Genomic DNA, 144,179 nt, shown 5'->3' with positions numbered 1-144,179 from the left:
CCAGTGACCAGATTATTGCAGCAGCCTTTCAGCCCTCTTTGTGCTTGCTTAGTATCGTATACATTTTGTTTACACGTACCTATACTATTGAAACTCCTCACTTCAAGACATTCTCCTTTATTGCATCCTTCTTAGGGATCCTAGCTATTTTAAAGACAGAATTAAGTGCTTTAACAGTCCAATAGAGTGGGAGCTGCACAGACGTCCAGCAATTAAAACATATTGTAGTGGACTAGCTTCTATGTAGACATCCAAAACATCGCGTACAGCATTTCTAAGATAACAAAGTGTGGAGCTGGATGAACACAGCAGGCCAGGCAGCATCTCAGGAGCACAAAAGCTGATGTTTCTGGCCTAGACCCTTCATCTAAGCCTTTTTTGCTGTTTAAATAAGATTCCCAGTTATATTGGTGAAGAAAAGCAGACTTTGTCAAAGGTTTTGTTTTACACTCATCACGACATTTTGAAAGAATGCAAATTCAAGGGCAACACCAACATTTATCCTGCAGAAGAAGAGAGTGCTGATTGGTTGGCAGTGGACTTTCATTGGTAGAGGTGTTACCATGGAATTTGCATCTATTAATGCTGATTGAAAATGAATGGCCTGGCTTTGTTTCAACTTTAAACCAAACAAATTGACCCTGGTCAGGAAATGTCTTGGAAAGTACAGGATGAAAATCTTCACAGCGCCAGGGACCCAGGTTTGACTCCACTCTCGGGTGATTGTCTGTGTCGAGCTCATGCATGCTCACCGTATCTGGATGGGTTTCCTCCAGATGCTCTGGTTTTCTCCCACAGTCTAAAGATATGCAGGTTAGGTGGATTGCCATGCTAAATTGTCCCATAGTGTCGAGGAATATGCAGGTTAGGTGGATTAGCTGTGGGAAATGAGGGGTTATAGGGACAGAGCTGGGGAATTGTGTCTGAGTGGAATGATCGTTGGAGGATCAGTGTGTTCTTGATGTGTTGAATGGCCTCTTTTCGCACTGTAGGCTTCTTTGACTTTACTGAGCCCAGTATTGGTCACCTGATTGAAGGAAGGATGTAAATGTATTGAAAACAATTCAGAGGAGATTTTCTAGGCTAATATCTGGAATGAGGCTTTGTCTTATGAAGAAAAGTTAGATAGGCAGAGCTTCTCTTTAATGGAGCTAGAAATGATTGAAACATAGAAGAGTTTGAAGAACTTGACATGATGCATGTGGAGAGGATGATTCCACATTGTGGCAGAACCTGAAATTGCAAGTCACTGTCTAAAATTAAGGGCATGCTTGTTTAAAATGGAAAAACATTTCTTGCAGATGATCATGAGTTTTTGGAGCTCTGTTCCTGCGAAAAAGCAGTGGAAGCAGTGCTGTTGAATGTATTTTAAGGGAGAGATGGATAGATTTTTGATAAACAAGGGGGTGAAAGGTTATCAAGGGAGAATTATTGGAATTTGGATCCCATCTTAAGCTGTGTTAACTCAACATTCTGCATTTCCTTTATAGCATGAGACCTCATCTAACTATCGCATTCCAAATTAGCTTTTTCCAAATATAAACAAATCATTATGTGAAAACAGAGGAGAAGTTACAAAAATCACTGAGGTTGTGACTCATTTCAATAACTTAAGAGGCACCACCTGACTTCATTATCAATATATTATACTGAATACTAAGGAGGCTTTGTACAGTGAAGGAATGAAAAACTAACTTTCCACTGGAGGCTAGCAAAGACAATGGTCATCCTGACATAGTGAGTAGCCACCCATTGTCATTGCCCGAGGGGGTTTGGACTGGGGATTGACAGTATAGAGATTGCCAGCCTTTGACATGATGTATATTAACAGGGACAGGTAGTGAGAGGGGCTGATGTAGTAGAAGGAGGCTAAGTCACCATCATCTTGAGGGAAGACCAGGAGTTTCCCTTCACCAGTCTGAGTGACAAACAAAGGTAGCTACCACCCAAGACATCTATGAAAGACCATGAGACATCTGGGGCATGAGAGTGCACTGCATCAACATTTTACAGAATGGCTTCAGGATCAATGAAGCATTCTCATCTGTCTTTGACTTTCTTTACCTCATTAACTATTCATCTAAACTCATCTACACGAACTAACTCATTCATCTCAAAACTGCTGCTTCTGTACTAATTCAATAAACTATCAGATAATTGCTTCCAATCACTGAATGACAATGATTTTATTTATTTAATATATTGTCACTTGTATCTAGGTACAGTGAAAAGTGGATAATATCACCATGTTCCGGTGCCATCTCGGATTACAGAATAAATTACTGAAAAAAAATTGCAAAATACTAAAGAAAATAATATTAAATTGTTATTACTAAAACTGAAATAGCTTCAAAACTTCAAATTTCCCTCTCTGTAGGCTTCACCCTCTCTGCTCCTTCAGTTGCAGCTGCCTGACATCATCCCTGGGGTCCTGGCAATGTGCTCCTTTCCTGACATTACCGATACTGTCACTTCCACGTCCACCACTTCTGAGTTGGAGATGGTCACACTGCATGGGTTCCATACCACCTCTGACACCGCACATCCACTGATAGGTGTCAATGTAATCACAAACCTCCTAAATTCAACAGGCATAATGAAACTGAAATTTCAAATGCCATAAATTTCCTTCAGGCTTGTCAATGTCTCCAGAGGGAAAAGACAGGTTAATGTTTAGGGATAAATCTTTCTGAGAATTGTTCCATAATTTGCTATATGGGTTATATTCAAGGTCAAAAACTGCAAGAAAATATGAGGTCTGTGATAAGCCTGACATAAAATAGGTGCAGACAGGAAAATATAACTAAAAGAAACTAACTAACACATAATGATGCCCCTTCCCTTTCAAACTTGCTAGTTACAGCAGGGCTACAGTACACAGTGTAACTCTATCAGTGCAGGAGTGTGGAAAAAGCTGGAGATTTGAGCTCAACTCAGAGGTAAATCATCATCACACATTACTTTACCAGTAGCTCAACAGAATAAAATCATACAAGTCAGCAGAAAGTCACTAACCTTCTAACTGTTCCTTTAAGAAAAATTAATTCTCACCCTCCAATCTTTTAGCAATCATAATCTTTTTGAATATCTATCCAATTCCCATCCTGAACATTCATTTTGCATCTGCTGCCACATTCAGTTAATGTATTGCAGACGTTAATAGTGCGCTGTGTTACAAAATGCTGTCCTCCTCTTGCCCTTGTTTGCATTACTGAGCCAGCAGGTGAATCTGTGTTGGTCCATTGTGTTTGCCAATAATGCTTGGTCACATTCCAAAAAGTGCTTTAATCATTGGCCTGCCAACATGCGGTATGACCAGATAACTGGCCAACAAATTTCAACACAGACAGGTGTGAGATGTTTTGTATTCTTCAGAAAAATAAGGAGGTCATATGTTGGACCAGAACATTGATGGGCTGTGTTGATTAGCTTCCTACAGGTGTTGGGAGTTATACTTTTAGTTAGACAAGTTATATGCAATACTTAATGGAACAAAATGTCCCAGGATGTTTCACAAGGCTATAAAAACAAAATAACACCATGTCACATTATTATGTCAGATAGCCAAAGTCTAGTTCATTGAGATTCTAAGCAGAGACTTAAAGGAAGAAAGTGGAATAGAAGTTGAGAGGTGCAGGAAAGAATTTCCAGAGTTTATATGGTATATACAGTAAAAGTTCTGAAAGAGGTAATATTGCCACCAATCTTCCTTTGTCTAGACTGTGTCGAGACCCTTTGTAATGATCAGTGGTAGATGATGCACCATTGCAGAGTCTTTACAGAAGAGACATTGCTGTTAGTGAACAAGATAGTTAATTACAAGAGAGCAAATAACTGCATTACAATAATCAGCAGGTGTAATTACAAAGGGCTTTCAGGAGTATATATTGAATACACTTGCTCGCTGCAAACACAAGTGTCAAACTCAGCTGTCTCTATCCAAACACTGCATGACATCATCAGATAGGGTGGAGCTGTAGATCTTCAGGATTAACTCTTTAAGAACTATGTCCTTATACAAAACCTACGTCACAGGCAATTGTAGGGTCATTGCTTACGATGGATCACAGAATCCCTACAGTGTAGAAACAGGCCCTTCAGCCCAACAAGACCACACCAACCGTCAGAACATCCCACACACATCCATCCTCCTATAACCCACACATCCCTGAATACTATGGGCAATTTCACATGGCCAATCTGCCTGGCCTTCACATCTTTGGATCGTGGGAGGAAACTGACACAGACACGGGGAGAATGTGCAAACTCCACGCAGACAGACATCCGAGGGTGGAATGGAACCCGGGTCCCTGATGCTGTGAGGCAGCAGTGCTAACCACTGTGCCACCGGAGCAATTAGATTCACAGATGGAATCAGAATTATAGGAGCACAGACATCTCCTCAGGTCATGGGACTGTCAGAGATTACAGAGATAGGGAATGCTGTGGCCATGGACAGATTTGAAAACAAGGGCAAGAATTTTAAAACGTTGTTGAACTGGTCTTCAGCTGGGGTATTGAGTAAACATAAAAATTGCCTTGATCCCTCATTAGAAAGAGAGGCAATTGGTTGTGGTTTAAAAGGAAGGTCACCATGCCTTGGTAAAGGGATGACATGAGAAGGTAAGAACCATTACTACAAGATTATTTCCGCCAGTAATTGGAATGGAACTCACTATTGGTGTCACTCTGCATCTAGCCGGTTGAGCAAACCAACCCCAATGTAACTGCTGACTCCCAATATTCATTCACTTCAGGCTCCACCACATGCCCTGGTGAAATTTGAACGTGTGTCATCTGAATATTATATTGTGTATAGTCCTGGGCACCATATTACGTAAAGGATGTGAACAAACTAGAGAAACTGCAGAAGCGATTTGCAAGCATTGTTCCAGGAATGAGAAATTGTAGTTACGGCGATTGATTGACGAAGTTGGGACTGTTCACTTTGGAGAGATGAAGGTTCAGAGAAGATCTTTTGGAGATTTTTGAGATCATGAGTGATCTGAATAGAGGAGACAAAAACTGTTCCTGCTTGTAAAAGGATCAAGAACCCAGTGATAAGCAAATGTGATGCATGAAAGATATTTTGCAGTCAGCAAGTCATTAATGTTTGAAGTTTGGGCATTGGCTGATTATTTGGCGAGGAATAACGTACAAAGGTCAGGGTGAAAAACAGCAAATTGACAGTCGGTAATGATGGTCCTTTGAAGAACTGGAACAGGCATGAAGAACTGAAAGGTCTCCCTCTGCATCGTACTAATCCATTGATTCTGTGAAGTCAAGGCTTTGCCAGACTAGGAGCTAACATAGTTCAGTAAAGATAGGGACAATAGGAGAATGGCGTGGCTTAAGACCAGAGCTGCAGAGTTTTGGACCTCCTCGAGTTTGTAGTAAGTAGATAGTGGGATAGCATGCAGGAGTGTACTGAAATATTGAAGTCTGAAAGTAATGAAGGTATGGTTAAGGGTTTTAACAGCACATAAGCTGTGGCAGTCAAACAAGGCTATGGAATTGGAAATTTGCAGACTTCATAATGGGCACAGAGAGCTATTTTCTCCTTTGGTCAGTTGTGGCACCAAGGCTGGAAACAGGCTGGTTCAATCTCTGACTGTCATCATGATGGAGTCAGCTGTTAGAGACTGGAGCTTATCGCAACTCCAAGGAAATTGGTTTCAGTCTTCTCAATATATAACTGAAGAAAATTTCTGCTCAACAGTATTGAATGTCAGATAGCCCATCTGTGAATTTAGCAAGAGTCCAGAAAGCAAGTTATGAGGCAGATCTAAGAGAGCTAAAATCTAACACTGCTTTCAAATGCTACTGCCAATGGGAACGAGGAGGAGGTCAAGTGGTGATCCATGGAAACATTTAGAGGTCGTGATGCAGGAAGAGGAACAGAAGCCGTTGAATGCTCTGAGTCGATTGAGAAGAATGGAACCAGATAGAAGCTCTCCCCCAGATAAATGGCAGTGGAGATCCATTGATAAAGCTGTTGGGAATTTGAGAAGGTAAGAACTGCTGGCAAATCTGTCGAGGCCTGAAATATCAGCATTCCTGCTCCTCTGATGCTGCTTGGCCTGCTGTGTTCATCCTGCTCTACAGCTTGTTATCTCGGAATTAGAGAAGGATCACCAGGGAACTTTTGTCATGGATCATGTATCCTCTATACAATGGGGTTAAGTGCTGTATTAGCACTGTGCAGGGTGGCACTGCTTTCAAGCATGGATTTCCGTGAGCAGATTTGGAAGGAAATGACAGGGTTAGGGTCTTTTGAGAGAAAGGGGAGGTTGGAGATGAGGTTGCACAATGCACCCTCAGATGAACTGAAAATATCCATTGAAAGGGAATGCAGTCCATTAACAGTCAGTCAGTTTGTAATCAGAAAATGAAGCAAGGTATCCATGGCAACATCATTCTATTCCAATAAGAAACTCTCTGTGGAGGCTCAGTGTGTGAGAAATGGCATGAAGGGAGAAGCCGGAGGGAGCAAATCTGGGGTGAAAGTCTGAGACTGGACATGAGATGTTAATACATCAAAAGTACATGTCAGTGTTAGCTGTTTAGATGATAATGTGTTAGAAGGCTTAGAGGGCGAGAGAGGGAGTGGGATTTGTGGAAATGAAAAATCTGAGGAGTGCTGCATTGGAGTAAACTTATGTCTTATGGTGTGTGTGTGTGTGTGTGTGTGTGTGTGTGTGTGTGTGTGTGTGTGTGTGTGTGTGTGTTGTGTGTGTGTATGAGGGGTGCAGAACTGCACCGTGATGAATCAAACTTTCTCCATTGTACCTAGGGGCTCCTTTCTACTAACCCCATCCACAACTTCCAGTAACCCTCTCTACATGGGTCCTCAGTGCCCCCAGCATTATCCCAGAAACCCATCTCAAATTCAGGGAGGTAGGTATGGAATTGTGGGGTGTGTGGTGCTAATACCAAGTCTAAATACCAAAATGCCACAATAAGCTGCCCACTCCCCTGCAGCAAGCTGAGCTAGATACTAACATTGACCCCTATTTACTCAAGTTCTGATTGATTGATTGGTTCATTGTCACATGTACTGAAATACAATGAAATGCTTTGTTTACGAGTGTTACAGGCAGATCACAGCAAGCAAAGGATGTACAGATCAAAAAGAGGCATACATAAATAGATAACACAGTGTGGAGCTGGAGGATCACAGCAGGCCAGCGCAGTATCAGATTTCTGAAGAAGGGTCCCGACCCAAAACGTCAACTTTCCTGCTCCTCTGATGCTGCCTGGCCTACTGTGCTTTTTCAGCTCCACACTGTGTTATCTCTGACTCCAGCATCTGCAGTTCTTACTATCTCTTAGACACATACAGGTTACATTTTCTGAAGAAGGGTCTAGGCCCGAAACATTATCTTTCCTGCTCCTCTGATGCTGCTTGGCCTGCTGTGTTCATCCAGCTCCACACCTTGTTGTCTCGGATTCTCCAGCATCTGCAGTTCCTACTATTCATGGATGGAAGGTTGGCTTCTGTGATGGTCTGGGCTGTGTACACGACCTTTTGTAGTTTTGTACAGTCCTGGGCAGAGCAGTTGCTGTACCAGGCCGTTATGCACCCAGACTGTTGCATTTACATGGGAAGTCCAGGACAGGCCTTTGGTTATCATCACTCTGTGGAACATGATGCTCCTCACTCTCTCAGCCTCAGTTCTGCCGGTGTGGTTGAAAATTACATTAACTGCTGCCACCATGTGATGTGTTCCAGTTCCTGCATGCGGCACTTTATCCATCTTAAGCCTGACCCAGTCATCAAAGATCATTTGCTAAACCCAGTCACCTGCTGTAATTAAACAAAGAACTGTGAATGCTGGAGATCTGAAACAAACAAAAACAGAAGCTGCTCAGAAACTCTGCATCTGTGGAGTGAGAAACAGAGTTAACATTTCGAGTCCTGTGACCCTTAAAATTAAAACAAAGAATTGTTGAATTCTGACTCCATCTGTCCACTCACTCCTTCCCCCCAGCCCTGTCATCAGCTCATATACCAGTTTTCCTAGTTACCATAAGGTCTCTTTAGAAGCTCAAAAGCTTCAGTCTAGTTGTCTTGAATTGCCCCTTTCTCAATGTTCTTAAAATATTCCACTTGGCATAAAGGCTTGCTTTCTAGAAACTGTATAATGTCAATGGCTGCACCAAATATTGATCAAATGTTTCCGAAGTTAAGAATTAACCTAGTTTAAGGTGTTGGTTCTTCAAATAGCAGTCTGACTTTCCCTTTCTGAACTTGTAGTGAATGTAATTCAAACGGAATCAATGCCAAATTGACCATTTGGAGATATCCAGATGGTACCCACTTTCTGAAGCTTCATTACAATAAGATTACTCCGTCATTTAGAGTTTGGGGGATGGAGCGGAATTCTCTGCCAGCAACTTATCACAATTGTGTTCATTGACAGCAATCCTCTGCTGCGTTGACTTCATGCCCAATCACTGAGAGTACACCATGTGCTGCTTAATGTCTGCCCGATGGTGTGAAGTCGATTCAACAAAAAAGTTTCCAGTGGGAGCTCTGACAAAGCAACAGTTCTGTTCAATGTGCAACCTGACAAGTTCTCCCTCTCTCTCCCTCTCCTTCTCTCTCTACCCAAAGATACTGCCACACCAGCTAAACAGTTCCAGCAACTTCTATTTTCATTATAGCAATAGTCCTCCCTAAAGAAGTTTAACCTGTCCAGGGAAGGTAGGTCAAAGTTCGTTGGCTAAACTCTGAACGTAAAAGGCAGAGACAGTAGCATTGTGATAATGTCATTGGGCTAGTGTCCCTAAGGCCCAGTCTATGTAATATGAATGTGGATTCAAATCCCACCATTGCAATTAGTAAGTCTGGAGTATAAGCAATTCTCAGTAATTGTGCCATCATGGTATCATATCATTGATTGCCAATTGTATGCATCTGGTTGACTGATGTGCTTTAGGGAAGGAAATATGCTGCTTTTACTTGGCCTACATGTGTCTCCATACACACACAATGTGATTTACTCTGAACAGTACTCTCAAATGGTCAAGCAAACCACTCAGGCAGTTAGGGGTGGGCAACAAATGCTGGCCTCATCAGGGATGCCTATATCCCAGGAAAGAATAAAGGACTTTTAAAATGTGGCTGACACAGTGAAGCAGAAGTAACAAGGTCTGAAAACATAGATGTGAGTAATCATTAAATCCCTAACAGTTATTGTACTATTGGACAGAGCATTAAGCAGGAAAGCTCGTAGTAAACACAATATAATAATTGTAGAGGGGTTTAGCCTTCAAAGAAATTGTACCAATCAAATTGGTAAAGTTAGATAAAATTGTAGAATGCTTTCGTGACAGTTTCCTGGGTCTGTATGTTGTGGAACCAATGAGTGACAAAGCTGTTTTAAATGCAGTACCATGATGCAGGATTAATTAACAATCTCATCTGAAGGTATTCTAAGAAATAGAAAAGATTTATAGGAGCAGGAGTAGGCCATTCAGCCTATTAAGCTTCAATTCCACCATTCTAGCCCACGGTTGATCATCAACTTCCAAGCTAGTTTCCTGTACCATCCTCATATCCATCAATGTCATTAGCATCTAAAACTCCATTGATCTCCATGTCAAACTTATGTAAATATCAATTTTCACAGCCCTTTGGGTAGAGTATTCCAAAGGTTCGGCATTCTATGAGGAAAGAAATTCCTCCTCAGCTCAATCCTAAATATCTCAGAATAAGTGGTAAACCAATGTCCCATGTTCTGGAATACTCCCAGCTAGGGAGAGCAACATTTCAGCATTTACCCTGTCCAGTCTATGAATTTCGTATCTTTCTGTGCGATCTTTCTCTCATCCTTCTACACTTCAGAGGTTAGAGGTCTCCAGTCTTCACAATACTTCTCAGATGACCATCTTGCTTCCCCAGGGATTCATCTAGTGAACCTCTGCAGCAGTTTGTCTACGGCAACTATATCCGCGCACAATATTCCAAATGTACTCTCCAAATAAACTCCACCCTTTCAATCTTCTTGCTGAAGTAATGGCCTCATACATTATATATGATTGTGTGTACATAGCTTTATCAGACCATAGGACTGCTCTTGCATTACAGGAAGATGAATAGGTGGTGATTTAATCTGAGGGTTCCCACTCCTCAAGCAAGGGGAGAGGTTGAGCCCTTCATAGTAGCCACAGCCAGTGCAGGATTGAACCCATGCTGTTGGCATTACACTGCTTCACAAACTAGTCGTCCAGCTAATTAAGCTAAACTAACCCTCAATCAGCTAGGTGCCGTGAGCCAGTCTGTATTACCCACAGCTCAAATTTCCATCTCGTTCTGGGTCATCCACAAACTTGGAAATAATTAGGGCTCACGTCAAAATGAGTGATACAGTTTATGGAAAGCTGGCATGATCCCTGTGGCATGGCATTAGTAACAGCCTGTCAAGACCGGAATGACCCATTTATTTTGCCATCTGTTTTCTTTCCATTAGCCAGTCCTCAGACCATGCGATAGTTTGCCTCATTTCCCATCTGTCTAATTTTGTTTTCTGAACTCCTATATGGGACCAAGTTAAAATCCTCCTGGAAATGGAAATCTATCACGTGGTGTCCCCTTTTATGAACTTTGCTAAAACTCTAACCAGTTTGTCAATCATAACTTCCTTTCATAAATTCATGTTAACTCTACCCAATCTGATCAGCGATCAGTTCTCACATCCTTTACAGTAAAACCAGCTATATTCCCTGAGAGATAGTAAGAACAGCCGATACCAGTGGCAGAGATAACACAGTGTGGACCCGAAACGTTGCTTTCCTGCTCCTCTGATGCTGCCCAGTCTGCCGCGTTCATCCAGTTGGGAGCCTACAACCCAATGGTCTCAATATGGACTTTACTAGTTTCAAAATCTCCCCACCCATGGCCTCATCTCATGACCAATCCCCCGCTCATCCCGGCCTCCTTGACGTGACACAACCTATCCATCTTCTCTCTTACCTATCTGCTCCTCCCACCTCATTGACCAATCCCCACCTTCTGTTGTTATCAGTTCATTTTTATTTCTGTCTGCTTTGTCGCTGTAATATTCTTGAATCTGCTCTATTGCCTTTGCAACTTTTCATCTCCCGGTATTAGAACTTATCAAACAAGTGTGAATTAAACAAGATACAAACTTCTTAATGCTGACTTAGTTGTCTGGTTTTGTTGTCTTTGCATGAACTGATCATTTCAGTGCAGGCATGTGTTATATATCTCGCAATGGTATCACAAAGCTTACCTCAACCTATGGCTGGGTGATCACAATAACTATTTTGTGGTCAGTACTTGATCTCTTTAAAAATCACTTTATTCCATGGAGATCTCAGGGTTTTTAAAGATTAAATGATGGAAGATGAATATTGATAGTCCAAATTTACCACCATCATAGCAATTATCTTTCACTATTCATTTCTTTATCAATGTTTTGGTGCTCCTTGGCTGAATTTTAAAATGCCCCAACCCTCAGGCTTACTATTGTTTTGGCAACTTTGTAAGCCATTTATTTACTGCAGTAGCCACAGATGATTCACTTTTCCTTTGGGGTTTTTACTGTGCATTAAATGAACGCATGTTAGTTGTAAATCATATATTAATTCTTTAAAGACTAGCTATTATCTAGGGGTGAGAAGGTTGGGGTTGTTATTAGTGGTGAGAATGGACAGACAGATGAGGATGGCTCTGAAATTAAAGAGAGTAAGTTAATTAAACAAAGCAAACATAACCAAGTCACAGAACAAGGCAACTCTGAAGAATTAAACAACATGTATTTTAATGCAAGGGGTCTGACAGGTAAGGCAAATGAACTCAGGATATATCTGGGAAAATGGGATTGGGACATCATAGCTATTGCAGAAAAATGGCTGAGGGAGGTACAGATCTGGCAGTTCAATGGTCTGGGGTTTAGGTGCTATAGGAAGGGGGGCAAGACAGCAGGGGATTGGTGTTTTTGACAAGGGAGACCGCTATTGCTGTACATAGAAATTCTGGGGGCACGTTCAGTGAAGCTATATGGTGGAACTCTGAGATAAGAAGGTGATGGTCTCTTTGATAGGATTGTACTCTAGGTCCCTCAGTAGTCAGCAGGAAACTGAGGAACAAGTACATAGAGAGGTCCCAGATACGTGTAAAAATAGTAAGATTGTAACAATAGAGGATTTTAACTTTCCAAATATAGATTGAGGCTGCCATAATGTTATGGGCTTGGATGGGGATGAATTTGTTAAATGTGTTCAAGAAAATTTTCTTTATCATTATGTAGATGTACCAACTAAAGAAGGTATAAATTTGATCTTCTCTAAGGAAATACGGCAAGGAAAGTAACTGAAGTGTAGTGAGGGAGCACTTTGGTAACAGAGATCATAATTCTACTAGTTCCAAAATTGTTAGTGAAATGGATAGGCTTGCATAGAAGTTAAAGTTCTTAATTGAGGTAAGACCAATTTTAATGGTATGAGATAGGGACTTTCAAAAGTTGCTCAGAGAAGACTGTAAACAGATGAAGGGACAACTGGTAAATGGGAGACTTTCAAAAGAGTTCAGAAGCGGTCTGTTCCTGTTAGGGTGAAGGATAAGGCCAGGTGAAAATACAAAACACTGGATAAATAAAGATATTGAGGCTGTGGTCAAGAATAAGAAGGAGACAGGTGTTGGACATAGACAACTATGAATCTCTTGAAGAGTGTAAGGGGTGTAGGGGCATTCTCAAGAAGGAATTCGGGAGGGCAAACTGGAGATGCGAGGTAGTCTTGGCAGGTAAGGTTAAGGTTAAGCCAAAGCGATTCTACAAGTCCCTTATGAGCAAAAGAGCAACTAGGGAGAGAATAGGGCTCCTTAAAGATAACAAAGCGTGAAGCTGGATGAACACAGCAGGCCAAGCAGCATCTTAGGAGCACAAAAGCTGACATTTTGGGCCTTCCTCTCTGATGAAGGATCTAGGCCTGAAGCATCAGCTCTTGTGCTGCTAAGATGTTGCTTGGCCTGCTATGTTCATCCAGCTCCATACCTTGTTATCTTGGATTCTCCAGCATCTGCAGTTCCCATTATCTCCTTAAATATCAAGCAGATCGGCTACATGTGAAAAGACAGGAGATGGGAGAGATTCTAACTGAATAATTCATGTCATCATTTATTGTGGAGAAAGACATGAATGCTAGGGAACTAGGGGGAATAAAAATTGATGCCTTAAAATCAGATTACATTCCAGAAGAGGATGTGCTGGAGGTCTTAAAGAACATAAAGATCAATAAATCTCTGAGCCCTGATCAAGTATATCACAGGACATTGTGGAAAGCTAGGAAAGAAATTGCAAGGTCTCTGGCAGAGATATTTCTATCATTTACAGCCATAAGTGAGGTCCTGGAAGGCTAGAGGGTGGCTAATGTTGTGCCTTTATTTAAGAAAAGCTGCAAGGAGAAGCTTAGGAGCTATAGACATTTAAGTCTGACATCAGTGGTGGGTAAGTTGCTGGAGGGGCTCTGAGAGATAGGATTTACATGTGTTTGGAGAGGTAAAGACTGATTAGCGATAGTCAGCATGGCTTTATGCATGGGACAAACTTAATTGAGACTTTTTGAGGATGTGGCCAGAAAGATAGATAAAGATAGAACTATAGGTGATGTTGTCCACATGGACTTTAGTAAAGCCTTTGGCAAGGTTCCAAATGGTAGATTGCTTAGTAAGTTTAGATTACATGTGATTCAGAGAGAGCTTGGAGACTAGATACAAAATTGGCTTTATGGTAGGGGACAAAGGATGGTTACTTTTTTGGACTGAAATCCTCTGACCAGCAGTGTTCCACAGGCTAGGTCTGCTGTTATTTGACATTTATACATGAATGATTTGGAAAACAATTTAGGAGACATGGTTAGTAAGTTTGTAGATGACACTAAAACAGGTGGGTACTGTGGACAGTGAAAAAGTTAATCTAAGATTACAAAGGGATAATGATTAATTGGGCCAATAGGCTCAGGATTGGGAGTTGGAGTTTAATTTGGATAAATGCGAGGAATTGCATTTTGGTAAGACAAACAAGGGCAGGAATTATATTGTTAATGAAAGGGCCCTTGTGAGTGTTATTGAACAGAGAGACCTAGGGGTTGAGGTGTATAAGTTCATTGAAAGTTGCACAACAGGTAGACAGGGTGGTGAAGAAGGCATTTGGCATACTTGCCTTCATTACTCGGACCCTGAGTATAGGAGTTGGGATATCACGTTGAGGTTGTACGGGATGTTGCTGACGCCACTTTTAGAGTGCTGCGTACAGTTCTATTCACCCTGCTAAAAGGAAAGATATTATTAAATTGGGGAGGGTTCAGTAAAGATTTACACGGATGCTACTGGGACCAGAGGGTTAGAGATATAGGGAGAGGATGGATAGGCTGGGGCTTTTATCCCTAGATCCCAGGAGGTTGACGGGTTGCCTTATAGTGGCTTATAGAATCATGAGAGGCATAGAAAGGTGAACAGCAAAGGCCTTTTCCCTGAGGGTGGGGGAGTTCAAAACTACAGTCCATATTTGTTTAAGGTGAAAGGAGAATGATTTAAAAAGGACCCGAGGGGCAATCTTTTCACACCAAGGGTGTTTTTTAAAGGTTGTAACTGTAGCTGCATCTATGATGGATGAATTGGGAAAGGTTTAGAGTGACAATGGCCAGTGCAGGCAAGCAGGACTAGTTCAGTTTAGGAAGCCTGGTCAACATGAACAAGGTGGACAGAAGGCTCTGTTTCCATGCTATATGGCTCGAGGGGAAAGATATAAAAGGGACCTTTGGTGCAACTTTTTCATGCAGAGGGTGGTGAGTGTGTGGAATGAGCTGCCAGAGGAAGCGATGGAGGTTGGTATAGTTACAACATTTAAAAGGCGTTTGGATGGGTGTATGAATAGGAAGGGTTTAGAGGAATATGGGATAAATGCTGGCAAATGCGACAAGATTTATGTAGAATATCTGGTCGGCACAGACAAGTTGGACTGAAGGGTCTGCTTCCTTGCTGTATGTCTCTGTGATGCTAATTGCTGCAAAACTCTTCAGTTTCCCTTCGGTTCACTATACGATGTGCAGTCAGAACCTTTTGGAACTAAACTTGGGCTTGGACTGCGAAACATTCTGGATGCAATGGTGGGAGCAGAGGAACTTTAGCATGGCCCATTGTCACATCTGATAAAGATTCTGGTACACAAGACAAAGACAAAGCACCTTTAAGGCTCCCACTCAAAATGTGGAACATCATTCCTGTGCTATAGGATAACTGGAGAAAGTTCCTGCATATGCAGAGCCCCCTATTCCATGACCTCTTGGACAAACCCATCATGGACATGCCTTGTGTGCTACAAAAAGAAGTACCAGCATGACCACCCTATGAAGCTGCAAGTGTTAGATCTTCCATCAAGTCTTCAGTATTAAATGCTTCAATGGCATCACCACCCTTCTGGTCATCCACACAGCCTTCTCTTAAGCCTAGGTACAGAATTCTGTCCACTTTGATCTGTAAGAGCATTTGAAGTATCTTGAGAAATGCAACAAGGACCAAAGAATCAGAAACCACGGATCAATTGTTGAAAATGGCACAACTCTGCCTGATACTTAGACGTTGTCAGGATCATGTGCGACTCAGAGCAACTCTTGGTTAGAAGTGTCCCTTGGAGAAGAACAAGGAATATCCATTCCTGAAACAACCGGAGAGGGTTCAAAACGTGATCAAACCCTTAAAAATGCTCAAAATGCTCTTGACAAAAAGTGACCCAAATGTCCTGGCGTGGAACTTTAGTATATGAAGAAAGCAAAGAATAAAGAATAAGGAACAAAGAAAATTACAGCACAGGAATAAGCCCTTCAGCTCTCTGAGCCTGCACTGACATGCCACCCATCACAACTAAAACCCCTTTTCCTTCTGGGGATTGTATCCCTCTATTCCTATACTTCTCATGTATTTGTCAAGACACCCTTTAAAAGTCACTATCATATCTGCTTCCACTACCTCCCCCAGCAGCGAGTTCCAGGCTCCCACCACCCTCCATGTAAAAAACTTGCCTCTTGTTCTTCAAGAGGTTGCACGTGCTTGGGAGCATCTAATTGAAGATCTAGTTGGGCATGTGAAACTTCAACAAGAATTTGTTCTGATTCTATTAGACAAAATTAAGCTCCTTAATGATGTTACCATTGCAGGTAAGTGCTACTACAAAACAAGCTTTAATAGAGATGGTTTGGCCTCCCAAATCCTGGGTCTTGTGTTCTGATGGTTGCATGCATACAGTATGAAGTCAATCGAAAGCTTCAGAGATGACAGAATTAACTGCTGCCGAATCAAGAAAACAATTGAGATCAGAGTTCCTGACTTTTTGGCCTTCCAACCAATCATCCTGGGCCAGATGATCACCTTATGTTGTAGAGTCAGTGTTATCTATTAAACGAAGTATGTTTCTGAAGAAGAGTCTCGGCCCGAAACATCAGCTTTCCTGTTTCTATGACGCTGCTTGGCCTGCCGTGTTCATCCAGCTCTACACCTTGTTATCTCAGATTCTCCAGCATCTGCAGTTCCTGCTATCTCTATGTAACTTCCATGTTGTCTTTTCAATTTGTTCTGGGGGTGATTTGTATGATTTACTTTTAAGAGAAGATCTCATACTGCAAAACTGCTGAAAGTTATGAAGCCAGAATGTCTCTTCATGGGTAACTTTGTCTCCTGTGACATGTCCACGCACCATAATGCCAACACTTTATATCAGAATTTTGAAGGGTTTCTTGCTGGGTGTGACAGCCATCTTTGGGCCCAGCTCACTGATGCTCTTGAATAATTGTGTTGAATCAGCCACTTCGAGTGTTGGACTTTGTATCTGTCCTGCCTCATACACTACCTTGCACGTTTGAAGGTCAGTCATTGTTCGGACTGCAGTAAGTCAGAAAGTATCCCATCAAGTGTCTGAAAGAGCTCTCCTGTCACATAAATCAGCAACATCATGTAAATATTTGATAGAATCTAACAAGGTGCCTGGCTACTGGGACCCCATGCTAGATGAAACATACTTAACAGCAACATTATTTAGACTGAAATAAACATCAAAGACTGCAAGGATTTGCTGAGTATTAATCAACATCTCAATGGCATTGAGGGCATTGGGTATAAAGCTGCATTGATTGAAAGTTACTGCTGCTTCAGTTAGAGATCTGGGTAGTTTTGTTCCTGTGAAATCGTGGCTCCTACATCTTCCTTTTGCGTGCTCACATTGGCTCTTTAACTACATTGAAGAGATCAGAAAGGGCAAGGTGCTTTGTGTTAATGCTGACCACCTCCACTTCACACTATATCTGACTTTATCTCACTCTGAGTACATTTTCAATTATTTCACCTTATTTTGATTAAGCCTCTACCTTCAAGAATTCTTCTGAGGGTTGTTAGCCTCATTGTTCAAAATAGCTCACTGCTGCTTAACTCTGCTACATGGTTGCTTCAGATTTGAACGACAGAACACACCATCAAACTTAGACTATAAGTTGTAGAGCTGGATGAACACAGCTGGCCAAGCAGCATCATAGGAGCAGTTGAGCTAACATTTCAGGCATAGGCCCTTCTTCAGTCTAGGCCCGAAACATCAGCACTCTTGCTCTTATGATGCTGCTTGACCTGCTGTGTTCATCCAGCTCTACACCTTGTTATCTCAGATTCTCCAGCATCTGCAGTTCCTGCTATCTATATCAAACTTAGACTGTTGTCTCCATCGCTGTATGATCATATTTGAGTGTCGGTTCTTTAGATTCTGAAATAAGCATTGGTTATATTCATTATAATTGTTAAATTATGTTTATGGTTACATTGTACAAGATGCTATGGCTAGAGGCAGAGCAATAAGCTCTAAGCTGTAAGGGGAGCAACTTCTTACCAGAGCTCCCATACATGGCTATTGAGGCCACCATGATAACATGGCTTACATTACTTACCTACATTTTAACTGAATGCTAGCTCAACAGTTTCTGTTGTTCATTTTGCAACATGAAAGGCACCAAAATCATCCTTCATACTTTATTGCTGTAATTACATTTCTACCAATATCCAACTGATCTCATCACTGATTTCGTTTTTAAGCTAACTGGCAGTGTTAAATAGCATTTTGAAAAAAGGCATAAGTCAATCTGCTACACAGCAGAGTATTCAAGGAACTGTGAAGTTTCCTTGTGTTATTTTTGACAGCAGGGGCGTTGCTGTTGAAACCATTTAATTATCAAAGGCTTTGGTAAAGTACCTTTCATTGTGGCTACACCAATATGTCCGGTCCTTTGATGCAAGTCAGAATACAAATTCATTATTTTGTTCAAATATACCTTGGGGGCCATTGAATGATAATCAAAGTAGTTTGAAATACAGAAAACACTTATAGTTACTGGTCAAAGGACAAACCTTGCACAGAATTGACTGATAATTAATTAAATGTAGAAATCCGCATAGTTTTTAATGGGACTTGACATCTAACTCAAGACTCTGTAAGAGCTGAAATGTTTTGGATATTGGAAACTATGCTGAGATCTACTTTGGAGTGAAGAATCCAACCAAGAGATAGCACAAGAGCAAGGGTGAGACCGTGTGCAGTGGACATACAAGAGGATCTTCCCTCATTACATAATTCTCCAACTTTATTCCTTCCCCAGCACTCCAGGGAAGTCCGGGTGAACAGACCGCAGTTAAGGTTTGCTGACTTAGATCATGACTGACTTACACCTTAAAGGGAAGTATGGTAGCTCAGTGATTAGCACTGCTGCGTCACAGCACCAGGGACTCAGGCTCAATTCCACCATCAGGTGACTGTGTGGTGTTTGCACATACCCCCCGTGTCTGCATGGGCTTCCTCCCACTGTCCAAAGGTGTGCAGGGGAGGTGGATTGGCTATATTAAATTGCCCGTAGTGTTCAGGGATGTGTGGGTTAGACATGGGGAATGGGTCTGGGTGGAATGCATTTCAGAGGGGCAGTATGGACTTGTTGGGCAGAATAGCCTGTTTCCACACTATAGGGATCCTACGTTAATATTATCCATCCATTGTGCTTCCATACTTTAATATTCGACCAAGTGAAAACTGATCACTTTTTTTGTCAATTGAGCCCAATCCTTACTGAGCTTTGAGAAGCGTGTTACAGATTTCTTTCATACTCTCTCATGGAATATGGGCTTCAAAGGCTGAACCAGCATTAATGCCGCATGAGAAGTTAGTTGCGACCTGCTTTGAGCGCTGCAGTTTTTGAGATTTAGGAATACCCACAGTGCTATTAGGAAGTTCTGAGATTTTGACCCAGTGACACAGAAGAAATGCCAATAGATCTCCAAGTCAGGGGACTGAGTGACTTGGAGGGGAAGCTGCAGGTGGTGACGTTCCCATGCTCTTGACATTTTGGATGAAAGAGGTCATCAGTTCAGAAGGTGCTGTTAAAGGATGATTGGTGAGTTACTGGAGTGCATCTTGTAGATGATAATGCTACTGCTTGAGGGAGTAAATGTTGGAAATTGTGATGGGATGCCAATTAAGTGCAATGTTTTATCTGAATGGTGATGTCTGAAACATCTTTGAAGTTATTGAATTTACATGGATGTTCCAGTTCAGTTTCTGTTCAATGGCAACTTCCAGGTTATGGATAATAAGGAATCCAACCATAATGCCAATGAACACTAAGGGATGATGGTTAAATTCTTGTTGGAAATAATCATTAACTGACATTTATGAGGTGCAAATGTTACTTTCCACTTCTCAGCCCAAGCATGATATTGCCCAGGTTTTGCTGCATGTGAACATGGGCTGCTTCAGTATCTGAGGAGTCACAAATACTGCTGAGCTTTGTGCAATCATCAGTGAACATTCCCAGTTCTGAGCCTATGATGAAGGGAAGATCATTGATGAAGCAGCTGACCATAGTGGGCCCAGGACACTACTCTGAGGAACTCTTGCAGAGATGTCCTGGAGCTGTCTGACCTCCAACAACCACAACTATCTTCCTACATACCAGGAATGACACCAACCAGCAGAGGGTTTTCCCCGATATCCACTGATTCCAGTTTTGCTAGGCTCCTTGTTGCTAGTTTGAATGCATCAACACAATGTGGAGCTGTAGAACCACGCCAGGCCAGGCAACATCAGAGGAGCAGGAAAGTCGATGTTTCAGGTCAGGACTCTTCATCAGAACTGGGGAAGGGGGAGGGTAGCTGGGAAATAGAGGGAGGAGAACTGGGGCTGGGGGAGGGATGGGGTTATGGTGATAGGTGGATACAGTTAGGGGGTAGCAGAGATTGGTCAATGGGAAGGGACAGATGGATAAGTGGGGAAGATAATTGCCAGATTGTGTCAGGTCAAGAAGGTGAGAATGAAAGGGAGGGTTGGATGTGGGGAGATTTTAAAACTGGTGAATTCCACGCTTAAGCCATCGGGCTGCAGGCTCCCGAGGTGGAATATGAGATGCTGCTCCTGTAGTTTGCATGTGACATCAGTCTGACACTGGAGGAGGCCCAGGATGGACATGTTATCCAGGGAGTGGGAGGAGGAGTTAAAATGGTTGGCAACTGGAAGGTGTTGTTGAATATAGTGTAAGGAGTGCAATGCTCCACGAAACAGATCCCAAGACTGCTCTTGGTCTGGCCTATGTAGAGGAGGCCACATCAGGAGGAATGGATACAGTAGACAGGTTGGATGATGTACAGGTGAACCCCTGTCTGATATGGAAAGTTTGTTTTGGGCCTTGACTGGAGGTGAGAGGCAAGGGGTCTGGGCAGGTTTAGCTCCTCCTGCAGTTGCAGGAAACACGCCGGGGGTGGTGGGGTTAGAGGGGAGTGTGGAGCAGGCGAGGGAGTCACGGAGAGCGCAGTCCCTACAAAGGCAGATAGAGGTGAGGAGGGAAAAATCTCCTTGGCAGTGGGGTTGTATTGTAGGTGGCGGAAGTTTTGGATGATGATATACTCCATCTCTGGTAACCATCTCAACATTGACATCTATTTCAAACCCACTGACTCCCGTAGCTACCTGGACTGCACCTCCTCTCACCCACTTTCCTGCAAGAATTTGATCCCTTATTCCCAGTTCCCCCATTTCCACTACATCTGCTCCCAAGATGGAGCGTTCCACTCCCAGTCATCCCAGATATCCTCCGAATTTCAAGAGCGCAACTTACCCCTCCAGTGATCAAAAATGCCCTCAACCGCATCTCTTGCATTTCCCATACTTCCGCCCTCAAACCCCCTCCCCGCAACAAAAATAAAGACAGAATCCCCCTTGTCCTCACATACCACCCCACCAACCTCTGCATCCAACATACCATCCTCCACCACCTACATCCGACCCCACAACCAATGAGATATTTCCCTCCCCACCCCTATCTGCCTATCACAGGGACCACTCACTCTGTGACTTCCTCGTCTGCTTCACACTCCCCACTAACCCCACCACACCTGGCACCTTTCCCTGCAACTCAGGAGGTGCTAAACCTGCCCCTACACCTCCCCCCTCACATCCATCTGAGGGCCAGGACAAGTTCACCTGTACATCTTCCAACCTGGTCTACTGTATCTGTTGCTCCCAATGCAGTCTCCTCTGCATCAGTAGGACCAAGTGCAGACTCAGTGACCAATTTGCAGAATATCTGTGTTCTGTATGCTATAATCAACAACACTTTCTGGTCGCTAACCATTTTAACACCCACCACCGCTTCCCCCCCCCACCTCTCCCAAACTGCCTCCCATTCCCTGGGTGACATGTCCATCTTGGGCCTTCTCCAGCAGCACAATGATGCCACACGCAAACTGGACAAGCAACACCTCACATTCTGCCTCAGGCCCCTACAGCCTGATGACCTAAACATAGAATTCACCAGTTTTGAAATTTCCCCACGTCCAACCCTCCCTTTCATCCCTGCATCCTCGATCTGACACAGCCTGTCCATCTTCTTCCCCGCCTATCCGCCCCAGCCTTCCTACGACTAATCCCCACCTGCATCCACCTATCACCATCCCACTTACCTTCCACCGGACCCAACCCTTCTCCCACTATTTATATCCCAGCTCCCTTCCCCACACCCATTTCTGAAGGGTCCCAACCCGAAAGGTCAGCTTTCCTGCTCCTCTGCTGCCTGGTCTGCTGCATTCATCCAGCTCCACACTGTTATCTCGGACTCTGGCATCCGTAGTTCCTACTATATCTGAGCCACTTTGAATGGGCCTTTGATGTCAAGGACTGTGATTCTCATCTCACCTCCAGACTTCAGCTCTTTTATCCTTGTTTGAATGAAGGTTATGATGAGGTCACGAGCTGAGTGGCCCTGGCAGTACCCAGCCCAGGCATCACAGAGCAGATACTGCTTGATAGCACCATCGATGACACCTTCCATCACTTTACTGATGATCAAGAGTAGACTGATGGGGCAGTTATTGGCCATGTTGGATTTATCCTGCGTTTTGTGTATGGACATACCTGGGCAATTTCCCCACATTGTTGGATGGAGGAGTGTTCTAACTGTACTGGAAGAGCTTGGCTAGGGGAGAGGCATGTTCTGGAGCAAAAGTCTTCAGCACAATTGCCAGAATGTTAAAGGGCTCATAGCCTTTGTCAATCCATTGCCACCAACCATTTGATGGCTGGCATTTGTGATAGTTGGGACTAAATTTGGCTGGCCTCAGAGCTGGTTGCAGGAATGATTATCTGTTTAGTTGCTTGTCACAAATACTGTTTAGCAAACAAGTAATCCCGTGTTATAGATTAGATTACATTCCCTATAGTGTGGAAACAGGACCTTCGGCCCAACAAGTCCACACTGCCCCTTGCAGCATCCCACCCAGACCCATCCCCCTAGAACCCACACACCCCTGAGCACTACGGGCAATGTAGCATGGCCGATCCACCTAGCCTGCACATCTTTGGACTGTGGGAGGAAACCGGAGCACCCGGAGGAAACCCATGCAGACACGGGGAGAATGTGCAAACTGCACACATACAGGTTGGAATTGCACCTGGGTCCCCTGGCACTGTGAGGCTGCAGTGCTAACCACTGACCCACCGTGCCGCTTGATGATTATAGCTTCAATAGGTTGACACTTCATCCTCAGGTATGCCTGGCGCTGCTCCTGGCATGCCCTCCTGTACTCACCATTGAACCTGGTTTCATCGTTATGATAATTTAAGGTTCTCACGAGGATGTGTAGGTCGGGTTGTGGATGAGGTTGTTTTGTGTCAGTACTGGTTCTTTTTTTGCAAGAGTTTGTGGATGGGATCTAATTCCACATGTTTACTGATAGTATTATGGGTGGAGAACGAGTCCTCTAGGAATTCCCATGCCTGACACAAACCACCTCAAAAGATCGGATTGTAAAAATTCCAAGCAGAGTAGAACAAAATGGCTTCATCGGAGGCCGCGCTGATAATGTTAGCGAGCGTGGGTGACAAGTCTGTACGATAACCAGCCAGTTCGGTGAGCAAGCCAACAACCTTATGTTTATGGTAAAGTGGGGGAATTTGCTGAACCATGAGGTTACAAACTAATTGAAAATAATTGTGTTGCTGAAGGCCCACATAGATGGCCAGGTTTGAGTTAGCAGAACTGTTATAAAGTCTGTTGTATTGAGCATGGTGTTACAACTGCACCTGATGGACAGCATGCTCAATCATCCTTTGAGTGAAGTGATGTTTCCTGAGATCAACTTCAGTCCAGTCTAGGATTTCTACCTAATCCATAAACGCTTGCATATCAACTCAGTAACCTTTTAATTTTTGTATCTGGGGGAGTACAAAGTTGGCCCATAAAATCTGTCCCATACATTAACTTTAACTTTAATTCTGGAATTTTCTGGTGTCTTAAGATTGCACTTACTCCAAGGACAATGCGTCTGTCCCAAAGTTTTGGTACGCGGATTTTTGAATGGGATCTGACTACAGCTCCCTATAGCTACAAATTAACTTGCACTCAGTTGCATCGTATCCTATGACAGCAGAAGCTTCGAGAGAATGAATGTGACTCATAGTGTCTTTATTGATTAGAATGTAGCAAATACAGATAATCATTAACAAATGTACATCTTTTAAGTGCAAATCATCATAATTTCATTGTGAAAAGAGGAAATTACTTCAGTTGACACCCACGCATATCCAACCTGAAATATTCCATAAGCATTTTGCCATCAGTTCAATATCAAACTGTGTAGGTGCTTTCTGAAGGGTGCCAAAGCAAAAAGTGTTAAATCTGTTAAACACAGAGACTTTGAAGTCTCACTTGAAAGATGCAGATTTACAAATGCTTGAAAGGTGAATACAGCTAGTGCCTCAATAAAAGCATCCAATCAAAGATGGAGGAGTTCCCAGCCTAAGTGAAGTGCTCCTATCCAGACTCTAACAACACGTCTCTGCTTTTTCCACACTTTATCTCCCTTACTCATAAGGTAAAAGTTTAGATGTTTTGTATCAAAGAATCACCAGCGCAATCAGCAATGTTTTTATACCACATGAGGTTATAAGATGGTTAAGGAGGTCATAAAACAAATGTTTCAAACAGTAATAGTGGGCTGACTCTGTCCTCTTCCCTTTGCTGGTAGCTGCCTCCAGCGTTTTCTCAACAGCTGCTTTCCTCACCCCCTTCTGGTTCCTGTGTCTCCTCCTTAACTATGCGTTCTTTCAAAGTCCCCAAAGTTCTTAGGAAGCCAGACAGTTATGTCATCTCACTCCAGTATCTGTCCTTTCATTGCTCTTTCCAGAGTGAAAATTTCAGCAACAAACACAACTAAAAGTTGCAGCCCGAGATAATGGGAACTGCAGATGCTGGAGAATTCCAAGATAATAAAATGTGAGGCTGGATGAACACAGCAGGCCAAGCAGCATCTCAGGAGCACAAAAGCTGACGTTTCGGGCCTAGCCCCTTCATCAGAGAGCCTCTCTGATGAAGGGTCTAGGCCCGAAACGTCAGCTTTTGTGCTCCTGAGATGCTGCTTGGCCTGCTGTGTTCATCCAGCCTCACATTTTATTATCTTAAAAGTTGCAGCCCATTCTGCTCCATGAGGTTGTATGAATCTTCAACAATAGTTTACCTCCAGATGTTAGAATACAAGTGTGAGTGTGTATACAGTCTAATTTTTGTGTAGTAATATTTACTTAGTTTGTTTAAATCTGTGCACCTTTAGGCTTTATTCTGTTAGTAAGTTCCTGAGATCTCAAACTTTGTACACTTTTGATAAAAAAGTTACTGTGAAGTGACCAAATTGCTATACAACCTATACAGGCTTGCCCAGGATTGTTAGATAATTTGGAGGCTTCTACAGGATTTAAAATTCACTGACAAACATGAGTATTGGGAGTTGCTAAGGTTAAGACAAATAAGATTGTCATAGTAGCCTGCTTTACTCATTGAACAACAGATTAGGCATTTTTACTGCTCAGTCATTCCCAAAAAAAAATTTGTGCTAGCTTTTATGCAACAATGAACTAATTAATTTAAAAGCATTGCTAAAAAAGCTGGGAGTAGAATGAAAAGCAGAGATCAGGAAAAACTGACATAATTAAGGAAGTGACACAGTATTTAAATTTGAGGATGGAAAAGCTAATATGTTTGAGTTGGCTAGAAACTAGTTGCAGAAAAAGCATAAAGATAAAGGACATGAGGTATCTTGACAGAAAGCCGAAGCTAGAGACAAAACATACTTGAGCTTGAGGAAGAAATGCAAAGGTATAAACTAGAAACATAAATGAAAAACCCTGAACTTGAATTCCTAAGACAAAAGTGACAAAAACAATAAAGAAAGAGAGCTTCAAAGGGAGAAAGAATTTGGAAAGCAGGAACTGACTAAAGAGAAGCTCAAGTTGTGAGGTGAAAGCGGGGCAAATAACTCAGATGAGGAAGGAAGACCCAATTAGGTTCTTGAGTTAACCAAAGAATCTTCAACTAGAGCCTAAATTTACTAAAGGAAGTCTTAAGAAATATTTTACCTCCTCTGGCAAGATGGATACAAATTGAAAGTGGCCAAAGGCTCATGGAATGTAATGATACAAGATGTCCTGAGGGATAAAGTTGTGAATGTTTCAGTCATACAGCACAGAAACAGACCCTTTGGCCCAAACAATCCATGCCAAACATAATCCCAAACTAAACTCGTCCCACCTGCCTGCTCTTGACCCATGGCTCTCCAAACCTTTTCTTAAGTCTGTTAGAAGTCCTCGCACTATATATAAAGTTTAAAAGGCAATACTCAACACTTTATGAGTTTGCTCTTTAGGTTTGTGAATTAAAAGATAGGACAGTACCAACAGATGTTGAGTTCACAAGGGTGAAAGAAATATTGTGGGAAAATAGTTTCATTCATGGAGTTCAAGCAACCATTGATTGGTAATACATTCACCACCTTCAATGTTTTCATTCCCTTCTCCACAAATGCACAATGGCAGCAGTGTGGGCCATCTGTGTTGCAGCAACTCATCAAGATTAAACAGGTAGAATCTTCAAAATCTACAACCTCTACCATCTAAAAGGGGATGGGCAAAAGATGCATGGGAACACCAACTGTAAGCTCCATCCCTCCCCACCAGGTTACACATCAGCCTGAATTGGAACTATATCACCGACCCTGTACTGCCACAATCCTGGGAACTCACTTCTCAAAAGCACTATAGATGTACTTGCCTGTCATGTACTGCAGCAGTTCAAGACAACTGCTCATCACCACCTTCAGTATAACAACTAGGGATTGACAATAAGTGCTGGCCTAGCCCTGTGCTGTCAATATCTAGGAACAAGTATTTTTTTAAAGTGAGGGCAAACATTTGAAAATGAGAGAAATCAAGCATATAGAAGGATTCTGGAATAGCACTGCAATAGCAAGAATGTTTTATCAAGATGAGGGAGAGTAATCTGAAGTCAAAGACGCACAAGCTCCAGTAATTTTGAGCAATGTTTCTCACAGTGTGTAGTGATTGTCATATGAAATCCCCACTGGGAAGCTGGAGGAATAGGATAGATTTTGACTTTAGCAAACAGACAAATGTAGGTCAGGTTTCCAAAAGTGATTATTTAGAATCTAGAAGTGCATTAAAAACAAAATCAGTACATCTTCATTTCCATAAGACAGGGTATGTAAAAGCAAATTGTCACAAAAAAAATGATAAACCAATGGCAGTAATAGAAGCCCTTAAGGATGCTTCAGAAATGGTTGTACCACAAGTGGAAATGGGTATTATAACAGCGACAGTGGTTCTAGTGGAAAAACATTCCCTCAGAATCTACAAAGATGCAAAATGAAGCTCAGTATACAAGGAGATTTTCCCTTAAATACCACTAGATTGAGTCAGGTTTAGTAGATAAGGGTTAGTTTTAGGAATTATGTTTTAACAGTAGAAAATGGAATAAATCCCACTGAAGCACTTTGAAATCTAATGTACTCAAATGGTTACGGTCACATCAATTCAAAGGTCAGCAGCTAGAATGGTATGGTAACTAAAATGCTGGGCTTTAGTAAGCATTTGGTTAATAGAATAGACAGAAATATAAACTGCAGGGGAGTTTAGCTGGAGATGAGGTAGCAGTAAAGCTTGTAATGATAGCAGACTCAAGGGAGTTAGAGAAACCTTAAACACATTCAATAAATCCTAAAGGTCACTTTCAGGACAGTATAGCATCACAAAGAAGGAAGAAGCTTAAAAAAAATTCCTCTGATTTCAACATATCCGAGTGTGTATTTGCTGGGTAAAATTTTTTGCAGTTTGGAGCTGGGGACCACTGAAGACTGCAGGTAGCACAAGTTAAGGTTGTTAGCAGACTTCTCAGCAGAACGCAATTCAGCACATCTTAGAAAAAGTGTTCTAAGCGGCACAGTGGCTCAGTGGTTAGCACTGCAGCCTCACAGCACCAGGGACCCGGGTTCAATTCCCGCCTCGGGTGACTGTCTGTGTGGAGTTTGCACATTCTCCCTGTGTCTGTGTGGGTTTCCTCCGGGTGCTCCGGTTTCCTCCCACAGTCCAAAGATGTGCAGGCTAGGTGGATTGGCCATGCTAAATTGCCCGTAGTGTTCGGGGGTGTGTGGGTTATAGGGGGATGGGTTTGGGTGGGATGCTTCAAGGGGCGGAGTGGACTTGTTGGGCCGAAGGGCCTGTTTCCACACTGTAGGGAATCTAATCTAAAGAGTGTTTGAAAGGACAGCGTCTAAAACCCCAATGACCTCCTTGAGGCACACAATGGAAGTTTTGACCATAATACCTACACAATACAATTAATTCCATTAAGTCTTATTCTCATCACAGGAACTCTTCCTTTAAAAGGTAGACTGAAGCAGAGAAGTGCAATACCAATCCTTGGCTTCATTATAAATCTGATATCTTCACTAAGAGGACAGAAATAACCTTCAAAAGTTCAGACAGAATACAATTTTCTTCAATTCACTAGTGAAAAAAAATCTAGACCTGAATTATTTTTACATTGTCTGAATTCCATTTTGGAAAAATTTGGACTTTCAGTATCATTTTTATTTTAAAAAGAAAATCTCCAAATACATTCCAGAGGTAGAACATAATAGAGTAGGTTCCATTCAAAATGTTAAAATGCCTGCAATGCTATACCACGCACTGGGCACAAATTAAACTTACCATCTAGTGTGGTTTTGTGTGAACAAGCTGAGTTTTTTTTAAAAGAAAATCTGGAAGGAATTTCTCCAAACAATAATGCCGGAGTAGCACATTGGGTTTACACTCACAAAGATCAACACTTCGTCAATGCTGAGAGAGTTGCAACCATTATATACCACCAGTGTGGGCTGCCTTACAGTGAGAAACGCCTTCAGAATTCTACCTTTGGGCTAAAATTTGACAATTGAAAGCAGATCCCTTACACCAGTGGCCAAATCAAGATTGGGTAAGCTAACTCTAAATAATGGCAGCATTGACAGCAACAGATGTGCAGTACCATTTCCCAAAGCAACAATGAATAAATGCCAGGAGATTATTAATTCAAACCTCTGGTGTGAATTGTTGTGAAGCAAATCAAATCTTGGCTCTAGGAGAGCAGAGGTAACATAAAATGGCCACCATGGACAGAACAGTTTGCCCACTGGAAGAGGAAAAAAAAGTAAGCTGACGGATGTGGGACTATCACAAGAAGAACTGCTGTCATTTACACATATCTTTCTTCCCTGGAGCTGTAAGACAGATTTAATAAATCAGAGGGAAAGCTCATAAGGAAGTTATTTACAATGGGAGTCAATGTCCATTGGTCTAGCAAAATAAAACATTGTGAAGGTGTGGAAGGTTCTCAGTAAGTCCATGTGTTCCTTGTCCAATTACAAATGACATCAGCTTTTGAAGTCAAGTATTCAAAGCAAGAGTTATTCCTCTCGCATGTCTGGGAAGACAGAACTTGGATTTTCCAAATCAACTCTTCAACTCTTGAGATGTAGGCCATTTAGTCTTGTTTAACACTTATAGTAGTGTCTGGTATTTAGCAGCCAGTGCAGGGTAGAATCTCCTGAATCAGTTATAATGATTCTGGCAATGCCAGAGAATTGCCCACACCTAGGGCAATGACTATTCCATCCACAATCCTGTATACGCCGGAACAGGGGTGCGGCTGTCCTCAGTAAAATATCCAGTAGCCGATGTTATGTCACAACCAATAATTTGTGGGGAATATAAATAAGAAGTTGTCTTTCATGAAACAATTACTCCGAAACAGTGAGGTATTTAATTGCCCCAGAAGTGACCAGTCTCTTCAGAAATTGCTGTTCATGTGTGACATTGTGTTCAGAGTTCTGAAAAGTAAAAGGAAAGTTATTATAAAACAACACCAGAATACTCCATGTACTTTATTCACCTAGAATAAGTGAATGATCAACACACAACACACTTATCAAATCTCCTTCATCCCAATCACATTGGAAAAGTAATTTTCAGCTGGTCTAATTCAAATCTATTTTATACCAATGAAGTTTTTTAAAGCCATCCTCTTTTTTTTTTAAAAAAACATATTCATGCGTGGGCATCACTGGCTGAACAGCATTTATTGCCATCCCTAGTTACCCTTGAGAAGGCGGGAGTAGGCTTCCTTCTTAAACTGCTGCAGCCCACAATGCCGTTAGGAAGGGAATTCCAGTATTGTGACCCCACGACAATGAAGGAACAGTGATATATTTCCAAGTCAGGACCATGAGTGGCCTGGAGGGGATCTTGAAAATGTGGTGTTCCCATGTATCTGCTGCCCTCTTCCTTTTGGGTGGAAGTGGTTGTGGGTTTGGAAACTGCTATCTAAGGATCTTTGGGGAATTTCTGCAGTGGGTGTGGTGCCAATCAAGTGGGCTGGTTTATCCTGGATGGTGTTAAGCTTCTTGAGTGTTAGTGAAGACACATTCAACCAGGCAAGTGGGGAGTATTTCATCACATTCCTCACTTATGCCTTGTACTTGGTAGACAGGCTTTGGAGAGTCAGCAGGTGAGTTACTTCCCGCAGTATTTCTAGCCTCTGACTTTCTCTTGTAGTCACTGTGTTTCTGTGGTGAGTCCAGTTGAGCTTCTGGTCAACAGTAACCCTCAGGATATTGATAGCGGGAGATTCAGAGACAGTAACACCATTGAATGTCAAGGGGCAGTGATTAAATTGCCTCTTATTGGAGATGGTCAGCTTCACAATGCCACAGCAAGGGGTGATATTCAGGGATGTTGTGCATCCTCCCAAATGAAACAGCAGACCCTTCACACTGCCATTGTTGAGGTGTTTTGTGTGCCTTCATGGAGTGATCTGATCTTGTTCGTCAGCTTCTCCAAATAATTTCTGCTATATTAAACAGAATCACGTGCTACAACCCGCCCTGCAGTAAGGCGCAGAGAAAAGTAGCAACCAGCACTAGGCATGGAGTTGTGGATGCAGTAACACCATTCAGTTTATTGGGTCAGTTTTCAAAATCAAACCAATCAGTTTGGCTCTTTCCAACTCTCCACACAGTTCCAAACAACTCTCCTTTGAAAGCTAAGTCATCAAGTCGCTTGGCTAATCATTCTTTAATTACAATACAACACACGCAAGAGTACACAACACCCACAAAGATTTCTTTCTGGTAATTCTGTTTACGATAAAATTATAAATTGTTATAAAATAGTACAGAGGTGAACAGATACAGCAAAAATTCCAATCAGGCCTCTAACCATACTGAGTTCCTGATTAATGCACTTAGCTTATGCTGAGAATGCAGAAATATAAAAATGTTCTACAAAGATATTATAATTTCAGTGATAAAAATACACCAGTCCCCTAGGCTTCTGAAATAAAATGGCCTTTCTTTCCAATGACTTCTCAATGCAATGACACTACAGAGAGTGCAACTGCCAAATCAATTCACAGCGCCTACAGCATCCAGTCAGAAGTAAGCACAGATGGCGAACAAGGTTTTTTCATTATGCTATTATTTTTATTGAAAGAAATCAGGTGTTGGGACGTCAGTGCCACTGGATAGGCCAACATGTATTGACAATCCCTAATTAACCTTGAGAATCATAGAATCCCTACAGTGTGGAAGCAGGCCCTTCGGCCCAACAAGTCCACACCAACCCTAGAAGCATCCCACCCAGACCCATACCCCTATAACCCACCTAATCCACACACCCCTGAACACTGCGGGCAATTTAGCATGGCCAATCCACCTAACCTGCACATCTTTGGACTGTGGGAGGAAACCACAGCACCCAGAGGAAAGCCAGGCAGACACGGGGAGAATGTGCAAACTCCACACAGACAGTCACCCGAGGCTGGAATCGAGCCCAGGTCCCTGGCGCTGTGAGGCAGCAGTGCGAACCACTGAGCCACCGTGCCACCCCATGTCGAAGGTGGTGGTGAACCCTCCTCTTGAACTGCTGCAGTCGTTGCAGTATGCAATACCTGGACTATTGTTCAGATTGGACATGAGCAACTGTTCACACTTTCTCAAAGTCTATGTTAATCCTTGGAACATGTAAAATTCACGAGCAGCTTGAAGAAGGCTTCTGGGTTCTGACACAGTTATCAATTTTAATGAATTGTCTTAAGATTTGTGTTTTCCATTCCTTATCAGGTTTTGTGAGAAAACAGAACTAGTTTTCACTTTATGGAATTCTCAAGGCTTAGCAATGACATCAATGCCATCTTTGACTGCACCTCCACACCTTTGCATTAGCAGAACCAATGCTGACCTGGCCTCAGATGAATATGGGGATGTATGTGATGGTAGAGCTGGCGAGTTAAAAAGTGTTGGTTGCATCTGTGAAGTTTCAACTGGTACGTTCTCCTCTCATGTTTCGTGTTTGAGATTGCCTGGCCTCCCTTGCTGTCCTTCTCACAATCTGAGCACACACAACCTTCTGTCTCTGCTGCACGGTTAGTACAGTTCAAACTGAACGGGTTACAGTGGGTGGTGGGTGCGGTCAGTATAGCCATCAATCCCAGAACTTGCGATATCCATTAACCTGAGCCCGTTTTCTCATCTCTCGGGGTGTGTGTGTGTGTGTGTGTGTGTGTGTGTGTGTGTGTGTGTGTGTGTGTGTGTGTGTGTGTGTGTGTGTGTGTGTGTGTGTGTGTGTGTGTGTTTTGTTCTGTGAAAAGTGGGGAACCATTCTACTGAGGAAGGGAAATTTTACATTTAGGTAGCTCCTTACACAATCTTGAGGCATCCCACATTGTCTCAGTCAACAGGGATGTTCAAATTGTAGTCACTGCTGTAACTCTGAAAACAGTGCCCAACTCCTAGAATGTACAGCATTGAATGGTACAGGCCCTTCAGCCCACGATGCTGTGCCAACTTATTATCCTTTATATGATCCTGCACAGCAAGTTTACACAAACCGCACGCAGAAAAGGATGAGATCATCTGTTTGCAGTTGGTGGCTGAGGGATGAATATCGAATGAAAACTGAAAAAGAATGCAGATCCTGGAAATCAAAAGCAAAAATAGAAATTACTGGAAAAGCTCAACAGGTCTGGTAGCACCTGTGAAGAGAAATCAGAGTTAACGTTTTGGGTCAAGTGACCCTTCCTCAGAATATTATTCAGGACACCAGGCTGCTCTCATGTAATGCTCTTCAGAATAATGTCATCAGATCTCTTCTAGGCCCACAAGAGAGGGTAGGAGGTGATTTGATGTAACACCGCTTCTAACTGATGGCATCTCTCTCAGTGAGGCACACCCTCAGGCCTGAGTAAGCGGGTGAGGTTAGATTGTGTACTCGAGTCGCTGGGATCAAGTGTGAAGCCATATGCTCACTCTGTAACAAGCTAGTACCTTCACTTACAGATTAAGCACTGAAAATGCTGTATCAGCACACTGCAATGGACACCCTTCCCCCATCCTCCCTGTCCATGGATCAAGGTAGGTATCCTCTGTGGACACTGGAAATCATAAAGTAGTGAGCTACTGTTTAGACAGGGCAAGGTTAACATTAAATAAATCTTAGCAAGAGCTCATTTCAACATCAACCTCGGAGTTCAAATCTATCTGATGGAAAGATCCAGGCTATTTTCCAACCAGCACAGGAGAGATCACTCCTGCATGGTCAGGTACCTCAAGGCAGAACTATCAATACTTACAGACATTTCTTTCATGGTAGTTTTGCCGTAGTAATGAATGGGAGTACTTTGTTTCGTTAGTGGATATCCGAAGCCAGCAATATGGACCTCGTCGCAATAGTTCAGGGCCACTGTGATGGCTAGAAACCCTGTGGTGGGGTGCACTGGTTTCTATGGATATAGAAATAGACATTGAGGTGAGAGATTGTGACAGTATGCAAGCAACGATACCAGCAGCATTCTCACTGGTCCCCAATTACTGCACTTTGCAATGTTTATTTTCAATATGGCAGCTGAGTAATGGATCAGGGACAACCGATTAAGATATTTTGCTAATTTGGCTGAAAGACTATGTGACACAGTGAGCAATCATTACACTCCTGAATAAACAGCTACACTTGCAGTCAGATTTCAGGAGCACAGAGACCTAAATGAGGTCTCCAAGCCCAGGAAGAATTATGATAGGCCAAGAGCAGGGAGGTTTTCCTGACTTGTGAGAGAGCCCAAGAGCATAGATCACAAACATGAGACAGCCATTGACAAAACTGATTGTGAATTGAGACAAATTTATTTACCCACAGAATTTGGGATGCTCCTGGGGGCAGGAACACACATGCAATTAAGGGAGAGCTGGAAACCATACATGAGGGAGATAAGGACGAAAGGATAGATGTCAGAGGCAGGTTCTTTACTTGGAGAGTGGTAAGGGCGTGGAACGCCCTGCCTGCCAATGTAGTTAACTCAGCCACATCAGAGGCATTTAAACAGCCCTTGGATAAGCATATGGATAATGATGGGATAGTGTAGGGGGAGGGGCTTAGATTAGTTCACAGGTCGGCACAACATTGAGGGCCAAAGGGTCTGTTCTGCGCTGTATTGTTCTATGTTCTATGTTCTATATCTTGACAAGGTTGTGTAAAAATCACCAACATCAGCATTCATACATTGGCACAATCCCAGCAATCTGGTCTCTCCAAGTCAGAACCATTGGCTTATCGTTTGACCTATTTTTACTACAGTGGCCTGTCTGTGTAAACAAGGCCACAAACAATTAAAGAGGACATTTCTGAACTTTACAACTATGAGAGGAGGAATGTGTTGATAGTCAAACGCCATGACTCTGCCAGTTGCACCTCTGGTACAAATGCATTAGCTCATTCAGCAAAAATGGCTACTTGCTTCTCTCCTGTACTCCCAACTACAATTTTAAAATAAGCCTTTCTCCCAGCTTCTTTAAAACAAACCAAGCCATGACAAACAGCTTGTGTGCAGTGTAAGCACCAGTGCAGAGTAGCTGAATTTAAAGGGAAGTTTCGAGGCTATGAATTCTACGTAATTCCATGCAAACAATTTGAAAAGTTACACCATCAGAGCAGGAGGTCTGCGATTGTACCACCACCTCTGGGCCAGAAGCCCAAAGTTCGAGTCTCACCCCAGGTATTGTGAGCCAAAGAGAGAGCACGCATAGCACAGCAAAACAGGTTCGTGGTCAGGCTGTCAAACTTTCCAAACCTGCACGGTAACAGGTGGTGAGAGTGGGACACGGTTCCAGTCAGCCATGCTGCTAAGATAATGACCAAACCACTGCAGTCTTTGCCGGGTATGGGGGTCCAGAATTCCACCGCCAAACACTCGGAACATGGAAAGGAGAGGAGACAGACAGGCCAATACCTTGAGTGACCCTGGACCTGCTGAATAAAGAGCACTCACGCTGGCTACAAGCTAAATGCTTTATCTGGTATCCTAAACCTTACCTCAGAAAACAAACATGGCCTTAGTCACCCAACATGACAGGTGTTCCACTACTGTATACAGTCGTAAAAGTAATACAGCATGGAAACAGGCCCTTCGGTCCAAACTGATTCATGCTGACCATGGTGCCCACACAGCCAGTTCCAATTGCCCACATCTGGTCCATTTCACTCTAAACCCTTCCCACCCATGTATCTATCCAGATGTTTTTTTACATGTTGCTATTGTACCTGCGGTCGGTGTGAACGAATTGGGCTGAATGGCCTGTTTCGACACTATAGGGATAATATGATGATGATGATTCTATCACGATGAACTAAATTAAACTGAAATTAAAAGGGGAGAGGATACATTTACCTATGGTGACTAATTTGAACAAATCAATGACTTGGGCCTGTATAATCCCGAGAGACAGAGCAAAACATCTCAAGGCACTTCAGGGGAAAATTATCAAACAAAAATCTTACAACATGAAGAGATTCAAGGGCTGTTGACCGAAAACTTAGTCAATGAAAAACAAAGTTCAAAGGTGCGTCTGAAAAGGAGGAGGAAAGCAAAGAGGCTTAGGAATTCCAAACCTGCAAAATACCAACACAGGAAGCAGATTTCCACCCGACTGCCTCCGAATATGAATCAAAAGAATCCCTACAGTGTGGAAACAGGCCATTTGGCCACAAGTCCACACCGGCCCTCTGAAGAGCATCCCACACTGACCCATCTCCCCATGTCAAACCCACCTAACCAAAACATCCCTGCACACTATGCGGTAATTTAGCACAACCAACCCCTCTAACCTGCTCATCATCTTTGGACTGTGGGAGGAAACTGGAGCACCTGTAGGAAACCCACGCAGGCACAGGGAGAATGTGCAAACTCTACACAGACAGTTGCCCGAAGCTGGAATCGAACCTGGGTGCGTGGTGCTGTGAGGCTGCAGTACTAACCACTGAGCCACCGCGAACAGATGCATTTCCCCGGGATGGAGGTGAAAGGTCCATGTACCTTGGTTGAAGGTAAGCACCTGCAAGACTGGTTAAACCTTATGGATTGTCTCGGTGCAAACTGCGTGTTAACCCAGGTCCTGGAAGCTAAAAGGACAATGAGTGGTTTACAAATAGCACTTCAAACTCATTAATTGGAAATCATTGCCCGTACCTGCTTTGACTTGGGAGGCAGCTTCAGAGGCATGTTCAATAACTTGGTGGCGGCTTGATGGATGTAATAAGGATTAAGGATCCGGATATTAGAAGGATTTGCTTCCCAAATCAAGGGAGGAGCTCTCCAAAATCCTTTCCTAAACTGGAACAAAAAGAATAAATGCTGGGTGCTAATTTAGTGTGAAGAGTTGGAGGGAACGTTAATTGTTGACACACTGGTGTTAATGAGTTAAGGAAGTGGAAGTCAATGAAATGTTGCAAGGTGCTTTTGGGGTAGAGCTACAAGGGAAAACATGTCTAAGCACCAAGTCAATGTGGGTCATCAGAGCTGTGCACTGAAACACGGCACCAAGAAGAGACCAGTCAGCCCTTCTAACCCATTTTACCATTCAGGTGGATCACGCTGAATCTATAACTTACCTCCATTTGCCTGCCTTAGATCTAAATTAGAGGCAGCCACAGTTACTGGGCAAGAAACAAGCTGCTAATCTGCCTCTTATGACTGTGCTCCAGTTTTGATTGCAAATATATGTTATATTAACTAATATTTTGATTTCTTCAACAGCCGCCTATCGTGGTGCTTTCTCCACTTACATTATTCTACTTAAAAAGGAAGAATTAATGCTCATCGCTTGCCCATTCTTCTCTCTGTTCCTCGGTTTTGTGAGGACTGGTTAACCAACAGAAGATAGGATAAAGCTTAAACACACAAAGATTGTATGGATCTGAAACTCAGTTTCCCCCAGTGCGCGAAATATGGGTCTGGAAAGTTTAAAACCATTAAACCATTATAGTGGCATAAACATCAGCCATGAAGACAGAGTCATACTGCCTACAGGTCTGAATAGCTAAGGATCTCGATGGAGTGAGACCTAACATCCAGTCCTCCTCAAAGTCTCTGCAATAGTGTACAGTGTAAGAGACACCAACATGCAATGAACTATACCTTGTTAGCTACAAGGGACTTTTTTTACTTGGACTGTGGAGTGGTTTATTGATCACATTAAACCAAACAGGTCTTTGAGTTTCTTAACAAAGGAAGACGGTAGCAACATTCATCAGGGACTAGCAGCTTACACAATGCAGTGAGCTGACATAACTACGCACCATCCAGTCTTCCAACTGACTGCAAGCTAAATAAAATCCAAAGGAACCGCGGATGCTGTAAATCAGGAACAAAAACTGAAGTTGCATGAAAAGCTCAGCAGGTCTGGCAGCATCTGTGAAGGAAAAAATAAAGTTAACGTTTTGAGCCTGGTGACCCTTCCTCTGTGTGTGTGCGCGTGGTGACCACGAGCTAAGCTAGAGCAAAGACAGGAGAACAGGGATCAAATGCACTGTTCCCCACGAGCTTCTGATAATTCCGGTGTTCATGCTGTGGTTGGTTCTATCTCTGAACAACCCTTAGGGGGCTTTCCTGCAATGGGGTGTAAATAAGACTAGGAGTCTGACAGTTGTGTGGGGAATGCAGAACAAATGGTTAACGGCGAAATTTTGCAGAACTCCGATACTTTGTTTCTTTTTGTTCATGGGATATGGGCGCTGCTGCCAGGGCATTCCTAAAAGAACTGGAGAAGGTGGGCACGTGCTGCCTTCTCGAGCTGCTGTACTCCAACAACACACAGTACTGCCAGAAGGGAATTCAAGGAACAGCAATGTAGTCGCAAGTCAGGATGGTGCATGGCTTGTAAAAGAAAGCCTGTAGGTGGCGGTGTTGTCATGCTCCCACTAAGATTTTAACCCTGACCTTGCAAGACACACAAACAGTCAAACATTGACTCCAGCATTGGCAGTTCGTACAAAGACAACACAGTGTGGAGCTGGATGAACACAGTAGGCCAGGCAGCATCAGAGGGGCAGGAAAGTTGACATTTCAGGCCTGGACCTGTCAGTCCCCATCTTTGGCAACCACCTGGAAACCGATATCCATTTCAAGCCCACCGACTCCCACAGCTACCGAGAAAACACCTCCTCCCACCCACCTTCCTGAAAAAATGCAATCCCCTATTCCCAATTCCTTCGCCTCCACCGCATCTGCATTCCATTCCCATACATCTCAGATGTCCTCGTTTTTCCAAGGACCGCATCCTGTTCCCCCCCCCACCCTTCAGTGGTTTAGAACGGCCTCGACCGTGTCTGCTACATTTCCCGCAATTCATCCCTCACACCCTGTGCCCGCAATAACAACCAAAACAGAATCCCCTTGTCCTCACATACCACCCCACCAACCTCCAGATCCAACACACCATCCTCAGACATTTCTAGCATCTGCAATCCGACTGCACCACCAAAGACATTTTTCCCTCCCCACCTTTATCTGCTTTCCAGAGGGACCACTCTCTCCACGACTCCCCTGTCTGCTCCACACTCCCCTCCAACCCCACCACACCCGGCACCTTCCCCTGCAAACACAGGAAGTGCTGCACTTGCCCCCAACACCCCCATCCCAAGCCCCAAGATGACTTTCCACATCAAGCAGAGGTTCACCTGCACATCTGCCAATGTGGTATACTGTATCCATTGTACCCGGTGTGGCTTCCTCTACAATGGGGAAACCAAGCGGAGGCTTGGGGACCGCTTTGCAGAACACCTCTGCTCGGTTCGCACTAAACAACTGCACCTCCCAGTTGCGAAACATTTCAACTCCACCCCCCCATTCCTTAGATAACGTGCCCATCCTGGGCCTCCTCCACTGTCACAATGATGCTATCCAAAAGTTGCAGGAACAGCACCTCATACTTCGCTTGGGAACCCTGCAGCCCAATGGTATCAATGTGGACTTCACAAGCTTCAAAATCTCCCCTCCCACTACTGTATCCCAAAACCAGCCCAGCTCGTCCCCACCTCCCTAATCTGTCTTTTGTCCCACCTATCCCCCCTCCCACTTCAAGCCCCATCCCCATCTCCTACCTACTAACCTCATCTTGCCCCCTTGATCTGTCCATCCTCCCTGGACTGACCTACCCCGACCCTAACTCCTCACCTACATTCACCTTTACTGGGTCCATCCCCACCTCTTTGACCTGTCTGTCTCCTCTCCACTTACCTTCTCCTCTATCCACCTTCTATCCGCCTCCCCCTCTCTCCCTATTTATTTCAGAATCCCCTTCCCCTCCCCCATTTCTGAATAAGGGTCTCGACCTGAAACGTCAACTTTCCTGCCCCTCTGATGCTGCCTGACCTGCTGTGTTCAAACAGTCTCAGTCACATGATAGGTATTCCATTAAGCCACTGATGCCCTAGTCTAAAGAGTCAGTGGATTTTTCTCAAAAATCTGAAGAAGAATTGGGGTTTTCAATCTTGAGTGTTAAAAGCCAAGACATGTAGCATGTGGGATGGAGTGGCATAGTAACTGGACTAGGACTTTGTCATTGGCCCTGAACACGTGTTCAAAAGTCACCATGCCAGGTTGTCAAGCCTGAATCCAATAAAAATCCGGATTAAATTGCTAGATAATCTGGTAATAAAGATTTACTTGGTGTACTTATGTTGTTTTGAGAAGGGCATTTAATCACAAAGAATTCAAATGACACAAGACATTGAGCAAAAGTCCTCTGCTGTTGGTTTAAATTTGCATGGGTTTCCTGTTATCTTGACTGAGCTCAGTGGAAATCCCACACTGTCAACACCAACAGTCCCGATCAGCTCTAACAACAGACCATACTCAACTCTTTTCTCATCGTACACAATCTCCCTCAGCCACTGGGCATCCACCTGCTTAAAGGGTAAAAACACAAGCAGTGTGCTCGGGTTGTTTTCAGTATTCGGATCCTTGGCTGCTGACTCGGGATAAAAGAACCGCAAGGTGGTCTTGCTGCCAACATCCTTCTCGTAGCCTCGCACTGGAGCATCATTTATTCTGTGGCAATAAACAAGAGAACAATTTATGAGTCTACATCCACCCATCCAAACACCATCTGTTATCAGAAGCATACACACATGGTAAGGATGCTTCCCAAAGCTCATCTTTCACATTCACTTGTCATCTCCCACCTCCCAACTCCCAGAAAGTCTGTTTCTGTGCCAGAGTATCCAGGGGCGAACCAGTTACTGATACTCAACTGTAACTCAGCAAGAGTAACACCCTCCCCTCCTGCAGGCTGACGTTAAGCCTCCTCTCATTCTGTCTTTCAACATTATTTGAGGTTCAAGATGTTTGGGGTGGCACAACAGCTCGGTGGTTGGCACTGCTGCCTCACAGTGCCAAGGACCTGGGTTCGATTCCACCCTCTGGTGGCTAACTGTGCACATTCTCCCCATGTCTGAGAGAGTCTCCCCTGGGCACTCCAGTTTCCTCCCACAGTCCAAAGATGTGTGGGTTAGGTGGATTGGCCATGGGAAATTGCCTGTAGTATCCAAGGATATGTAGATCAGGTAGTTATAAGGGGATGTGCCTGGGTGGGATGCTCTGACGGCCAGTATGGACTTAGTGGGCTGAAGGGCCTGTTTCTGCACTGTAGGGATTCTAAGATTCTAACTTGCTTCTCATGTCCCCTTACTGTTTAATCCTGCTTTTGGGGATCTAACGCAAGCCTCCCTCGTGACAAACACCTACACATCGGTATGTTTGCAGTGCCATTGTGCCATGCTGTGAAGTGGTGGCTAAATTGATGCACTTTATTCAAGTGAGCTGCTGAACATGACTGCACAAGCATTGTTCGAATTTTATAGAACAGAATCCCTACAGTGTGGAAACAGGCCCTTCGGCTCAACAAGTCCACACTGAACCTCAGAGTATCCCACCCAGACCCGTTCCCTGTAACCCACCTAGTCTACGCGTCCCCACAGGCAATTTAGCATGGCAAATCCACCTTGCCTGCACATCTTTGGACTGTGGGAGAAAACTGGAGCATCTGGAGGAAACCCACGCAGACACGGGGAGAATGTGCAAACCCCACACGGACAGTCGCCTGAGGATGGAATCGAACCTGGGTCCCTGGCTCTGTGAGGCAACAGTGCTAACCACTGAGCCACCGTGCTGCCCCTCTTGGCATTTGCTCACCTCCTTTGGTTTCCAATGCAGCAATTTCTACCCCAGTCTAGTTCTAACCCTGTAGCTCCACGCCCCAAGTTAAAATTATATCCTGTTTCAATACCTCAATTTCCTCACATCTCCCAATCTCTTTACCAGCCCTACAACCCTTTACCCTGTGCATCCCTCTAGATCTGAAACAAACATTAGTCACCTTAATTGGGCTTGAATACCTCTGGCCCTAAGCTCTGGAATTCCTCTTTCCCATCCTTTAAGCACTTGAACATTGCTGAGAAGAGGCACCTTTTCTTGAAACACATCACCTTGCACTCAACAGCATTATTTAAAAGAATACCAGCTGAAGGGGAAACCAACATTTCTACAGCTTGAGAGGTGAATGCTGATTGGTTAGCAAGCTCGACTTTTATTGGTAGAGGTGTTGCAATGGAGAATGCATGAATTAATTGTCAATAATCATTAACCAATGAATGCAAAATGAGAAGCTTTTACAAGCTGTGTTCTTTTTACAGGAATACACAAGTTCTGCAATGATTTTAAACACTCCTTGAATCCTACCTTCAAGGTGTAATAAGTCTACGTGCACTGGTGTCAAATAGTGTCTAATTACCCCCAGACTAGAATCGTATCACAGGAGCTGTACAGTGTAGAAGCAAACAATAATCACAGACACTGCAAATCACTCACCGAATAACAACATCGTATTCATTGATAGTTTCTCCAAGTGAGCTGTTCTTCAGGGTGTACCCGTTGCCGACGATAACACACCTCTTACAAATCAATCTGGCAAAAGACAAGAGACCTTCGATGAGCATGAGCCCATCAACAGCTAAACAACTAAAACCCTTGTGCAAGTTGATTGAACAAAGACAGCCATTCCGCCCATCATGCCTGTGCTAGTGCAAATGAAAACTAATTACAAAATCCTGCTCTTTCCGTTCTGACACTCTGCTTCAGTTTATCAACTTCTTCCTTTAATAATGCAATGGTTTAAATAAATTGCAGCCATCTCCAACGACAATAATAAAACAGAGAAGAAGCATTATCTGACTGTGACTCCATTAACGTACAGTTGCTGCAGACGGCGTGTGCTCCACATTCCGACATCTCCCATGTCTCCTACTGCTCGGAGTTGGATTGTCAGCGACTTGCCAGGCAGAGCTCAGTATGGGGTCAGCTCCTGCTGAAACTGATCTTTGTTAACATGAAGCCCTCGGCACAGGGGACACCGGACATGACGGATGCCAAGCATGAGGGGACTGCAATTATATAAGGGGGTACAGTGGAGAAGGTAAAGGTTGTTTTACTTTGGAGCAGAAAAGACTAAGGGAAATTTTGAAGACTTTCGATGGTCAAAATAAAGAGAACCTGTTTCCAACAACTAAGGAGTTAAGGATCAGAAAGTACACATTTAAGGTAGTTAATTAGAAAAAAGGAGATTTGAATGGAAGCACTGAACTGTGAAGAATAAATAGATCACAGTAATGAATAAAATTGCCTCACAGAAGCCTATGAATTTGGCAAATTGATGAACATGGAAAGATATCACAGAGATACAAAGTGAGAGACAGTGAGGACATTGGGGTACAGTGGTAATGTCCCTGCCAGTGGGCCAGTAGGCAGAGGTTCAAGATCCCACCCATTCCAGAGGTGTGTCATCAAGTTTGACTAAGTCATTTCTTTTACATTAAAAAGATCTGTGATTCTGTGAATTGCTCTCTGAGTTAATGGAGGGAATGTTTTCCTTCTGTCTTGCTTCATGAAGTATGCAAACAGTCAGATACGACAAATCCCCGTCCATTATGAAGAAGTGCTCACCTGCTTATACTTTCAGGCATATCATACTGTATTCTGGCCAATATCTTGTTGATAGATTGTTCTGGAAGGAAAGTGAAAGGTTCACAATAACAACCATCTGGAGGAATTTGTTCACCCTTTTCCCACTGTCACCTCTCACCTGGATTAATTTGCACCAATATCACTTTTAAACCATTTTGTAAACCAGACATTTGGTATCGCCTGAATCTGCCCAGTCTCCTCAGCTCAGTTTGTAAGGTAGCAAAACAGGTGCACAAGCCTTTCGGCCCAGTGATGGCCCCATGCTGTCATTCTCTTTTCAATCCACATCTTTAATCCTTTTCCCCACATAGACTCCAATTGTTCCCTTCAAGGTTTCAAGACTAGGTGTTTAACAACTTGGCTGTAGTAGACACAAGAGAAAACTTGCAATACAAAAGGAGCCAAGCCCCACATATGACTAACATCGCCAGGCTGGGGCTGAGGGTTTTGGGTTGAGAGTGAGAGAAGGGGGAAGCTGAGGTGGAAATCACAGGCAGACCGAGCGAAGCGGCCGCTCCCTAGAAGGGTCAGTTGAGCGGGCCCCTCCAGCTGCTGCTACTTCACTGCATCTATCCCCCCCCCCCCAGCCAACTCGCTGCCCAGTCCTCTCCATCAGCTGCTGACTTTCTCTGTCCTTGTGTGACCCCTTCCATCTGCCATTGGTCAGCTCCATCTGCCACTCCCAGCACCCAGGGCCCACAAAAGGTTTCACCTGACAATGGGCCCACAGAGTGCCCAGTTCAGACAGGATGCCCACTCAGAGGTGGCCTAACCTGGGTGCTGAAGCGATTTAATTGACCTGGCCTACAAACCAGCATTCCAGCCACCAGCAGGATGGTACGCAGTGGGAAGACATTCGGAAGACATGAAAAAGCACCTATCTCCCCACTTCCCATGCGTTCCCACCCTGCAGGCCAACGCTGAGATTTGCGGATACAGTCAGCCACCCTATGTGAAGAGCTGGTGGAAGCTGATCCAATGACAGTTTCGTAAGGGGAAGGGAAGACTTTCTCAAGGCTGCGAGGACAGAACTGGGTAATGGGACTAACTGGAAAGCTCTTCCAAAGAGCCAAGCGAAGCATGATGGACCAAATGGCCTCCTGCTGTAAGATTTCATGACAATAGAGAGGGCCTGATCATGACTGGCCTTAGCTTACCAGATAAAATGGTACGGGATGGCATAGAATGAGACATTCGACTGAGAAGAGCTTCTTTGTAGTTGCACAGATTCCAAGCCAGTGAGTATAGTGGCCAGGGACAACACCAGCCAGATTAGAAACCACACTCTACACGGTGCAGCAGGGCTGTCTGATTAGGTGTTAATTTTTTGACAGGCTAGTAATTTACAAAGATGATAATAAATACTGTCTACTCCAGTATAAGGAGGAACAGTCAAGTTCATGGTCTGAGCTAGTAACAAATTTCAAACAAATTATACACAGAGTGGTGGATGTGTGGAATGCACTGCCAGCGATGGTAGTAGTCAGATACTTCAGAAGCATTCAAGCAACTCTTGGATAGGCACATGGAGGATAGTAAAATGAAGGGTTTACAGATCAGTTTGATCTTAGAGTAGGATAATAGGTCAGCACAACATCGTGGGCCGAAGGGCCTGTATTCTATGTTCTAAGCCAGTGCCATATGCTGGGCTCAAGGCAGCACAATGCAGCCCAGAGCCACTATGACATAATTTCACCCTCTCTCTAATAATAACTGGACACCACACAGAAGGAATATGGATTCCCCACAACATCTTGTAACTGCGTTATCTCAAAGTTGCTGATTAAATAAAAGAACATTTGAAAAAACACAACAAAAATGAAAAGATAAAATGCAACGAATCATAAAGCAATGAAGGATAAATTACTTCAGTTAGAGTTTCTCTTGAGGCTGGTTCACCAGCCTTTCCCTAACTCTGAAGCTCAGTTACCAGGGAGGAACCTTTAACAAGCCTGGGAGCAAGTCGTCACATTGTATGTCGGGCACAGCCAAAAACAGCGCGGGTATTAAACCCTTAAACATTTATCCAAAGCCTCCAAGCTATAGCCAAGCATTCTTTGCATGGGCAGGGGAATGGCCAAGGAGAGATGGTGGGGGAGGCCCATTGACTCAATGCACATAGTCACAGGGTTGGTATGGTCTAGAAGGGCAGAAGGTCCTTCGCTGACCCCCACACTGCCTCAAGAGACAATGGTAATTCTGCAAAGTGAAAGAAAGAGACAAAGAGGGATGAGTCTACTTGAAGCACTGGTAGTTTGGAAAAAAACCTCCATCTCTTCGTCTCTATGTTCAAAGGGATTTCCATCCATCCCTCTTTCTCTCACTCCATTTATTTTGAAATGAACAAAATATACTAAAGAGCAATGGAAAGGTGCCTCACCGCTCCCTTTAACTCCGTAAGGCAATTCATTGATGGCAGGGTTTTTCTGGATCCACCATATATCATTTAAACTTAAGAATAACTGAGTGTTTCTGGTAAAACTGGAAGAAAAACAAAAGCAGGAAATTAAAACTGGGCAGGGCAGCAATCAGAACATTTAGAAAGTGTAGCTCAATGGCAGGTAAAAGTATTATGATGATGACTTACTTCGATATTACCCGCTTTGCGCATGCAGTTGAATACCCAATCTGGCAACTTGGTTTTACTGCCACACTGTAACTAATCAGAGACACATTTCAAACACAAAGACAAGAAGCTGGCAGCCATAAGTGATGACAACTCAATGGCATGACCTGGTCAGGCCCTGAACTTTTAATTCTAGCCTTTAACCCAGCCCGTGCTAATAGAATAAAGCACTCCCTCTTGCAAATTCCTGCATTATGACGACTCCAAAGTACTTAGCAACATGCTTTGCTTCTAATTGCAAAATTCATGTTTTTTCTAAAACAAAGAACTGTTACAGGTCAAGAAAAACTGCAGACGCAAATCGAGTGACTGTCAGGCAAAGTCCAGTATGGAACGTGTGAAATGTTACACCCACTAAGAGTCAGGGAAACTTCAAAATGAAGAAGGACTTAACAAGAAGTGACAGCAAAGGATATGACTATTCCCCTGTCAGAAGAAAATGATCTCTTGCAGACGTTTCTGTTTTACCCTCCAGGGATATACACAAAGAAAGGAGTCACTAACTGGCTGTAACACAAGTCTGTGTGCTCTATTGCCAGGACACCCTAATGTGTGGACTAGACTGTGTGAGTACCATAGCTTTGAGAAGATATTTTAAACACCCCTGCACTGCAAACAAAACAAAAGGGAAAGACTCTCTCAGTGCTGCAAGGCAGTTCAAAAAGAATTTTAATTAACTTACAGAACCAAGTACCTCACGATCAACAGTTTAACTACTAATGTCAACACTCCTGGTTTTATCTAATGATGACCACATCATCTTTGTATCTGCTATTCACAAATAATTCAGAGACTGATCCTATTTTTGTTTTAACTTTGATCTGTATGGACTCCATTCTTATTTCTAATGTCCCTCCATGCAATGTTATTATTTCCTCGTGTTTTTGTTTTAAACCCATTCACAGGATGTGGGTATCACTGGTTAGACCAGCATTTATTGCCCATCCCTGGTTGTTAGAGGATTATGAGCAACCATTCTGTTGTGGGTCTGGTGTCACATGTAGGTCAGACATTAGTGAATCAGATGTAGCAGGAACTGCAGATGCTGGAGAATTTTCAAAAATGGGGGGTTTTTGGAAGGGTCTAGACTCAAAACGTCGGCCTTCGTGCCCTTCTGATGCTGCTTGGCCTGCTGTGATCATCCAGCTCTACACCTTGTTATCTTAGTGAATCAGAATTTTTAAAAAAACGACAATTAACACTCAATTCACAGTCATCATTACCTTAGTTTTTGTCGTACTTACATATTCTTTTACTAAATTCAGATGTTACCATCTGCTCTGGTGGAATTGAACCCAAGCCCCTAGAACACTGGGGTTCTCAATTACTAGTGCAGTGACTTTACCACAATGCCACCATCTTTCCTTAATAACTCTTTACAATAGTTTAGTAAACTCCTTGTTAATGCAAGAAAGCCTGGTTAAATTGGTTCCTTTTAAAGCAGAGGTTCACATGGGTGTATGAAAAGGGACGGAATTCTGTCTCCAACTGAAGGGTGTGTTGGGTGAATAATGATGGAAAGCCAGTTCATCCCAGGTTAACTGAGCTTGATGATTTGGGGATCTCATCTGAAGGCATAACAAACTGGGGGACTTTGCCTGGACAGTGGTTACAAAATCTGTATACAATAGTTTTGTACAGTCTCAGCCCATGAAATAACTGAAATTCAACATCCACTCCCTGCACCACTGGCACACAGTGTCTACAAGAGGCTCTGGAGCACCTCACTCAGGCTCTGTTAATAGCATATTCTAAGCCCATGAAATGTAACACCTGGACATGGTCAGCAGACACACGGGAACACCATCAGTTGTGGGCTCCCTTCCAAAGCCGCGTGTCATAGAATGTGAGGAAGCAGACCTTTTAGCCCATCAATGCCACACCGACCCTCTGAAGAACATTCCACCCAGACCCACCCCTCAACTCTATCTCTGTAACCCGACATTTCCCATGGCCATTCCACCTTGTCTCCACATCCCTATACACTGTGAACAATTTCCCACGGCCAATCCACCTAACTTGCACATCCTTGAACAGTGGGAGGGAACAGGAGCATCCGGAGGAAACCCACACAGACACAAGGGAGAGTGTGCGACCTCCACACTGACAGAGAGCAGGGTTGAATGTGAATCCCTGGTGCTGTCACACAGCAGTGTTAGGCACGGTGCCTCCATTCAGCCTGCTTTGAAGATATCTGCAGTTCCTCCCCTGTCTCTGTGAACCCTGGAGCTCCCTAACTAACAGCCATTATAGGCATCCCAGCACTCCAAGGGGCGCAGTGGTTCAGAATACAGGCACAGAGCCACTTTGAAACACACACTAAAGTAGTAGTAGTTTAATAAACTATTGTAAAGTAGTAGGTATCCTGCACTCTGGCATGAAATAGCAAATGATAGCAAACTCACTTACAGCAGATGGTGCTCTCAGGGCAGAAACACTACACCTAGGCAGACTGGAGGGAGATTTACTCAGATTCTAACCAGCTCAACCTGGGTTTTGTTTAATGAGAAAACAGTGATCCCCGTCAGAATTTAAATATTTCAGATCAAGGGTACACAAGGTGATGATAAACCAACGAAAAAAGTTCTTGCTCAGAGATGAGTAACTGGAATCACTAACCAGGTACACACTGCAGGTCAAATTGGAATGGAGTCCCAAAGCTCAGTGTAGCTTCCATTGTTTGTCATTCTGTGTTACAGTTAGCAGGCTGCACCAGGAGAATGGCAAACCTGATGCAAACTACTAGCTTTCTTTAAAAAAGTGAAATCTTGCAGCTGACTGTATCAGAAATGAAATCAGACAGGAAATGGTGCAATTCAAGCATCAAGTAACAAACATCTATCTCTTTACTGCAGTAGACTTGGGGAGGAAGGAAATATGCAAAAGAACTATGCACCATTCTTTCATATGAAAGTGTCTCCAAGCAGATAACACAGGGTCTGATATTTCAGTGCCTTCAACAAAAAGGCAAAGTGTACAATTATAAAAAACAAGACTACTACCTAACCATGATTGTTTCAAGATGCTTAACTGGAAGCAAGGGAGGAAGCAGAAGCTTTAAAAAAAAAGGTGAATAAAGCATGAAAAAAGTTTTTATGTCACTGTGAAGTTCAACACCACCAATAAGTCAAGGCAATAATAACTAAACTTGGATCGTGTTAATTACACTGGTATGGTCACCAAAACAGCAGAAATTTACAGGTTACAGAAAACACAGCACACGCTGCATGAGGAGGGGTTACAAACTTAAATAAAGGCCTTTATGTAAATGGGAGGGACGTTTCAAACATTCTTTGCTGTCATTTTTGGTCTAGTTGAGCCAGCCACAGTTCCAAAAAGCTCAGTTACTAAGGTTCAGTGCCTAGCACAGACTGTTCTGTCATTATACTGGCCTGGTTACAAGCATCAGGTCCCTCCCAGCTGTGAATACAGGAAGAGGTACATTCTCAACCCAAGTCATCTGAACATGTGGCTATTCAGAAAAATCTAGCTCTTTAACATAGTGGAACCCCACTGACCCACCCACTTAGGTACCAAGTGTTCACAAATCACATGGCAAGGAAGGAAAACCATTTGGCCTTTAGCCCTCAAATCAGCCCTTTAATAGAACCCCAGTCCTCTGCCCCTTCGCTGCACTGGTCCACGTGCGTTTCCTTCTCGGATTTGTACTCAATTCCCTTTCGAAAGTTACTGCTGAATGTGCTTTCACAACCCTTTCTCCATTCTACAGCAGAACAACTTGCTGATTCTAAGCAACGTCCTGATCCTGGCCACTGGCTTTACCTGTGAAATCTGTCTCTATTCTTGCCATTAATTCTGCCTTACTGTGCATGGTCCACTTGTCACACCGCACAGTCCCTATTCCCCCCCCACTCCATGTAATCTTAACGGGACCACTGCTTAGAAGTGTTTTTTTGATTGTGCTTAAACAGATGGCTGCCTGTATCCCTCCAGAAACCATTTCTCCAGCCAGTGAAACCAATACGCACCATTTCCCCTACCCAAGCCCCTTGAAATTTCGAACACCTTAACTAAGTCCCCTCCCCTGCACCTGCTCTACTGCTCGGAAAATGATCTGCAACCAATCTCGTTGATTAAGGAGCTCAACCTGCAGAGAGATGAACAAGCTTTAAGTGAGACACTTACTGTACATTTGCCTTCAGTGTAAGGTCAGAAAGGCTGAGCATCGCAAGAACCACTAACAGGAGCACAAGAAACACAAGAAGGTGAAAGAGCTTGGAGCAATCTATTAAAAAAAGACACAAGGAGAAATTAATTTCCACCACTCCATATGCATGTAATACTGCAAACAGGGTAGTGAAACAACATACAGTGCAACATGCTACAGCCAAACTGGAGACTAGTTAACACAAAAGCAGTAATTACAGATCAAGTCCTTTTGTTTTCTTTCTAGACATCTTTTCATGAAATTGCTGGGACTGGACTTTGCTGGTCAGGTCCCCCTTGTTTTCTCCAGAGGCAACCAGGCCCTGGGAGGGAGGAGGGGTACAGCTTGAATACTTCCCCAACAAGCCCATCACAACCTAACTGAGCCCCCCCGCCACCAACTTAGGCCTGAAAACCACTAACCCCATCACAATCTAACTGCCCCCCTCCCAACTTAGGCCTGAACGTCACCAACCCCATCCCAACCTAACTGAACCCCCATCCCCCCCCCCCGCCCCCGACTTAGGCCTGAACACCACCAACCCCATCCCAACCTAACTGAACCCCCACCACCCCCCCCCCCCAACTTAGGCCTGAACGTCACCAACCCCATCCCAACCTAACTGAACCCCCATCCACTCCCCCCCCCCCCCTGACTTAGGCCTGAACGTCACCAACCCCATCCCAACCTAACTGAACCCCCACCCCCCCCCCCCCCGCCCCCGACTTAGGTTGGGATGGGGTTGGTGACGTTCAGGCCTAACTGAACCCCCATCCACTCCCCCCCCCCCCCGACTTAGGCCTGAACGTCACCAACCCCATCCCAACCTAACTGAACCCCCACCCCACCCCCCCACCCCCCGACTTAGGCCTGAACGTCACCAACCCCATCCCAACCTAACTGAACCCCCACCCCCCCCCTCCGCCCCCGACTTAGGCCTGAACACCACCAACCCCATCCCAACCTAACTGCACCCCCCAACAAAGGCCTGAACACCATGACCCCCACCCCACCTAACTGCCCCCCCTGCCCCGGCTTAGGCCTGAACACAAACGCTTCACGTACATGAGGAGAGACACAAACAGTGTCGTTCATTACTGAGGAGTGTCCCCTCTACAGAACAATGGGTGAAAGGAACCACTTTCAACTCAGGAACAGAGGAGACCAGTGTCTGGCCCAATTCGCTAAGTAATTAAAATGCTGGGTGCTGTAAAGCAGGAAATTATTTCTCCAAGAGTGATATCCCAATTCCTTTCACTCTGGGTCAGTCGATGCTCTTGTGTAATTTGAAACACTGTTGTTTCAGTTCCGGTGTCTTTCGGGAGGGCTAACCTCATCATCAACTATCAAACTGTTGCCAGTTTCTTTGTGGATTTAAAGTTGTGGGCCCTTCAGAAGATTGGAGATGTCTCAGTTGCTTCTTGCAGCTACTTGAAAGAGAAACACTGAAAATCCTCCATTTCATACAGAATAGCAGTAGGTGCGAAAGCAACAATTCACAAGTGGGAACAAAAACAAAGTTTCTGCAACAGCTCAGCAAGTCTGGCACCATCTGTGAAAAACAAAACAGAATTGATGTTTCAGGTCTGGTGACCGAGAACTGTTCTGAGGAAGGGTCACCAGGACCGAAACGTTAACTCTGTTTTATCCATCACTGATGCTGCCAGAACTGCTGAGCTTTTGCAGCAACTTCTGTTTCTGTTCTTGAGTTACAGCATCCGCAGTTCTTTCAGTTTTACTTCAGTGGGCTCTGCTACAGGATGTGATTAAAACCAGTGTGTTCCCCTCACACCCTTGTTTTCTAAATATCTGCTTTGTTCTGTATAAAAGAAGGGCTTTTCAGTTTTAATCCCTGAGAGACCGAGTTTGAATTTTAAATTTGTATCACACTGGCTCCAAGAGAACCAGTTTCTGCATCTAAACTAACAAATAGTTTCAATGCTGTAAAAAAAACTCAAACAAAACACCTCTCAACACAAGGGAACGCATTACTGTCCCTATAACACCAGCACACGCCTACTGTGTGTAACGGATCAGCTTCACTAGTGCTGTTTGAGTAGAATGCAGGGTCTGTCGTTTATATTTTTTTTAATGTCAAATCCAGTTCCAAGATTGCTGGGAAAACAGAAGGAGGCTGTTGGACTTGGAATTTGCTTACTTATCAATGGAGGGGTTTAATCGACCACTGCAGCAATTTGGGGGAAAGGACCCAAAGACTCGTTAAGTTGAGAATCAGCTGTTAGTTATTGTAAGCTTGAAAAAGAAAGCAACACCTGATCTTGTATGATTCCATTTAACACCAATGTTTAATCGCATTATAATGACAAAATTCCCAGCAAGTATCTCACCTCCTGACTCCCCAAAGCCTGGCTACCATCTACAGGGTACAAGTCAGGAGTGTGCTGGAATATTGTCTGGATGAGTGCAGCCCTAACAACACTCAGGAAGCTTGACACCATCCAGGACAAAGTAACCAACCTCATCCACCCCCTTCAACATTCAATCCTTCCACCACTAACGCTCAGTAGCAGCAGCACATACTAATGACAAGAAACACTGCAACAACTCAATGACATTCCTTAGTCAGCAAACCCTTCCATCTAGAAGGGCAAGGGTAGCCATTACATGGGAACACCACCATCTGAAAGATCCCCTCCGAGCCACTCACCAAATACGAAAGCTACTCATGAAATATATCACCATTCTTCACTGGGTCACAGTCCTGGAACTGCCTCCCTTACAGCATTATGGATGTGCCTACCCAACAAAGACTGAACCAGATCAAGGGGCAGCTCACACCAGCTTCTCCAGGGCAATTAAGGATAGCAGTGAATGCTGGCTCAGCTAGCAATGCACACATCCCGCGAATGAATATTGAAAAAGGATTTTTCATATAGAAGTGCTTCTTGCATCACCACCCAAGTGTGATTTGGAAAGCGTTATTGTCAGTACCAGCTGCCCTACAGCTTAGTGAGTTTAACCAGATTGAGATGGAGCAAACAGCCCTCCCTCAGAAGGATGACCCATCAGAGACAGTGGGTTTTCCAGTATGACTTGCCAGTGTTAGCAGTAGCAGGAATGAGACTAGAAGCAGGACACACATTCATCATCCCAGAGTTTGGGACCAGGTATATGCAGGATGTGGGTCGGTCTCATGTCTGGTAGGAAGGAGAGGCCTGGGAGCTCTGCAAAAGACAGGCGAGGCCCTTGATAGAGGGCTAGGGGATAGGGGGTAGGGAAAATCTGTGGGGAGCAGCGATCGGACGTAATTACTTAGGTAGAAAGGAGGCTTGATGGGGAAGCACCCTCTCTCACCCCTCTGCCTGAGGTGCAAGCACGCGATCTGCAGGCTTTCCACGGCCCTGGGTTGGGGTGGTAAACTCAGAAAACGAAAGCTGGCATAGGACATGTGACCCTTTGAGCCTGCTCCACCATTCAATTTGATCAGGGCAGATCCCCAAAGAGCTGATTAGATGTCCACTTAAGGGACTCAACTGAGACAAAAGCGGGCGGGCACGGGTCTTGCCCATCTTCTGTAGAATTGTGGGCAGGCCAGGGCATGGAGAGGGCAGTAAGAAGGTAACACTCTGCCACCCCCAACCTGCTACCTCCACACTGGCACACCCACAGAGAGGCACCCAGCACCCACAGACGCACACACCCAGCCCAACAGATTCAAAAAAGACATGCAGGAGACTGTAAAATCCTGCCGCTGATTTTGCTGTACTGTGCGTTATTTCCCTACGTTTCTTTTTTAAGTTACCAAAGCAATGTTTTGGCTATACAGCACTTTAGGGTACCCTGAGGACTTGAAAGCTGCTTTATCAATTAGATTCTCTCTCCGTTAAAGTCAATTTTACCTCATCTTTTCATCACTTACAGAACGTGGATGCCAGTACCTGGCCAGCATTTATAGCCCATCCCTAGGTGTCCCTTGAGAAGATGGTAGTTAGCTGCTTCCTTAAACTGCTGTGGTCCGTGTCCTGTACGCTGACCCACAATGCCATTCGGGAGGGAATTCCAGGATTTTGACCCAGCGACAGTGAAGGAACGGCGATATATTTCCAAGCCAGGATGGATGGGTGGTGGCTTGGAGGGGAACCGGCAGGTGGTGATGTTCTCATGTATCTGCTGTCCCTGTCCTTCTAGATGGAAGTTGTCATACATTTGGAAGGTGCTGTCCAAAGAGCTTTGGTGAATTTTGGCGACACCTTTTGTAGATACCACACTCAGTTGATACCAAGCATTAGTTGGTGATCATATCAATACTTATGGGTACAATGCCAATTCAATTGTCCTGGATGGTGTCAAGCTGCTTAAACATTGATGGAGCTGTACTCATCCAGGCAAGAGGGGAGTATTCCATCACCCTCCTGACTTGTACCTTGCAGATGGTGGACAGGCTTTGTGGAGTCAGGAGGGTGGGTTACTCGCTGCAGGATTCCCAGCCTCTGACCCGTTCTTGTAGCTACTGCATTTATATGGCTAGTCCATTTCAGTTTCTGGTCAGTGCCAACTTCAAGAATGTAGATAATATGGATTTTGTGGGGTTTTCTAAATATATTCATGGGATGTGGGTGTAACTGGCTAGGTCAGCATTTATTGGCCATTCCTAATTACCCAGAGAGCAGTTAAGTGTCAACCACATTGATGTGGGTCTGGAGTCACACCTAGGCCAGTCCTGAAAAGGACAGCAGATTGCTTCCCTAAAGGCCACTCATGAATGATAGCATGTTTTACATTCAGACCCTGTTGGAAACAACTGGCAGAGGCTTTCAGGGCAACAATCAGGTGACTGGCATGAGTGTGTGCGTGTGTGCATGTTGTGTGAGAGCATGCGCACAGGGATGTGTGTGCCTCTATGTACATATTCGTGTGCATAGCACCTCTCTTTGGACCATTATCCATGCAATGGTTGGAGTTGGGGTCCGGATGTGCAGACGAGCAGGGGCCCTGGCTGCCAGGAAAGCAACTACATCTAATTAAGGGAGTGAAATATCCAGCACTTTTTGTCTTCGTACAGGTTCCAGCATCTGCCATAATTTGTTCCTACACTGAATGAAGTGACCACTGCAGGAAGAGGTCAAGTTGAATTGGGCACCCTATGCTTGACCCATTAATGTGCCAGGCACTGGGTCGGCTGTGTCTAGATAGCATCCACCCTGCAGTGGCAGAGTGGAGGGCCGAGTTATGAGGCAGATTGCCAAGCCACCCGGTCACACCATAAAGGGTGGCCCTCTCCTCAATGGTGAGCCGATGCTAAAGACATCTTTAGATGTAAATGCTTCAAGTACTGGGGAGACCTTGCTCCCTTTCCTAAACTGGAGATTTTTATCTCCTTCCCAGTTGCAGAGCCTCCTGCTAACCTTGGGATGCCCAGTCCACCCTCTGGACACTTCGTGACCAACTGGGGGACTATCACTGTCAAGTTGCCACTTTCCACATGGTCCCCTCTTGGTCTCTGTTTGACCCTGACATCAGGGTCCTAGCCCAAACCTCAAAATCAGACCCACTGTCTTCATTTTATTATGTCATGTTTCAGGGAGAACATTATCAGAGAACATTACTATACGTTTAGCCAGGGTGTGGAAATAGCCAGTGACTGTTTCCAGACTGCACTGCACAGCACACAGAAAACCTTAAAATTGACTAATATGCGAACCCAAAGCAGGCTCAATGTCTTGTTAGGCTGTGTGCCAGATTAATGTGTGCAAGACTGAACTTAGAGCAGAAATGCTGGAATATTCTCCAAGATAAACTTTAGAAGTTCAACAGAGAGTAGAAAACCATTCGAGTTTACTCATTCCAAGCTTGGTACACTGACATTTTATTTAGTAGTTATTATGGGGTCCTGCCTTAATATAACTTGTTTACAATTCACGTTGTGCATTACTAATACAACCTAGATACTTTGGAACCAATCGTCATTTAATTACAAAGACCGATTATAATTCCAAGGAGAATATCCAATCACTCTGCTCAGAAGAATCAGAAGGCAGACTGCTAGGTAAATGGAGACAGCACCTCCAAAAAAGTACAATGCAGACGAATCTGGAAGCTCTTATGCATGCAATGTGACAAGTTAATATGCATGTGCACTAAAGATCAAATAGAATTTTGGCCTTTATTGCTCAGGCATTGGAAGTTAAAAATGGGGAAGTCTTGCTACATCTGTACAGAATATTGGTGAGACTGCACCCGGAGTACAGTGTACAGTTTACGGCTCCATATTTAAAAAATATACTGATCTTGGAGGTAGTTCATAAGACTGCATCCTGAGATGAATGTGTTATTTATCAATAATTGCAGAATAGGTTATGCCTTTATTGGTGAGAGTTTACGAGATTGTGGGATTATGATTATTACAACATGCAAGAATTTAAAGGGATTTGACGACGCCCATGTTGAGAGAACATTTCTATTAGTTGGCGAATCTCCAGATAGGGGACATAGTTGCAGAATAAGGGGGGGCTTTTTTAAAACTGAGATGTAAAGGAATTTCTACCCTCACATGGTAGTGAATGCTTAGAATTCTGCACCCAGAGAATTGTGGAGCATAGATTACTGAAAGTTATTAAACAGCACTCGGATGGATCTTTGACGTAGTGAAGTATTAACAGCTACACGGAGCTGGCACGATGAGGAATTATCGACTGAGGCAAATCAGCCATGATCTTGTTGAATGGTGGGGCAGCATGGCCTACATCTGTTCCTATATTTTAATGTTCTAATGTAAATTACTTGTACACATTGAAATTAAACAGGGGCCACCATCATGGTGGGCAGTATTTTCAGAACCCAACACAGGTTTGTCCCATATTGGGTCGGTGGAAATTGGGGCAAGAAAATCCTGCAGGTAGATGTCCTAATCCCATTGCTGCCTCTTTTTATTAATGCGGGATGTGTCATGAAACGTAGAGGAACTCCACTTTGGAGTTGGGAACCTTTTAACAGTCAAGGATAAAAGCTATTGACAACTTCACATGCCAAATTTAATGGTATCTGGTAAATTAAATATTTAATCATTTAATGATTAATTATAGGGCTTTATTCTTAAAACAAAAGTGACAATTAAATTAACCAGCATTGTGAAAGTGGAAAAGTCTCATGATACATTGCAGTACTCTATACTATGGATAAATTGGTCTTCGACAGATATCTTCAAATCAGCCCGTCAGAGATGTTATGACATGCCTCAGGAGCAAGTGGGACTTGAACCCAGGCCTCCTGTCTCAGAAATGGGGACATTACCATTGTGTCACAAGGGTCTTAAAGTAGCCTTTTATATCAAATTACAATTAGGTATTCAGATTTGCCTGTGATGGAATCATTTAATTGATTGATAACTCAGACATCTGTTTCCTGCTTCTAAACTTGAACAGCTGGTTGAGGCTTTTTACTGTTGTCAGTAGTTTTAACACATTCAGCTCTTAAGGCTTTGTTTACAAAGACGTGCAATATACAAATGGTGGCTTGATTCCATGCTCATAAATGAATTTAGTTCAGCAATCACTGTTAACACAACAGGAAGATTGTTTCCTTACCTTAACCGTTTTATATTGTGGGTTGCCTCTTGTATATTTTTGGCTAAGTCTGTGTTGTGTCGAGTTTTTTTTTGGAGGAATCTCTGCTCCTAGGCCTAGCAAGTTTTATAGCTATGTCTTATCAGAGTCACCACATTAACTATTTAACCAGCCCCCATAACCACTGGCATGTCTAACTCTGTCCTAATTTTACCACATGCTGCTCCCAGATAAACACACCACTCAGTAAATTGTCGAGAGGTTGCAGCCTTAATGCCTGACTCAGGCACAGCAGAAAGAGGGAAATTGGCATGCTGGGTTTTTTGGGGGGAGGGTACTAGAGGTCCTGGTGGATGGGTTGGTGCAGAGGTGGATCATCCCTCTCCACCTGCAGAACCAGCAGTAGAGGTCACAGCCTATGGAGGTCTGGTTTGAGGGTTGGCACCCAGAATAGAGCAGGCTTGGGCGTCTAGAGAAAGGTCCTTGCCAATGACTTTCTCCAATACACCAGCATCTCCTCACTGATACCTCAGACTCACTCTCTCCCTGCTCCTGGGCCCACCTTCCATTAAGGCTCATCTCTATCACTCTCACAAACGCATACAACACCTCACCTCACTCATCACCACCTACCCCAACCCACAATAACCACTAATGCTACATGCCCTCGGTGCTACCTACTCATCCAGGACACTTCCTCAACTGGGCCAGCACTAACTTTTCCACCACTAGCTGTTCGGCCAACTTTCACCTCCCTTAACTCCTGCCCGTCTCACATTTCAGAGGGAAACAGCCACTGGCAGGGCAAATGGCCCCAAAATGGGTGGCTGGCTTTGTGGCATTCAGGTCCACATCCTAATGTAGACAGCATCCAGAATCTGAGCACCCCGATTGTCTGTTTCCTGGTAACCCTGGACGAGTACTGGATGCTGCCCTGACTAACAGTGTTGGCCAGAGGTTATCTTCTTGACATGAATGAGACCTGCTGACAACAATTGCAAGTTTCCATTATACGTGTCTATCACATCCAGTCAGGTAAGAGTGAAGCCTCATCACTGGATCAGATGGCAGAGGCAGATAGGGTAGGGAAGGTAAGCCAAGGCTGGGCAGGAACACTGTGTGCATCAGCTGGGATCAGAGTGAGTGTGATCCAAGTCACAAAGAGCCCAGAGATGCAGCCTGTACGCTCCAGAACTGGGTGTGTGACCCAGAAACAGTGTCCTCCAGCAGCATTACAATGATAGTTTCCAGTGCAACCTAAGGTGCTGAATTGAGTTGCAGAAGTGTCCTGCGAGTAGACTGGAGATGTGTAAAAGGGGCACTCAGAGGTTGATGGGTGTTGGATACCATTGTCTGTGAATGTGGGCCATATGTGGCTGGTACCAGTGGAATGTATCCAAATAAGTCAGGGCCCAGTGGCCAACATGGAGGTCCTTTAGAGTAAGCGGTAAGCTAAATTTTCCAGGTACATGCTTGTATTTCCATCTCGAGTTTTCTCAATGTCAAGTTTGTTTGGTGAGTTTGGGAAAATAGGAAGTTGAATATTATTGGGCTGTCTGTCAGGTTTTTGACAAATTAAAAACACTGCAAACTGGCAACATGCCAGTGCCTAGTGAGAATCTTGTCTCACCACTTGTGATAGGTGTATAAGATGGAGTGAGAGGCTTCTAATATTGTGATGGGCCTCACCAGATTGTCCATTCAATTCTGCCACGCATCTCTTCACAGTCCACATCACTCAGATTCCTTTAAGATTCTATCCTATGTTTCTAGACCTGGTTTTTGAATGAGTGTTTATTTATCCTGACAGCTGAGCATCACCATGTTATTTTAGGATTTAAGAATTCTAATGCACAGTACATGCTGGGCACGGAAAGGGGAGGGTGGAGACATTGGCTGCATACGTAGAGTGGGGTTGAGGGGTCGGGGGGTGTTGGGGGAATAGGGTTAAAAAGGGTAAATGAGAGATTTAGGGGGCCTCGCACTCATCTACAGAGTTGGGCCCTAAATCAGGCCCAACTCCTGATTTCTTTTATTCATTAATGGGAAATATATCAGCAGCTGGGCCAGTATTTATTGCCAATCTTTAAATGACCAGAGCCATTTATGAGTCAGTCAATCACATCGGTGTGTGTCAGGAGTCACCTGGCCAGACTGGAGTTACTTTCATCAATAGGTACCACGTGGGGTTTCTCCTTTCAACAGTGATAGTCATCATTAAACTCGTAACTTCAGGCTTTTTTTTATTGAATTCAAATTCTGCCCTCTGACATGGCAGAATTAAAATCCAGATTCCCCAGATCATTATTCGACTGTCCACATTAATAGCCTAGCAATCATACCCACTAGCCCATTGCCTCCCTGAGGCATAATCAGCCTTGTTACTCCTGCCTGCAGTACATGTTGCTGCATACCCATGTGGACTAATTAATTCTGAAAACACACATTATCCACAAATGGAGGAGGGAAGGAAGAAAGAAAGACACAAGGAGGCGAAGACAAACAGCCACCATGTGCCAAAGCAAAAAGGTGATGAGCAATTAAGATTGGGTTTAGCAAACTGGGAAAAGAGGTTGTTATTGTCTAGCGAATCAATCAATCAGCTGGAAATCTGGCAAATAGTTACATGAAGACTGTTTGATACTGTTTTGTATTTCGAATGTCAAATAAGCCACTAGGTTGAATCATGGGTGCAAAACATCCTGTTAGAACACACCTCAGTGCACCCTGCGTAAAGGAATAGATCAAGTGTGGTGTGTATTCTGGATTGTAGGAAATATGGGCATTGCTTACAAAGGATGCCCTGCAGCACTGAACCCAATACTATCTTTTAAAAAAAAACTGCGCATCTGTTTTCGAAAATTATTTTCACCTTCACTTTGCCTGCAAAATTCAAAAATCCCGTCGTCCCTCATGTTGATAAGACCGAGAGCCTTTCCTCTGGATACAGGGGTCCCATTATAAATGGCACCATAGGATCCTCAGAATTCAGCAGTCAATTGAGTTGGCACTACCCATTCATTGTTATTCTCTGCCAAAGGCAGAACTATTATTTGTCTGCTAGAATAATATGTTGCTAATTGATTTAATTTGTGATTCCTCTCGACTATACCCTCCAGGAAGCCAGGGATGTAAACGTTGAGCTAAGAGGCAGTCACATACGCCACTGGCAGTGCCAACTATTGACCTGTTAGCAGCAGGTGGTGCAACCCTGTAGCTTGCTCCCTGCAAAGCCCAAGGTGCAGCAGGGGCTAATCGGACATGACCACATAGCTGTCCCAGACATCGATAGGTCTGGAAGATGGTGACTGTGGTCAGAATTGCCCTGGAACAAAAAGAGATCACCCTAATTTCCTTTCTTGCTTTGGTTATGGTGATGGGGGTTGTGGTTGGGGGCATGACAAGGCTTTGATCAAATTACAGCAGTCACAATCAAATGAAGCTGCAGTTGAGGAATTATTTCCTGAAAGATAGAAGGAAGAGAGGGGGAGACAAGACAGAGAGAAAAGAAAAATAGAGGGAGAGGGAGCCAGAGATGTACAGAACAGAGGAGGAGACAGAGAGGACAGGGTGGGAGACAGGGACAGAAGAAAGAGGGACAGTAAAAGAGGAGGAGGGAAGAGAAAAAGGGAGAAAGTGAAAGAGACAGATAGGAGAAGCTAAGTACAACACAGCATGAAGCTGGAGGAAGACAGCAGGCCAGGCAGCATCAGAGGGTCCCAATCCAAAACGTCAACTTTCCTGTTTGTCTGATGCTGCCTGGCCTGTGCTATCCACACTGTCTGACTCCAACATCGGAGTTCTCACTTTCTCCGAGGGAGAAGCTAGGTGTTGGCTAACAATAGCTCTGTTGCAATCCTATCCTTACTATTTCTGGAGCAGATCCTGGCCTCACCAAGTTCAGTCACTCAGTAACAGTGGCACTGCAAGTTCTGGCTTCCCTCTCGCTGTGTATACAGGACACTCAGCGCACTCTCTGCAACTCACTACATTTGCAGAGATAGCAAAACGTGCTCAAAAAAGGATCAGAAGTCTGTGATCACACCCTCAGCTCACATGACATTCCCCTTACCTGGTTTCCAGTTCATCTTTCTCACTCTGCAAGGTGCTCAGAGGATTCGCGAAGCCATCTTTTCACATTGCCTTCATGACTGATTGGCCCCTGAAAGGTCAATTGGATTTTTAGTTTTTAATTTATCAAAGACTGATGCCTTACAATCAACCATTCAAAATATAAAGACCAAAGATGATGTAAAACAGGCATTACAGTGTAAAAGAGATAACAAGCTATAGAGCTGGATGAACACAGCAGGCCAAGCAGCATCAGAGGAGAAGGAAAGATGACGTTACAGTGTATAAAATGTGAAGCATGAGATGAGGAGCAATTTCTTTACCCAGAAAGTGGTGAGCCCGTGGAATTCACTCCAAAATGAAGCAGTCAAGACCAAAACATTGGGAATTTTTCGTAGAATGAGTTAGATATAGCTCTTAGTGCTAAAGGGATCAAAGGATATTGTGTTAAAGCAAGAACAGGGGACAGAGTTGGATGATCACATTGAATGGTAGAGCAGGTTGAAGGGCCAAATGACCTACTCCTGCTCCTATTTTCTATGCTTCTGCAAGTAAGAGTTAGGACTAAAACAGTGTATTAACTCCACCCAATCTGATGATGCCACACAGTCTTTTAATGGAGGCACTCCATTCTCATTCATTGACCCTTGCTTTTGGAGGAAGCAGGTACATTCTATACAGCTCTCAAGAATCCTTCATAATTATATCTGATGTCACCTATACTGTCCTTCTTTCTATGAACTCTCTCATTAGCTAAGATAACTGCCTCTGTTTTTCAAACTTAACAGTGGCTTATCCTCTAACATTAATAACTCTGTCATATCGGCAAAGGAGAAGTGGTACCAGTAAGCTATCACAACCATTCCCAGCCCAGTAACTCATACTAAACAGTGGTGACAAATACTATCAGTTCACCACCATTTCATTCGATTATTGCGGCCCACCAACTGTCTCCAACCTCTTGCAAGTTTTTCTGTCCTTTTCTTCAAACATTTGACCAATTTCTCTTTAAAAGATCTAACGAGGCTGAATATCATGTTTTTTTTGGCTGAATCAGAGTTGCTTTGGGGTTTTTTTTTTGCAAGATTGTCCACTGCGAGACCTAGCAAGACTTCTTGGCCTACCTTACCAAATTTGCCTCATTAATTATTTAGCCCTGTGAAAACGACTCCCCGAAGCCTGTGCGACGTAGCTGTCTGCTTGTTGTATTTGCAGTGTGTTTGCTTTATCAGCTTCTGGTACATGTTGTGGGGGTGTGATAGGCACAATGTTGTACTGCAGGATATGTGCCTCATAGATTGCAAACTGCTCGGTGACAAAGCAAACCACCTGTTACTGAGATAGGAGGAACTGCAGATGCTGGAGCGCTTCTCTGCCTGTTACTGGGACTGTGCTAATCATGCTGGCTATACAAAATAGGGATGCTTTGAGCGTGTTGACAGGTGCTAAGTAAGCAGGCACAAAGGCAATTAACAATTGTCTCAGAGGTGCCGTTTAGACCCTTCTGTGCCTGTCGCTATGTGCCTTGCAGCAGCCTCACAATGCACGCTGCTCATGCACCCCGCAGTGCTTCCAAAACACACTGTCAGAGCATAGGGGTGCCCAGATGGTCCAAGTGGGTTGGCACAGGCCATGGGTGGGACAGGTGCATGTGACTGGTGCCCTTTGATCGTACCCTCTGTTTGGTGGCAGCCAACAAGGAAGCCCTTTGAAGCTGAATCTGTCAAGTAGCCACTTCAGTTTCCCTATTGAGTTTTCCTACCTTCTAGCTTGTTTGGGGAGTTGAGGAAGGTGAATGTTAATGATGCGAGTTGTATTATCAACAAGGTTTTAACAAGTATTAATGCCACAAACTGGCATCTCACCCCTGCCCACTGAGAATCTTGCCTCACTGCTTGTGGAAAGCATAGAAGATGGAGCAAGGTGATGTCAAATGTCAAGGATAGCCTCACCATATTCTCCTACACAGAGAGTCATACAGCATGGAAACAGACCCTTTGGTCCAACCAGTCCGTGTTGACCATAATCCCAAACTAAACTAGTCCCACCTGCCTGTGCCTGGCCTATATCCCTCCAATTACTTCTCATTCATGCACTTAACTGAATGCCTTTTAAATGTTGTAACTGTACCTGCATCCACCACTTCCTCTGGAAGCACATTCCAGGCACAAACCACACTCTGTGTAGCAAAGTTGTCTCTTGTGTTCTTTTTAAATCTTTCTCCTCTTACCTTAAAGATATGTACCCTAGCCAAGGAATGTCCCTACCCTAGGGAAAAGACACCTGCCATCAATCTTATCTATATACCCCATGATTTGAAAACCTCTACAACGTCACCCCTCAACCTCCTACACTCCAATGAAAAGGTCCCAGCCTATCCAGCCTCTCCCTAGAGCCCAAATCTTCCATTCCTGGCAATTTCCTGGTAAATCTTTTCTGAGCCCTCTCCACCATAACATCTTTCTTATAATAGGGCTGAACGTTTTCTCAGCCACCCTGTCTACCCGTGGAGGCAAAATTCAAAGAATTATGTCCTTGAACCCCTCGGTCTCTCCGTTCTATGACACTACTCAAGGCCTTACTTTTAACTGTACCAAATCATGCCCTAGTTTGTTCCACCAATATCTTGTATTTAATCAAAATCAAACTGTCTCCAGAATCCACGTCATTCTCTCACCTGTAAGATTCTGCCCATGGTCTCAAACCTAGCCACCCCATGCAGCAAATGCCATTCTTCAACACCCCTTTCTTTAACACAGTTCTATTTATCTGCTCTTTGTGAAATAAACTCCTTCTCACTCATTCCCCAACTGGAACAGCCTTTCCTGAATCAACTTCTAGTCTCTTATCAAAACTATTTCCCCATCCTGTTATTGCTCTGGTGAAGCTGTGCTTGACAAATTGCAATAGTTTCATGAGCCTTTACACGAAGCTATACAATGCCCTGAATTCTGGGAAAAAAAAGAGGAGTTGTACTGCCTGGGATACAGGATTCCACTCTGTCCCCAACACGGTATTGCTCCTCTCTTCTGCCCGTCAATTCTCTGGTAAAACTAGCCAGAATCTTTATTTCTTAAAATACCCCCACAGCCAGAGTTGTTTTAAAAAAAACTGAACACAAAAATCAATGCAGACATCTTCAAAAACCACCTTCTGATCAGCGCTGCCTGGCATTTGTTTAAAAACTCTGCCAAAACCCTTCCCAGAAACACATTCCATTCCATTCAAAACCAGTAGAAAGCAAAAAAGACTAATGGAATTCTATACTTTATTACAGGAGGGGAGTTGATTATAAAACAAAGGATGTTATGATTCAATGTCATGTTCTGCAGAAAAGGAGATGTTTATTTGGACTTCTTTGACAAGGTTCCGCATTGTGGACTAATTAGTAAAGTTAGGTCACATGGGATTCAGGATGAAATTGCCAATTTGATACAAAATTTTATGGTGGGAGACAGAGGGTGGTGGTGGAGGGTTGTTTCTCACACTGGGGACTTGTGCCCAGCGGTGTGCAACAGGGCCCTGTGCTGGGTGCATTTTTATTTGTCATTTACATAAATGATTTGGATTAGAATATAAGAGGCGTGGTTAGTAACTATGTCGATGGTACCAAATTTGGTGGACAGTGAAGTAGGCCAAGATCGCAAAGAGATCTTGATCAATTGGGTCAATGGGCTGAGGAGTGGCAGATGGTGTGTAATTTGGGTCAATGCAAGGTGTTGCATTTTTGATTAAAAACAAGGGCAGGACTTATGCACTAAGTGTTAGGGCCCTTGGTAGTGTTATAGAACAGAGAGATCCAGGAATTCAAATAAATCACTCTTGAAATTTACATCACAAGTAGACAGGGTGGTCAAGCGTCTAGCATGCTTCCCTCATTGCTCAGACCTTTTGAGTGTACGAGTTGGGATGTCATGTTGAGATTGTACAGGACATTGGTGAGGTCTCTTCTGGAGGTCTGAGTGGTTCTGTTCACCCTGTTATAGGAAAGATACTATTAAACTGGAGGGGGCTCGGGAAAGATTTACCAGGATGTTGCCGAGAACCGAGAGTTTGAGTTACGAGGAGAGGCTGAATCGGCTTGGACTTCCTTTCCTTGGAGCACAGGAGGTTGAAGAGCTTTATAAAATCTTGAGGGCCATCAACAAGGTGCATGGCAAAAGGTCTTTCCCCTTCAGTTCAAAACTAGGAGACTTTTTTTTTAAGATGAGAGGAAAAGGATTTAAAAAGGACAAGAAGAGAAAACTTTTTTACATTCATGTGGAATGCACTTCGAGGAAGCAGTAGATGCAGGTGGAGTTGCAACATTTAAAAGACATTTGGATGTGCACATGAATGAGACAGGTTTGGAGGGATATGGGCCAAGTGCAGGCAGGTGGGTCTAGTTTAGTTTGGGAAAATTGGTCGGCACGGAAAAGTTGGACTGAAGGGTCTGTTTCCGTGCTGCTTCAATAATCAAGACAATCATAGTTGCTTTCTGTCCCAACTCCATGTTCCTGCCCACTCCCCATATTCCTCAACGATCTAAAGGATCAAAAGTCTCTGCTGTAAGTATGTATTCAAAAATCAAAACATCCACAACTCTGTCAGGCAGAGAATTCCAATCAACCATAACTCAGGATGAAATAAAAACTGTCGCTATCTTCAAAGTCCTAAATAATCAATCAATCTCTTAGCCTAAGGCGGTGCCTATATTGTAGACGCTTTAGCCAGGGGAAACAAGCCATGGGACTACCCTGTCAAGCTCCTTCATTACCTATTCTGTTTCAATAAAATCACCTCTCATTCTTCTAAACTCCAGGGGAAAGAGGTCCAATTTACTCATTCTACTGTCATAAGCCAATCTTCTCAACCCAAGAACCGATCTAATTTAGCTTTCACTGCAAGTACTCCAATGCAAACATGTCCTCTTTAGATATGTTTTTGAGGGTCAGTTATCAGATACAGTGACATAATCTTCTCCTTTGTGGTCAGTCCCTTTAGGATCAAGGTCGATTTGCTTTCACTTCAGCCGAATGGGTTCCGAAACGGCTGGTAAAATCTGTAAATCTTGTCACATGCAGTGCTTAAAGAATCAGGTCGGTGAGGTGTTTGGAGATATGTGCACTCCCTCAGTCATCCTGCTTCTGCGCCTGAAAAGTCACTTGATGTGCTTGCTGCCATCCACTTTGGTCAGCCATGGGCCAGTGTCCTCCATGACTTGGCGGGAATATTTGATCTCTTCGGGGATAATTTGAGGACATTCCTAAGCTGCTTCTACTGTCTTCCCACGAGTCTCCTGCTGTAAATGAGTTCAGAGTAGGGCAACTGTTTGGAAGTCTGGCATTAGCAAAATATGTGGGCTTACAAAAGAGAGGTTTTTTGGAAAGCCTGAAAACTCAAAAATGTCCAAATACCCAGGTTTGATTCCACCCTTGAGCAATGTCTGTGTGGAGTTTGCACATTCTCCCCATTTCTGCGTGGGTTTCCACCAGGTGCTCCGGTTTCCTCCCACAGTCCAAAGATGGGCAGGTCAAGCAGTTTGACCATGCTAAATTGCCCACAGTGTCCAGGGAGGTGCAGGCCAAAAACCATGGACTTTTATCTTATTAAGTCATCTTACACAAGGTGCTTTATTGAAAGCTTTTGGAAATCCACATATGTTAACATCTACTAGCTCCCTTTTATCCATCCCATTTGTTACCTTCTCAAAGCATAATTATGTCAGGATAAGCATTAACCTAAGATTTGAAAGTCAGTTGAATTGAAATTAACAAAAAAAAAGCCTGCTCTATTGAAAATACACAATGGTTTGAAGATGACCTAATAATTAGAAAGGTCACTGGTCTTCTGTTTTTTTTGTATCATTCTGAAGAAATATATGTTTAATTTTTTTTTGAACTCAACAATAACGAGCTGAATTGTCACAGTTACTCTGAAAGGCTGGAGTCTTAGCTTAAAGTAGATACAGTTAACTAACTGATAATGTTCAGCTGCTAAATAGTTAGCACAATTCTGTGATTGAACATTCTGTTATGTAAATGTCACACTGTTGTGTAGATGATTAAGTTGGAAACAGTGTAGGATAAAATAGAGGTCAAGATAGGCCTCTTTCCAAGCAATTCTGAAGAAGTCATCGATCAAACTAGCTGAGATAAGCACGATTCATTTGTGATGTTTGCCAAACGCTCATACTTACAAATGGGACCCCATATTTATATGAAAGATCCGACATGCCAGTATTTGGTTGTAGTCACAAAATGGCGACTTTATATTGTATTATATCGTGTTCCAACTTGTGCACAAACCAACAGACGAACGTACTCAGGAATGGAACCCATTTCTAAACCAGGGGACTGCCGGCAGTCAAACTGCCAGAGACTGGGCAGTGTGAAAGTCTGAATTCACAACCTTGCCCTATGGAGGCAGGGTATAAATAAACTTACCTCAGGGTAATAACTAGCTCAGGAGAGGCCATCTGATCAGTGACTGGAGGAGGGGGAGACAAAGCAGACTGATCACTAGATTGAGTGCAATCCTTGGATAAATCCACATGAAGTGCATCATCTTTGATTATAAGCATTGTATGGGTAAGCTTGGGGTGTACAACAGTGTTTGCTTCAATCAAAAAAAAAGGGATATATTCCACTGTTAGCACGGACTTGACTTCTTGATATCCAGAATAAACCCAGTGGAGCACGGTAAGTGAGAACAGAATCTGACAGATTATCGTGATCCAGCCAGGACAGCTGAGGATAAAGAAGGTGACTAGATCTGCTTCATGAGGAGATCGACTGCAGGCAGTTTACTGGGCAGCCATTCCTGGAGTTCCCAACACAGATGATCTTTCAGATGTCACCTTAACTCACTACTCGAGAACTCTAACAGGCCAAACTCTCCTGAGTATTCAGACAATATTTGAATAAGGCGACTCAGCCACCATTAATAATACAGAAGCTGCAGTTTTGAAGGAAGTCCTCGTTTCAAAGAGAAACGATGAGATAAGAAAGTGCGGCCAGAACAAATGCCAAAGGTAACGTCAGCAGCCTACCCTTAAAGCATGGAAGTAGGAGATGACAAAAAGAGTGGGGCTATGGGGCAGGAAGGGAACGCTACAATTGTAGCCATAAGGGGCACTTTAAACAGGATTGCAGAGTCCAAGAGAAATCTTTTCCAAGAAACAGGGAAAAAACAAAATGGCCTTGCGGGAGGAATTGAGAGTCAACTTCGAGTGGGGTAGGAAGTTACTCCTGATCGTCATGACTGCACTGAAACAGAAATCTAAGGAGAAGGGGGCACTCTCCCCATGAGCTAGTCATAGACAGGCTGATGCAGGCCCTATGGTATTCCTGCTGCAACGCACCTAAAGGCCCTATGGTATTCCTGCTGCAACGCACCTAAAGGCCCTATGGTATTCCTGCTGCAACGCACCTAAAGGTGGAAACAATCAGGAAGAAATCTCCAAGATCCTTCATCAAGGAGAATGTATTTCCTAATTTTACAGTTAATCCTCAAGACCCCACAGAAGGCTATATGAGATTGAAAACTGTGCAGGTTCCCCAATTAGCTGAAATGAAATTAACTAAAAAGAAATTGAGATGACTTATTAGCAAGGTCACTAGTCTTAATGTTTTCGCGTGTCTCCTGAAAAAAAATAGATTTAATTAAGTGTTTCAAACTGAGCAGTAACATGCTGATTGGGCCGGTAACTCTGAAATGTTAGAGACCTGATTTAAAACAGACACTGTGAACTAGATGATAATGTGGAGTATACAGCAGCTAAACAGAGAATGTTATGCAAATATCATGCAGTTGATAAGGTAACAAAGTTGGCAAAAGAAGAATCAAAAACAGTCAAAGTCAAGAATTCAGCCACTTTCCAAGTAAAAGCATTTCTAAACAGTCACTTATCAAACTGGCCATGATAAACCTGCCACATTTGCGATGTTTGCCAACACTCAATGATCAAATTGTTGGACACCGGACAGAGTCAACATTTGAACATAGCATTTTGCTGCATCGAAGAAGGGTGTAAGAAAGCTCATTGCAAAGCGATAGCTAGCTCAGCATATGGTCAATGATTAGTAACTGGCATTTGAGATGGAGCAGGCTGATCACCTGTTTCAGACTGGTTTTTGGACAGGTCCACAATGACTGGTTGCCTTGCACGGGCAAGACTTTAGCAATATTTCACAGTGTATTTGCACGAATAAAGAACATAATGGGTATATTCTGTTATTTGAAGATCTTAGCTTATTGATTTCACGAGTAAATCCGATGGACCAGGCGCAATTTCGTAGAATCCCTAGAGTGCAGAGAGACACCATCTGGTCCGTCAGGTCAGTGCTGACCCTCCAAAAACAGCATCCCACCTAGAGAGACCCTGTACCCATAACCCCACATTTCCCATGGCTAATCCACCTAGATTGCATATCCCTGAACACTAAATGAGCTAATCAGCACGACTAGCCTGTCTAACCTGCACATCTTTGGAGGAAACCACAGCACCCAGAGGTGCCCATGCAGACACGGGAAGAACTCCACACAGACAGTCACCCCAGGCTGGATGGAACCTGGGTTCCTGGCGCTGTGAGGCAGCAGTGCTAACCAGTGTGGTTCATGAGGTGGCACTGTGCAATGCTGAAAAAAGCATTTTAATTTAGCTCCTAACTACACAAAGTCTTCCAAAAGAATCTCCTTCCTAGTCCTATCATCACCACTGTGAATGACAACTACTGAATATCTCTCCTCGTTCTCCAACTTACTCTCGAATATTGAGGCAGTATCCTTCACCCTGCACTGGTCAGGCGCCACTGGCTTCGAGAAACTCCCTGCAGAGAAGTATCTAAAACAACTTAATTATTGTGTGCCCTGCGTGCTGCTACAATCTTAAATTTTCTCCCATTAGAATGGCACCCTCGTGCCACAGTGTCCAAGTCAGTTTGCTAATCCATCCTGCTAGAGTCTGCTCCCATGCACACAGCTGCAAGGACCTCGTAACAGTTTGCAGGTCCTTAAGAATTGAACCTTGGATCCCCGTTCCTGCCTCACCTGCACTCACAGCCTTCAGTCCCTGGTCATAGGGCAACCCTGGATGACCTAATTGGAGGGCTAGTGGTGCATAGCCCTCAGAACTTACCCCTTCCCTGATGCACTGCAGTTTCGACTTCAACTCTACGATTCAAATCCAAAGTTCCTTGAGCTGCAAACAACTTACTACAGACATGTTTGCCTTTGGATGACGCTAGTGTCCACCAGCTCACGCATGGGCACAAGGGTCACACATCCCCTTTGTCACAATTCTATTTCAATTTATTCATTATTATTGTAGAATCCCCACTCGTTGCATTGTAATTTTTTTACATTAGTATCAATCTTACATTTATTGAGCTATTTTGAAAAAAAAGGAAAAAGGTAAGACGTGAACACAAATTAAAGACCTCATTTTAAATTTTAAAACAGCAGGTACTTACCAGTCCTGCTTACTAATCACCTGCTTTCCCTGCCCAGGCAACATGTTATAGTCTGCAATTCAACTCCATTGCTGGTCTCACTAAAGGTTGGCCTCTTGATCCGCGTTTATACTCTCACCCCTCACCTCTTGCTAAAGGAAAATTTACTTCTTGCAGCTCCCCAAACACCCCCCGCTTTGTACCGAATTCCCACTTTAAACTAAATTCCCAGATATTCTCACTCAGCCTCGCTGAGGTACAAGTCCATTCACATGAGCCACATTCTTTACTAACTGCGCAGCTCAGAAATGTCTCCCTTATATAGCCAACATCTGATGAGTAACTTCTCAGCTTCATTTCCTGCTCCCATAATCAACAACTTTCTTACATACAGTCTCAGGTGTTTTATAGATAACTGTCATTAGCAGGTCTTGTTTTTAAATTAGGTTATTTAAAGGCTATTAATTCCAGGTGTGAATCTGAATTCTACTTGAAAATTGAACTGGAATCTCTCTTGGGTATCTATTAATTCTTTTCAACTAAGCTCACAATTCAACAATCTCAGTATTAGTTTTATGTTGTCCTGTACTTCAAATATTGATTATACTTTTCCTTTAGAGCTCTAAAATCTGGATTTTTTTTTAGAAAACAACAGCAGCAACATATTCCAAAACCTTTCACAAGAATTGTGTCAACGTTTCTCATCATTCCTGGTTATGAATCAGTCCACATTTGAACAATCATCTGTGTGAATTTATTTCTCCCATCTTTGCCTCACGAAAGGCAGAAGTCCTGCTCTGGTTTGCCTTTCCAAAACGCAGGACCGCACACTTGTCCAAATTAAACCCCATTTGCCACTCCTGCACACCCCAACAAACTGAGGCATATAAATAACAAGCAGGACAGGAGGCGGACGCTTCACCGCAGGCACACTGACGATGTTACCTAGCAGGGAGACAAAAGGTTTGCAACCAAACCTACCGGCTCGGTGAGCAAGTTTACAACCTCAATCAAATCCCCAGGCAACAAACCATAACATTTTGTAGTTTTCCTGATTACATGCTGAACCTGCAGATTAATCTTCTGTAATTCATGCCATAGAACACCAGATCTCCCTCAACCTCTCACCATTTAGATAATGTATCTCTTTTATTCCTTCTGCCAAAATGGGCAATTTTACACTTTGCTACATTGTACTTCATTTGCCAGATCTCAGTTAACCTGCCTAGATCCCCTTTGTGGACTCCTTAAGTCCTCTTCACAACTCACTTTCTTACTTATCTTTGTTTCATTGTATTTTCACTGAGCTTCCATTTCCAAAGAAAGATCTAGTTTGCTCAAACTGGCTGTCATCAAAAAGCTGAGGATATTCCAGTGAGTGAATACTGGGAATGCAGTTTTCTGAGACCATGGGAGCATAGATTCAGGACAAGGGGTGATTGAACAGAACAAAAGCTGACGTGTCGGGCCTAGACCCTTCACTCTCTGAAGAAGGGTCTAGGCCCGACACGTCAGCTTTTGTGCTCCTGAGATGCTGCTTGGCCTGCTGTGTTCATCCAGCCTCACATTTTATTATCTTGGAATTCTCCAGCATCTGCAGTTCCCATTATCTCTGATACTAAATTAGTGTTGTTGTTACTGGAATCTTGTGCCTTTCAAAGCAATCAAAAAGTCCTCCAGACCCCACCTTTTATCTTCTTGTAATCTACTTTCATCACCTTGTAAAATGCAAGGTGATTGGTCCCCTACGAGATCAAAGCATAATTGTATGATCTCTCAGAATCATAAGGTCCCAATCCAAATACATCATCCATCACCAGCAAGAATCATAATCAAATTCTTCACAGCAAAATAACAACACTTTAAAGAAACAAACCAGGTAAACGTGCATATGATTTAAAGCAGTGCCTTTTAAAATAAAACTCTCACCTTCAATTGTTTCCATTCACAAGGTAAACTAAAGCACAGAATATCCTAAGGAGACCACAATCCATTTTATTAATTAATTGGAAAGAGCATCCAGCTTTATTGTTGCTCCCATATCCTCACAGGCTTCCCACAGAGGATACTGGAACATCACAGGAGGATGAGCAAACTGAATAACAGTCTGAAAGGCTACAGATTGTGTCACTGGCCAGCCAATGAAAGGGGGAGTGCAGTAGGTGGAAGGGCTGTGTGAACTTCCATAAGCCACTTAATAAGGGCCAACTGCTCAAACCTGATACGAATATCTTACTGGATGTCAACCTAGACTTCTGAGCCACATCTGCAATCTGTTTCCACTCAACAAGGCTGTCTGGAGCTAGAATTGGGGGGGGTGGGGGTGGTGGAGAAAGGAGTCAAATTTGGACCTTCTGCGTCTGTTGGGCAGGATAACAAACAAGCCAAGGGCATGTTCCCAATGAAGCAGTATTCCATTAACACACTGTCATTCTTGCCGGCAGTGAAACTTCAGCTGCACCAATACAGGGCTTAGGACTTGGACCCTTCAAGCTCGCTACACCATTTAATAAGATCATGGCTGATACTAGTTGTGGCCTGACCTCAGTGCACCCCAACAGGAAGGAAGGTCATCATTGCCACAAATATATTTCGACATTACCTAGTGATACACCAAAAGACAAGAGATCCTGCAGCTGGTGAATTTAGGAAATGAAGACAGAGAACGCTGCAGATACTCAGCAGGTATGGCAACAAGCCAAGGCAAGAAGGAAAGGAGTTAACCTCTAATGTTGATGATCTTTGAGCTGAACTGGTGACATTAGAAACATTACAGGTTTTAAACCAGTACAGAGGCAGGGAAAAGGGAGCACAGAAAAGAGCTAAAGAGAAACTGTGCGAGAAGATGGAAAAAAAAAGGAAACAAAATGATTGACGATGTAAGGCAAAATAACAAGAAGTTAAATGAGACAAGTTTAAAAAAAAACGGTGCAGTCTGGAGTAGGGCATTAATGTCAACAGCAGGCGCTTTTTAAACAGTGGGTGCTGTCCAGAAATTAAGGGTCAGTGAGTTATTTAACTGAAATAGTTACATTTGATGTTGATGCTGTAAACCCAAGCTCCAAAAATCAAGGGATTGCTTGCAGCAAACAGACTCCATTTGTTTCAGAAGGTCAGCATGGACTTGATGGGCTAAATGGCCTGCTTCCATACTGCAGAGATTCTATGATGAGTATAAGCTCAAATACCGATCAGCAAAACATAATATCTCACCTCTTTCACTACACTCCCTGCTTCTTCATTGCTGAAAACCTGTAGTGCTTCTCATTTTCATCAGTTCTGACAAACGATCTTAACTCAGTTTCTGTCTCCAGGCCTGCTGAGTGTTTGAAGCATTTTCTGTCCTAATCTGAGATTCCCAGCAGTCATACACTAAGGTTTTGCTCAGTCTGAATACAAACAGATCATTGTTACCAAGCACACCTTTACTAACAAAACAATTCAACTTTGTCCATGGGAAACAGCACCAGAGAAGCTGAAAGAAAGTCAAGGTTAACAAGCAGGACCTCAAATGTAGTCATCTCTGGATTGTTACCAGTGTCACATGCAGGTGAAATGACAGGATAAGGCACAGTCCAAGGATTTTGAAGGAAGAAAGAGTAGAAACTGCAGGGAGACTAGCCGCCAGCTTTCAGTCTTCCCTAGGCTCATGGAAGGTAACAGATGACTGGAGAAACTCAAAACATCAAGCCCTTGTTCAGGGAAGCTCTATGCCAGAGGCCATAATCTCAGGATAGGGAGTTGCACATCCAATACAGATATATGAGGAGGCTTGATGAAGCTTCTGGTACTGTCATTCCCTCTGAGCCAGGAGACAGGAGTTCATGGTCCATCTGCTTCAGAGAGATATGTAATAACAACTCTGAAACAGTTTGATTTGTTCCTACTATCTCGGATTTGGAAAACATACATTTTCTCCCTTGAGACTACTCTCGCCAATTTGATGAATAGAGTCTGCAGATATTAACATCAGTGATTACTGCTATACCTCTCCTTTCAGACCCCAGTATTGACAGATTTATGCTGTGTTGCCACGCAGGTTTGGGGTCCTATAAGTGACTCCCACTTTTTCCCTTGATTTTTCTTATTTTTACTCCGACTGATTCTACCTCTTGATCTCCAGGTGCTGATACTATCTTCACTGCAGCACAGATCTGTTTATTTGCTAACAAACTACACCAACTCCTTTCCCTACCTGCCCATAACACTGATACTTTTGGATATTCAATTCCTAAACCTGGTCTTCCAGCCAACACATCTCGATAATTGCCACCAAATCGTACTCGTATAATGTCAAGAGATCTTTTGCGCCCCGAGGGGGAACATGTTTACCATCTCCTCTGACAGAAGGCACCTCATAATGTGGGCTTGCCTCCAGCAGACTGAGCTGATGTAGCATTATTCATTCTACCTCCTGTAGCACATGAATCTGGGGAGTGGGTATCGTGGTAATGAGGAACCCAAGGGACGTTTGTTAAAACCATTTAATACAAAGAATACAGAGATAATGGGAACTGCAGATGCTGGAGAATCCAAGATAATAAAGTGTGAAGCTGGATGAACACAGCAGGCCAAGCAGCATCTCAGGAGCACAAAAGCTGACGCTTCAGGCCTAGACCCTTCATCAGAGAGGGTTTAGGCTCGAGACGTCAGCTTTTGTGCTCCTGAGATGCTGCTTGGCCTGCTGTGTTCATCCAGCTTCAAACTTTAATACAAGGAATAGATTTGATTTGATTTGATTTATTAATGGTCATGTGTATTTAGTCGCAAAATATCGCAAAAAGTGTTACATCTCTGGTGCCACAGAATAAATAAATAAACGGATAGGATATAAAGGCAGGAGAATAAAGAAATAAAAAGGAAGTATGTTCAGCTTCACAGTACTCATTAAGCACTCCACCATGGGCGTGGCAGCCAGGCATGAGTTCCCAAATCCACTGGAACAAGAGATGCCACTCTTTGGCACCATCTTACCTCCAACAACACCCTCACCACTCAGAGTCCTCACTGGACCTTGCTAATGCAGGTGCCATTGATACAGTTGCATACTGCACCAGCCCTAACGTGACTCTGCTGCTGCCACTCACTCCCCAGACTTATAAATATCTGGGTTAATAATAACCTATTAGTTATCACAGAAGAGCATACTTCTATTGGACTGCCCTGCTTCAAGTGATCCAACCCAACACGTTACAGCACATTGATGATATCATGAGCATGTCTCTTAAAGATATATTGACATACTGGCCATGTGACATGACACGTTATCTCCAACACTGCCAAAATACCAAACATTAGCACCAGACTTCATCTCAATGGTCAAGGCCTGGACTGTGACTGGAAACGTGAGCCTAATCATGCAGGAGTCAAGAGCATCACCAGCTGAGTCACAGCCAACACAAAGATATACATCTAGTCAGCAGGGCACCGCAGATTTTCCTTCAAAAGTAACAACAAAATTACTGGAAAATGATCACCACAATAGGCAAGCAAACCAGTTGAACCTCAAATTAGCCCAGTAAATGGGTTTGAACAGGGTAACTGGAATAGTTCTGAGGAAGGGTGATCGGACCCAAAATTTTAACTCTTAAGTATTTTTTCTTCACAGATGCTGTCAGACCTGCTGAAATTTTGCAGCAACTTCTGTTTTTGTTCCTGATTCACAGCATCCGCAGTTCTTTTGCTTGTTAATTGGAATCTGCTTTGGTGTCCGTAGAGGAACTGAAAGGAGAAGGAATGTAAGAGATTGTGCCAATGAACAGTGACTTCCCCACCTTTGTTAAATATATTTTTCTACTAGTCCAATAGGAAATACCAATTTAGAACATAGAACATAGAACAGTACAGCACAGAACAGGCCCTTCAGCCCACAATGTTGTGCCGACCATTGATCCTCATGTATGCACCCTCAAATTTCTGTGACCATATGCATATTCCTCGACCTATTCATGCCCTGACTACCCTACAAGGACACAATACAGGCAAATAACTCTTGGTTACAGTTATTAATCAGTGAACAATTAGTAAAGCTATGACGTGAAGTTACAGTCAATGTCTGCAAGGAAAGTATTAACAGAGTAAAACCAGTCCTTTTGAAACTTAAGGCAATGGAAACATGGGACACTGACCAATCACTGTTTCACACCCAGTCTCTAGCACTTAGGCAGGGGAGAGAGAGGCCATCAGTTTCGCAACAGCGGAGAGAGCGAGCGAGAGCGTGTAACAGCATGATGAACAAAGCATTGAACATGAGCACTGAGCAGCTCCTTTCATGGTTAGATTTCCCAATCCCATCCCTTTCTTTCCTGGGAGCTGGAACGTTAGCACCAAGAACGTAGATTTGGTTAGCTCAGTTGGCTGGATAATTGGTCTGCGATGCAGGGTGATACCACCAGCTGCAATCACCATGAGGGTCCCACTTTCTCAACCTTGCCCCTTGCCTGATATGGTGATCCTCAGGTGAAGTCGTCACCTGTTGTCTCTCAGTAATGACAGCACAGCCTACAGTCCTCTTCACCTTTTTATTGTGACTCCTATTTCTAGTCTGAAGCTGTGGTATCAATTAAACACTGGACCATTTTCTTACTTATCTCACACAACTGAAAAAAGCAAAGCAAAATTGTGACATTTGATAAATAATCTTATTGTAAGTATATATAGTTACAGATTATAGGCAGTCTACTTCATTGTAGCCTGCCTCAGCAAACAGTTACCACTTTGTATTTCACCAGCTTGCAGTGAACAGATTTGTGTCAGAGGATCATTCTCCCCAGATGCTTCTGAGAAACAGCAGCTTGCATTTATATGACGCTAACGTAGCAACACATCACAAGAGGCTGCACACAAGCATATTTAGAAAGCATCTGACACCAAAACACACAAAGAAACCAAATCAAAAGCTTTGTGGAAATATTAGATTTTAAAGAACATCTTAAAGAGGGAGAAGAGAGAGAGGCTCAACAAGGATAATTCCAGAGGCGACAGCCTTGCTGATTAAAGGCATGGCCATCATTGATGCAGTGGAAAAAAATTAGATGGAGGAACACGAGTAATTTGGAAGGGTATAGGGCTACAGGAGGTTACAATGGAAGGAGTAAGGCCATGAAGACTTTTTGTTTTCAGTCAATCATAGGATGGGGGTATCATTGGCTAGGCCAGCATTTACTTCCCATCCCAAACTGCCCAGAGGAAAGTTAAGAGTCAACCACATTGCTTTGGATCTGGAGTCACATGTAGGCCAGACCAGGTAAGGATGGCAGTTTCCTTCCCTAAAGGACATTAGTGAACTAGATGGGTTTTTTTCCTGACAATTGACAGTCATCATTGGACTCTCAATTCCAGATTTTTATTGAACTCAAATTTCACCCATCTGCCAGTGATGTTCAAATCCAGTTCCCCAGAACGTTATCAGCACCTCTGATTTAACTGCCTAGTGATAGCAGCAATAGGTCAATCGCTTCCCCTTGAAGCAGGGATGAGAAATGATCAATATCAGTAATTGGAGCACTGCAATTACAAGACTTGCTAAATTCCATGCAAACTGCCACATCCAACTCACGGTTCAAAAGAAAAAAAAATCAGACGCAGCAATAAGCTGGTGCAAGGTGAAGGTTTGTCATCAGGCTTATGACCAAATATCCATTCAAGAGCCAAATACATTCTAAAAGTTTTAATTGAATTCTCGAGCACAACATCTGGTCTGAGTTAATGGTCAGGACAGTCACAGGCCTTTACCAGGATCAAAGACCAAAGTCCTACCAACTGAGAATGTTGGTCAATCCACGACTGACTGCACGATGGAACTGTAGCACCACCTGGAAAGTGGGAGTTGCTGCTGGTAGAGCTGGTCCCTGACCACTGGGAACATTGGAAGGAGGGGGGCTGTGACAGGGCGGGCGCTGCTGTGGGGGAGAGAAAGGTAGGAGAGTCAGCAGCAAGAGCAGGTGGGTGGCCATTCTCAATGCCCAGTCCCTACAGCAGGCAATAAGTGTATTTGAAGGAAGGTCCCTCCTCGGAGCCCACAAACAGCCTGCGCAGGTTTGCTTGATATGCAGCCCATGTGGCCAAACCTTTGCTCTGAGGCAGCCTAAGGCCCTTAAATTCAACATTAAATCAAGTGCTTCATACTGCCTCACAGATTGTTGGCAACATGCCATTTAGAGACATGCTCATGAAATCTTCATCACATCATGAATTGTAACCTGATGGTATAAAGGTGTCCGTTAAACTGGGGCCACTTTCAGTTCCTACTCTGAGGGAAACATGCAACAGTTTATAACCAAATAAAAATGTAAAACCACATTGCCCATGGCTAGTCCCTATATAATAAGAGCAAATATAATGAAAATCTCATCAGGTACATACCAACATACACACAGGAGCAACAGTAGGTCATTCTACTCCTGAGCTGCTCTGCTGATCTGAAATGTGACCTCAAATCCACATTCCCACCTACCCCTGTTAACCTCTCAACCCTTTCCTTAACAAGGATCTATCCGCCTCTGCCTTAAAAATATTCAAGGAATCTACTTCCATTGCCTTTCAGGAACAGAGTTCCACAGATTCTCAGGGAAAAAGAAATGTCTAATCCATGTTTTACAGAGGTGATGTCAATTTTTAAACAGTGATCCTTAATTCTAGATTCTCCCATAATAGGATTCTCATCCTACCAAAGCCCTTCAGGATCTTACATGTTTCATTCAAGTTTCTCCCGCCAAATCTTCTAAACGCTAGCAGATTCAAGCCTAACCTGTCCGACCCTCCTTCAGATGACAACCCACCCTTTCCAGGTATTAGTCTAGTGAACTTTCTCTGAATTACTCCCAATACATTTACATCATTCATTAAATAAGGTGCCTAATACAGAGCACAGTACTCCCATGCTGTCTCATCAGTGCCCTGTATGAAGCATACAGCCTTATTTTTGTAGTTAATTCCTCTTACAATAAATGATAGCATTTGATTGACTTTGCCAATTACTTGTTGTGCCTGCACGCTAATCTTTTGAGGTAGGGTTAGGGTCTTCAGTGCAGGAGGACATTCAATTTATTCTGCATCATCTGTTTTCAAGGATTTGTTAGATATAGCTCCTAGGGTTAAAGGGATCAGAAGGGAATGAGGACAATGAGGAAACAGACACTGAGTTGCATGACATGCCTCGATCATACTAAATGGTGCAGCAAGTTTGAAGGGCCAAATGGCCTATTCTATGTTTCTATCTCAAAATCTGCAATCTCTCACAACTTAGACATAGTGCTTCATTCTATCTTTCCCGCCAGAATGGGCCACATCACAAACTCCTGCATTATCCTCCATTTGCTTCAAACTTTTCTACAAACTTAAGCTACCAGCATCTTTTTGTAACCTCATCATTCAGTCATACAACACGGAAACAGACCCTTTGGTCCAACTAGTCTATCAAGAACTAGTCCTACCTGCCCTGCGCTTGTATCCCTCCGAACCTTTCCGATTCCTGAACTTATCCAAATATCCCCCTAGTTTTGACCTCCCCCACCTAGGGAAAAGGACTTTGTCACCTTATCCATGCCCCTCATGATTTTATAAAGCTCAATAAAGGTCACCCCCCCCCCAACCTCCTGTGCTCCAGTGAAAAAGTCCCGATCTTTGCCGTCTATTTTTATACCTCAAACCTTCCATTCCTGGCAACATTCTTCACAACATACTTTCCTACCTGTGTTTGTGTCATCCACAGATGTGGCCACCATACCATCCATCCCTTCATCTAGGTTATCTGCATAAATTGCAAAAAGTTGAGGTCGCAGCTCTGGTCCCTGTAGCATTCCATTTCTTACATCTTCTCAACCAGAAAAAGCCACAATTTAGAATTAGGATTAGAATTAGAATTAGAGATAACACAGTGTGAAGCTAGGGGAGCACAGCAGGCCAGGCAACATCACAACAGCAGGAATGTTGATGGTTCGGGTCAGGACCCTTCTTCAAAAATGCCCTAGTTCGGAAGAAAGGTCCCGATACAAAACGTCAGCTTTCCTATTCCTTTGATGCTGTCTGGCCTGCTGCGTTTCTCCAGCTCCACATTGTGTTATCTCCGACTCCAGCATCGGCAGCTCCTACTATCTCTGACAGGATTAGAATTAAGTTTCTATTGCCACTTGTACTCGAGGACAGGGATGCAGTAGTTTACACAAACTCCCTGCTTCCTGTTAACCGGCTGATTTTCTATCCATGCCAAAATTTCTACCTTCAAACACATTGAATACCCTGCAGAAGTCCATCCATACATCTGTGGTGACTCATGAGGGCAGATCAGAGCAGCACAGCCAATCAGAGTTCACTATAGCAGGGAGGGGATGCCCAGCCATCACTACAGGAGCAGGCCATCAAATTCCATCCAAGGAGTTTGGATGAGCCTATTATTCCCAGGTCAAGCACACGCTTTTCACTCTTTGCAAGTATCATTAACTTTCTAGACATTTCTTGCAGCTCTATGGTGAAGTGAGGATGGTTGATGTGCTATTACTACAAGCTCAGTGATAGGTAACTGTTACAGAACCAATACAACAAGCCCAACCAGCCCATGCCCACACACTCCATCACCAACTCTAACCACCTCCCCTATTATTTAGAACACCAGTTCATTTCAGATCCCCAATGTCATTGCATCATAAACTATCAAAGAAGCCAGGTAACTGAATAATTCTGGTTTAAGGAACAAACCTGTCTTTTCTTGTAAACTGTCCACATTCTGTCCAGCAGGCTATTATTGCCAGAGCCTCCAAATCGCACCAGTTCTCAAATCCCAATCTGTTTTCTCAGATGAGCTGAATAAGATATCTAACTTCTTTAAAAAACACACTTCAAACACACACGCCCGCCTACACATCAACAAATACTGATTAATGTGGGATTGTTACCACTTGATGAGATCATGCTGTTGCCTGGGTTTGATGGATGGGCTTGTAAATCATCACGTGGGGCTGTTGTGATTGGAAGATTTCATTGCAACTGTTTTTTTATTCTTCAAGACCTTTAATGAAAGGAGCTTTTCTATCTGTTATCAGTGCTTGTCCTGTATTCGGTGGAATGAAAGGAAGATAAGTTTCTCTCTGTCATGGGGTCTTTCAGAACTAGGCAGCTCATACAACACCATGTAACTCAACGTCACGAATCATCAATCCACTTTGATCACTCACTGCTCTCCAGCTCAGTAACGTGAACCCAATTCCCCGCACCTTACCCTTAACACAACCAAGGAAGTAACTGTGGCAAAGCTACAATCGGGCGCTTTGATACAATTTGGGGCCAGGACGGATCTCGAAATTTGCCCTCTGGTTATCATGATCAGCACGAGTGTAACAAAAATAAAGCCAGTAAAGACATGCAAAATAAATGACTTTTCTCTGAAGTTAACCGCATTTTGAAAAGTTGACACTTTACGGTCTTGTGATCAGTCATCCTTTTTTTCCCCCTTTGGAATTCATGGGAACACAAGAACCAAGTGAACACATCACTTGCTGCATATGACAGCTAAGGCCTCTGAATATCAAGGGCAATCAAAAGGAATGTGGAAAGTGTTATGGCAAGACAGAGTGGGATTCTAACAGAAGGCTAGAAATTCACATTCGAGGTGTAGTTAGTGCTTTTACAGCAAGACACCTAAAGAAGAGTAGGTTAAGTAACCAGAGATTATTAGGGGAATTGTTATAGAGGGAGAGCTTACGTCATGAATATACCAGATCTTTTTATTTTGCCAATCAAGATGGAAATGTTGGTGTTCTGGAGAAGGATGTGGAACAGGAGGAATAGGAGATAGCAAGGACTGCAGATGCTGGAAGTCAGAGTGAATAAAACGTGGAGCTGGAAGAGCACAGCAGGTCAGGCATCAGAGTCAATGTTTCGGACTATGACCCTTCATCAGGACTGGGGAGGGGGAAGGGAGCTCAGAAATAAATGGGACAAGTGGGGCTGCCAGAAGGTAGGTGGGATGATGATAGGTAGATGCAGGTAAGGGATTTTATTTGCTCCCAATATGGTCTCCTTGAAAATCAGAAAGACCAAACACAGGCTTGGGGATCGATTCACAGAGCATCTGCACTTGGTATGCTCCAATCAACAGCAACTTCTGGTTGCCAACCATTTCAACTACCCTCCCACTCCCTTGGCAACATGTCCATCCTGAGCTGCCCCAACTGTCAAAATGAGGCCATGTGTAAACTAGAGGAACAACTCCTGATATTCCTCCTCAGGAGCTTATAGTTAAATGACCTCAACATAGAGTTCACCAGCTTCAAAACCTCCCCAACCCCAGCGTCATCTCATGACCAGCCCTCCCTCTCATCCCCACCTTGTTGACTTGACACAACCTGTCCATATTCCCTCTCACCTATCTGCTCTACCCTTCCCACTGAGCAATCTCTACAACCCCCTACTTGCATCCACCCATCACCATCCCACCCACCTTCCCCGCCCCAACTCCCCCATTTATTTCTGAGCTCCCTGAGAGCAGACTATATAAGCTCTGAGTGTGAATCCTTGCTCCAAATAAACAACCTGTTCAATGCAACCAAAAAGAAACAATGGAAGCCCTTAGACCTTCAGACCAGGGCGAGACCATAGAATATGTTGGATAATTGTAGACCAGTTAATCAAACACCAGGTCAGTACATAAAGCTCAGGGATCCATGATTTGAGATATCATTGTAATTCAAAGTGAATTGTACCTAAGAGTCAAAGCAAATCATTGCTGGCTAAAAACACCAATTTTTGAATTGGCAACTGATTGGATAGTGTTGCCTATTGTTACAGACCAGGGTAGACCCCTTCAAAATATATTAAGGAGATAATCTACACCCTAATATTTTCTTATTTTAAGGCATGTATCAGGTGTTGTTTCCCAGATGCAACTCAATTAGTCAAACTGCTCGATGTTAAACAAAACAAATTTGTTTACACTATTATTAATATACAAAAGAACCAACTTAGAATAACTGTAATGGAAGACTTTAGAGTAAATAGATACCTTTACTATTACTAACCAACTGTTTCAATATAGTAACATGCCATAAACACACCCTTGGCAAAAGGCAAATTCAGAAAACAGACTGGGTCACGTGTGATCCAGCAGCCTAGAAAAAGAAACCCCAATTTTTGGCTTTAATCAATAGAGGGAAAAATAGCTTCCATTTCTTCAAGACCCCAATGGCAACTACTACTAAAAACTAAAACTCCCTGGTTCTGTGGTGGGAGCTTGTCCACACCCATTCAGGATGCTTTTATTGTTCCAACTTTTAAAAAATACTCAAGACTTCACAAGTTTTTATCTTCTCCGACTGCTCATTGCCTGTCCCCTAATCCCTCTCTCTAAAAGTATCTAGGACAAAACACACCTCTTAAAGTCGCAGACCCATTACACCACGTTCTGCCATTTTTTTCATTTATGTATTGCAAGAGGTTAGGTATGAAGGGATATAGAACAGGATGGATAGAAGGCACGCTGAAGAGAGTGAGGTAGAATGGTTTTCGTTCCATCTAGGGAAGAGTTGGAGTTGGAGTAACCAATGGGAAGATTTGGATCTACTTTCACACGCTGCATATCTTGATAATTTGGCTGTGACCCGAGGGGTCGCCCAACTACAATAAATTGGCAGGGCTGACACACTGAGGTAAATTACTAAAGAGTTCAGGAAGATGTGGGCAGTTTGAATCATTTATCAAAGAGGGTGGAGGTGCAGTTTAACGTGGAGAAGCGGTGGTGATATATTCTGGGCTAGAAGGCAAAGAAATGGGAAGGCAAAGAATAGTGAGAATGAACAGAAGAACAGTGGTGCTAATTCTAATTGCAAACAAAATCTTTAAAAAAACGACTATCGCCCTCCCTTGTGGAATTTATGAAAATGGGCACAGAGGACAAAACCAAATATAAATTTTATTTGCTACTTAATTTAGGTCACATTGACAGTAATGTCACATTTACAGTAAAACCACATGGTGTGAACAGCAGAGACACAAATGTACCAAACTCAAGCTCAAGACTTGGGATAAAATTGAGACAGAGCTTTTCTAGGAAACTGGGTAAACATTTCAAAAACCGAACAAAAGATTTCTAACGGCTAAACCATGCAGGTTTGGAGTGGGAAAGTTGAGTCACACTAAAGAAGCAGGAACTAGGCCTTCAAGATTAAATGAGATCAGAAGTAACACAGCATCAGGTTATAGTCCAACAGGTTTATTTGAAAACACAAGCTTTTGGAGCATCCCTCCTTTTCAGGAGTTAGTGACAGAAGTAGCATCACACACAGAATTCATGTCACACTTCAGGTGATCCCACCACACTACACACACACACCCATCCACCCTCTCCCATCCACGCACGCCCACCCTGCCACTCTCCCCTGCGGGCAGAGAAAATCCCAAAAGGACTATAGATCACAACCAACAATACACAGTACGCTGATAGACTCTGCTGTTGTACCTCTCACACACTCCTCAATCATATCATGCAGACACCAACTCTACAACAAAGGCCACTACCTTGAAATTGTGATAGAGACCATATTCTCAGCTCACGCTCAGGATCCAGCAGACCAGCTGCGAGACACTGCTCACCAGATGAGGCATCAGAACTACATGCACACCAATGTCGAGAAACTGGAGAAATCTGGCACCGTCATCATAGGTAACCAGGCCTCCCCTGGTACAACAGTTGAAACGGGTACCAATGCAGCGAAATCCATCATCAATTTGTCTGACCACACCCTTCGACTGGACAAACACAAAGTTCTCACCCAAGGGCTCAATTTCTGCTCCACCATCAAAATGGACCCCAAAGGTCTGCTGACAGACACAAAGCAATTCATCAGACAAATGGGGCTCTAGGAAGTCTTCCACAAACCCCAAGACATCAGCAGAAAACCCAATGAGACAACCAATGAACCACTTCAGGTGATCCCACCACACTACACACACACACACACACACACACATTGTCAGAGAGGTTCATGGTGCAGCGACCAAAGAAGACAGAGTCGAATTGGACCCTCCAGAAGGCTGCTGCCTTCTGCATATACAGCAGATTCATCAGCCATTCTCACAAGGTAGTGCAGAACATCACCCAGGTACAAGGCAATGCCAGCCGTGCTCTCAAGACCAATCACTACATTGTCATCAAACCAGCAGATAAAAAGGAAGAGCCATCATTGTACAGAATAGAATGGGCTACTGTGAGGAAGTGTACTGTCAGCTGGACAACTAGGAAACCCACATACAACTACCTGCCAATCCGACCATAGGACAAACCCATCAACTGGACAGACTTTTGATCCAGCCGTTCAGAGTACCCTAATGCTCCTTCATACCACGTAGGTAACTTCTGCCTTCCAAAGATACACAAAGCCAATACACCTGCATCAGGCAATGGGACCCTGTGTGAGAACCTCTCAGACTATGTCGAGGTCTTCTTGAAACCCATTGTAAAGGGAACCCCCAGCTTCTGTTGTGACACTACAGATTGTTTCTGGAAATCCAACCCCCACAGACCAGTCGAACCATGAACATTCCTTGTCACAATGGACGTTTTGGCAATCTACACCTGCATCCCTCATGACTGTGCAATCGCTGTGACAGCCTCAGTACTCAATATTACCAACTGACACCATCCTACAACTCATTCACTTCATCCTCAACCACAACGGCTTTGCCTTCAACAACCAGTTCTTCATCCAGACTCACCTAACAGCCGTTCGGACCAGATTTTCTCCCCAGTATGCCAACGTTTTCAGGCAAAGGTTTGAACAAAACTTCTTTGCTGCACAGAACCTCCAACCAACACTATACACCAAATACATTGACAACATTTTCTTCCTTTTGGACTCATGGTGAGGAATCACTGAAACAACTACATCGCGATACCAACAAGTTTCATCCCTGCATCAGGCTCACCATGGACTGCTCTTTCGAATCTGTCTCATTCTCGGACACACGTATCTCCATCAAGGACAGACACCTCTGTACCTCACTCTACCGCAAGCCCATAGATAACCTCACAATGCTGCATTTCTCTAGCTTCCACCTCAAACATATCGAAACAACCATCCCCTACAGACAAGCCCTGTGCACTCACAGGATCTGTTTGGATGAGGAGGAATGAGACAGACACCTGAAGGTGTTGAAGGATGCCCTCCTCAGAACAGGATACGATGCTCAACTCATCAGCTGCCAGTTCTGACGTGCCACAGTGAAAAACCATAATGATCTCCTCAGAAGACAGACACAGGATATGTCCAATAGGGTACCCGTCGTCGTCATCCAGTACTTCCTGGGTGCGGAGTAACTGCGCCATGTTCTTCGCAGCCTTCAACACATCAAAGACGATGAACATCATGCCATGATCTTTCTCATGCCTCCACTTCTCACCTTCAAAACAACCACCAAACCTTAAACAGACCACTGTTCACAGCAAACTACCCAGCCTTCAGGACAACATTGACCACAACACTACACAACCCTGCCATGGCAACCTCTGCAGGACATGTCAGATCATCGACACGGGCACTACCATCATACATGGGAGCACCACCCGCCCCGTGCACGGCAGACACTCATGTGACTTGGTCAGCACTGTCTGTCCGTCTCATACGCTGCAGGAAAGGATGCCCCGAGGCACGGTATATTGGTGAGACCATGCAGACACTATGACAACGGAAGAATAGACACCGTGCAACAATTGGGATGTTTCCTTCCAGTGGGGGAAACGCTTCAATGGTCAAGAACATTTGGTCTTGGTTCTTCGGGTAGATATCCTCCAAGGCAGCCTTTGAAATACACAAAAATGCAGAGTTGCTGAGCAGAGGATGGTAGCCAAGTTCTGTACCTTTGGTGACAGCCTAAAACGGGATCTTGGGATCATGTTACACAACAGGTGACCCCACTACACTGTTCTGTATCTGTAAAATCTTCCTTACTGTCCTGTCTTGACACCATCACCTTAATAAATTGTTATGATCTCTCTACATTTAATTAGTTTGTACAGTTTTGGATTACTTAATATTTCAGTTAGACCCTCGACATGCGACTGTTGTACCCATCATGCTATTCAGTCAAGTGAAAACGGAAAGAATTGCAGATGCTGTAAATCAGGAGCAAGAGTAGGCACTGCGGGGGGTAGGGGTGGTGCTCAGAGAGTCTGGCAGCATCTTGTGTCGAAAAATCAGTTAACATTTCGGGTCCGGTGACCCTTCCTCACAGATGTTGCTGGACTGCTGGACTTTTCCAGCAACTTTTGTTTTTGTTCCATGTTATTCCAGTCATTTGATCTGCCTTCAGCATCACCCTACTTTTAATTGTTTTGTAGCTATCTCTCCGCCTCATATAATCAGAGTATAGATCATCACTTTGGTTCTTATTCAGCTACTGACACTTTACTTTCACGGCCTCACATCCTTGGTCACCTGCAGAGACTTACTATTCAACACTCCACCCTTCATTGGTCTGTCCATAAATTCTGTGTACTTCCCTCACACTTCACCTGATGAGAGGCCCGTGCTCCAAACGCTTGTGATTTCAAATAAACCTGTTGGCCTATAATCTGGTGTTATGTGACTTCCGACTTTATCCACCCCAGTCCAACACCAGCGCCTCCACATCATGGTCATTGTGACTCAAGACATTTACACAGGGCGTTTTGACACACACACAACTGAATATACTCATGCAGACAGGGCAAAGTCTGCCTTGACATCTCTGACAATGAGAAGATAATACATTAATCCCATTTAGCTGTTATCTTAATCAATCACTCATTCATCAAATGGGATAGTCCACATCACCACAATCAAACTGATGAAGCTACATTCAGAGCATGTGTATAATAGAGTGAATAAAACTGTAACAAGCCAGGCGACTGGTCTAACTAAATATATATAAACCCTGTATCAATCCCTGCTTAGAGAGAGCAAGTCGAGAGAGCACAACAAGGGCTGACTGGATACTCGACTCTCTAGTGTATGTTAAATAAACTATTTGAATTCAAAACTGGGATTGATGGTTTTACTTGGTCCCCACTACTAAAAGTGAAATCTATGCCAGGAAAGGCCACAATGACATTTAAAGTAGAATTCAATTCCAAACTAAAATAATCCTTTAAACTAAAGCATTGAAATAAAATATTGTAATCTGATCAAACTCCGAAATGTAACAGCGCTTCTACCTTTTAATAGAGTTTGTTCAGATTTGAATAACAAAGTGCTTGACTGCGTTTACTGAGTCAAACAAAGCATAATACTAAAGTTAGCCAAATCAACACACAGAGATGGAAAAGAATTTGTTCTTTCTATGTCAGCTAAATTGACGAGTGTCAATCTGGAATTTGTGAATCAAATTTGTAGGTACTTGGACAGGACTCAGCCAAAGCGAAGGGTTAGGACAAGCCAAAATTGCGGGATGATGAGATCCAAGGCAGTAATGACAATTGCCACAATACAGTGGCTTCACAAGATGTGTTTTAGTTTCTTTAAGAGAGAGAAAGAGATTAGGGAACAGGTGATGAACAGATTATGAGATGAAGAACAACGTGCAAGGCGTTGGAGTACTTTTCAACCATTCAACAAATAAAACTCACTCCTCCTAACAACCACACTGGTGTGTGCGTGCTAGGGAGAGCAATCCCTCATGCATCGACACATCAAAAACTTTCTGTTTCTTCCTCTGAATCTGTCAGGGCAGACTTTGCCCTGTCTGCATGACTGTATTCAGTTGTGTGTGTGTTGAATGCCCTGTGTAAATGTCTGAGTCACAATGACCATGATGTGGAGGCGCTGGTGTTGGACTGGGGTGGACAAAGTCAGAAGTCACATGACACCAGATTATAGGCCAACAGGTTTATTTGAAATCACAAACTTTTGGAGCACGGGCCTCTCATCAGGTGAAGTGAGACAGAAGTGCACAGAACACAGAATCAGGCAGTAATCTTCAGCCTGTTACCAAGGCAAAAATACAAGACAAGCCAGTTATGAAAATAGCCTCAGCACAAGGTACACAGAGAGGAAAATAGGAATTGCTGGACCATCTTGTTCCCTGCTACCATCCTGGCAGTCACATTAAATTGCGAATAATGGATTCGATGACGAATAGGATCAAACTGTTGTAGTACATCGGCTGAACCCAGAGGCTAACACTCACTGGAACATTTTTTAAAACGGAAATTTCTAACAATAGCGCAGGAAGCACCAGGCAGGACAGAGATTAAACTGTTTGTGGAACATAGCAAACAGGAGCAGGAGTAGGCCATTTAGTACTTTAAGCCAACTCTCTGTCATTCATCTAGCTCACTGTTGTTTTTCTACCACAATGCTATTTTCCACATTCCTTCTTTTTACTCATTTATTCATTCACAGGAAATGGACATCGCTGGCTGGCCAGCATTTATTGCCAATCCCTAGTTGCCCTAAAGGTGGTATTGAGCTGCCTTCTTGAATGACTGCAGTCCACTTGGTGTAGAGAGACCCAGGATGTCCTTAGGGAGGGAATTCCGGGATTTTTACTCAGTGGCACTGAAGGAACAGCAATACATTTCCAAACCTGGATAGTGAGTTTCTAGGAAGGAAAGTTGGAAATGGTCATGTTTCCATCAACCTAGGGCCCTTGTCTTTCTAAATGATAGTTATCCTGCATTTGGAAGGTTTTGCCACGGGAGCTTTGCTTGCTGTTTTGTCGATGATACACAATGGGCTACTGACCGTCAGTGATGGAGACAGTGTTTGTAGAGGTAGTACTAATCAATAGGGTAACTTCAGGCTGGACAATGATAACCTTCAGAATGTTGATTGTGGAGACTTGATTAATCGTGATGCCATTGAAAGTCAATGATAACAGTTAGATTGTTTCTTATTGAAGATAGTCATTGCCTGCCATTTGAGTGGCACCAATGTGATCTGCAACTTGTCAGCATAAGGCTGGATTATCCAGGTCTTGTTGAATATGGATATGGGCTGCTCCAGTGTCTAATGAGTCAGGAATGGTGCTGAACATTGTGCACTAATGAACATCTCCACTTTTGATCTTATCATGGCCTGCACTGGAGGAGTGCGCTGAGCTGGGGCAGGTAGTGGGCAGCAAGTTCAAGGTGTTCATTAGCCTTCTGGGCACAAAAAATATTTTTCAATGCCAGAAATCCCAGAAATTCTGGCTCTAACTTTAAGGTGTTGTCTGGTTAATTCTAGAGAAAGCGTTTCATCCTGTACTCTGAACTTTATACATGATAGATCAGGTGTTTCCCTTTCCACAAGAGGTGACCTTATTGAAATGTACAAGACATTAAAAGGACTTGACGGGATGGACAAGGAGAGATGGTTTCCTCGGGGAGGAAGAGTTGAGGACCAGACAGCATCATCCCAGATTAAAAGGCGGCTGATTTAAGACAGAGGATATTGAATCTGTGGATTTTTTTGTGAACCACAGAGGGCTGCTCTGGCTGGCATTAATTAAATGCAAGGCTGGATACTGTTTTGTCATCAGTGAGGAAGTCAACGGTTATGGAATAAGACAGGAAAGTAAAGTTGAGGATTATCAGATCAGTCAAGATTTCATTAAATAATGGAGCAGACTCAATCGGCAAAATTGCCCATTTTTGCTTCTTTATCTTATCATCTGTGGGTCTATGTCAGCTAGAAAATTATCATGTCATTATAAAGTGAGAATAATATTCAAAATATTTTGTTAATGGGTTTAAATTCCACTCCTTACTGCAGTGAGACTTGAGCCCATTGTTCCCTAAAGCCTCAGCCTGGGCATCTACATTACTAATCCAGTGACATTACCACCACGGCTCCATCTCACCCTGTTAATATAAACCACGAACATCAGTGGTCACAGCTTTGATTCTCTTGAAAGGCTGCGTCCTACCATGTACCACTCTGAATTCATTACCCCTTCTGTCCTGAAACAATCTTGCTATCCATTTGGTCTATTTCCAAGTGGGAGTATGGCAGGGATCAGCACTTGAACTCTAGTTGTTCATCATGAAAATTAACAATGTGTATGAGGGGACTAAACGTAACGTCTCCAAGTTTGCAGGGTGGGAGGGTGAGTTATGAGGAGGAGGATGCAGAGATGCTTCAGTGTCATTTGGCCAGGGGAGTGAGTGGACAAATACATTAGATTAGATTAGATTCCCTACAGTGTGGAAACAGGCCCTTTGGCCCAACAAGTTAACACTACCCCTTGAAGCATCCCACCCAGACCCATACCCCTATAACCCACACACCCCTGAACACTACGGGCAATTTAGCATGGCCGATCCACCTAGCCTGCACATCTTTGGACTGTGGGAGGAAACCGGAGCACCAAGAGGAAACCCACACAGACACGGGGAGAATGTGCAAACTCCACACAGACAGTTGCCTGAGGCTGGAATCGAACCCGGGTCCCTGGCGCTGTGAGGCTGTGTTGCTAACCACTGAGCCACTGTGCCATCCTCATGGCATATGAAGGATAATGTAGAGAAATGTGACATTATCCACTTTGGTAGCAAAGGCAGAAGGTAGATTACTATCTGAATGGAAACAGATTGGATAAAGGGGGAGATGCAATGAGGCCTGAATGTCCTTGTACAATAATTGCTGAAAGAAAGCAAATAACATGGTAGCCTTTGCAGTACAGGAGTAAAAATGTCTTACCGTAATTGTACAGGGCCTTGGTGAGACACCTGGAGTAGTGTGTACAGTTTTGGTCTCTTTATCTTTGGAGGGAACACAAAGATTTACTAGACTGATTCTTGGGATGGCAGGACCAACATACAAAGCGGTTTATAAAATCATGAAGGGCATGGACAGGGTGAATAGCTAAAGGCACCAAAGCAAGAGGGGATAAGTTTAAGGTGAGAGGGGAAAGATTTAAAAGGGACCCAAGAGGCAACTTTTTTCACACAGCAGGTGATGCCTGTGTGGAATAAGCTGCCAGAGGACGTGGTGGAGGCTGGTACAATTCCAACATTTAGAAGGCATCTGGATGGATATATGAATAGGAAGGGTTTAGAGGGATATGGGCCAAATACTGGTAAATGGGACTGTATTAATTTAGGAAATCTGGTTGGCATGGACGAGTTGGACCAAAAGTTCTATTTCCATGCTGTACAGCTCCATGACTCTATGTATTCACTGGATTTTAGAAGAATTAGGGAAATTCTCATGGAAACCTATAAAATTCCAACAGGATTAGACAAACTAAACCAAGGAAGAATGTTCCTTAAGTCCAGGGTATCCAGAGCTAGGGGTCACAGGCTAAGGATAGGAGATAGGCCATTTAGGACTGAGATGAGGAGAAATTTCTTTACCCAGAGAGTAGGGTGCCTATGGAATTCTTGGCAACCAAAAGTAGTTTAGGCTAAAACATGGAACATTTTCAAGAATGAGTTAGATATAGTTCTAAGGGCTAAAGGGACCAAAGAATAGGAGAAAAAGCAGGAACAGGGGACTGAGTTTTATGATCAGCCATGATCATATTGAAAGGCAGACCAGCTTGAGGGGCTGAATAGCCCACATCCTATACATAGTGTCCGTGATTTAGACTTGTGCAATAGGTTGTAATAGATTAGATTAGATTAGATTAGATTCCCTACAGTGTGGAAACAGGCCCTTCAGCCCAACAAGTCCACACCGCCCCTTGAAGCATCCCACCCAGACCCATGCTCCTATAACCCACACACCCCTGAACACTACGGGCAATTTAGCATGGCCAATCCACCTAGCCTGCACATCTTTGGACGGTGGGAGGAAACCGGAGCACCAAGAGGAAACCCACACAGGCACGGGGAGAATGTGCAAACTCCACACAGACAGTCCCCCGAGGCTGGGTCCCTGGTGCTGTGAGGCTGCAGTGCTAACCACTGAGCCACCGTGCTGCCCCAATAGCCGGATCAAATGAGATTTAAAACACCGGGGAATGTTTTTTGCAACTGACAAAGAATTAATAAAACCTACCAGTTCAGTCTCAGGCTGAAAGTTTTTTCCTTGTGGGTAAAAAGAAATGTCAAGCCTGCTGACAAGTGTGATAAGGAAGATGTGCTTGGCTGAGACAAAAATAGTTTAACAGATAAGATGCTACAAACTGAGAGGAAAACGCAGATCAAATTGCGTGTTATGCATAACATTAAATTTATCTGCAAACAGAAAACAGCTTCAGCAGCTACAGAATATTAAAGGAATAGAATTGGAAGAGAATATGTACTTATAGAATTAATTTAGTAGGTATTAATATTAATATTTGAGCAAATAATTAGTAATTTAGTTAATGAAGTGAGTGAAGAATTACACAGGAAGGATAACAGAGTGTGGATTTGGAGGAACACAGCAGGCCAGGCAGCAGAGGAGCAGGAAAGCTACATTTCAGGTTGGGACCCTTCTTCACTTTTACTGTACGACATTAACTAAAAACCAAGGCCACAAGAGGGGCTAGAAAAATGTAAACTTTTTTTTATAATTGTCTCCTGAGAAAGGCAGTGCGGTATTCTCCCAAGATAGCTACTCCTTGTTCCCTGGGGTATTTGTCATTTCTACCACTACATGGTACTGGCTAAGGGCTGCTCGATGCCGTTTAGCAGCAAACGATCCTCTTCTTATCTTTGGTTTGATTTGGGCCTATCTAGTGATTAGTGTCAGAGGATACACCAACGTAGTTTATCTGCAAGAGAGGCACTGTTCATAGATACCAAGGGTTTTTTTGCATGATAGCAATTAGTACAAGAACATTAATTGTGAGGACCTTGAGGAGTTTGTACAGATGAACCTGCTCCCTCCAAAAGCTTAACTGTAACTCCCCTTCACTTCCCATGCTGGTTGTGGCTGGAGTAGAATAATACTGATTAGTGTAGTGTAATGGAGTCGTGTAACACAGATCTAGGCCCTTTAAGAACCTTATACAAAAGAGAGCTTAAGTATTTAACTCCCTAACCCACTGAAAAATCCAGAGAATGGGCATTTCTCTGATGCTCCAATCTCTGAAGTTTTCAAATTACGTGTTAACATAACAACAACTCTTACCTTAAAAAAAAACTCTTATATTTAACACACTGTAGACACCCTTCTCAAAGTCATTCACAGGAGCACTACCAGCAATGATCGACAGTGAACTTGATTAAGGATGAATGAACAATCAAAGAGGCAGATTTCAAGGAGAATCTGAAAGAAGGAAGATGATGTAGAAAGGCTTTATTGGAGGGAGTCAGAGCTTAAGGCCTTCGTACCAAAAGACACAGTTTCCATGGTATAGCATTTACAGCAAAGGATGGGACAGAAGCTTGACACTGGAAGCAGCAATGAAGCGTCTGGCCCATCAGGAACTGCTACTTATCTTTAATATTAATCCCTGTCACATTTGCTGCAATATAGCACTCGCTTCTCCTCACTTCACAAAAACTAACGTTTCCACTTTCTCATCTCTCTGTTTGACTTGTTATGGTTTTTGCAACTGGCGCAGTAAACAGAAAACACTGGACCCTTCTTCATTCTGCCACCTTAAGCCAATGACATTTCTCTGGAACTCATTACCTGAAAGCTGTTTCTCAGGGAAACCATTTATAATGGCATCTGCATAAATGGTGCTTTAAGTAGCACCATTTTATATCTGTATTCACACTTTATAATAAATGAACAAACAATTAATGAGCCTAACTGTAGTCCAATTCACATATTCTCTTCGACTTTTAAGTTCACTTCAAAGCTTATCCTAAAACAGCAAAGTGCTGGAGAAACTCAGCAGGTTTGCTACCTTCTGTGGAAAGGGAAATAGAGTCAACAGTGAGTCCAGGATAATTGTCCTTCAGAGCCATATTGGACTTGAAATGATGCTGAAACATTAACCATTCTGTAATGAAACCACTGCTGATTGTCAGGAAAGAACTCTAACATTCAGTATGACACGGTGTAGAGCTGGATGAACACAGCAGGCCAAGCAGCAGAGGAGCAGGAAAGCTGGCGTTTTGGGCCTAGATCCTTCTTAGATGCTCCAGCATGTGCAGTTCCCATTATCTCTCTAACATTCAGTATTGTACCTTAGAGGAGGAAACTGTCTGTGTCCTTTATCTGGTCTGGCCTACAAATACACAGCAATGAAGTTAACACTTAACTGCCCTCTGGGCAGTTAGGGATGGGCTATAAATGATAGTCTAGCTAGTAACTTCCGCATCTCAATGATTTTTAAAAGAAGGACCTGGATGTGCTTACACATACCACAGGAGCTCACTAGAGACAAAGGCCCTTTCAGGTAGACTCGTGTTCTTTTGAAGTTGGCCTGACATTGACTGTCCTACATCTCTGTAACAACAGTTTAAAAATTTAGATTGCTGGACGTTGGGGGTCCCTTAATAACTGAATTTTCCTCGAATTTACTGTACAACAATGGGATTATGTTTCGCATCTTTTACAGCAATATTCAACTTCCCTAGATTCCAGCATGGACGAATAAAGGGAAGGAACAGAAAACGCAAGAAGTCACAAATCCCATTGACCTAACAACAACAATTTTATCAGGTGTCAAACACACTCTATTATCAGAGAGCTGTTTTCAAAAATAAGTACTTATTCTTGGAAAGAACAGTGAACTAACCCTCAAATGAAGGTGGGTAAGGGGACAACAGTTAACTGGCTTCATGAGTGATCATCCCATCGCTACTGGCCAAAAGGTTCAGGCAATTGTCTGCCACAGCACAAGCAATCTGCCCCCTACAAATGTGACACAACAATATGGGCTCAGGCAGAGGGGAGGTCTCATCAAACAGCAATGTAGGCAGCTTGTAGGCAGCAGTTCTCATCAGGCAGCTCCCTTGAGAGCAGCCTTCATCCAGTATTGCTCGTTTCAGCAGAGGGAAGACAGACCAGAAGGACAGGAGGAAGGATTTGGGTGGACAGCATGATGCTGCTCCCAGCTCTTTAACAAATAATTCCATGCCAGCAGCAGTTGCATACTTTCTTTATCTAATTAAAGACTGCATCATATCTAAACCGCTCCTTTGTAGCAAACTCAATAAAAACCAGAAAATTACTCACAAATCATTACCTGCGATCACGAACACATTAAAAGTAAAAAGATATTGCAAAACCCTGTTGTAACCTTGGCTGTACCAAGTGTAACTTTTTCTTATCCAATTGATTCAAAGTGCCTGGGCTAAACTGTGAGGTCTTCTGTCTCACATGTCTCCACTTCAATTTTTTTTACAGAGTGGTTCACGTTTGAAATGAACTTCCAGAGGAAGTGGTGGATGCAGATACAGTTACAACATTTAAAAGGCACTTAGATGAGCACATAATAAAGAAATATTTGGAGGAGTATATACCCAGCACACTCAGATTGGACTAACTTAGTTTGGGATTATGGTCGACATGGACTGGTTGGACCAAAGGTCTGTTTCCACGCTGTATGACTCTGGGACTCCATGTCCTTGGTCTCTATCCAAAAATCAACTTTAAAGAGCGCAGACAGACAAAAACTGTGTCTATTATGACTACGTATAGGCAATGAATTATTTGTTGAATGCATTAATCTGTGGCCTCCAACTCCAGTCGTTGTGGTCTTTATTATTCAGATCCCTGTGATGTTATACACAAAGATTACAGTTACAGTACATCAAATTCAGTTACCCAAAAGTTAGCTCTGTCTGATGTGCTAGTAAGCCTGGGCAATGAGTGATAATGAAAGCATAATGGAATGTTGTATTTTATTGCCATATAAAAGTTAGGCATGGTTTTCTACAGTCGCTAGAAGTATTGGTAAACATGTCACGGTTCTGATATTTTTCCTCTGAAATCCAGCCCAGACCTCGCCTCAAAGATGCTGGTTTTGAGACATGCTGCCTCTAATATATTAACGTTTCTTAACTTTGCACATTTTCTGCATAAATCTCAGTCCCACTAATGTAACATTTTCTTAGTCACACTTTGATTTCTTCCTCCCCCAATCAATCTGTTCAGAGAGGTTACCTCGCAACTCTTGGAGCAGGTAGGACTTGAACCCAGGCGTCCTAGCCTTCCATCTATTATCTCCATCTATATTTCCCACTGCTTCAGAAAGGCAGCCGAAGACCCCTCCCACCCTAGTAATAATCTCTTCCAATCTCTCCCGTCAGATAGAGACATAAACACACATACCCAGAACATCACCTTCCCTGTTGTTATTAACTTCCGCATGGATCTCTCAAATTTCAAATTTAATGTTGATCTCGCTCTTTGGGGTCCTTTTCTGCAGCTGTAACATTGCATTCCTCGCGCTGCTCTCATACCCTAATGCACTTCGTACGGTATGACCTACCTGTACTGCATGCAAAACAATACTTTTCACTGTGCCTAGGTAAGTGACAACAATAAAAGCAAATTAAAAACCCACTTCACCTGGGCACGTTTGAAGTCCCACCTCATCCTCACATTCCCCTTCCCCAATTCCTGGTGTATTGCTAACTACACAACTTCACTTTCTAGCATCCCACTAGGTATATGGAATAAAAAGGAATAACCCTTTCGCATCGAGTACAGCTGCTGAGCATTTGTGAAAAAGGAGCTGTGTCACTGCAACACTCGATCACAGGGAACAGAAGCCTCAGTCTGTTGGGGTCTGTACAAGATGCAATCTCTTTCCATCCTCTGTATACAGCCATGTTGAATAAAACCTGTTGCTCCCTACACCTCAAGGTTGTGAACTCATTACCACAACGTACACATAAGATGTCCTGCAAGGTGCACAAACGCACCGTGTACAATTCTACTTCACCTTCTGCTTCATTTCATGCTTTAACAAATCTTCAATTCCTCCCATCAGCTGTGAAGGATTGTGACCCCTCCCCCCACCAGCGCCCTAACAACACTCTGGATCTTTCTTCCCCTTTTGATTCCCTCTGATCACATTCCCTTCTTCCAGTCTCTTTCCCAACCCACCCCCCACCCCACCATTGAAATTTCGCTAGCAACTCTAACCTTTTCTCCAACCCCGAATGATCAGTCCTCAACAAAGGCTTCAGCTTCAACTCCTGATGCCCTCTGTTTAGTAATTTACAGTTTGACACAACATTTCCTTCATTATTCACCTCCACAACCAGTTCTTTGATGAGGAGCTTCTTGGTCCCACCTCCACTGTCATGGAGGATCCTTTCACTCGTCTTCCAGGTTCTCCTTTCAATTGCATCCTTCTTTCTGGTCTCTTACTCTCCCAATCAGCAATTCTGATTGGCCATCTCAATATCCCTGTTGCCCTCATTCACTCTAACTTGCTGTCCTCTGAATTTACAGTACTATGTTTCTGACATCTTAGATCTCCTGTCTCTCTCACCGTCTGATCTGGGCATCCTACACTGTTCAACATGAACTCAAGAAGCTACATCTGACCTTTGCAAAGTCAACATGGGCTTCAATAATTTCAAATCAAAGCCTCTGCTCCTAGTTTGCTTTTTCCTGACTTCTGCCATTACACAGAATTTCCTTTTTATTCTATCTGTACTCACCCACCTCACATTCCCGCCGTGGTAAAAAGTAAAAGGTCATTGACCTGAAAGAAAAGAATTTCTCAGTTTTTCTCTCCAAATGGTGACAGCCAGAGCTGTTGTTCGTTTCCAAGAATTTTCTGCTTTTAAAACTCACTAATCTGCATTTTCAGTCCATCAACATCTCAGTTTTGCAATTCTCAAGTTTGTTTTCAAACCCCTCCAAATCCTCTCCCTCTCTCTGTAGCTCATGGCAACTGTCCAAAATTGCTGCATTTTTCCAATTCTTGTTTTTTGCTATTCCTCAAGATTTTCCACAGTAATAGGCAGCTATATCTCCAGTTGCTAGACCCTAAGCTCTGTAATTCATCACTGAGAACATCTAAACATCACACTCATCCTTTAGCGGATGCTCCTGTAAACCTCCCCCTCTGGTTAAACTTTTGCTCCTCTGCTGTATTGTAAAATTTTGCTAGAAAACCATTCCTGTGAAATGACTTGGGCTCCTTAACTAAAGTGCAAAGTCAAGATTATTGTTGGCATTTTTTGTACTTGGCTGTAAAGCACTTTGGGCCTTCCCAAGGCTGCAATATAAATGCAGGCCTTTCTTCCTTGACATGGATGGGTACAATTAAACTTGATTCTGGAAAACAAAGCAATCAAGTGTTCTGCAACAAGTTGGTGCGAGTCAAATGATCATAAAGGGACAAAAGGCTAACAAACACCAGCATGTTGAGATAATTTATACACAACAACCTCTCTGTCCCAATCGGAGAGAACAGTAAAGTTGTTGAGATTCCTCTGTTCAATTTGAGTTATTCAATAGCATGAAATACTAACATTTGAACCAAGAACATGATCCAGCAAAACGATTGGGCAAAAAAAAGCTTGAGGGAAGATATACAATCAATCTGATTTTAAAAAAAACTTACAGCACCCTGAGGTGGCATGAAGTTGGCACAATGTGACAGCCAGAACTAATCAAGTACAAAATATGGGCAAAGGTGTTTTCTGTTGGGCACTCAGGTGTGCAAAGTTGGCAGAACACAATGTTTCTCCAACAAATCATGCATAAAGGGGAAACTGTAATGTGGTTGGCAGGGAGACCGGAAAAATAAGCTGATGGAAGAATGAAGGAGAGTGCGCACACATGGCACGTTGAGCGTGGTTGATTTTTCTTGTGTGGTTTTTTTTAACGTGTATGTGGTTTTTATGTCCACACCAACGAGTTTGGGTTCGTTGAAACAGTGAAATTACAGGCAGGAGTTGGCCATTCAACACTTCAAGTCTGCTCTGCAATTCAATCTGATCATCCCTGTTTTCTCTTTCTCCCCATACTCTTTAATGCCTTTAGCCCTGAGGACACTGTCTAACTCCTTCATATAAAGATTCAATATTTTGACCTCCGCCACCTTCTGTGATAGAGAATTCCAAAGGCTCACCACCCTCTGGTTGAAAAAAAATTCTCCTCATCTCTGTTCTAAGTGGCCTACCCCACAGTGTAGACTCCTGGTCATCAGGAATATCCTTCCTAGGTTTACCCACTACAATGTTCAAAGAGAAGGCAGGTAAAGAATGGTCTTTTTTGTGTCTCTGATGATGATAATATTAAGTCTGAATGCACCAGCATTCAGAGATATACCAAGCCCTGACCTTACTGTTAAGTTATTGATAGACCATTCCATAAACTCTATCATCGAATATTAGTTGGTCTACTAAGGTTTTGGAGTAGATCTGTAGCTCGTGCCGTGGGTGTTGAAGTTGGTTGGCTCACTGAGCTGGTTTGTTGTTCTGCAGATGTTTCGTTACTGTGCTTAGTAACATCCTCAGTGCAGCCTTTGATGAAGCGTTGACGTTTTCCCGCCTGGTTTTTAAACTTTGGGGTCCGTTGTGATGGATTGCCTCACTTCCGTGTTTCCTCCGTAGTGGAATGTATATGGGGTCGAGTTCAATGTGTTTACTAATAGCATGCTTCGTGGAGTGCCATGCTTCTACCTGGTCTACTCCATGTTTCTTCCACCTACAATGTGCTATTTATGTCCGGTGAGGTGCAGCTCTGTGACATCATTGCAAAGTTTGTCCAGGGTCCTAAAACTCCTTCACAATAGGGTGGAAGATGTTTGCGGGCAAGTGTACTGTTAGGGGAAGATGTGGGGAAGGAAAGGGGCTTGTGCACGAGGATTCCTTCTCTTCAGATGCTTACCCAAATGCTTTGGCTCAATTTGCTTTCACCAGTCTCGGGCACTGCATTCCCAGGGCCAAACCCCTCCTTCGGTCAAAATGTTTTACTTCATCCTGCTGTCAGGTCCACTGTCATTCAGTTCGCTAATCTTCCAGTAACAGGAGCAGTTTCTCGCTATCCACACCAACAAAGCTCCTCATGACTTTGAAAATCTCCATCAAATTTCCACTTAATGTTCTCATCCCTAAAGTGAACGAGCTCAGTTTTCCCCAATCTATCCATGTAGCTAAAGTGCCTTAACACCTCATCTGACAAATCTAGCGCCTTCTGTCACATCCTTCCTAAGGCCCAGTGCCACAACTGGGCACCACACACCAATGTAGGCTGAAACATTACTACAGAAAGGGTCATCATAACCCATCAGCCTTTTTAACCAGTTTCTCAAATTGTCCTCCCCCATTCCCATGATTTGTGCACAAGTTTCAAAAACTTCCTCTCTCTGTGCCTGCACTCCTTTTAGAACTACGTTTTTCATTTTATTTTTCCTTTCCTCATTCCATTAAAAAGATCAGCATACATTTCTCTGGACAGGGAACAGGGAGGGAGGGGGTGAGCAGATCAGGCTGGAGGACAAGAGGTCAGGGTACACCCTCAGGACTGAAGGACTGTGTGTGGTGAGGGGAGAAAGCTGGACCAGTCCTGGGGTGGGGGGAGAAGCTCCTTAACTTCCTCTCCAACTGGTCCAATCCCACAACACCTCTTCGATACCACCGCAACTTACCCCCACCACCCACCTTCTATTGCCTCATCCTCAACACCAGCCACCCACCACGCACCCCCCCCCCCACCCACTCTTCTGCTGCCAGACCCCACTTCAATGCCACACCTGTCCAAAATACACTTTGTGTATGACACAACACGGAGGGCCTGGAACCCTGCACCGTGACAGCTGTTACCTTTTCTTTAAATCATCAGGGTATCCATGATACACAGGTAGGCCAGTTAGCTAGATGGCTGGTTTGCAATACAGACCGAAGCCAACAGTGTGGGTTCAAATCCAATACCAACTGAGGGCACCGTGGAAGTCCTGCCTTCTCAGCTTCATCTCTCACCAGAGACATGATGACTGTCATCTTAACCCACTACCAGTCATCTCGCTCTGATGAGAAAGCAGTCCTATTGTCCCCTGGCACTATAGTGATTATCACTAGCACAGCCCCAGGGCAGATGGGGATTTGACCCCAGACCTTGTAGTTCCTTAGAACCATAGAATCTTCAATTGAATCCTTACAGTGTGGAAACAGGCCCTTCGGCCCAACAAGTCCACACTGACCATCAGAGCATCTCACCCAGACCCATTTCCCAAACCCACCTAATCTAATATCCCTGGGCACTATGGGCAATTTAGCATGGCCAATCCACCTAGCCTGTACATCTTCAGACTGTGGGAGGAAACCCACGCAGACATGGGGAGAATGTGCAAATTGCACACAGATAGTCACCTGAGGCTGGAATCGAACCCAGGCCTCTGGCGCTGTGAGGCAGTAGTGCCGCCCTAGTTCAAATGTCTTTAAATGTGCGCTGGTGATGTGAATGACGTAGGGGTCTACTTGTATTTCTAGAACTACACACAGATTAGTAGTGAGGTACGAAGGTCTTGTATTGTGTAACTTAGTGAATCAATTCTAATAGAAGGGTTTACTTATTGGCTCCAAATTTCCTCTCCAACTGACTTTCAGGGCTACTCGATGGTAAATGTTTGCCATTGTAAACTAAGAATTAACAAAGATAGAAAACTACAATTGTCTTAGCCGGTGGGGAAAACAGTAGAATATCATTTGAGGCGTACCATCATCTTCTGGTATCCTCAGTATCTGAACCAGATTATCTACAGAAACATTCTATGGATATGTAGACAAGGGCTATTTCCCTACAGAGCCTTGGGGCAGTGGCTTCCCTTAAGGAGGAAAATCAGGAATTGAACATATTTCCAGTATGTGGGGATTACTAGATGGACAGCGAAGTGTACTGTGGCAGTGTCCCAACCTCCAGACCAGTAAGTCTGGGTTCAAGTCCCACCTGCCCCAGAGACTGTCTGAACGGTTTGTTTATGAATGACTGGGTGCATCAAGGTATCACAAACAGACAGGCTACTAGATCTAAATTGTGTTCAGTTCTCAGAAAGGGAGATTCAAATCAATTAGATGCACATTACCTGGAAAGTTTATTTGAAAAACAGTAATTTCTTTCAATCTTCATGGAATGTATGCGACATTCTGTGGTTACACAAAGAATAGACAACTCAATGATATCAAATTAGGCCAGCGGCTAGATGTCTGAGCCAATACAATGGAAAGGTTAAAAGGCAGGCTGATTGAGAATGAAGGTACCTTTAACAGAACTGGCTATAACAACTGAAAACCGAATTGGAACATCAGGAATAAACAAGCAAAGTCCAGGAACGGTCAAGAAACAATAAACGTTTCAGGTCTGACTCAATGTATCATTAGACAGTGAATCTGACCAAAGCAGACAGATGGGGTCCTTCACTCCTGAGGAACAAGATGAAGGTGGCGATGAATCTGACCAAATTACACTGGGCACACCAAGTTTCGGTTCTGTGACAAATGTTTTAATCACAGACTCCTTTAGCTGTGTATTATTAGTTAGTGTGCATACTTCAAAGGCATCTGGAAAAAAATGGGTTAAAATGTTACCTTGATTCCACCTAGTGTGAAGTGAAACAAAGTTAGGGAATACAGAACAATTCCTTGCTTAGATTTGTTGAGGACAAAAGATTAAACTCAGTACGGTTAGAGGATTCATTACATCATAAGAAACAGCAAGAGCACGAGTACCTCATCAGCTTGGCCCACTATCAATAAGATCCTAGCTGAGCATTTTAACCTTCTGCCCATTTCCCTGCTTGTCCCCCAGTCAACTCAACTTGCATGTCAATCAGCTCTGAATGTATTCAATTACCCAGCCTCCCAGACTCTTTGGAAGAGAATTCCAAACACCAGTGACCCTCAGGGGAAAAAAAAGTCCTCCTCACAGCCTTAAATGAGACATCCCTTATCTTTAAACTGTACACCCCATTCCCATCAGAAAAAGCAAGATCCAGCACCTATCTAATAACTCAAATGTTTCAGTCAGGTTATTTCTCATTCATCTAAACTTCAACAGATACAGGCCCAATCTGCTCAGCCTTTCCTTTTAATTCAACCTCCTTGTTCCAGGAATCAGTCTACATTGAACTCTTCCCACAGACAATGTATACTTCCTTAAGTGAGGAGACCAAAACAGTACTGCCAAGTACCATCTCCCCACAGCCCTGTATGGCTAAAGCAAGACTTGGTTAATTGGCTGCTCCCTTGTCATAAACATTCCACTTACCCTTTGAATCTCTTGCAGAACTTTCATATTAAATGTTCGTGATTCAAGCAAGAAGTCGTCCAGACTCCTCTGTACTGTGATAGTCTACAGCCTTTCTCCATTTAAATAATATTCTGCTTTTTATCTCTTGCCAAAAGGGGACAACTTTCCTATTTTAAAAACTGAAAGATGCCGTAAATCTGGAACAAAAACAGAAGTTGCTAGAAAAGCTCAGCAGGTCTGGCAACATCGGTGAAGAAAAAAAAGTCAGAGTTAGTGTCATCGGTTCTGAGGAAGGGTCGCCAGGCCCATAACATTGATTCTACTTTTATCTTCACTGATGCTGCCAGACCGGCTGTGCTTTTCCAGCAACTTCTGTTTTTGTGACTTTCCTATTTTGTGCCCCATGTAGGAAGTTTTGGCCACTCAGTTTACCGATCCAAATCCCTCTAGACACTGTGCATTTCTCTTTGCATTTTATGCCACTTGGCTCTCTGACTGAGCAAGTCTCAACAAATAACAATGCCCACGTCAATGAAGTGAAAGCAATGCGATGCAAATGATTTGGAGTGAACTACAGATTGAAAAACTCCCGAAGCCACTATTCTGCTTTCATCAAGTGTGATGTTAATGGAGCTGAGCAGATAAATTTTGACCTCTTTGTCCTTTTTTTAGCTCTCTTCCAGCCCACTGTACCTACACCGTTAGCAAGTTGCACCAATGGGGAAAAAACCCATCGAACTTCATTTGCTTCCCATAATCAGCGCTGGCCCTTCGAATTTTATTTGCAATTGCGTAGGAAACAGAGAAAAACTAGAGAAAGAGAAAGAGAGAGAGAAAGTAGGGCCCACTTCCTGTTCTGCCACTAGGAAAATCATGTGACTGATATATTCTGCCCTCAGATAGACAACACACTAAATTTCCCTTTATCCAACATGCTTGTTACATCCACAAAGAACTCTAATAAATTTGTCAAACACAATTCCCCTTTCACAAAATCATGTTGATGATGCCTCATGATGTTACGATTTTCTAAATATCCCGTTACTTCCTCCTCAATGATGGAGTCTAATATTTCTCCAATGGCAGATCTTTGACCAGACGACCTACAGTTTACTACTTTCTGCCTCCCTCCTTCCTTGAGCGAAGCTGTTATTTGCGGTTGCTCCAACTCACTGTGACCTTTCCAGAATCTAAACTATTTTGGAAGATTGTGACCAATGCATTCACTATCACTGCAAAATGTTAACATGTTTAAATTTCTTAGGAGCAGACCATGGTCCAGGGACTTCCCAGCTTTCAATTTCATTAAAATTGTGGAAGTAAGCCATTTTATGCAGTTCATTGTGATAATCATCTGCTGTTGGCAAACCTTGTACTAAAAAAAGTCAGAAATCACACAACTCCAGATTATAATCCGACAGGTTTATTTGAAAACACAATCTTTCAGAGCCTTGTTCCTTCTTCAGGTGTTGGTGAGAGAAAACAGTATCAGACACAGAATTTATAAGTAAAAGATCAAAGCGTCACCCCATTGATGAGGATGTACTAAACAAACCTAAGGTGCTGTTAAATCTTTAATCAGTTAGAAGGTTTTGATTGATTAATCAGTAATTTGGGGATTTACGTTCAAATCACGGCCCTGAGAAAGGCGAATTGTGTTCGATAAATTTATTACAGCTCTTTGTGGATGTAACTTTATCAATGTAAAGAGGAGGTGATTTTTTAAGATCAGACAATGCATGTTAAGTATGAGGCCTCTTAGGATTGGTTTGTGTTTTTGGTTTGGAGTTAGACTGACTTTATTTCTAAAGTAGAAATTTATAAAATGCCATATTGACTGACTGTCTATAAACTGTGTGCTTTTTGAACAAAATAGTTTGTATCTGCAAATTCATCCCTTAGATTTACATACGAAGAGGAAGAGAGCGAGCGAGAGTGAGAGAGCTCGTATGTATAAGACAGAGAGAGAGAGACACACACACAGAGACACGGACAGAACCACAGAGACACAAATAAATGGGGTGGTTCAGTGGTTATCACTATTGCTGCCTCAGAACAGGGACCTGGTTCAAAACAACCAGCAGACAGGAGCATCTCCTTACTAAATCTGTCTCTCCCACGCTTGCCTCCCCTTCAATCAAACTTCTGCATTAACTTCCAAATTGTAAGGAGCTTGTGCTTTCAAATGATCAGCCTTGGTTGGTCCCCGGGCATGCCATAATGCAAGGCAATAATTCACAGGGGCATGTAGTCTCTCAATTTTCATTCCCTACTTCTGTGTTGTTTACTTGGGGGTTTTTAGGAAGAAATCCATCACACACCCACTTGTCTCTGAGCCCTGATGAATTCTAAATCTTGTACGAGATGCGCTTTACCAACAAACTTCACCCACAGAAGCAAGTTACCTCATTATTCAACTAACTCACTGCTTGTCACAACTTGCCAAACTGGCACTCAAACAATGGTGTCTATACTCAAAATATCAAATGATCTTTATTATGTGCCAAAATCCATTGTTCCTGTTAACTGTCTGAACTTGGTGAACAAATAAAGAAGGCAACAGCATAATAATAATGTAACCAGTCTAGTATTACAAAACCTCAGGGAATGTTCTTCATTCCAAAGACGAGTCATGAACTCAAAACATTAACTCTATTTCTCTTGCCAGAGACCTCCTGAGTTTCTCCGGCACTTTCTGGCTTTCTTTCAGAATTCCAGAACCTACAGTATTTTGCTTTTAAATATTCTGGAGATTAATGCCTTGGTCAGCACCATCACCATTCCACCAGAGGTGGCAGCATGATGGCACACAGGGAGAGGAATTTCCCCTGCATACCAGCCCCCATCAAGTCTCATGGCATCAGGTCAAACATGAGCAAGGAAAGCTCCTGTGTTTGCCCCATGCTGACCCCCTAAACCAATAAATCAGTGCTTCATCATACTGGAGGAAGGACTGAGCAGGGCAATAGCATAGAATGTACTCTGGATGGGGAATTTCAATGCCCACTGCCAAGAGTAGCTCTGTTGCCCCACTGTTGGCTAAGCCCAAAGGGCAGAGATGGAGGTAAATACAGGGGAGGCGTCAGAGGTAGGTTCTTTACTCAGAGTGTGGTCGGGGCACGGAATGCATTCCCAGAGAGGGTAGTGGAGTTGGCCTCATTAGGGCCACTTAAGCGGCTATTAAATAGGCATGTGGATGATAGAATAAGGTAGGGATGGAGGTTAGATAGACCTTAGGATTAGGGTAACGTTCTTGGGCCGAAGAGCCTGTACTGTTCTATGTTATATGTTCTATGCTAAGCTAGGTCTGCACAGGTAATGAGAAATTCAATAAGAGACAAAAATGTACTTGATTTTGTCGTCACCAATCTACTGGTCTACAGGTACGTCCACATCAATATTGGTAGGAGTGAACACTGCTTAGGTATTGTGGAGATGTGGTCTAGGCTTCATATTGAGGATACCCTCCATCATGGTTTATGGAATGACTGTGATGCCAAATGGGATAGAGTTTTAACAGATCTAATGGCTCCAAACTGGGTATCCACGAGGTGTTGTGAGCCAGCAGCAGATCAACACTCAAACGCAATTTGCAATCTCATGGCTTTGTATATCCTCCATAAAATCATGAGGGGCATAGATAAGGTGAATAATCAGGGCCTTTTTCCCCCCAGAGTGGGGAAGTTCAAAACTAGAGGGCATAAGATTAAGTTGAGAGGGTAAAGATCTACGAAGGATCTAAGGGGAAACTTTTTCACACAGAGGGTGGTGTGTGTATGGAATAAGCTGCCAGAGGAAGTGGAGGAGGCTGGTACAATTATAACATTTAAAAGCCATCTCGATGGGCACATGAACAGGAAGAGTTGAGAGAGATATGGGCCAAATACTGGCAAATGGGACTAGATTAATTTAGGATACCCGATCTCTAGGTTTGAGTAGATCTGTAGCTCGGGTTGTGGATGTTGTGGTTGGTTGGCTCGCCGAGCTGATTTGTTGTTCCGCAGACATTTCATTACCGTGCTGGGTAACATCATCAGTGCAGCCTCCAATGAAGCGCTGTTGTGTTTTCCCACCTGGTTTTTAAACTCTGGGGTCCGGTGAGCTGGATTGCATCACTTCCGGTTTTCCTTCACAACGTAATGTAGATGGGGTCTAGCTTTGTGTGTTTAATGATGGCTTTCTAAGTGGAGAACCAGGCCTCTAGGAATTCCCAGCTTGTCTATGCTTTGCTTGGGACAGGATCCAGGCCCAGATTATTCCAACTTTAGACAGGTGATATAATGAGGAACTTTATAAAGTGTGTATCAATGACATGCACTGACAAGTCACATGGAATTGAAGAGAAAGACCAGCACCGCATGGGAGAAGGGAGTAAGAGTCTCAGTGAGGCTCCGCGAGGCAGCACAGTGTTAGTGTTTATCCCTGCTGCCTGACAGCACCAGGAGCCCAGATGCAATTCTAGCCTCGGGCAACTGTCTGGGTAAAGTTTGCATGTTCTACCGCTAACTGTGTGGGTCTCCTCCCACCATCAGAAGTTGTGCAGATTTGTTGGACCGGCCATGCTAAATTGCCACCAGTGTTCAGGGGGGAGCGCTGGATTGCTGGGATAGGGTAAGGGGGAGGGATCTGGGCGGGGTGCTCAAAGTGTTGGTGTGGACTTAATGGCCTATTTCCACGCCGTAGGGTTTCTAATATTCCACGATCAGGGATAAATTGGTTGTTCCTCGATTTGTGGATGACGCCTACTCATTTGAGCTTCCGCTGTGGGTCTTCACATGTGTAAACAGAACAAGAGAATGACGAAGGATAAAACTGGGCCTGTCAGAGATCTACATGGTACCTATGCATGGAATGTAGAGAGTATAAGCAGGGTTCTTAACTGGTACACTGTCTCTATCTTCACAAAAGAGATGCAGACATTTTAATTAAGGAGAAATTTGGAATTGAACATAAAGTCACCATAAAGAAAATGAAAGCACTGAAGGGGTTGATTTCCTCGAAGATGGATAAGTCCCCAGGGATGGCTGAATTGTTTCCTGTTTGCTCATAATGGGAGATAATGGACCATATTTAACCAGCTCACATTAACACAAAACCCAAAACACCTACTGCTTGATGTGTTTCTGTAATTGACTAACACTAGTTGAACACGCAAGGCACAGAGTTGATGGGTGCAGAATTTTTGCTGGAACTGTGAGAAAGATTGGTTCGGCCACAGCTAGTGTGTTGTGTGGGGTTCTGGAATCCAAATGTGATAGCACTGGAGGGGGTGCATTGGAGATTTACCAGGATGTTGCTTGGGCTGGAGAATTTCAGTCATGGAGAGAGATTAGATAGACTGGGGTTGTTTTCCTTAAAGCAGAAGAGGTTAAGATTGAGATGTATAAAATTATGAGGAGATGTGAAGAAACTTTCCCCTGGGAGGATTGATCTGTGACCAGGGGCATATATTTAAGGAAAGGCACAGAAGGTTTAGAAGAGATGTGAGGAAAAGCTTCTTCACTCAGAGGTTGGTGGGAGACTGGAGCTCACTGCCTGTAAGGATGATGGAGACAGAAACACTCACATTGAAGAAATATTTAGATGTGCACTTGCAATGCCAAGGCCTACAAGGCAATGGGCCAAGTGCTGGGGAATAGAAAGCCAGTTAGAGTCATACCCAGCTAAAAAAGGAAGATGGTTTTGGTCGTGTAGATCAGTAACCTCAGCCCCAAGCCATCACTGCAAGAGAGTGATGTCTTAGGGCCAACCATCTTCACGGCACTGGTGAGCACTGCAGCCTCGCAGCACGAGGGGCCTGGGTTCAATTCCACCTTCGGGCCACTGTCTGTGTGGAGTTTGCACATTCTCCCCGTATCCGCATGGGTTTTCTCCGGGTGCTCCGGTTTCTTCCCACAGTCCAAAGATGCGCAGGCTAGGTGGATTGGCCATGCTAAATTGCCCGTAGTGTTCAGGAGTGTGTAGATTAGGAGAATATAGGGTTAATGGGTCAGGGTGGGATGCTCCGAGGGTTGGTGTGGACTTGTTGGGCCAAAGGGCCTGCTTCCACACTGTAGGGATTCTATTCTATTCTATGAAACTTCAGTTGCTTCATGAATGATGTATGTCTGTTTTATTGTTAAAACCAAATAATGTGTTTTTGTTTTCCAGTGAAAGGTCATGTTGTTAAAACCCAAAGTCAAACAAACTTTGATCTATCAAGCCAGATTTCAGTCTGGAACATGGTATAGCAGCACCAACACAAGCTGCTATCACAATAGGATGTTGTAATTGTATTCTAAGGGGTCGCCCGCTCTGACACCGATCCACATGAATGCACTGTGTTTGAACAAATTGGAAACATTAGATTTGATGCAGGGAGACAGAAAATTTGCAGCTACATGTTAGCAGCTGGCAGAAGGCTGGAACTGAGCCAGGAGACAAAAACAAAATTCCCCAAGAGGAAACATAGCCTCAGGTTAATTTTCTTAGGCAACAATATCAATTGAGCTGTCATGCCTGTTTCCTGACTCTTTAGACTTGTTTTAGAAGTTACAGTATTGTATCTTCGGATCTGTTGTCTCGTTTAGCTTTTAGTAATTAGTCCAGCTTAGTTTGTATTGATGAATCATAACTATTTCTTCAAATGCTCCTGATGTTTCAGCTGGATACAAAAGCAGGAATTCTTGCTTTGTACGTTCAAAAGGAATGTGAAATATTTGATTACAACTTTGGAAAAATAGATCTGTTTCTGGCTGCTTACTTCATATGGCAAAATCTTCTCACAAATTAAAATCAGATGTCACTGCCAACACATAGCACCTTTTTTAACATCTGCCAACTGCGTAACTCCACAAAGGCTTCACGCCGCCAACCTTTTTCCTGATAACTGACTCTAACCATGCCACCCTTACTCAGCCCCAGCAAACATTAGGAAAGTCCAACCCAATCTCACACGTAACAAAATCATTTCACATGAAAGCTACAATCTGTTCCAATTTCTATAATTGTTTGAGAAGGGAACTGTGCCAATGATCCCAAAACACACAGAATGGTGCAAAACAGTTGCTTAAGCGTCACTGAGACCAAGTGATAAATGGAGAACCAGCTAATGTTCTATTCAGTCTCATGTATCTAAAACCAGAAAGATGCCATCTTGCTAGCGGCATTTTAATATTGTTTTCATTTCATTCCTCATAAATCATGGAGGCATTACGATGTTATAAGTGAATTAAGAGACGGCTGCAGAGCAGCCCCTCGTAACCAGAACTGTTCATTGGTCGATGAACCTCTCCCTGCATGACTATCGTGGAGAAAGTCCTCTGTATTGTGAGTGTAATGTGACCTGACATCACATCCTGTGACGTCTTCTATTATCCTATTAATAGCTTGTTAGTGTACATTGTGTATTATACTTCACGCATCAGAAAAATCATTTTTGTTCTGTAATGCAATCATTATTCGCAGAAGGGAATGTATTCCCATTTTACCAGACTGGATCATTCTGGTTACAAGGACCGATATCAGGTAGAAATTGGTTCAATTGTCAAGTGCTGTAGTTTGTATTTGGATATTCAGCACTGAGGGCAAGAACATTGTATTAGCAACAGTAGACTCTCACTGCAGTATCTCCCTCATGACACAGGAGAGAAAAAGACATCGGAAGAAATAGAGAGAACATAGAATTACAGCTAGACTAAGGAGAGAGAAAATCAAAAGTTGAGAAAGTGATGATAATGTGGCTTTAAGAGGTGTATTTTGCCCTTTTCTGAAGAGAGGTTTTAAGGCCGAGGTGATGGGGAGCTTTTCCAGCTCCACATTTATTGACTTTAGCTTCCAGCAGCTGCGGACCTTACTGTCTCCAGGGCCACTGGAGTAAAGAGCTTGTGAGGCCTTGGAGTTTTTTTAAAAAATTGGAACAATAAAAGCAGCCTGAATGGGTGTGCTCAAGCTCTCACAGAACCAGAATCTTTAGTTTTAATTTTCAGCAGTTGCTGCTGGGATCTTGAAGCGGACGCTATTTTTATCCCTCTCAGTTATAGCGAAGACCTGGGGGTTCTCTTCATGCTAGTGGAGTTGTATATGAGACAATCTGTTTTCTGAAATTTGTCTTTTGCCAAGGATGTGTTTATGGCATGTTGCTACATTAGAACAGATTATTAATAATAGTTGCTATATCCGTTACTCTATTAAGTTTTCCAATAGAGTTAATTTATTCCTTCTTTTGTATTTTAACTATATTGGATGAACAAAGTGTGTTTTTCTTTAAATCCAGTGGTTTGACTATTCAAATTACATTTAGAACACAATGCCTGACATTTACTTTCAAAATAAGAGAACATTAGGGTCTAGATTATCTTCTGAATATTTTGAGAAGGTTTGTCTGGTCCATAAGGCAGGGAGAGAAAATCAGAGCACGAGAGATAGAGGGAAGGAAAGGAGGACAAAAAAAAACACCTAATAAAACAAGAATTTCCATGAAGACAGCGGCTGCGAGGGAAGAAAATTATTGTTTAAAAATATAATGATTGCACTCAAACACTTTCTAAAGCAGGAAACATTGGAAGAGGAGTAGGCCATGCGACTCTGCCGAGCCTGCCCTTCCATTAGGGGGCAGCACGGTGGCTCAGTGGTTCACACTTCTACCTCACAGCGCCAGGGACCCACTTGCCCAGCGAGCAAATCTACAACCTCATCCACAACCCAAGCAACAAATCTTCTCAAAAACTTTCAAAAAAGTTACACAGCACTGGTAGTTTAAGAAAGGCACTGGGAAAAAGGATGTGGTAAAAGGTGCAAAACCTGTGGGTTTATTTAAGGTAGTGAAGGAAACTCGAAGGGAAATAGAGGAGCTGCAGGAGAGTGCACAGCCTAGTCACAGGCTGGCTACACACGTGCTGGTGTTGGACTGGGCTGGACAAGGTCAGAAATCACACGCCTCCATATTATAGTCCAACAAGTTTGTCTGGAAACACAAGCATTTGGAGCTTAGCTCCTTCCTCAGGTGTTCACAAGAGACATGGTATCAGACACTGAACTTAGAAGTAAAAAGATCAAGGAGTCACACCACTGATGAGGATGTATTAAACAAACCTAAGGTTTTATTTGAATAATATGTAAATGTAATTCCCTGAATTTCTTTCAAACCACTGCTGAGAGAACGAAACATTTTATGAGTGCTAAGGTCAGACAATGCATGTTAAGTGCAATGCCTTGTTTAAAATCGGTTTGTATTGTGGTTTGGAGTCAGATTGGTTTCATTTCTAAAGAAGGAATTTATATAATGCAATACTGACTGACTGTCTATAAACTGTGTACTTTCTGATCAAAATAGAACGCATCTGCAAATATAAATTCACCCCACAGAATTACACGCAAGAACACAAGCACAAGTGAGTGTGATTCCTTGCCGTGGGTCCAAAGGAAGAAAATATCATTGTCATTAACAACATTTCTGAAACAACTACATCGCGATACCAACAAGTTTCATCCCTGCATCAGACTCACCACGGACTGCTCTTTCGAATCTGTCTCATTCTCGGATACACGTATCTCCATCAAGGACAGACACCTCTGTACCTCACTCTACCGCAAGCCCATAGATAACCTCACAATGCTGCATTTCTCTAGCTTCCACCTCAAACATATCGAAACAACCATCCCCTACAGACAAGCCCTGTGCACTCACAGGATCTGTTTGGATGAGGAGGAATGAGACAGACACCTGAAGGTGTTGAAGGATGCCCTCCTCAGAACAGGATACGATGCTCAACTCATCAGCTGCCAGTTCTGACGTGCCACAGTGAAAAACCATAATGATCTCCTCAGAAGACAGACACAGGGTATGTCCAATAGGGTACCCGTCGTCGTCATCCAGTACTTCCTGGGTGCGGAGTAACTGCGCCATGTTCTTCGCAGCCTTCAACACATCAAAGACGATGAACATCATGCCATGATCTTTCTCATGCCTCCACTTCTCACCTTCAAACAACCACCAAACCTTAAACAGACCACTGTTCGCAGCAAACTACCCGGCCTTCAGGACAACATTGACCACAACACTACACAACCCTGCCATGGCAACCTCTGCAGGACATGTCAGATCATCGACACGGGCACTACCATCACACATGGGAGCACCACCCGCCCCGTGCACGGCAGACACTCATGTGACTTGGTCAGCACTGTCCGTCCGTCTCATACGCTGCAGGAAAGGATGCCCCGAGGCACGGTATATTGGTGAGACCATGCAGACACTATGGCAACGGAAGAATAGACACCGTGCAACAATTGCCAGACTGGGATGTTCCCTGCCGGTGGGAGAAATTTCAATAGTCAAGGATACTGGTCCTCGAATCTTCGGGTAAACATCCTCCAAGGCAATCTTTGGAATACACAAGAACAGAGAGTCGCCAAGCAGAGGCTGGTAGTCAAGTGCAGTCCCCACGAGGAAGGCCCCAAGCAGGATCTTGGGTTCACGTCACAGTACAAGTGACCCTACCACACTATACTTTCTCTCCGTGTACCCCCCACCCTCCCAACAGACGCAGACACATATATATCAATGTGGTGAATTTGTATTTGCAGATACATTCCATTTTGTTCAAAAAGCACACAATTTATAGACAGTCAATATGGCATTTGATAAATTTCTACTTTAGAAATAAATCCAGTCTGACTCCAAACCATAACACAGATTCTAAACAAGGCCTCATACCTAACATGTATCATCTGATCTAAAATGTCACGTTCTTTACACTGAACCTTTCGTTCTCTCAGTGCTGTAAAGAAATTTGAATTTTACATATACCTATTATTCAATTAAAATCTTCTAACTGATTAAAAGATTTAACAGCATTTTAGGTTTGTTTAATACATCATCGGTGGCGCGATCTTTGATCTTTTACTTATAAATTCTGAGTTTGATACCACCTCTCTCACTAGCACCTGAAAAACAGCAAAGATGCAAACGCTTGTGTTTTCAAATAACTTGCGGGATAGCAAGACAGCATCTGACCTTTTCATAGATTTCACCTGTGCGGGTAAGATTTTCTCAAGTAGAACAGGGGAGTAGTAACGAAGCTAAAAGACTGAGATACGGGAGCTCGTCCTTTTCTAATAGAATCACCTCAAAATGTTTACATTGCTTCTGAAATATTGCCCTAGAGTGTGACAACGTGAGTAATACATGGAGAAAGGAAGAGTTCGTTAAGATAAGGCTAAAACATCCAATCAAGACTGGGGAATTGATGATGGTTGGAGTGATAGAAAAATTGGCTATTCCAGGAATACAGTTTATTCTTGGAAACAATACAGCCAGATCACAGGTCGCAGTGATACCAATTGTTGTGGAAAAGCCAAAAGAAAACCAGCCAAATAAGAATTTTAAAGAAAAATACCCTGGGATTTTTCAAGACTGTATGGTGACAAGGTCCCACAGCTGTAAGTTAAAACATGAAATGAGAATAAGAGAGAAAGATGAAGGAGTTCAGGTCCAGTTAGCTGACACACTGTTTGATGAGGTGGTAAAGGAGAAACGTGAACAGGCACAGGGTCACGCAGAGGTATTTATATTAACGGAATTAAAACAAGATGATGAGATTTGTATGACAAATCCTATTCGGAAAAGGAATCAGAGTGTATTCCAGAATGCCACTACGTTAAGGATACAATCCTAAGATAGAAATGGACACCTTGCAGGTTAATGCAGATGAGAACTGGGTGGAAATTCATCAGATAATACTGCCAGTAGCGTGCAGACAGGAAGCATTGTGGGTAGCACATGGCTTACCTGTAGGAAGTCACTCAGACTGAAGGCAGCTCAGGCTGAGGTACAGAAGCATTTCTATTGGCCTGGATTGCATTAAGATGTGTTTGAATTTTGCCATACTCTGTCATACATGTCAGACGATCAGAACACCACAGGCAGTAATAAAGCCAGAACCTTTGGTGCCAATTCCCGCATTTGAAGAGTCTTTTACACGCATTATAATTGATTGTGTCGGTCCTATCCCTAAAACCAGTATTTTCTAAACATAACACTTGCATCTCCCAGGTTTCTGGAGGCAATTCCACTACAGAATGTCAAGGCAATAAGGCTGGAGGGGAGTTGCTCGCTTTCTTTACTGTTACGGTAGTGAGGAATCAAATCCAGATGTTTTAGATTTTAATGTGCCTCAGAATAAATTGAATGATGAGGAAATCCTTAAGGAATGGGTTAGGGTAGTGAGCTATCTGAAGCAGGAACAGAGAACTGAATTGAAAGACTTGCTACAGTGCTCTGAGGACCTATGTAGAAATAGAATGGAGAGGACTAATGCCATTAGTACACCAAGTTGATGTAGGGAATGTTGTTCTGATAAAAGAATATCCCCACGGACTAAATCTGCACAAAGCAGCACAAATTCATAAGGAAGTGGAAGTGATGCTCCAAGAAGACATCATTGATCATCAGAAGGTCAATGCCATGACCAAATCTGACTGGTTACCAATTCCAAGGCTGGAGAATTGTGTGGGGTAAGTACAACAAGCCATTTACATCACAAAGTTGGATTTACCTGGTGAGTACTTTTTGTGGGAGACAGTAAAAGAAGTTTCTGCTTTTGTAACCCCAAATGGGCTGTATCAATTTAAAGTCATGCCCTTTGAAATGAAAGAAACACCAGCCACTTTTCAAAGGCATATGAACAGAATTGCTGCTGGGCTGACTAAGTGTATCGTCTACAGCAAGCCTGAGACAGGGATGTTGGCCAAGGAACAGGGTGGTGTGTTAAAGTAGCAGGGAACAGGAGGTGGTAACTGGACAGGTGTTGCACCTTCGCTGGTTGTGGGGGAAGGTGCTGTGGGGGGTTTTGGGAGTGAAGGAAGAGCGGACCAGGGTGTACCGGAGGGAACAGTCCCTGCAGAAGGTGGACAGGGGAGGGGAATGTCTGGTGGTGGCGGAAGTGACTTCAGATGATCTTCTGGATGTGGATGCTGGTGGGATGGTAGACAAGGACAAGGGAAATCCTATCACTGTTGGGGCAGGGATGAGAAGGGGTGAGGGCGGAAGTGCAGGAGATGGGTCGGACCCGGTAGAGAGCCCTGTTGACAATGGTGCTAGGGAATCCTCAGTGAGGAAGAAGGTGGACATTTCGGAGGCTCCCCTGTCGAAGTTGGCTTCATCGGAACATATACAATGGAAACAGAAGGGCTGAGAGAATGGGATGGAGTCTTTACAGGAAGCAGGGTGTGAGGATATATAGTCCAGATAGCTGTGAGTCGGTGGGTTTATAGTGAATTATAATAGCCAGTCTATCCTCAGAAATGGAAACAAGAAATATCAAGGAAGGGAAGGGAGGAGTGAAAGGTAGGCTATAAACTTGGCAAAAAAACAGAATTTGCAAAGGCAGAAGTGACATTCTTAGAACACAACATTGGATAGGAAAGGATGACATAAAGGAATGTGACGACGAAGGTCATCGAGGAATTTCCAAGACCGTCCTCGAAAAAAGAAGTGCTACGATTTTTAGGATTGAGCAGATTCTACAGGAAATTTGCACCAAACTTTAGTAGCGTGGTGGCACAATTGACACATTTGTTAAACTAAACACAAATTTCCGATGGACAGAACAATGCCAGGAGGCATTTCAAAATTTAAAAGCAGTGTCAACCATCACTCCAGGTTTAGCCACGCCCCATTTTTTGAAACCCGTTAATGTCACCATCGATGATGTACAAATTAGAGTCGAAGGAGGATTGTAGAATTGAAAGGCTATTTTCAAATTAAAAAAACGTCAATATTCAACCACTGAAAAGGAGTGACTGAGTTTGGTAATGGCCTTCCAACACTTCAATGTTTACACTGCAAACAATGCAGAGGCAATTGTGTATACCAATCACAATCCTTTAACATTTCTGGAAAGATTTAAAGACAAGGACACCAGATCATTTTGTTGAAGTCTCATGTTACAAGCAATAAGTTTATATAGCTTGTGTGTGTTGCAGGTCATGATATATTATTGCAGATGCTTTGTCGCAACTTTAAAAGAAACTCAGAACACAGAAACAACACAGAAACGGCAGTGTTCACTGTTATAAGTAGACACAGAATTTCTATAAAATGTATAACTCTACTGACATAAGGGAGTTAAGATTTTAAGAAGAGATAAAAGAGCAAAAATGAAACCATCTTCTCATAATGTTTTTTTTCTTAAGGCAGATGGTGTTGTGAGGTTGGGTAGAGTACTTGTGGATTGGGAGGCAGATAGTTAGAATTTGGTGTTTGTAAAACTCTAGTCTGGGGAGGGGACGCATTACGTGGTCTCTTTAAAAGACCATATGCTCTTTCCGTGCTGAGAGATTGAAAATGGGAGTCTGTGAGCAGCAGCTTGAAAGTTTGCAAGTACACAGAGAGCATCCGAAGTGAAATATTTGTATTGAAAGGCCGTACAGTTAGTTAGCAGGTCAAGCAGCTTTGTTTTTAACCAAGACAACAGGCTTTTGAATTTAGCCAATCAATTTAAATCAGGCACTTAGATAGCAAAATGCTATTAAATTAAGTGTGATGATTTTGACAATATAGGACCAATCCTATTGTAAGAAATATTGATGTGTTATCAAGGGTATGAAAGAAGGGGGCAGTTGGACAAAGACCCCAGAGCCAACTGCCATCCGCCAAAGATAACGGCCCTCAGCTCTCAAGAGAGAATTGCTGGCTCTCACAACCTCCTCTATATCTTGGAGAAAGCACCATCTAAATAACAGCAATACCAATGGCACAACTAAAAAATATTCCTGACAAAAGAATCAATGGAGAAGGCATTCCTGACTTAAGGATTGATGGGGAAGGACACAAAACATTCCAGGAGAGAAGTAGTAGGAACTGCCGATGCTTCCACAGCTACCTCACGCTCCCACAAGGAGCTCCAACACTTCCACCACAACCTCGAGTGCCTCTGGACCATCTCTGACACCTTTATCTCCTACCTGCGCCTCTGTCTCCATCTCTGGCAACCACCTTGAAACTGATACCTATTTCAAGCCCACCGACTCCCACAGCTACCTGGACCAGACCTCCTCTCACCCACCTTCCTGCAAGAATGGGATCCCCTACTCACAATTCCTCCACCTCCACTGCATCTGCTCCCAAGATGAGGCCTTCCACTCCCAGGCATCCCAGATATCTTTGTTTTCAAGGACCGCAATTCATCCCCCTTCAAAAGTCGAAAACGCCCTCAACCATATCTCTTGCATTTACCTCACCTCAGCCCTCACAACTCCCTCCCACAATAAAAACAAAGACAGAATTCCCCTTGTCCTCATGTATCACCCCATTAACTTCCAGATTCAACACATTATTCTCTGCCACTTCTGCCACCCACAATCTAACCCCACCACGAAGGATATATTTCCCTCCCCACCCTTATCTGACTTTCGGAAAGACTGCTCTCTCCACCATTCCTTCATCCACCCCACGCTCCCCACTAACCCCACCACCCCTGGCACCTTTCCCTGCAACTGCAGGAGGTGCTACACCTGCCCCTACACCTCCATCCCAGGCCCCAAAACTAAAAAAACCTTCCACGTTAAACAGATGTTCACCTGCATTTCCGCTAATGTGGTCTAGTGTATCTGCTGTCCCTGAAGTGGCCTCCTCTACATCAGGGAAACCAAACAGAGGCTTGGAGATCGCTTTGTGGAACACCTACGCTCAGTTCACAACAAACTACAACGTGTCCCAGTCATGAACCACTTCAACTCCCCCTCCTGCTTCATGGACATGTCCATCCTGGGCCACCTCCAATGTCACAACAATGCCACCCGGAAACTGGAGGAGCAGCACCTCATATTCCACCCTGGATGCCTACAACCCAATGGTCTCAACGTGGACTTTATGAGCTTCAAAATCTCCCCACACCCAACCTCATCTCGAGACCAGACCCGCCTCATCCTGGCCTCCTTGACCTGTCCATCTTCTCTCCCACCTATTGGCTCCTCCCTCCTCACTGAGCGACCCCCACCCTTACTTCCTACCTACACTCACCATTACTACCTTCATCCCCACCTCCGTGACCTGTCCGTCTTCTCTCCCACCTGTCCGCTCCACTATCCACCACTCACTGCGCCCCCTCCCTATTTATTTCAGAGCCGCCTCCCCCATTTCTGAAGAAGGGTCCCAACCCGAAACGTCAGCTTTTCTGCTCCTCTGATGCTGCCTGGCCTGCTGTGTTCATCCAGCTCCACACCTTATTATCCTAGAAGAGAAGTAACCTGGCTGTAATTTTGAGAGGCTAATTTCTTTTTTTTAAATAGAAATGGGAGTTGTATTTATTGAACAGCATTTCATTAGAATCTTGCTTTATTCAGGAATACTTACTAGTTAGAAGGGGTTTACTTTGTTTCTCAATAGCTTAGTTAATTTGTTCACTGTTAAGAGTTAAATAAATAAATTGTTGCTTGTTGACTGTAAAGTGAATATCAGGGATTTATTTTTGTTTAACCACTGGAAGCTGCTGGAAGGCAGATTTCACCACTTTTTGCATTTTTTTAAGCAGAATATAGTCTGAGGTGCACATCTTTTATTTTTGTTTCAATTCTTGGGGGTGGTGAGGGGCAACCTCCATTTTATAGCAATATGAACATGGCTGATCAGGGTTCAATACCCTAATCCTGCCTTCCCCCAGCCCTTGGTCATTTTGACCACAAGAGCTATATCTACCTCCTTCTTGAAAACACAATGTGTTGGCCTCAACCACTTTCTATGCCAGTGAATTTTACAGGCTCACCAACCTATGGGTGAAGAAATTTCTCCTCAACTCAGTCTTGAAAGGTTTCCCTGATCCTTAAACTATGACATCACCACCCCCCCCCCCCCCCCCGCCCGGTTTAGACTCCCCACCATGGGGAACATCCTTTCTGTATCTAACCTGTCTAGGCATGTAAGAGATTCATGGATTTCTACGAAATCCCCTTTCATTCTTCTAAGCTTCAATCCTAACCATCTCAATCTCTCCTTATATGATAATCCTACCACCCCACTAATCAATTTGGTAAACCTTTGCTGAACTACCTGTATGTAAAGAATACCCCAGATAAGGAAACAGAAAACTACTTACAACACTCTAGGTGTGGCCTCACCAACATCCAGTATAATTCCGTGTTGCTATACTTGAATGCACTCACTGTGAAGGCTAACATAGAGTGTGCCTTCCTTACAGCCTGCTGCACCTAAATACTTACCTTCAGTGACCAATCCATGAGGACAACCTGGTTTCATTAAACACTCCCCTCTTTCAATTTACACTACTTAAATAATAACCTTACTTCTCACTTTTGCTACCAAAATGGATAACCGCACATTGATCCACATTATGCTGTACCATTTTTGTACTAAGTCTGTCCATAAACACACTCTCGGCAAAAGGCAAATTCAGAAAACAGATTGTCTCACATGCAGCTCCAACAGCCCAAGAGGCAAAACATCAAGAGAACTTAAGAGTGTAGCAGGGAGAAATCTACTGCAGCAACAGACCCAGCAACAACAGCTACTGAAACAAACAACTAAGAAACTAAAAATCCGGGTTCTGTGGGAGCTTGACCACACTCATTCAGGCTGCTTCTATTGTTCCAACCTTTTAAAAAAAACCAAGGCCTCGCAGATGTTTACTTATTCACTTTCCAAATAGACAGCTCAGCGCCTGGCTTAAAACTTCTCCTGTAAAAAGGAACAAGACAAAATAACCTCTTAAAGCCACAGCATCATTGCAATCCTCTCCACCTCTTTTGAGTGTCATTGCCAGCAATTTCTCAAAAAAACTTAAGTTTATCTCCATCGTCGCTCCAAAACATGTTTTAATTAACTTTCACCGTTATTTGTTGCCATATGTCAGTGACCTTCTACTTGAAAGGTCTAATACAACTCAGTCCAAATATCACTTGCAAAACAATAATGGTTGAGAAGTCTGACAAATGTACTTTTAAGTATTTGGAGGATTTGGATCTTGGCCTGTAAAATCCTTTTCTTACCTGAACCGTAAAGGCAGCCAAGCCAATTGACAAGTCTTCTTCCCACACACACAATCACAGAATCAAGTAAGGGTTACAATGTAGAAGGAGGCCATTCAAACCATCACATCTGCACTGGTTCCCCAAATGAACATTGTTACTTGGTATCATGGCCCTCTCTTTTTCCCCCCCACAAACCTGCACATTATTTCTCTTCAAATAATCATCCAATACCCCCTCGAACGCCTCAGTTCAACCCGTTTCACCACACAGGCAATGCATTTCAGAGCCGAACCACTTGTTATGTGGGGACTTTCGGAATTCTGCATTCAATTCTGGTCTCCCTGCTCTAGGAAAGATATTGTTAAACTTGAAAGGTTCAGAAAAGATTTACAAGGATGTTGCCAAGGTTGGAGGGTTTGAGCTATAGAGCAAGGCTGAATAGGTTGGGGCTATTTTCTGTGGAGTATTGGAAGCTGAGGGGCAACCTCCTAGAGGTTTCTAAAATCATTAAGGAGATGCAAAGTGTGAACAGACAAGGTCTTTTCCCTAGAGTTGGGGGGGGGGGGGGTGCTGGAGAAGAGTCCAAAACGAGAGGTTCAAGGTGAGAAGGGAAAGATATAAAAGGGACCTAAGGGGCAACATTTTCACACAGTGTGGTGCGCGTATGGAATGAGCTGCTAGAGGAAGTGGAGGCAGCTGGTACAATTACAAGATTTAAAAGGCATCTGGATGGGTACATGAATAGGAAGGGTTCATAGGGCTATGGCCCAAATGATGGAAAATGGGACTAGACTAATTGAGGATATCTGTTGGCATGGACGAGTTGGACCAAGGGGTCTGTGTCCGTTCTATACATCTCTATGATTCTAAGTATTTTCTCATATGACATTTGTTACTTTTGCAAATCCCTTTGAGTCTGTAGCTCCTGGCTCTTAACCGTTTTATGAGTGTCAATGGCTTCTCTCGAACCACTCCATCCACACTACTCGTGATTTTGAGAACCTCTATCAAATCTCTTCTCAGCCTTCTTCTCTCCAAAAGCGAACAGTCCCAAATTCTTCCATCTATCCCCATAACTGAAGTCTCTCATTCCTGAAACCATTCTGTAAACCTCTTCTTTTTCAAGATCTTTCCCTAAAGCACGTTAATGAATGGTATGTCTTTTTGCAACAATCCAACAGCTTCATGGCTTGTTTTATTTCCAGATTTCTCTTAAAAAGTTAATTCAGATTCCCAGCGGTCTGATGTGAAATTTCTGAACAACTCATGCAGTAATGTAACCACCACATCACATACCTGCATCTATCTTCAATTAAATCACAACACAGCATTCACTTCTTGCTACCAAAAATAAGCTTCAGACTATCACTTACCCAATTGTTGGCTGTGGCATCTGTTTACAAGCCGTTTGCAAGAGATCAAGAATCTTGTATGGCTCACTGAAACAGATTTTTAAAAAACTGAAACACATCGCGTGTCATATTGTGTTTTGGCTTTACCTGCCAGTAAAACAAATGAGCAGGCATGAGCAAAAAACAAAAAAAAACAGATTATTTGAGATGCAAATCAAAACTACTGATTGCTTACATGTGAATTCTCTGCAGACATGACAGCACAGAAAGAAGCTGTTTTGTCCTGTACAGCCATACTGCTAGTCACATTTCAAATTCTATCTCCTGCCTCAGATGTCCATCTAATTTCCTTCTGAACTCACTGATCTGCTCCACTTCTGGCACCCTCGTAGGTACAGAGTTCCAGCTCATTTTTAATGCTTTGAGTGACAAATATTGTTCTCACATCTCCCCCTTGCATCTCTTGCCCAAGGCCTTAAATCATTGTCCTTTAGTTGTTATGCCATCAACTACTGGGAACAGCTATGCAGTTTCACACTTGGCTGAAACATAGAAAATAGGAGCAAAAGTAGGCCATTCGGCCCTTTAAGCCGACTTTGCTATTCAATGTGATCACGGCTGATTATCCAACTCAATACCATGTTCCCTCTTTCTCCCATATCCTTCAATTCCTTTAAACCTAAGAACTGTATTAACTCCTCTGCAAAAGCATTCAAAGCCTTAGTCTCAACTTCTTTCTGTGGTACAGAATTCACTCTCTGGGTGAAGAAATTTCTCATCTCAGTCCTAGCTGGCCTACCACGCATCGTCAGACTGTAACCCCTGGTCCTTGACTCCCCAGTCATCGGGAACATTCTTCCTGCCTGTGCTGCCAGACCTGCTGAGCTTTTCCAGCAACTTGAGCTTGCTCCTGATCTACAGCATCTGCAGTTCTTTCTGCTTGCATTCTCTCTGGAGCAGTGGAGGCCAAGGGGAAACCTGACAGAAGTTTATGAAATTATGAAAAGCACAGACAGGGTTGGCAGTCACTATCTTTTTCCCAGCGGTGAATTCTCTAATACTAGAGGGCATGGATTTAGGGTTAGAAGGAGAAAGTTCAAAAGAGATGCGAGGAGCAAACTTTTTTTTTTAAACAGGGAGCTAGGTGCTTAGAACACATTGCCAGGGTGGTAGTGGTGGAGGAGGCAGATATGAAGGGGTGTTTAAGGGGCTTTAAATAAACACATAAATAAGCAAGGAATGGAGGGATATGGGTCATGAGCAGGCAGAAGGAATTAGTTTAATTTGGCACAACAAGGTGTAGAGTGGATGAACACAGCAGGCCAAGCAGCGCCATAGGAGCAGAAAAGCTGATGCTTTGGGCCTATTTTCCTGAAGAAGTGGGTCCAGGCCCAAAACGTCAGCTTTCCTGCTCCTATGATGCTGCTTTTGGCCTGCTGTGTTCATCCAGCTCTACACCTTGTTATCTCAGATTCTCCAGCATCTGCAGTTCCTACTATCTCTGAAACTAGTTTAATTTGGCGTTATTTACCATAAGACCATAAGACATAGGAGTGGAAGTAAGGCCATTCAGCCCATCAAGTCCACTCCGCCATTTAAATCATGGCTGATGGACATTTCAACTCCACTTCCCTGCACTCTCCCTGCAGCCCTTGATTCCTTTTGAGATCAAGAATTTGTCAATCTCTGCCTTGAAGGCATCCAACGTCCCGGCCTCCACTGCACTCTGTGGCAATGAATTCCACAAGCGCACCACTCTCTGGCTGCAGAAATGTCATCTCATTTCAGTTTTAAATTTACACCCTCTAATTTTAAGGCTGTGCCCACGGGTCCTAGTCTCCCCGCCTAACGGAAACAACTTCCTAGCGTCCACCCCTCCTAAACCATACATTATCTTGTAAGTTTCTATTAGATCTCCCCTCAACCTTCTAAACTCTACTGAGTACAATCCCAAACGTTACTTTAGAATCTTGGATCATATCGTACAGAAGAGGCCCTTTGGCCAAACAAGTCTATACCAGTGTATTTAGTGCCATGATACCTTTTTGGAGTTCTGCACAAAACCCCAAACTCATGGACAAGTCTCCAGTTCCTGTCAACCAAAGTTTTATTATATTGTGAAGTATTGTTGCATACTGTGATTTATGTCATTAGGGTTGATGCAAAGGCTCTCATGTCACACCTTCACATCAGTGATAGACCAAACATATCAGAGTGAGAACTTGCTTTCACAATAGGTACTGAGTTTCAAATAACTTACACAGGGCAATGTCATCTTCAGCTTCCTGCAAATACAATCATTGTCAAAGGTTTAATCTAACTATGGAATTTACAAGCACAAAACTATTGAAGATGCAGCGTTTGGACATTTTGGATCAAAGTGTGTAGAAGGTAAAGTTTCACATGACAGGGTGGCCATACAATTACAAATTGGTTCCACGCCAACCTTGCAACTACAAGAGGTGAAGAATGAGGGAGAGGCTGATCCCTTGATCAGCACACCACAGTCTGGCAATTAAAAAGTAATTGGCTGCTGTCTTATTGAACCCACTCTAGATTTTCAGTTGTGGACAAACCCTGGTAGGTTTAGTATAAGAGTCAGAGGTTTGCAGCATAGAAACAGGTCCTTCGCATCAACTTGCCCACGCTGCCCAGTTTTCGCAATTAGTCTAGTCCCATTTGTCTGTGTTTGGTCCACATCCTTCCATACATCTCCCATCCATGTACCTTGCAAATGTTTCTTAAATGACAAAACTGTACTCACTTCCTCCACTACCTCTGACAGCCCATGCCAGACATTCGCCACCCTCTGCGTGAAGGAAGTGCCCCTCTGAACCATTATGTATCTCTGCCCTCTCACCTTACACCTATGCCCCCTTGTTTTAGGCTCAGCAACTGTGGGAAAAAGCTCTTGGCTATCTATGCCTTTCAAATTTTATGAACTTCTATTACGTCAACCCTCAGTCCCCTGCATTCCAGGGAAAAGTCCCAGGCTATCCAGCCTCTCCACATAACTTAAACCTTCCAGTCCAGGTAGCATCCTAGTAAATCTTTTGTGCACTCTCTCACTTAATTATGTCCTTACCGCAGTTGGAAATAATTCTTAAGAAACAGTGTTAAAAACAAGCTAGTTCTCGGTCAGTTCCTCATATTGGGCTCCACCCGCCATGCTTCGTTCATTGACAATCCTTTGACCATCTGGACCTCTTCTCTCTCAATATCCTGCTTTCTATGGTTCAAGTTCCCATATGTCAGCTGACAATACAGCACACACTTCCAGTGTTCCTTTTCGCTGTTGCACATAGTTTATTCAACAATATGATAACTTTTAAAAAATCAATTGTAGCAGGCTATACAGTGACCCAAAGTTCATATTTATAACAGTTGTCAATAAATTGTATAATTTACATGTTTCTGGTTAGTTTTTTTCGATTTAGTTTCCTTTTTCCTAGGTTGTACACAGATGTCTAAAAGAGGAAGAACCAAATGGTGAGTTTGATAAAATCAACCAGAGTGTCTTTAAAGGATCTTGCAACAGCTGAAAAAGGGTAAAATGTTCACCATTAATTTGGAAAACCCTACAACAATGCACATCCGTAGCATGTTTCAGCAGCTGGCAATCAGTGCAATAATCTCTCATACTTCCTATTCAAATTATTAATACGTCAAAATTTCTACTCAAACTCTTACAGTGAAGTGAAAAAAAGAATTGAGGGAAAATGGGGGAAAACAAGGACATATCATAATCCTTTGTTGTCAAAAAACAGATGTACATTGTGGCACAGGCTGACATTTTCTCTTCTGAGAAATGCTTTGCATTAGTCAAAAAAATGCTGACACGATTCTTTGAAGTGAGAAAATAAAAATATGAATCCAACTCTCCAACAGCAGGGGAACAGTCCCTTTGGTCCAACTTGTCCACATTGACCAGATATCCCAATCTGAACTCATCCCATTTGCCAGCAATTGACCCAAATCCCTCCCAACCCTGCCTATTCATACACCCATAAAACATAGCAGCAGAAGTTAGACCATTCAGCCCAACAAGTCTGCTCCACCATTCAATCATAGTCGACAAGTTTCTCAACCCCATTCTTCCTGTAACCCTTGATCCCCTTGACAATCAAGAGCCTATCTATCTCAGTCTTAAATGTACCCAATGGCCTGATCTCAACGGCCTTCTGTGACACTGAATTCCATAGATTCACCACTCTCCGGCTGAAGACATTTCCCCTTTATCTCCATTCTAAAAGGTCTTGCTTTTACTCTAAGGCTGTACCCTCGGGTCCTAGTCTCTCCTATCAATGGAAACATCTTCCCAACATCCTCTCTGTCCAGGCCATTCAGTATTCTGTACGTTTAACCCTCTTATCACAAGAGGGTTGGAATATAAAAGCAGTGATGTGCTTCTGAGACTTTATAAAAGTCTAGTTAGGCCCCATTTAGAATACGGTGTCCAATTTTGGGCCCCACACCTCAGGGAGGACATACTGGCCCTGGAGCATGTCCAGCAGAGATTCACACGGATGATCCCTGGAATAGTAGGCCTTACGTATGATGAACATCTGAGGATCCTGGGATTGTATTCATTAGAGTTTAGAAGGCTGAGGGGAGATCTAATAGAAACATACAAGATAATGTATGGCTTAGGAAGGGTGGACGCTGGGAGGTTGTTAGGCGGAGAAACTAGGACCCATGGGCATAGCCTTAGAATTAGAAGGAGTAAATTTAGAATGGAAATGAGGAGACATTTCTTCAGCCAGAGTGTGGTGGGCCTGTGGAATTCATTACCACGAAGCGCAGTGGAGGCCGGTACGTTAAATGTCTTCAAGGCAGAGATCAATAATTTCTTGATTTCGCAAGGAATTAAGGGCTATGGGGAGAGTGCGGGTAAGTGGAGTTGAAATGTCCGTCAGCCATGATTAAATGGCAGAGTGGACTCGATGGGCCGAATGGGCTTACTTCCACTCCTATGTCTTATGGTCTAAGTTTCAACTAGATTCCTCTCTCATCCTTCTAAATCGAGTATAGACCCAGAGTCCTCAAACATTCCTCATGTTTTAAACTTTTCATTTCTGGGACCATTCTTGTGAACCTCCTCTGAACTTGCTCCAGGGCCAGTACATCTTTCCTGAAATGTGGGGCCGAAACGGTGAACAGTACTCCAAATGAGGTCTGCTCATGCACCCATCCAAATGCCTTTTAAATGTTGTAACTGTACCCACCTCCACCACTTCCTCTGGCAGTTCATCCCATACAGGCGCTACCCTTGGCATGAAAACATTACTCATGTCCTTTTTAAATCTTTTCCCTTTCATCTTAAACCTATGCCCTCAGGTTTTGGACACCCCGCCCTGGTGGAAAAGACCTTGACTACTCACCCTATTTATGCCCCGCATGATTATTTCAACCTCACTCAGGTCATCCCTCAGCTTCCGACACTCCAGGGAAAATACCCCCAGCCTATTCAGCATCTGCCTACAACTCAAACCCAGCAACATCCTTGTAAATCTTTACCAAACTGTCTCAATTAACAATATCTTGCCTACAACAGAGAGCCCAGAATTGAACGTAATATTCTAAAAGTGACCTCACTGATGTTCTATACAGCATGGTATAACCTCCCAACTCCTTTATTCAATGCACTGACCCATAAAAGGCAAACATGCTGTCACCGCCCTGTCTTAACTGCAACTCCACCTTTGAGGAACTATGAATCGGCACTTCCCAGGCCGCGACCAGTACAAGTCCTGCCCTGATTTGCCTTACCAATATACTACCTCACATTTATCTAAATTAAACTCCATCTGCCACTCCTCAGCCCATTTGTCCATCTGATTAAGATCCTGTTGTACTGAGAAAATCTACTTCATGGTCCATTATACCAACTATTTTGCAGCTGCAAACTTACTAACCAAAGCTCTCAATGAAAATGAAAAAAACCTGGATCAGGCAGCATTCATGGAGAGAGAACAACCTAACATTGAGTCTAGATGACTCTTCATCAGAGCTCTTGAAACATTAGCTTGCTCCCTATCTGTGGACGCTGTCTGATATGCTATCATCAGTGGTAACAGCCTAATTCTCATAGCTACGGAACATATGGTCATGAGAAGGTACCTGGTTCATCATTACTTTCAACAACTCCTTTTGAATCTACAAATTTCTAATCCATACCAGGCAACTTCGAACAGTCAGGATCCCATGCTATACAGTTCTTTTCAATATGTTTATCAATAATATTTCCCAGCCACCTCTCTCTTTTATAACAAACATCTTGTTGATTGGAAACCAGTTTCAATGGCCTGGTATTATATATCTTAAGGCTAGCAAAGTTTTCTGAGACTTCACGAAAACTTTACTGTCTGCGTTGTCTCAAATAGTCAAAAAAAAAGTAGAGTTAATTGTAGTCCCTTCTCAAGCTAGGGGTTCATTATTTATTGCTATGGAACTTCAGGATTCTACAAAAAGCTGATGCAGATTATACCCTCTGAGGCCTAGAGCAAAGTCTTAGCATGAACAGCCCATGTAGGTGTAAAATGATAATTTACAGTTTACCTGATCTTTCAGCATATTAATGAGCATTTCTGTCTCTTAAAGCCTGGTCCTTTTCACACAGACTGTTTTAAAACGGATTTCTACATAACAACAATGCTTATACATCCACATGAGTCTGTAAGTTCATTTTTACCAAATGCTTTCTCCTCACATTAATGAGAAATGTTTCCAGTGATCCAAGCCCAATCCCAATTTCTTTTCCATTACATCATCCACAATTTATCTTTACTATGCAAGATTGGCAATCGTCTTAAATCTGGTTGCCAAGGCCTCAAAATAAAATGATTTTTCTTCTTTATACCACACTTTTAAATCCAAACCACCACCTGTTGAAATCCCTTGCTAAGGCAGACTTACTATAGACCATACGGTGTCCTTCAGTACTTCGGATAAAAATCTCACATCCATCACATTTCTTTCATAAGCCTACTATGTTCTTCATTCCTTATTCAGTATCCTTTACTAAAATGTTTAATGTTTTGGATAACAGATGAGCAAGTTATCGCTGTAGTTTTAACAAATGATTTCTACATTTCAGCCTCCATTTCTTTATTTACTTTGATTTCTTGAATGGAGAAGTTACGTTCCATTAAAGAAGCAAAAGTATCCCAGTTGCGTAAATAGCAAATTTGCAGCTTTTCCAAACACAATAGCTTTGTCTTTATCAGATCTGGTTTCATCTGTGCTTATTTCCAATTGATGGTCTACTTAATAATGAGAATATTTCTTTGGATATTACATCCACAGTAATGAAATCATTGATTCCGTCTATTTCAAAAGAAATAAGCTTCTTTTCAAAGATTTTACTGCATTATCATCGCCAAATCTGAAACTGGTGGAACTCTCAAATTCCTTACCAGTCTCCATATTTTTGCTTTACACAGTGTCCAGGTACATTTCACTTCATCTATTCCATTGACTGTAGCTCTGCAACGATTGGCTAAAACTGCATATTGAAAGATTCTGCCAGCACTATGTTCAGTCTTGGCCTGAAAGCTCATGGCCAATACAATGCTCTCTCTTTGGTTGTTGTCTCTGTCTCCTTCCCCCAAATCCTCTATTACATTAGAACAGTTCATGCTGTCACACTTGAATCACATCTGAAACATCAATTAAATATACCCTGAGCACTGCTTGGGTTAATTCCTTTAATTCCTGTCTTTGCTTCTCAAAACTGTCAAAATTGCATCTATCATAAACTTTTCTTAGCAAAGTTTCTTTTGCACTGTTGCCTGTGTGTAGATGATCTCACGGAGGCCATTAACAACATGTGCTCCATTTCTGTCACATGACCAAATTTCCAACTTGTGCCATGAACACGAGTGGAGAAGTAAAATGTTTTCAAAGGAATTTTTTTGGTGCTTCTGAACATACGATCTAATAATGTGTGTTAATCTGAAAATTCTACCCTCATCAAAACACAGAAGCCTGTCTAAACTTGATCATTTTTCCACTGTCTAATAACTTAAATGCCTGCACAGTTTGGGGAATCTGTGGATCAGATGGAATTTCTGCAGTCTTACATAAAATCAGGACCGAACTCCATTATTACTCTCCTATGAGACAACCTTCATTCTTTCTGCATTTGTCAAAAACTAACCAAGTCACACAAGCAGCCTGTAAATTTTTTTGATTCATTTTATCCATGAAAGTTAACAATTTGTTCAAGCCTTCATCTGTGTTCAAATCATCAGTCTCCAACTCTGAAAACTTTACTTTTTATTCTACTTTTGTATGATACAATTTCTTTATGAAAGTGTACAGGTACTCGTGGATACTTCACTTTTCCACTGGTCATAAGGTTCACATTCAGAAACTATAGTGGATAATCATACCCAAATACTTAACATTGTGATTTACTTAACAACAGCACAATGAAGCAACCATGCCAAACTCAACAGAGTCTGGTTTTGTTTCTGTGTGCATAGATGCTGCCACACCTGCTGAGTTTCCCCAATGTTCCATGTTTGTTTCAGATTTCTAGCATCCACAACATTTTCAATGTTATTCAACATCCTCCTTACTCTTGTACCGAAGGCTTTCGGATAAAGCCTGGGAACACTGGATGCCTTGCTAACTGCACCTTATCCTTAAGCTGTGACCCCCCGGGTTCTGGGCTCCCCCACCATCAGAAACATCTTTCCTGCATCAAAACTGAAAGAACTATGGACGCTGGAAATCAGAAGCAGAAACAGAAGCTGCTGGAAAACTTAGCAGGTATGGCATTATTTGTGGAGAGAAATCAGAGTTAACACTTGGGGTCCGCAACATTTCTTAAGAACTGTGAAGTGAAGAAGATCTCATCTGGAGTCTGCTCAAGAAAGTATACAAAAACAGTTGCTGGCTCTGTGGATAGATGTTACTGTTCTCAGCACACTTCAGCTCATGCAAAAATCGACAAATGTCCAGTCCAGTGAGCAGCCCAGCAACTGATAATGGCAAACATGGCTAGTATATCACCTCATATTTCTGAACATTAAATTTCATCCACTGTCTCTATGCCCCTTCCACCAAATGTCCTTTTTAGTTCTGTATTTTCATAGAATCCCCACAAAGTAAAAATCTGGCCCATTGAACCCACACCACTCCTCCAAAAAGCATCCCACCCAGACCCATCCCCTAATTTTATCTCTGTATCCCTGCATTTCCCATGAGTAATCCAGATAGCCTGCACAACCCTGGACATGAAATGCAATTCAGCATGGTCAATCCACCTGATCTACACATCTTTGGACTGTGGGAGGAAAACTGGAGCACCCAGAAGAAACCCGCACAGACACGGGGAGAAGATCTGTGTAGAATCTGCATAATCACCTGAGGGTGGAATCGCACCAGGTCCCTGGCCCTATAAAGGCAAGCAACGCTAACCATGGAGCCACTGTCATTGCCCTTTCCTCCTCGAAGTTTACAATGCTTCCAAATTTTGTATCATTTGTATATTTTGAAACTGTACTGTACAACAAGGTCTAGATTATTTTATATATAATCAGGTAAAAGTCCCAACATTGACCCCAGGGGTAATTCACTCCAAATATTCCCCAGGATGAAAAGCAAAGCCATTTATTTGCTTCTTGCCACTCAGCCAAGAAAGAAAGGGAACGGAAACCCTTAATAAGGCCACCATTCCCCCCACCGGCATGATGCAGCAATAAAGTACTAATATAAGGCAATAATAATTCGAGAATACCTACTCCCAAAACAAAATACCTGGAACCTTTTGTAACATTATGAGGTTTGTAATTTTTTTTATTTAATTATGACAGTGTGGAAACAGCTCCTTCTGCTACGGTCCCTCAAGTCCACACCGACCCTTGGAGCATCCCACCCAGACACATACCCCTATAACCCACCTAAGTTACACATCTGAATACTACAGGCAATTGGGCATGGCTAATCCACCTAACCTGCACATCTTTTGTCTGCAGGAGGAAACTGGAGCACCTGGAGGAAACCCACGCAGACACGGGGAGAATGTGCAAATTCCACTCTTGGGTGACTGTCTGTGTGGAGTCGAACCTGGGTCCCCAGCACCGTGCCGCCCCCAATTCATGTCACATTTTCTACTTGTTGTGGTTGCTGAAGAAACAAAATCTTAACATTACTGGGTTCTGTCTTAGTAGCAACTACCGATTCAAGTCTTGCACGTGATTCAGAGTCATACAGCAAGGAAACAGACCTTTCAGTCCAACAAGTTGATAGTGACCATAATCCCAAACTAAACTATTCCCACCTGCCTGCACTTGGCCCATATCGCTCCAAACCTTTCCCATTCATGTACTTAGCTAAGAGCCTTTAAAATATTGTAGCTGTACCTGGATCTACCAACTATTCTCGAAGTTCATTCTGTACACGAATCACCCTCTGTGTTAAAAAAAGTTTATCCCTCACGTCTTTTTTTAAAACTTCTCTCCTCTCACTTTAGAAATTTGCCCCTAGTCTTGAAATCCCCATCCGAGGGAAGAGACAACTACCACTAACTCTATTGATACTCATGATTTTATAAACCTCTGCAAGGTCACTTCTTAACCTATGATCCAGTGAAAAAAGTCCAAGCCTCTCCGGCCTTTCTTTATACTTCGAACCTTCCACACCCACTGATATCTGTTAAATCTCTTCTGATCCCTCTAGTTTAACAATATCCTTCCTATAACAGGATTCCCAAAACTGGGCACAGTATTCCATAATCGGCCTCACCCATATCCTGTACATCTCAACACGAGTCACTTTACTACGGAGCACGCCTAAAAATTCAAGTGTTTTCCTCATCGTTATTATTTGTACCATGTCTAATATCAGAGAATGCACAAGTTACTCTCTGGGTAACAGTTTCATTTACAGTGCTTTGAAATGTCTGCTTCCCACTTACAACTCTGCTTCAAGCAACTTCAGTTTCTTTACTTCTCTCTCAGTCTACTCCCAGGCCTAACCCTTCAAGCATAACTGCAAACAGATTCACAGAGTCAAAAACTGAACGCAACAGTACTTTTGTATAGGATAACAAAGTGTGAAGCTGGATGAACACAACAGGCCAAGCAGCATCTCAGGGGCACAAAAGCTGACGTTTCAGGCCGAGACCCTTCAGAGAGCTTTTGGTACTTTTGTACAGATGGGCTGCAAGGTGAAAGACCCCTACTTGACCTCCAGAACACAGGCATGAGGAGCAATGGGTCCATAACACCCACACAGGAAAGTACCCCAGCTGAACACTAACCCGACTCCAGGCCTCTTCCCCAATGTCTGGAGTGGGATAATCTCTCAGCCAGCCACGCTGTCGGGACCCAAGTAGGCTATGGAATGCCAGGGCAGAATTCAGAGACCCATGTTCAGGTCTGGAACATGCTGCTTGGAAATGTGGTGGAGCTCGGTTCAGCTGAGAGCACTGAATGATTATTTACAGAAGAAACAATGCGCAGGATTACTGGGGGAAAAAAAACCAAGAGACTGGCACGGAGTCAGTGTGCTCAGAGAACTGGTGCAGACCTGATTGGTGAAATGGGCTCCCTCTGCACAGAAACATTCCGGTGGCGTCCTCACCCCAGTCCCTACAGAGGAGGTCTGCATCTCTTATAAAGCTGCGGTCCAGTAAGCAGGTAAGACAAGGGTCAGCAACACTGGAGTCTCTGGCCCATAACGCTTTAAATTAAGATGGTTTCTCCTTCACCATGGAACATTCTAAAAATCAGCAAAGCCCTCCTCCACCAAAGATGCACTCTGATTCCTCTCGCTGTAATAACACAGCTCAATGGCTTTAAGCTAAAGGGCAGCAGGAGGCTGTTTTTTTTTGTTTTATTTTAATTTGAATCTTTTTATGATCCAAAATGCATTCGCTAAAAGCAAAAGGGAAAACCCGAGAGCCCCAGAAATGGATTGTTCTCGTCTTTCGGAAAGAAGGGTTTTTTTTTAAATTTTCTGGGCTGCCCACACACGAACACTGGAAGGTTATACTGCCCGGGGAAGGGTTTAAACACATGAACATGAGCGGCCATGAGACAATCCCCTGAGCTCCGCAACAAAACGGTGCACAGCTTAATTGGTCCGTTTCGCTAACGGGGATCTCTCAACTCGCAGAACAGAATTAAAAAGCTGCGGATTTTTCTTTTTTTATATAAATTGTACAGTGCGAAAAGCAGTGAATAAACTATATAAAGGGAAGGAGGGGGGCTCCTGTCTTGGAATTAAAGCGATTTCAGTGAAAACAGTGACTCACCCAGCTCTTCGTGTTAGCGCAGACACCACATTCTCTCAACTGATTCCAGTCTTCACTCAGTGCAACACATCGCCCCCACTCCGTCTCTCTCACACAGTGGTAGATAGTCTGCAGTATCCCGGTAAACGAAGCACAACACCAAAGGCTACACTCAAGAGGCCGAGAAGAGAAAGCCTGTGCCCTTACTCGCAGCTCTCCAAAAGAGAGGAACTTCTCCTCCCACCCGCTGGAGGCTGTGCTCAATCTGCTGTTCTGTTCATCCACTTCATTCACCCGCCCAGAGATACCAGGCAGACTACCAGCCAACAGACCTTAATCTAAAATAGACCATCCACAATGCTTCTTATTATAAATTATAGAGTTTTCACCATGCGTTAACTTTATACATGCATCACTCCTTTATACGTCTATCTACAGAATACATCATACTGCAACGCCTAAATATAGACAACTAGATATAGGTATATGCCCCATCATCACAACCTCATTCAAAAGAATTGCAATGGACTCAGTGAAGCCTTTGGAAGGCTTACTAATGGATGGCAGTGTACTAATGCAAGTCAAGAACAAATACCACCAGGTATCCAGAGGTTATTTTTTAGAGAAAAGTATCAACTTATTTGTAAGGAATTGGTCAGACTGCTTCCTAGGGTACAGATTCTGAAAGAGACAAGCAGTTTAGGAGATGTATATCCAAATTAATGGGAGATTCACAGGCACTGTTAAAGGGTGTATGGTACCAGCATTAGCCTAGAACTCCACAAACATCCAACCAGGGCATTTGTGACCACTTCAGGAACAGCCCACGCAGACTGTGCCCTGACTGATGGGGGTGCGGGGAGTGACAAACAGGCCATGAGCCAGCAGTATGCTCAGCAGAATCTACAAATAGTAACATCTGACAGATCTAGCACACGAACCCGGGCCTCACAGATCCTGTTAGATGGTTTCTAATTGCTTCAACTTGTTCAGAGATGTTATTTCACACACTTGGAGCAAGTGTGACTTCAACCTAGGTCCTCCAGACCAGAGGTAGGGCCATTACCACTGTGTTACAAGTGCCCTCAACATTAATGCCTGCCCCATTGTTTCATCTAAACTCAATCATATGAACAAAGGACCGTCACTCATGCCAGTTAAGGAGATGGATGTACAACATCCAGATGAGGTACTTATAGCTTGCTGCATCAGAGTGAATGGGAGTGGGAGTATTCTGTTGAGTTCTGTTGCAGAATGAGGTAGAAATGCTTTTGGATCCACAAGGGGTCCCCTCAAAGGGAAATATCCATTTGCACCAGGAACAGTGCCTATCTGCATTTACCAGGCTTCAGCTGGTAGTTATCTGCTGCTTCCAGAGGAGCAGTTATTCATAACAGAAATAACATTGAGCCTATGATATGGAGCAAACCTATTACCTGTCACTAGTTGTGAATTGCTAGAGGCTGGCAATCTTGAGCAAAAAGCTGCATACCTGTCCCAGTCTATCTTTGCACTCACTCAAGCACTCTAGTCTCACACTCTCAATTAGTTTTAGCAGCTCAGAGCAGAGCGAGAGAACAGCAGGGAGGGATTCTGTGGTGGGGAGTGAAGCAGGAAGCATGTCAATGTTGTCTCTAGGCTGCAGCCCCCCACCGTCAGCCCCTCTCTCCTCACCATGTGGCTCCTAAAATCGCTCAATTCACCCCACCATTGCCACCCAAATCCCACACCACTCACCTCCCACCCTGCCTAGCTCTCCATAAGACCATTGGACCATAACAAATGGAATATGAGTAGGCCATTCGACTCCTTGAGCCTGCTCCACCATTCATTAGCCTTGACACTTTACTCATTTTCTCTCCCTCCCAGCTCCCCCTCCCTCTCTCCTTCTTCTTCGTCTCCAGTCTCTCACTCTGCCCACCCTGACTCTCTGCCTCTCTCCTCTCATCCAATTACTCTCTCAGCCCTCCCAAGTATCTCCAACCCTGCCTTAGTCAGTCTCTCTCTGCCACTCCCCTGCCCCTTCTACCCCTGCCCTATGACCAAGTCTTCTTCTACCACTTGCACCCAGCGTCTCTATCCCTCTCCTCACCAGACTCTCTCCATCCCTACCCCGGTCTCTCTTCCCCTCCCTCATACCTTTCTCGTGAGCAATGAGTCATTACCAAGAGCAGACTTTTGAAAGCTGCATGCTGTTGCCCATCATTGCCCTGTTCATTTTGTGCTGTCACTGTAGGCTTCTCTTATCTGTAGCTTCTATCCAAGACACATGCTTCACATTGCACAAGGCTTACATGGAAAGGAAGCCACAAAGAATCTCCCAAAAAAAAAGCTACACATCTGACAAGGTTCAAGACCAAAACAAGTAACCACATGCATCAGATGCAATGTCATTTTTAAAGCATGCATCATTTGTGTATTCAATAAATATTACTCTTCATCAATTAAGTTGCACATTTTCATGTTTGTTGGGTAACTGCACTGCTAAAGTATAAAAACCTGATAACGAGTGAGAGGTGTCTTTTTTTCACTTCTATCATATTCAAACCTGCACCCATGATGGTGTTAAGATAAGATTGATGTGAGTTTTAGACTGCATTGGTGAATCAAGGTTAAATGGCATATAGAGCTTAAAATTAGGACAAACAATTAAGTTAGCCGATAAAAACCGAAAGAACTGTGAATGCTGCAAATCAGTAACAAAAACAGAACCTGCTGGAAAAGCTCAGCAGGTCTGGTAGCATCTGTGAAGAAAACAAAATCTGAGTTAACATTTTGGGTCCGGTGACCCTTCGTCAGGGTCACCAAAATGTAACTCTGATTTTCTCTTCACAGATGCTGCCAATTAAGTTAGTGGGTTTTAACACAAAGTTCAGTGAGAGTAGAAGCCTGTCACCCAGTGTGAACTAATGGTGTCAGCGTACTGGGAAAGCTACCAGCAACAGCTCTATCCCAACTAACACAGTGAACAGTAATGCACCAGCCAGAGCCAAGAGAGAATCTCAGCTTCCGGTAGGCTACTGTTTCTAATAATCCATTACTGCTGGACAGGATCTTAACTAGCACGTCAAAGGAATCAACGATGATCACATTGACTGGCAAAGAAGGTGCAAATGATGAATGGCCTACTCCTGCTCCTATTCCTATATCTTTATGAGATGGAGAGCCAATCAAAAGAAAGCCAGTTCTCTGTAATGGAGGCTGTAGTTGGAGCAGGGACATGTTTTTCATTCATTCAGTGGACTTACGAATTGCTGTCTGGGCTATAATTCATTGCCAATCCCTAATTGCCATCAATGGTTGTGAGCTGCATTCGTGAACCACTGCAGGCCATGTGCAGGAAGTAGACCAATAATGCTCTTACAGAGAGAACTCCAGGATTTTGGCTCAGTGAAGCTGAAAGATCATAGCATCCCAACAGTGTGAAAACAGGCCCTTCGGCCCAACAAGTCCACGTCAACATTCAGAGGATTCCACCCAGACCCATCCCCCTATAACCTACCTGATCTACACATCCCTGAACACTACAGCCAATACAACTAACCTGCACATCTTTGGACTGTGGGAGGAAACCCACACAGACACGGGGAGAATGTGTAAACGCCACACAATGACCTGAGGCTGGAGTCGAACCCGGGCCTCTGGTGCTGTGAGGCAGCAGTGCTAACCACTGAGCCACCATACCCGCCTCCTTTAAATTTACAAGTGAGGATGATGAGTGGCTTGGAAGGAAATTTGCACAGGGTGGTGTTCCCCTGTATCCGTTTCCCCTGTCCTTCTCAATGGAAGTTGTCACAGATTTGGAACCTGCTGTCTAAGGATCTTTGATGAATTTCTGCAGTGTATCTTGTACACATTGTTGTTACAGAGCATCGGTGGCAGACAGAGTGAATGCTTGTGGACAAAGTGCCAACCTATTTTGGCCTGAATGGCGTCAAACGTCTTGAGTGTTGTTGGAGCTACAACTATCCAGACAAGGGAAGATTCCATTACACTTTTGCATCAACTTGTGCATTTTAGACGTTGGGTAGGCGTTAGGGAATCAGGAAGTGAGTTACTCCCTGCGGTCTTCCTAGCCTCCGATCTGTTCTTGTAATGTCTATTTATATGGCAAGTCCAGTTCAGTTTCTGATCAGTGGTAACTCTCAGGAGGTTGACAGTAGGGGACTCAGTGATGGCAACATTGAGGGCTTTGTCAACTTGTCTCTTATTAGAAATGATCCCCCCACTGCATCCCAAAACCAGCCCAGCCTGTCTCTGCCTCCCTAACCTGTTCTTCCTCTCAACCATCCCTTCCTCTCACCCCAAGCCGCACCTCCATTTCCTACCTACTAACCTCATCCTCGACCTGTCCATCTTCCCTGGACTGACCTATCCCCTCCCCACCTCCTCACCTACACTCTCCTCTCCACCTATCTTCTTTTCTCTCCATCTTCGGTCCGCCTCCCCCTCTCTCCCTATTTATTTCAGAACCCTCACCCCATCCCCCTCTCTGATGAAGGGTCTAGGCCCGAAACGTCAGCTTTTGTGCTCCTGAGATGCTGCTTGGCCTGCTGTGTTCATCCAGCTTCACACTTTATTACCATGACCTGCCACTTGTGGGTGTGAATGTAGCTAGCGGCTTTTCAGGCCAAGGAGAATATAGGATGAAGTTGAGATCCGGGGACTAAATGGGAGAGGCATTCTCAGTAAAATGCTGTTCTCACCAAGAGTCTCCAGGGAGCACTTTGCTTCCCTTTTACCCTTTCTGAGAAAAATACCTCAGAGTCTACAATTCTGCAAGGAGATGGACTATGGTTCCAGACTGCTGGAAAACAGCAGGAGGAGAATGAACATAACTGGCACCACCAGCAGACATGAGGATCTCCAATGCTGTCTATTTATGCCAACAGAACCTTCCAATTCTGCCCACTGCATCCTGTCAGGATGGTCACTGTGCAGTAAGAGAAGGGATTTCATTGTTCTTTTCTTTTTGCCAAAAACATATAAGATGAGCAGCCACATGCATTTGGGAGACTAGCTAAATTGTGAGTAACGCAGGGAATCATTGCTCTCATATATATGCCTCAGTGGACCTCACATATCAAAGGGAAAGTGTACCACAACCAGCAAGGCTCTATGGATGTAAAGACTCAGGAACAGTGAAGGAACAGTGACACTGTTCGAAGTCAGTGTGGTTCTGAAGGAAACTTAGGAGGCACAGGGCCTCACATAAGGGTACAGCTTTAAGGCATTGTATACAATACCAATAAAGCCACACTGAAGCAAGATGACTTTAAAAAATTTAAAGTCAGTTCAAAAGATAGAATCCTTGGAAGGATTAAAAGAAGTGAAATGAGTCACATAGAGGAATAAGAACAAACTGGAAGGTGATCTCTGTTAACAAAGTGTGAAACTGGATGAACACAGCAGGCCAAGCAGCATCTCAGGAGCACAAAAACTGGCGTTTCGGGCCTAGACCCTTCATCTGACGATGCTCCTGAGATGCTGCTTGGCCTGCTGTGTTCATCCAGCCCCACACTTTGTTATCTTGGATTCTCCAGCATCTGCAGTTCCCATTATCCCAGGTGACCTCTGTTACTGTTTTGTTCACCTCTTCAGTTAAAGGGCCCTAAGTGAACATACCTCCACTTGTTTTGTACATTGTGTGCTGGAGTGCATGATTCTTTGACTTCAGTGACTCTGCTTTACACATTTGTTTTTTGGGCAGGATATTGAGCTGTGTTCACTAACAATAAATTCATTGACAAACTGCTAAGAAAGTGATTGAAGTAAGACTGCCATTGAAGAGATACTGCTTTTTTAACAGTGAAGAACTAAGCACCTCCTCACTGACCACACCCCACTTTCTATTTGTATCAATTGAAAGCTGCAATTCTCTGTGCTCTTTGTAACTTCATTTTCCATTTAGGGGGGCCAAGGTGGTCTGGTGGTTAACACTGCTGCCTCATTTTGCCAGGTTCTGGGTTCGATTCCAGCCTTCAGTAAATATGTGGAGTTTTGCAAATTATCCCTGTGTCTGCATGGGTTTGCTTTGGGTGTTGTAGTTTTGCCCCAAAGTCCAAGCATGTGAAGGCTAGGAGGATTAGCCATGGGAAATGCAGGGTCACAGGTTTAGGGTATGGGGGTGGGACCGGGTGAGGCACTTTTTGGAAAGTCAGTGTAGACCCAATGGCCCACTTTCAAACTGTTGGGATTCTATGATTTTGTCATATAAAAAGATTCAGATAAATTATGACTCTGACATTAGTAAGAGAGAAGACACCATTCTGGAATAAGCATGTGAAGAGAGAGGTCTTAAACGCTACACTACAGCATTTTATTTATAAATTGACCATATACAGATGTTAATAAGGGAGTGTTACAGTACATCAGGAGTTGAAGAGCCTTACTTAGGAGCAAGCATCCTCAGGGACAATGTGTGTTCAGACACGCACGACCTGGAATTCTCCAGTGTGCAGCTAGTAACATTGGCTTAAAGCGTAAAATAAAGCAGCTTCAAGAATGTAACCACTTCCAGGATTGTGCCGGGAGAAGTTGCTCTGAATTTGAACTATACCTCAACCTTCTCCCCTTCGTAACCTTGAGCTCACCCACCTTTCTGCTGCCCATCCTCACTCACACCAAATCCTGTTCACCTGTCATGCCTATGCTCACTGATCGGCATTTTCTCCCAAATCAGTATCCCTCCATCAGCATCTGTATCCCTCCATTCTCTCAGTATTCTATAGTATCCATGATCTCTGAGTTTCCTATTTTCCTCCAGTTTTGACCTGTTGTGCATCCCATTTCAATTCTTCCACAGTTTCTGTCCAGATGACAGAGATTTCAGTTCTAAAATTCCCTCCCTAAAACTCTCCATGTGCCCTCCACTCACTCCACTTTTAAGGTGCTTCTTAAACCTTATTTCTTTTGGGTTTGGTCACCTGCTGGGGTTGTTTCCTTTGGTGATTCCATGGGAAGTTTTTGTATTATTGTCAAATTTTATTTGATATCTCCCCTGTAATCAATTACTGTGTTTTTGCATATACGAGTTGTCATTGTCACTTCCTCATTCAAGGCAAGTATGGGAATGGGGGGAATTGACAGAAGATGTGCTTGCTGTCTTACATGTTGTAAATGTCTCAAGATTAAATCTCTAACAGAACATGCTTAACTTGGAACGGCAAGAAGATCGGAAAAACCTGCAGGATATTGATGACTTCCTCAGCAAGCAACTGGCAAATCTATTTCTCTATTTCAAAAAAAAGTTGTTCTCCATGTCTTGGATCATGTCTTTGTCTCTCAGAACAAGTTTGGTATTCCTGCCCGGAGAGTGACCGAAGACTGGTTTACTGACAGTAGCAGTCTCAGCACTGACATAGCCCAATACCATTGTACAAATGATTGTAGAACAGGATAAAAGAGACAACACAGTATGGAGCTAGAGGAACACAGCAGGCCAGGCAGCATCAAAGGAGCAGGAAAGTTGACGTATCGTGTCAGGACCCTTCTTCTTTCTGAAGATGCTGCCTGGCCTGCTGTGTTCCTCCAGCTCCA

The 144,179-nt window shown here is 43.4% G+C and overlaps 1 protein-coding gene across 7 annotated transcripts; it reads right to left on the bottom strand.

The window, feature by feature from the left end:
• Window positions 1-24,966: 24,966 nt before the first annotated feature.
• Window positions 24,967-136,949, bottom strand: st3gal4 (ST3 beta-galactoside alpha-2,3-sialyltransferase 4). 7 transcript variants are annotated; one of them, XM_048562330.2, is made up of 11 exons: window positions 136,662-136,940; window positions 61,656-61,745; window positions 50,039-50,090; window positions 45,854-45,925; window positions 45,647-45,747; window positions 43,246-43,306; window positions 42,115-42,210; window positions 40,107-40,296; window positions 36,436-36,579; window positions 33,550-33,699; window positions 24,967-29,752 (listed from the first exon to the last, which is right to left on the bottom strand). In XM_048562330.2, exons 2-11 carry the CDS (start codon window positions 61,669-61,671, stop codon window positions 29,663-29,665), a joined length of 972 nt encoding a protein of 323 aa, XP_048418287.1. In that variant the 5' UTR covers window positions 61,672-61,745; window positions 136,662-136,940; the 3' UTR covers window positions 24,967-29,662. The 7 variants fall into 7 exon arrangements, with proteins under 7 accessions (XP_048418287.1, XP_048418283.1, XP_048418284.1 ...); XM_048562326.2 differs by having other exon boundaries at window positions 50,039-50,138; window positions 136,662-136,937; XM_048562327.2 differs by lacking the exon at window positions 136,662-136,940 and adding an exon at window positions 135,935-136,135 and having other exon boundaries at window positions 50,039-50,138.
• Between the last annotated feature and the right edge of the window lie 7,230 nt (window positions 136,950-144,179).

Source organism: Stegostoma tigrinum, chromosome 32, assembly GCF_030684315.1.
Source record: "Stegostoma tigrinum isolate sSteTig4 chromosome 32, sSteTig4.hap1, whole genome shotgun sequence".
NCBI classification, from domain to species: domain Eukaryota; kingdom Metazoa; phylum Chordata; class Chondrichthyes; order Orectolobiformes; family Stegostomatidae; genus Stegostoma; species Stegostoma tigrinum.
Note: the sequence above shows the minus strand (reverse complement) of the source record. Positions and strands in the feature narration are given on the sequence as shown.

Bases quoted from the DNA above. Each gene is read 5' to 3' on its own strand.
- st3gal4 (XM_048562326.2), bottom strand. The intron at 42,211-43,245 runs GTGAGCACTTCT...GTCTTTTGCCAG, and splicing joins ATGCCTGAAAGTATAAGCAG to ATTGATTTGTAAGAGGTGTG. The intron at 29,753-33,549 runs GTAAGTATTGAT...TTTACTTTTCAG, and splicing joins CTACCATGAAAGAAATGTCT to AACTCTGAACACAATGTCAC.